Raw genomic sequence first — 103498 nt, 5'->3', positions numbered from 1 at the left:
CAACTAAGTTAACTAATGTTCTTAATCTTTCTATATCTGTATAAAACTTCTTGAAATATAAATATAAGTCATATAATTAAGCCTATAAAATTTTAATAAGTTTATCTTCAATTCATATGATATTTTTTTTCTTTACACCTTAATCAAAATATCCTTCTAGATTAGATTAGATATAATCATATTTTTGTCTAAAAATTATATTAAATATATTTATATGATATTATATAATTATGTAATATCATCTTGAAATATCAATGTAAATCATAAATTTATTCTACAATTTTTAATGAAGTAATAGCTAAGAAATAAAAAATAAAAAAACTTAGAATAAACGGTAAAATTTGACCAATAAATTCTTAAAAATTATATAATTAATTTAGATGGAAAATAAAGTCTAAAGCAATAAAAATACATATAAGGTAATAAAGGACTTTTTATTGTTATATAATATTTTTTAAAATCAATATATTAAATAATATTATTCACTGAATTTAGATAAAACATTCTTGGCCGAAAAAAATTTGAATAAAAAATTTATTGAATGTATTATGTTATATTCATTATATAAAATTTTATTTAAAAATAATATCATAAATATTATATCAATATACATTAGTATTATATATTTTATGTTTCAGCTAAAAAAAGTGTTATATTTTATATATATCGATATAAATATTTATATTAACGTATCCGTTAATATGGGTATAGTTTAATGTATATATTAATATTTATATATTTATATAAGATATATATTAATAAACATATATATTATAAATAACATCGTATGTGTGTGTATTTAATTTTGTAACAAAATGATGGAATTTCATCACGGTTCACATGACTGGAGGCTTCACACTACGACAAGGTGATCATGGATTCAAACTTGGCGTAGGTGCATTTGGGAGAAGGCATCCTTTCAGCAGACCTGAGAGATTTAAAAGAAAATTTTAATTCCATCAATTTGTGGAGGAGATTCAACAAAGAAATTCTACAACTAACTACAAAATAATTTGCATCTAGAAGTTTCTAAAAATTAACATAAAAAATTGAAAACAAACTTGTCAATTTTATTATATAAAACAAACTTATGAATTTATACATTAAGTTAGGGAAATTTGACACTCACGTAAGTAAAATTACAACGGATGAAAATGTATTTGTAAGTAATGTTTTAAAATTTTTCATGAATATTAAAAAAAATTGTATGAATGTATTGCTAAATTAATTTTTAATTTTTAATCACCTTAAATGGTATATAGAACTTTTTTAAATTATTTTATTATATTTAAATTTTTTTTTGGAAAAATGGTTGAAAAATCCTCAACTACAAAAATTTTGCCCAAAAGATTCCTAAGGACTCACCTCCTTGTGTGGTTGAACTCAAGTTTAGTGGATTTGGAGTTCTCCTATTTTCCCTTTTTTTCCTTTTTCTTTTCAAAATCTCATACCCAACCTTAAATAAAAAAATTGATAGCTTAAATTTAATATTTTACGAAATTATTATTATAAATACAAATAAATAAATTTAAACCATTAAAATATTTAACATGCACAATTCAAAATTTCGGTATAGAAAAAAATTAATTTATAAAATGTTATAGTAATAATTTTATAAATATTAAATCTGAATCATTTATTTTTTTTATTTTAAAGGCAGAGATGAGATACTGAAAAAGAAAAAAAAAAAGAGAGGTTAAAACAAAGGAGAGGATAATGGATATGCTTCCTCTGCAACTTTTTCTCAAATATCTACAAATCTACAAAATATCTTTAGATATATGTAAATATCTTTTGATTTGTGCGTAATTAATTAAATATGAGTTTTACTCAACTAAAAAAAAGTGTGCACACTAAAAATAAATAACAGCTTAGTGTTTAAACAAACTTGAAATTTCGTTGGCACAATAAAAATAAATAAATTTGAAATTTCAATTATTTTATCGGTAAATCTTGCTATGGGTATTTTTCAGCAATTTTCATCTCTCCCTCTTCCTCTTCCCTTTCCACTTCCAAAGTCCACTTCACTCTCTCCTCGCACGTGCTCTGGCCAGTCCGTTCGTCTTCCCCATCTCATGGTTCTTATTATATATCTAATATCTTCTTCCATTAAAGCTCCGCTTTTCTCTATCTCTCTCTTTCTCAGAGATCTGAGAAAGCCGGAGTAATACGTAAGAGACCCACACGCCCTTTGAGAGTTATACGTTAATGGACATGTTTCTTTCAGGCTCCTTGCTCATTGATGACCTACTCAACGTCTCCAACGTAGACCTCACCACCATCTTCACCGACTCCCACCGCCGCCACCTGCCAATCCTTCCTCCGCCGCAAAACCCATTTCACCAATCCTCCTCCTCCGGCTCCTCCTTCAACAATCCTCCTTCCCTTTCTTCCGCCAACCTCACCGCCGATCTAAGCATCCCCGTATGTAGCTCAACACAATTCTCAGTTTTAGGTCTATCTCTCTCAGTATCAATTTAATCATCATGGTCACTATCATTTCTCTCCGATTAACTCATATATTTATATATTGGTGAATTAGAGTCGTTTGTCTGTTGAATCTATAATGGGTTGAGTTTCTTTATTTATTTATTTCTTTTTCATTGTCTCTTCCTTTTCTTAGAACGATGACGTAGCCCATCTGGAATGGCTCTCGGAATTCATGGACGGTTGCTTCCATGACGAGTTCCCGACGATAGGTGAGACGATGATGATGACGAGTTCCTCTGTTCCGCAATCCGACGCGTCGTTTGCCAGCAAAGCTGATCATCATGGCAAGCGTTCGAGAGCGGCCAGTGGGAAACCGCGACCCAAAACAGAGCCAAACGGCCGATCGTATGCTGCGGCGGCTTCGGCGGCTGCAGAGAGATCAGGCGTGCGTAGGTGCACCCACTGTGCATCGGAGAAAACACCGCAATGGCGAAGCGGACCACTGGGACCCAAGACGCTGTGCAACGCCTGTGGTGTGAGGTATAAGTCGGGTCGACTTGTACCCGAATATCGACCCGCATCCAGTCCGACGTTCGTCCTGAGTCAGCACTCGAACTCGCACCGGAAGGTGCTTGAGCTCCGGAGGCAGAAGGAGATGGGGTTGGTCAAGCAGGAAGCGCAACCAGAATAATCACTCCACCTGCGCTGCACGTGATAGACTGGATCCAGGCTCGTTCTTAATAAAAGTTATTATTAGTGTTAATTATTTTTTTTTTATATGTGGATCCTCTAGTTCTTTTTTTAGTATAAAGAGGATTCTTTTTTTCTCCTTGATCAGTTAGAGGTGGTCTCGGGGATTGAATTGAACTAGACTTTCTTATTTTCTGACGAAATAATGCAGCTTTTAAGATTTGGTTGGAAAAATGGCAAGGATTTAAATTTAATATGAATATTTTTTGATGAAAATAATTTTTTTTATAACAGTGCTAATTATATTATATGAAAAGGAAAAAATAAGGGTATTTCTCTTCTCCGTTATGTGTGGGATTTTCTAAAAACCCATTTGAAATAGCTTATAAAATGTTTTGTAATTGTGATTTATGATATAAGTATATACACATCCGATCCTTATTCCATGGAGTTCATTAGGTTAGGGATAGAATTAATCGTGAAAATAAGTTTTTGAATTTTATACAATTTTTTATTTTTATTTTGATATAATATACAATATTTTTCATACTGTTAGCCCATGAGAACAGAGTGCATGACTGCATGCTTGGAAAATAGAAAAGAAACCTTTATAATTTTAACTAAATTGGAGGGATGTCAATATATTTGATTTTTTTTAACCAAAATATATTTTATGTTAAAACATTAACACTAAACACTAAATTATACTTTGTTAACTTCAAAATATAAGAATTTATAAATTTGACCTGGCATATATATTAAGAGAAAATTTAAACAATCAATCTCATATTTGAATGTAAACTTTATAATTAAATTGAAAAATGGATTTTCAATTTGAAAATAGGTTAAAAAGCATCAATAGTGACGAAACAATATTCAAATTTTTGTTAAAAATGTCTATATCTAGTGCCCGCTTTCAATACTAACCAAAAAAATAGTAGTTAGCAAATAAGTGCTATATTAGGTTAAAAATTAAAATTAGTCAAACTTATAAAAGTATACTTCAATTTTACATATGATGTCGATTTGATTTTTTAAATTTTATAAACATATTTATTTGTCCAATTTTCAATTAAAGAAATATGTTGCTTATCATCTTCTTGACATTATCGATGAACAGTTGCCCTCTTTTTTAAGTTCTTCCACTCTATTGTTTTTGAATTCTCTCTTTTTGAGAAAAAAAATAAAAATATTCAAATTAGTGGACCTCTTTTATCTTTCTTTCTTTTTTTTCCGGTGAAACCTCATTGATCTTTTAAAAAAAATTAGTGACCCTAATTTTTTCCGGTTCTGCCACCCTTTTTATTTCTCTTTTAAGATCTCAAATCTAAATCATTAGACAAAAATGTTCAAATAATTTTATTCTCCAAAGAAAGGAAGAAACAGTCAATGATCATAATCATATGAATATTATATTGGAAAAATTGTCACGAAGTCATAAGTTCAGTATAAAAAAAAAAAAAAAAACTGCTCACTCTGCTGGGAACCTCATAGTAATCCTCTCTATTATATCTTCAAGTCCAATATCTTCCTATTCAATGTATACTTTTAGGGACATAAGATCAGAATAATTATACGAAATTTTTAAGATATCTTTCATTATTTTTTATTCTAAGGCCACCGAATCAAATGAACATATAAACATACTTTATTTATCAATAAATTTGGGTCTAATGGAAGATGTTACTCTCTTACAATATAGCAAATCAAGATTCAAATCCTTAGTTGGATAGGTGCTTACATTTAATGCTGCTACAATATTTTAAATAAGATTGTCTTCAATAGGGAAGATATACTTGTAAAAAAGATATTTAAAAGATGAAAAATTCTTGAAAATAATTATGGGATAAAATTAGGAGAAAATTCTAATTAAATTCAAAAGACCTCATTCCTTTAGATATTCTTGAATATTACTTTTCACGTTTTTAATATAAAACTTATTTAACTAATTTGATTAAATTAAAAAGATTGGTAGATTAGTTAATTATAACAAATATGACATCTTTTTTTTCAAAATACTATAATCATCTTTCTTGATGTCTTTTTTTCCCTTTCCTACCTGATTGTAGTTGAGAATATGGATAGTTTAGAAAAAAATTTATAAAAATAAAAAATAAATCTTGTATTTAAGATCAAAATTAACTTAATAATTAAATTCTGTAGTGAGGAATGAAGGAGTATTAAAATACCTGCTTCCTTTGGCTCATGTAGTTTCTACAAGATCACTTGCTTGTCAACCCCCCTTAATCCTTCATTATGTGATCTTCCTAATTCTAACAGTCGGCTGGTTTTCAAATTACGTTTCCTTCATGAAAAAAACTAAGTATCAAACCTTAATCACTTATGTAATGTAAGAAACAAAAGCTACATCCACTTATCACCCCCCCCCCCCAAAAAAAAGAAAGATACTCCCACTTAATTTAAACTAAGAGAAATTCTTGCCATTCACATTTTTCAATAGAGTCATTTCTGTGTTTCGCAACAACAGTTGTTATAATATATTTATATGACTTCCTAAATTAATATATTATAGGGATAATGTACTTAAATATTTCAAAGATATCTACGAATGAGTACTTAGCATCTGAATTTTTTTTAGTTTTTATATACCTTGAAAGTTTTATTTCGTAACAAGTATAACATAGCTGTTATTTGCCGTTAAATTCAACTGTTAAATTATGTGATTTGATAAGTGTCTTTAGCAGTCAAACTCAATTTAGGACATATAAAAGAAAAAAAAATTCAGATGTTGGATGTTCTTCGGTGAATACTTTCGAAGTATTTAAGCCTCACATCCCTATGTTATAATAAGTTAAAAGTTTTATATGTCTATGCTGCATTTTTTTTTTCTAATTTAGTCTCTTTTTATACTCACACACGCTACTTATACATGTTTCTATCTATCCTTCAAATATTCTCATATCGGTTTCAAATATTTATACATATAAAAATAAAGTAACAGCAATTATCACGTTATGTTTAACATTTAACAATTACTCCTCCTGTCTTAAATATAAGATTCATTTTGTAGTGCAATTTATACTATAAAATTGGTCTTATATTTAGGACCAGAGGGATTTTTTTTTTTTCCCCAAAGCATGCATCAAATAAGAATTCCGCTAAAACTGCAAAGGTCATTCCTATTTAGTATATTCAATAAAAATTAAGTTATATTTTACTGGTAAATACCTTATAATTAAAACCAGAATTAATATCTCCAAGAAAAGGTTGGATCCACCGTGAAATATTTAGTGGGAGAGAAAAGAAGACGGAAGGAATAGTAAGATGTAAAAACACGCGAGCCCCACGATCAACAAGTCAAGATGGCCGAGTTGGTCTAAGGCGCCAGTTTCAGGTACTGGTCCGAAAGGGCATGGGTTCGAATCCCATTCTTGACAAATTCTTTTCCTCATTTGTTGCCTTGCTTTTTGACTTATCGTTTTTTATTTGGCCTTTTTGGTGTGTGGCCATTCGCTTTAGTTATTATATATTATCATATGCGGAAGGAAAAAAACATGGGACTCAGGGTATTACAAAGGTTAATTAGTTCAATAATCACTTAAACAAAGCCTGAGTGTAATAAAAGTCCTTGCTTGCTTGCTTGGATGCATGTGCTGGTACGTGGAGCATCTGAAAAGAAAGGAATAGTTGGATTTTAGCATGGGATTTAGAGTATTCACTATTAGCATTTAAAAATCTTTTTTCTCTACATAAGAGTGTTAAAAAAGGAGCAACATCATCCTAACCGTTAAAAATATTAATAATCAATATTACTTTTTTAACAATAAATCATAAATGTTGGCTTTTGAACGGTTAAAATGACATTCCTCTTTTTTTTTTTTTCCTTTTTTTCTTTTTTTGAAACATCGTTTTACCACCAAAAGTCTAAGACGATGTTAAAATTAAAATAAACTTTTGAATATAAGCAACTTGTTTGTAAATTCTTTCAAAACAAAAATGACCCTCAACCTTTTTAATAATGATGAAAGTTATCTCTATGGATTATGGCAACAATGGGACTGCTACATTTCTGGTCAGCAAATGGCACTTTGAAGCTACCTGTTCTTTTAGTTAGAACAATCCCATCATTAGACACTCATGTATTGTTTGGTAATGGGAAAAAGTGTTTTTATTTTTTTAAAAGCATTACCCACTTCTTTCTGAAAAAATATACTTTGTCCCGTATCAAACAGGGCTTTATTTGTCTGAATCATACTTAACTTTGATTCCCAAAGGCCAAAAATAACAATAAAAAGAACCAACAAATTGACTGAATGACACAGCCCAAATTTTTTGTTTTTCAACCCATTGCCAAATCATTTACAAAATAATATCTGACAGTGCTTTCCTAGCTTTTTTTTGATTAATCTGAAAGAAAGGAAAATATAACAAAGAAGACAATACCAATAAAAGAAAAAAGAAAAAGTAATAAAAAAAAATGATACTGTAGTAGTTTACTACACAATGTAGTAGTTTACTACACATAGAAATTCGAAGAATACATAAAACTATTTATTTTTCTCAATTTCACGAACAAGATTCAAGAATAAGATTTTTAAACGTAATCACAAAGAAAAAAACAATTTTGCTATGCTAATAATCGGCATCTCCTTGTGGATGATCTAGAAACACTGTTTTTTCTTACGGTCATGCGCCAGTAATATAATACATTATGGATTTTAACAGATTGATCCAAATTTGAGACATGTGAATCCTCTGCAACTGCAAGTGTGTGTTCCAGAGATATTTTTAGTGGTAGAGATCCTCTCTATTGTTGTTCGCCTCAAATTTCTCTTCTGTTTTTCTGCTTTTTGCTTCAGCAAGCATAGTTTCTTCTGGGTTTTGGCCGCAACTTCAAGGTGTTTCGTCTCTAACTTGTTCTGCAAAAGCACACGACAATTTGTTCAGCCAAAACAACAAAAGGGATATCAATTCTGTTTTTATCCCCTTAAACAAGATAATTGGAGATTAGTTGCAAAGTAGAATTATTAGTTTAGAAAGAGAGACTCATACAGACCTCTAATTTTGCTAAAGTTGTATGAACTAGCATTCTATTTTTTAAATGTACAGACACTTTTTCTGACAATAAAAAAATTATACGGAATGATACTACTAAAAGTTGGCTTCTTGTTGTTGAGATACTACTAAAAGTTCTTGTTTAAAGATTTATTAAGTAGCTTTTTTTATTTACATTATTTTAGTACATTTAGAAAAGGAATTGAGTCTAGAGGGATGAAAAAGTGGTTCATCAAAGAGGAAGGCGTTTTCCCACCTGTGAACAAAACGATCTTTAGTCATATGGTTCATTTTATTGGCAAAAAGAGAAAAACAAAAATCATATGAACCATCTTAATATACATCATAAAACGTACCTGAAATTTTTGCTGAAGTTTCTTCATCTTTTCTACAGCTATCCTGGTTTGCTCCAATTCCCAATCATCTATAGCAGCTTCCTTCCTTCTCATCCTACCAAAACGTTTACATGATTATCATTTCATTGCTAGTTCCTCTGTCAATTCACAAACGCACACACCCACAACTTCCACTAAGATTTGATTACCTTTCTGCTTTCATTTTTTCCCATAAAATTTTAGGTTACCTAGAAACTGATGCCTAGTTATAAAATTAGCACATAGACATTTTAGTATAAAAAACCCTTCTTGAACATTGAACTAAAATGAAAACACTAAAATGGTCCTCATGATTTCCCATAGTTTCTTATGTCTGCATTTTCCTTCAAACCCAATGCTAGTCCATGGAGATTGTTAAATTCAAGCAAATAAACAGCCTCTTTTGTCAGATTTAGGTGTACATGTTCTAATTCTATAATTATGTGATGGTTCAAAAGGTTACAATGTGAATAATTCCTGTGATTCTCAAGTGCATAATAACGGCAACCAGGATCTCTTATAGTAAATGCATGTGTTTGGAGTGAAAAGGAAGGAAGAAAAAGAAAAATGGGTAAGCTTCAACTCTTATAGGATCAACAAGTGTAAAGGTGAGACCCATCCTTTCACTTTCTTTTTCTTCACTTCAGTTTATTACAGCCCTAGAAGATCTAAGTTCATATATTCGTTTATTGTACATGCTATCATGCCCATATGAGTATGCAAGAAATCAATATTAAACATAAAACATAAAATTTATAGCAACCAGATCATAAACAGCGCAGTTCATTTTTCATACTCCATATAACCTAATTATCAGTAAACTAATGCAGTTTTCTTTATTTCTTTTAACCCCCTCAATTCATACCTTTCCAACAGTTCAAGATGTCTGGCTCTCTTCCGCGAATCCCTTTCAGCTTCCAGCTTCTGCATTTCTATTTCATTCAAGTAGGTGTTATAAGGTTTGGGCCTGCCCAACAACTTTCTTTGTCCTTGATCTCTTTCAGATTTGCGATGTCCATGTATGCTGTTTATGCAGGCAAGACGACTGTGGCTTTCATACGCAGTACTCTCTTTAACTGAAGGCAGTGTGTTGCTGTAAAGTTCATGATCAAGAAATTTTTTGCACATGGATGAGATACTCAATTTCACTTCTGGGCTTCTTTCATTTTGATCCAAACTATCACCACTATCCTCTGATGAGTGATATCTGGTCATAAAGTTAGTAGGTTTGCAAAATCTGTTTGCGTGCTCTAACCACTCTTCTATTTCACAGTAGCATGAGGAGCAGTGGTTGCTCTCAATGCAGGATTTTCCAAGGTTCTGAGATTTCAATAGTCAAACAGTGTTGATTTCCTCATTATGCAATAAATGTACAAGATAATATGGAACAGGCATCGTGGTAAATCAACAAATTTCATCTTTGGATCTATTAGACATTGAATATATGATATCCACATGCATTATTAGGTCCAACATTCAAGTGAAATCTATTATTACTCAAGCGATCATACACGCAGTATATTCATTTTCAAAATGAACATTTTTCGAGAGCAAATTGAGTTATCAGCTTCCACGTATTCCATAGTAATCCCAGGAAAGAACCATGATCTTGCTGGATATTAAAACGGGGAATTCAGGTTTGGTAACCAAAACTTAACTTAGAATTGCTGATAACTTTAAAAGAGTTGTAAATAAAAAGTTTTCAAAAATAAAATATCATATCAGTTCAAGCAGAGTGCATTAGTTAGTTAACTTATCATGATATACATTTGTTCTTAAATGGAATCGAGAGACATTCGTTTAGGCAAGATTCTTGCTGCTCCATATATGGCTGTTAACTAATTCAAGAGCACTTACTTCTTCAGGGTCAAGAAACACGAACAAAGCTCTAAACATTATACTTCTAACAAAATCCACTTATAAAACCAAGAACAGGTAATAAAATACCAAAAAGGCAACGAATTTAGAGAACCAAAAAAGATCCATCTCCATGGCATCGTAGAAACGCACAAGCAGATCTAACTAATCAGAGTAAATAAACTATGAAAAGACACCGAAAAGGGAAAGTAATCATTAGCTGAAACGACAGAAATTGATTCAACGTCTGGAGCATGTCTTTTCTTGGGTTAGGAGTAATCATTGTACCTGGTTTCTTGGGGAGGGAAATTGGGAGGCAATGTCGGAGTAGAACGTGTCTGAGTCCGAAGATGAAAGTTGAAACGGGTGGATGCAAATCGGCGAGGGAGATTCAGGAAGAAGGGGCACGAGTTGTCCGGCATAGCCATCTTGATGCAGAATTCTTCTGGTGAAGGGCCTTGATGAAGAACGAAAAGGTAAAGGGGATTCGGATAGGTTGAGAACCCTATGGTTGTTGAAGTTGTGAGGAGCGAAATCTTGAAGGTGAGCTTTCTGGTGTTTGGTTTCTTGCATTTCAATCCGTGGCTCTGAGCATTCTCCTCTGCTCGCGAGCACTCTGTAAGTCTGTATCTTAACGGGAGCAGCAAGGCGCCCAGAGAGGCTGGCTATAGTATTCTTTTCAAAGAAAAACTTTTTGGTAAATGTTTTTTAAATCTATTTCTTTTTGAATTCACTCTAAAAAATCTCGAGAGATATGTTTTTTATTTTCTTAAAAACACATATTTACCCATTAAAATTTGTTATTTTTCTTAATTTAATCAACAAGAATATTCATATATTTTTTAAGGAAAAATGACAAAAAAATTAAAATTTAAGAAAAATAATAAAAATATCTTTTTTTTTAAAGAAAAAATTTCCACCCTCTGCCAGAAGCTCGCCACCCTCAGAGGCTACTGGGCTGTGATTTATTCGCTTTATAATGCCAAGAAAAAAAAGTTAATTCCTTTACTTTGGGTTAACATGAAGTAACATGTAAGTTAATTACAAATAACAATTTATCTAAAAATAATAAGTTTTAATTGAAAATTTACAGGTTAAACCGTGATATTAACAAAGTGTTTTTTCTTGTTACATGAGAGGAAATAACATGTGAATTAATTAAAAATTATAAGAATTTATATAGAAATTATAAATTTGATTGGAAAATAATAAGTCTAAACTTAAAATTAACAATGTGTTTTTTTTTCTGATACATAATATATGAAAAATGACAGTGTCATTTTTTGCAATCAAGACTTATCATATCCAAATAAATTGTTGTCATTTTTAATTGATTCACATGTTATTTTACGTTAAATCAGAATAAAAGAATTGACTTATATTTCTTTTTATACTATAAATTTAACAAATTATTGGTAGCCCAATAATCACCTAATCTTTTGTTGGCCCAAATGACTATAATCAAACTTCACCCTACCACTTTCCTCAAATAAATTTTCATGACAAAAACAAATTCGGCCACATTTTCTTTTTCTCCAAAGCCTTCAAATCCTCTTTGCACACATTACATCGATAAAAATTACTGTCTAGATCATTCTTTTCTTCTTCTTTCTTTTTCCCTTGTGTTATAAAGAGAATGGACAATATTATTATTTTTAATTAACTAGCTCTTATATTAAAAAAAAATTAACTAGCTCTTATATTAAAGACTAAATGTAGTATTACAATGTTAAAAAAAGATAACATTTTCAAAAATATTTTTTTTGCTTTTCATGGAACCATGATTTAAGGTCAAACCGCATTGTTAGAGCCAAACCATAGTTTTATAAAAATGTGGGGTGTTTAGTAATTTTTTAGGTGAAACTATGATTTCGGTTCCAAAAATAATTTTGACAGGTTTGTCAAAACATGGGGTCTTGTTTATTTCAGCTAGTTTGGCCTAGACTTGGTTTCTGTTTGGAGTTTTTCTTCTCAAGATTGTCACAGAACTTGTGTGTCTCTATATGCATAATTGTAGATTGCCAATATGATTAATATATATTTAAAAATATTTTGAAACATTAAATATTTTAAGATTAATAATATCTTTAGATTTTAACTTTGACCTTGTTTTAATTTTGATTCTGAAATTTGATTTTGATCTGGCTAAAAATTTCTGGCTTGATAATAGTGGCTTTGGTATTTAAAACTTTCAAAATCATTTGTTTTAAATTTCAAACTAAAATAAAAATGAAGTCAAATTTTAAAAATTGAGGATAATATTAACCAACATTTTTATTTGGAAATTGCTGCTCTTTGGTGGTCTTATGTCACAATTTTTATCTAGCCTTATTTCATGTACATATTAAAGAAGTGCAAAGTTGCAGCGTCATGTTCTTTTCTAATTATATCCAGCATACTAATTTTATTTAAAGTTATTTGACCAGAAAATTTTTATTTAGAGTTAATATAATCTTTGGTCTTTACAGCTTGTCCTTATTTTGGTTTTAGTCCCTTAAATTTCAAATCATAGGTTTAGGTCCCTCAAAAAGCAAAATAGTCTAAGTTTTTATTGGATTATAAGGATTAATTTTTAAATAAAAAGAAACTTGAGAGATCAAAACTTATGATTTGAAATTTGAGGAACCAAAACAAAAATTAAGATAAAATTAAAGGATCAAAATTTGTATCAACCCTTTTTATTTATGATGTATCCATTATCCTAATTCTCTTTTGGTTCTAAATGTAAGACCTTACAAAAATGGATCTTATATTTAAAATCGAATGAGTATTATTTTTTTTAATGTTTCTAGTATCTTAATTTTATTTATAATGCATAATCGCTTTAAATCATAAATAAAAATAGAATGTTGGGTGCAATTGAATTGGATGTATCATGAATAAAATTAAAATGCTAAATACTGGTGAGAAATAATATTAGAGTGCTATGCAGTATGCAATGACTTACCCATTAAAAATGATAATTGGATTAATACTATTATTATTTCTGCATAGAAAGTATGTAAGTGATTTTAAAAATAATTTTATAATATATAAAATAGGTGTGAGAAGAGTTTTGTTTTCACTAACATAAAATAACATGCCCATTAAAAATGATTAAAAAACTGGATTAATACTATTATCCTTTGGAGAAATTACAATAACATCCCATCCTAAAGAATTAAATATAAAAAAAATCTCTTAAAATTATCAAATTATTATCAAGTTCATTGTAATAATTCTTATTTATTTAATTATCTAATTGCTCTTGTTTTTTTAAGTATGTATTAACAACTAGAAGAGTAGTTGTTAATAACTTAAAATATAACGATTAACAACTATCACTGTAGATATTGATAACACATTTTTCTCAGTATATCACAAAAGTGTAATGTATGAGTTGTCAATATCTATCTTCATACTCCCTCCGGTTCAAAATATAAACTAAACTTTATCCATTACGTTTATCAAGAAACTAATTAAAATTAATTTAAAATTTTTACCAAAAGAAATCAATTTAACACAATAAATGTGTAAGGTATATATTTGTTTTTCCTAATATACCCTTATTAATGAAGAGAATAAGTAAAAGATGTAATAAATGAATTAAAGAGTGAGAGAATATATGGGAATGAAATTAAAAAAAATCTTATTAAATGCTTGGACGAAAGTGAATGTTATCTTATAAAAAAAATGACCATTTTAAAAAAGTTTAGCTTATATTTTGAAACAGAAGGAGTAGTTGTTAATTATTACATCTTAAATTATTAACAACTACATTTTTAATTGTCAATTCATATTTAAAAAGTAAAGATAAGGATAATTTAATAATTAAATAAATGAAATTTTTTTAGATTTTAGAATAATTTAATAATTTTAAAAGAGTTTTTATATTTAATTCTACCTTGTTACAATTTTCTTTTATTACCGAACACCGGTTTTAGGGGTTTAAGTAATCCAACGGTCCACAATTAATCTTCCTGTCCTCTACGATACATAAGATAGCAGACAAGATAGAGCGAAAGAAGCCGGGGACAGAGCTGGAGCTGGTAAAGAGGAAGCGAGGTTGGGAGAAGAAAGCGAAATACAGGCAGAACGGAGAACTGAACATTCTACTCCGGAGAAACCCGAACCGGTAATAGCTTCAGATCTTCTCCTTTCCCCTTCAATTCCATGAATCCTGTCTCTCAATTCATTGTTATTGCTAACTCCGATTAAAATTGAGGCCAAAAACTTTGTCGGATTAAACTTCAATTTGTAGAGTGAGCCCTTTGGTAGTGCTTATCAACAATGGCTTCGTAGCTTGTTGGGCGATTTGGTTCTTGTGTGTTCAGTGGGCTGCATTTGGTCATTGCCCCTGTTTTTTCCCTGTTCTTTCTTAGTTTCTGCTGTTGTTTGTTATTCTCTTCTGCTGCTGCTTTCCTCCCTTTACTTCAGTGCAACATTGATATCACAGAAAAACAAGAAAAAACTTCTCTTCGTTGCAACGTTGTTATTCTCTGCTTCTGATTTCTTCCATATATTGCGTCTCAAGTTTATCTTTCTTCGTAATGATTTTGAGGGAAAAAGCGTGTGATGATGCGTTGATGGTGGTTTTTTCTTTTTTTTGGAGGGGGGGGGGTGTTAGTGAAGGAATGGGCTATGGACTTGAAGGGTTATATATATATGGTTAACAGATTTAGGTGAATAGTCAAAGAAAAGCAAATTAATTTTTTTGAAATATTTTTATTAAATCAAAGCTAGGCAATAATAATTGACCTTAAAGGAAATCAAAATAATTAAAGTTAATTTTATTAATAACTGAAAGAAAATTTTGTTGCTGAGTATATGCAGTTTAACTCAGTCGTACTATTGTTAATATTACACGACATTGTAAGGCTCATGTTCCTTTTAGTAATGGTACAGCTAAAAAAGTTTTTGACAAAAATGTATCATCCTAACATGTTTAATCTGTCAAAATCACTCTTAATGTAAAACCATCCAAACAAAAGTTCAAATCTACCCATATTCTATTTTGCAAATGCTAATCTAAACACACTATTAATTGGTTGTGATGTGCTGTTTGAGTTTTAAATTGCGTCATATCATCACTTTCTTCATGTTGTCCCTCGGCCTAATTTCTGCAATGGGATTTGGGGGAGTTAATTTAATAGGAGAGTAAAGCTTGATCATTGTTATATGCATATATAAATACATATACATATGTGCTTCTTTGCGTGTAAGCAGTGATTGAGGCAAACTGCATGCGAGAGGGTTGGAACTATTTGAGTTACTGAGAGTTCGTTAGTAAGTGTCTTTTTATTCGCTTTATAGATACAATGTATGCTTTCTGTTATTCTCCAATTCACTCGCTCCTCGACAATATATGCCTTTGTCATATGGCCATGAACGTAGAAATGTTGATTGATACTTGCTATCTAATTGCAGCAATGCCAATTCCTGAAATAGCTGATAAGGTTTCTTTGAATCGTTGATGAGATTTCATACATAATATGTTCTTTCCTTTTTTTTTCTTTTTCTTTTTAAATTGTCCTTTGTGAATAACATGCTAAACTATGGGAATTTTATATCTTGACTCTCCCACTAACCCATTTTTTCCATGAAGGTCTGTGGAAGAATGACGTGATTTTATAATATCTAACGTCAAAGATGATGATGAGTAGTGTCCAACTGTGGTGGAACCAAGGACCAAAGCTTGGAGTTATGGTAGAATGTGCGCTAACAAAACAAGGTCAGCATTTTCTAAAGAAGGTGGTGACATCTGGAGACCCATCGACCACAAACAATTTGATTAGGAGATTCGTACAAAATTCACCTAAATCAGTGTCTCTCAGCACTCTTTGCCATCTCCTCTCTCCTTCTACAGTACAACCCCTTCTCTCCTCAGTTGCCTTCCCGGTTAGTACTTTACTCTTTATCTCTCTCCTTGAATTGATTGTTAGAGTCTCTAATGTTTTTGCAAATTTTGCAGCTTTATGCAAGAATTGCTGAAGCACCTTGGTACAGTTGGAACTCTAAGATTGTAGCTGAGCTTGCTGCTTTGCTGGATAAGCAGGAACAATATTCAGCCTGGGAAACTCTAATTTCGGAAGCCACTTCCAAATTAGAGTCTGGCTCTCGAGATCTGGCTCTTTTCTATTGTAAATTGTTGGAGTGTCACTCCAAGCAAAGTTCAGAAAGAGGGTTTGAGATTGCTTATTTGTACCTAAGCCAGCTTCTTCATAGTTCATCATCCTCTATTTACATAAAACGTCGTGTTTATGAATATATGGTCAGTGGTTTATGTTCAATGGATAGGCCTTGTGAGGCCGAGAATTTGGTTGAGAATATGAGAATCAAAGCACTTGAACCTTCAGCGTTTGAATTCAAGTCTATCATGTATGGTTATGGAAGATTGGGATTATTCCAAGACTTGGAGAGACTTTTGGTTCAAATGGAAAAAGAAGGGTTTGTCATTGATACAGTTTGTTCAAACATGGTTCTTTCAGCGTACGGAATGCACGGTGAGCTAACGAAGATGGTTTCATGGCTTCAAAGGATGAGGAATGCATCGATTCCGTTCTCAAAAAGGACGTATAATTCTGTTTTGAATTCATGTCCTGTTCTCATGAGAAAATTGGTGGACTTGAATGGCTTCCCATTGTCAATTGAAGAGTTGAATGCTATTCTGGAAGGAGATGAAGCTATGGTGGTTGGAGAGCTAATCAGGTCAACCGAGATTCTAGAAGAGGTCATGGTTTGGGACTCTAAGCAGGCAAAGCTGGATTTACATGGACTGCATTTGGGTTCATCCTATCTAATTATGTTACTTTGGTTGCAAGAAATGCGACAAAGGCTGAACGATCCAGGTTACGCGATTCCTGCGGAAATTGTTGTTGTGTGTGGTTCAGGGAAGCATAGCAGTCTCAGGGGACAATCTCCTGTGAAAACGTTGGTGAAAGAGATGATGGTGAAGATGAAGAGTCCTCTGAGAATTGATGATAGGAAGAACAATGGTTGTTTTGTTGCTAAGGGTAAAGCTATGAGAGATTGGTTGTGTTTGGGACACGAATTAAACAAATAGAATATGCAAGATCATAATGGGGCCATCGTTGCCTAACCGTTAGTTAACCATGCTCGCTCCTACATGCATGCTCTCAAATTGGATTCTTTCTTTGGCTTTTGCACGTGCCAGAGAGGGGGATTATATCAGATTTATTCCGGGAGATTAATAAGTTAAAAGGAAAAAATACCTGTAATATACGTAATTCATTACTTTTTGGTCGTTATCTGTATCTTAAATCAAATTTATTTGTTTTTATTTTGTAGTTTAATATCTTGATACTAATTTTATGAAATAACAAAGGAAAAATTAAGATGAGGTCTAAAAAAATATGATTATCAAAAAGTTTTAATGACAAATTAAATTGTTATTTTGTACTAAACTTGTCATTATATGTTGTTCTGTTGTTATTGAGATTATTTTTTATAACTATATTCTATTCTTAAACTAACTCTGCCTATATAGTATAGCTGTTCTCCAAGCTGGATAAGAAATTTTTTAATAAATTTTTTTAATTTCAATCTCAATTTTTACTCCTCATTTTTAATACTTCACACATAGTTTGTATTTGTGGTTTTCCTTCTCTAGATTGTTGTAGAACTTGTATCTCTATATGTATAATTGTGTATTGCCAATGAATGACTTTTCGATGGTCTGAGATATGATTGATATATATTTAAAAATATTTGAAACATTAAATATTTTAAGATTAACACTATTTTTAGTTTTTAACTTTGACGTTGTTTTGATTTTGATCCTGAAATTTAATTTAATTTTGATTTGTTTAAACATTTTTTACTTGATAATAGTGTCTTTGATCCTTAAAACCTTTAAAATCATTTGTTTCTAATTTCAAACTAAAATCAACATGAAGTCAAATTTTAAAAATTAAAGATAATATTATCCAACATTTTTATTTGGAAATTGCTGCTCTTTGGTGGTCGTATGTCACGTTTTTATCGAGCCTTATTTCATGTATATATTAATATTAAAGAAGTGTAAAGTTCCAGCGTCATATTCTTTTTTAATTATATATAGTGCGCTAATCTTATTTATGATGTATCTGTTATTCTAATCCCCCTAACTCTTATATTTAAAATCAGAAGAGTATTATTTTCTATACTACTTCTAGTACGTTAATTTTATTTATAATACATCATAAATAAATTAGAATGTTGAGTGTAATTGGAGTGGATAAATCATAAATAAGATTAGAATGCTAAATAGTACTGAGAAATAACATTAGGACTTACCAATTAAAAATGATAAAAAAAATTGGATTAATACTATTATTATTTTTTTACTATATAAAAAGTAAGTGTGTATGTGATTTTAAAAGTAGTTTCATAATATATAAAATACGTGTAAAAAATTTTTTGTTTTGATTTGCATAAAATACGACACCTATTAAAAATAATACAAAAATTGGATTATTATAAGTATGTATGTAATTTTAAAAATAATTTTATAGATAAAATATGAAATCAGTGTGAGAAGAGTTATATTTTGATTTATATGAAAATAAATACTATTTCTACTCTTAATATAGGATTTAATTATTGAGTTAATTTAGTGTTAAATATAACACATATTTCTCATATTTATCAATTTTTTTTTTAAATTACCTCTATAGATACACCTTTTACCATAATCAAATAGAAGAGGAAACTAAGATATCAAGGAAGATGACTATGATATTTTAAAAAAAATGTTATAATTCTTATAATTAACTAACTTATCTAATTTTTTTGATCTAATTAAATTAGTTAAATAGGTCTTATATTAAGAATAAGAAGAGTATTTTTTTAAGTAATTTTGGGCATCCCGAACAACCGTCCTGAGGCCACAGGCTTTGCCCATGGGGGGTTATCCATCGGTTCGCAATCAACGTTCCTGTCTTTTACGTTACATAAAAAGAACAGATAAGATAGAGCGAAAGATGCAGGGGACAGAGCTGGAGCCGAGTCGAGAGAAAGCAAGGTTGGGAGAAGAAAGCGAAATAGAGGCAGAACAGAGGGCTCGACATTCGTCTCCGGAGAAACCCGAACAGGTAATAGCTTCAGATCTTCTCCTTTCCCCTTGAATTCAATGAATCCTATCGCTCAATTCATTGTTATATCTAACTCCGATTAAAATTGAGGCCACAAAATTTGTCGGATTAAACTTCAATTTGTAGAGTGAGCCCTTTGGTTGTGCTTATCAACAATGGCTTCGTAGCTTGTTCGGCGATTTGCTTCTTATGTGTTCTGTGGGTTGCATTTGGTCATGGCCCCTGTTTTTTTCCCCTGTTCTTTCTTAGTTTCTGCTTTTGTTTGTTATTCTCTTCTGCTTCTGCTTTCCTCCCTTTAAATCGGCGCACCATTGATATCACAGAAAAACAAGAAAAACTTCTCTTCGTTGCAACATTGTTATTCTCTGCTTCTGATTTCTTCCATATATTGCGTGTTAAGTTTATCTTTATTCGGAATGACTTTGAGGGAAAAAGCGTGTGATGACGCGATGGTGGTGTTTTTTTTCTTCTTTTTTTTGGGGGGGGGGTTAGTGAAGGAATGGGCTATGGACTTGTAGGGTTATACATATGGTTATCAGATATAGGTGAATAGTCCAGAAAAGCAAATTAATTTTTTTGACATACTTTTATTAAATTAAAGCTAGGCATTAATCATTAACCTTAAAAGAAATCAAAATAATTAAAGTTAATTTTATTAATAACTGGAAGAAAATTTGTTGTTGAGTATTGGCAGTTTGACTGTGGTACTATTGTTAATATTACACGACATTGTAACATGTTTAATCTGTCAAAATCACTCTTAATGTGAAACAATCCAACCATAAGTTCAAATCTACCCATATTCTATTTTGCAATGCTAATCTAAACACTGTTAATTGGTTGTGATGTGCTGTTTGAGTTTTAAATTGCGCCACCTAATTTCTGCAATGGGACTTGGGGGAGTTAATTTAATAAGAGAGTAAAGTTTGATCACAGTTATATGCATATATAAATGCATATATACATGTGCTTCTTTGCGTGTAAGCAGTGATTGAGGCAAACTACACGCGAGAGGGTTGGAACTATTTGAGTTACTGAGAGTTCGTTAGTAAGTGTCTTTTTATTCACTTTGCAGATACAATGTATGCTTTCCGTTATTCTCCAATTCACTCGCTCCTTGACAATATATGCCTTTGTCATGTGGCCATGAGCGTAGAAATGTTGATTGATACTTGCTATCTAATTGGAGCAATGCCAATTCAAAACTTTAATGTCATTGTATTTCTTTTATTTTATTTATAAGATTGATTTCAGATATATATATATATATATATATTTGGTTTTAGAAGGAGATTTTGCTCCCAAAAAAAAATAGTGTGTTGTGGCGGCTTCCCACTTGCAGATCTCACTGACGTCCCGATTATTAAAAACGAGTAAAAAAAAAGGGTAAGGGCTAGTGGGTCAGACCAGAGTCAAACCGGGGTCAAACCGGTAAGAAATAAAAAAATAAAAACATAATTTAAATTTTCATTAAAAACTATATACTCCTCCGGTCCTAATTATAAGACCCAATTGACTTATTTGAGGGGATTAAGGAAGTAAGTTAAGTTGGTTATTTATAATAAATAAGTGTTGTTATTCTTAAAATATCCTTGCTAATTAAGTATATTGGCTAAAACTATCATTATTAGAAGGATTATCTTGGGAAAAAATGCATAAATATAAAAGAAAAAATGGATTGGGTCTTATAATTAGGACCAAATAAAAAGTCAAATTGGGTCTTATAATAAGGACCGGAGGAGTATCATATTAATATCTTGAATTACTAGTAAAATAATCACATCCTTACAATTTCTTATAACATCGTACTATTAAAATCACTAAATATTCATCATAACAATATATCAAAATAGATATATGATAACAAAATATTCCTCCCTATAATTATGCAATCACTAAATCCTAATTATTAACAACTTTTTAAAAAAATAATCAAAATGTTGTTTTTTTTTTATAAAAGGGACCTGGGTTAAGCCACCAAACTGGGCGAGTTACTTAGGTCATCACGGTTCACCGCCGGTTTAGTCTGGGTCGCACTGGGTCATAGTGACCCTGGCCTACCTGCCTAACTGGACCAGTTTACCTGCCAGTTCACTGGTTTCCGGTCTGAACCGGCCAGTCCTATCTAGTTTTCCATACCATGTTTAAAATATCTATTTGAAATACCTAGATTCTAATTTGGATTATTCATTTGGTACTCCTTTTGTCTTTAATGTAGGGCCTACTTATTAAGTTGATTTTGATCTTAAATATGAGACCTATTTCTCATATTTATCAATTTTTTCTAAATTACCTTTATAGATACTCCCTCAATCATAATCAAGTAGAAGAGGGATGGAAGATATTAAGGAAGATGATTATGGTGTTTTAAAAAAAAACATGTCACATTTCTTATAATTAACTAACTTACCTAACTTTTTTAGTCTAATCAAATTAGTTAAATAGGTTTTATATTAAGGACCGGAGGAGTATTACCTAGGCTGGAATTTATAAATTAGGTCAAATTATTTCTTTACGCCGGAGTTATTATAAACGCAAAACTGTAAGTGTGCAAGTTTTTGGTAACACTTTTATTTTGAAATATCTATCTATTTAGGTCTTGTAAATATAAAACTTGAACTTGTTAATTTTAAAATGTGCATTGTCCTTGAGTTACAAGATATTATTCATGTGGGTAAGTTAAGTTGTACAAATTTAGTCGTATATTGTAAGTATTTAATGTCGAATACTATCAAGGAACAAATTAAACAAACTTAATCAATACTCTTTCGGTTCTTAATATAGAATCTAATTGTTAAGTTGATTTTGGTTCTAAATATATAACATATTTCTCATATTTATCAATGTTTTTTAAATTATCCTTATGAATACTCTCTCAACCATAATCAAGTAGAAAGAGGGAGAATATTAAAGAAGATGATTATGGTATTTTAATAAAAACATGTTATATTTTTTATAATTAACTAACTTACCTAACTTTATTAATCTAATCAAATTCGTTAAATAGGTTATATATTAAGGATATGAGAAGTATATTTCTTCGATCATAAATTTAAGACTCATATATTTAAGACCGGAAAAGCATATAGTGACCATCTCTTTATATCCTCTTTACAGATCACTACCTCTTTCTATTTATCTTATTAACCTTACTAATTCTATTACCATATATCACCCACTAGTAGAATCTTTTTTAATTTGTTAAAATGGGCTTTTAATAAGACCTTACCTAAAATTGGTTTAAAAGTTTTGACGCTTCCTAGACCGGATGAACAACCAGTTCAGGAAAGTTTTTTCCTTACTGATAGGGTAAGAACCAATCAAGAAAGTAAAGCATAGAAAAGAGATAGAGACAAGAGATTAAAAAAACCTTCTTATATTCATTTACTTACCTTATAACACAAATGACATGTCTTATTTATCTATAGTTATGATATTACATATAGGCTCCATTCATATTTAAGTGACAAATAATAGGCAATAAAGTTTATAAATGTGAGTGAGAGGTAACTTACGAAATTTTAAAAAAAAAATAGTGAAGGAGTAATAAAGTACCGAAATATGAAAAGAAAGGGGAAGATGGATATCCACAAATTATAGTAATCATAACAACAGAGATGCTTTGAATTTTTTTGGCCAAAAGATATTTTGAATCTGACGGTCATAGTCTTCATCAAAGTAACTATCTAACCGAATGATCCACAATCAACTTTCCTGTTCAAATGTTACCAGAAAAACAGATAAGATAAAGCAAAAGACACAGAAGACAGGGATGCCGTGAGGGAGAATTTGAGAAAAGGGAATAAAACTAAATAGTGCAGAATGGAGGACTCAACATTCAACTGCAAAGACACTTGAACCGATAATGGCTTTGCTTAACTCTCATCAGTTCTTCATATTCATTCCGTATCACTCTTGCTCCTTATACAATATAGGCCTCGATTTGAAATTCTATAATGTAGCTGATAATTTTTTCCCTACTTGTCCCTTGTTTCCTAAAATGCCATACATGAGAATACACAAAAATGAGCCAGTCATTTTTTTTTTTGTGTGTGGAAAACGTTGACTTTTTGTTGCTCGTTAAAGTTACCTCAAAGTAGAAAATATGCAGTGATGCTTTATACTTAGCTATATCTTTGAGAAAACTGATGATTGAGATCAGGAAAAGAGCAGGTACTTGGTTTTACCTCATTGCAGGAATAAATGTGGATTTATAATATAAGGTTTCTTATACGTTCCAGGGCTTGAATTTGGAGCTCAAGGTTTGGAATCTCACAATAAGAATTAGAAGCTCGATTTTGGAGCTTAGTTTTATATTCAGATATGGTTTTGAAGTCAATCATTTTCAGGAGATAAAGTAGTTCTAATCTGATATGTCCATATGCCAATTTGAGCCATTAAAAGAAGTTCTAAGTCAATGATCTTCTCGACAACACAACTGACGTAGCTCATCAACTTTCCATTTATTGATGGTTTTGTGTGTCAATTCACTCCAGCCATGGAGTTCAATCACCCCAACTCTCGTCTTGTTTCAGAAATGCAAAACCATGGATGACATGAATCAGATGCATGCAAGAATGATCACAACTGGGCTAATCAACAACTCATCTCTCACTACCAAACTCATCCTCACTTTTGTTTCTTCACCCTATGAGCCTCTTGTTGAGTTCGCTCGCCACATCTTCTTCAAGCATCATGCTAATCGTAATCCTCGAGAACAAGAGGACCCTTTTCTCTGGAATGCCATACTCAGGTCCTACTCTCATGGTTGTTCGCCCAGAGGAGCTCTGGCAATACTTTGTTTGATGCTTGAACTGGGGGTTTGTTTGGATAAGTTCTCATTTTCTCTGGTTTTGAAAGCGTGCTCTCGAGTGGGTTTGATGAAAGAAGGAATGCAGATCCATGGATTATTGTATAAACTGCAAATTGAGTCTGATACATATTTGAAAAATTGCTTGATTAGTTGTTTTCTAAGAATTGGGTGCGTTCAACATGCCTGTCAATTGTTTGACAGAATGTCTTGTCATGATTCTGTCTCATATAACTCAATGATTGATGGGTATGTCAAATATGGGATGGTTGGAAAAGCCCGTGAATTGTTTGACAATATGCCTCTAAAGAAGCAGAATCTAATTACTTGGAACTCAATGATCGGAGGATATGTGAGATACAAAGATGGATTGAATTGTGCCTGGAATTTGTTTCTTAAAATGCCCAAGAGAGACTTAGTTTCATGGAACACAATGATTGATGGATGTGTAAAGTTTGGTAATATAGAAGATGCTCAAACGTTGTTTAACAAGATGCCTAAAAGAGATTTGGTCACTTGGACAACTATGATTGATGGTTATATGAAATCAGGTAATGCCCTTGTTGCAAGGAGATTGTTTGATGGAATGCCCGAGAGAAACACTATTTCTTGTAACACCATGATGGCTGGCTATGTTCAGAATGGTTATTGCATTGAAGCTTTGAAGCTATTTCATGATATGAGAATAAAAGCACATACACAACCAGATGATACCACCTTGTTGATTGTTCTTACAGCCATCACCCAATTAGGACACGTTGAAGTTGGAGCTCTCATACACCGATATTTAGAGAATAACAATAGTAAATATTTGAGTGGTAAACTTGGTGTTGCTCTAATTGACATGTATTCCAAGTGTGGTAGCATAGAGAATGCTATCTTAGTATTTAAGAATATTGATCAGAAATGTGTCGATCATTGGAATGCTATGATTGGTGGCTTAGCTATTCATGGTATGGGTGAAATGGCTATCAATTTTCTCTTCCAGATGGTAAAGGATTCTGTTAAACCGGATGATATCACATTCATTGGTGTGTTGAGTGCTTGTGGCCATGCTGGTTTACTGAAGGAGGGATTGATATGTTTTGAGCTAATGCAAAGAGTATACAAGGTTGAACCTAAGGTGCAACACTACGGTTGCATGGTAGACATCCTTTGTCGAGCTGGGCATGTTGAAGCTGCCAAAAAACTCGTCGAGGTAATGCCTATCAAACCAAACGATGTCATTTGGAGGACTTTGCTTAGTGGTTGTCAAATCCATAAGAACTTCTTAGTGGGAAAGCCAGTTACTGAGGAATTGATCAAGCTAAACTCTTTCAGTCCAAGCTCCTACGTGCTCCTATCTAATGTTTATGCTAGTGTGGGCATGTGGGACAATGTGAAAATGGTTAGGACAGTAATGAAAGAGAGAAACCTAAAGAAAATACCAGGCTGCAGTTGGATTGAATTGGAGGGAGTCATTCATCAGTTCTCTGTACAAGACAAGTCACATTCTCAAGTTAAAGAGATTTATTCCATGTTAAGTGGTTTGTAAATTCCCATTTAGAAAGAGATAGTTGCATGCAACATCTATGTTTCTATGTTAAGTAATTTGTAAATTCCCATTAAGTCTAGTTTCTTGCTGTGAAGTTTGTCAACTAAACGATTAGTTGGTAGATATCTTTACCAACTCTCACAAGGGTCCTTAGCTTTGATACGTACGTAACATGCTTGATGCATATGATTTATGTGCCCTATCTTGAGGGGGATTGTTAGAATATATGCAGATATTGTAATTGATAGATGGTCTATATATAAGCCAATTGGATCCTTCTTCAATGCAATCTGCAAAAATCATCCACTCTATTTCACATTTTGTATTGTCTAGTGTTTGTCAGTGGAAATGTGTTCCTGCAAATGTGATTGCATCATTCCTTTGTTTTAAGTCTTGAATGAGAATAGTGAAAAGTGGGTTTGTTTGCCAAACTAGTCTTGGAATTTTCAATTCCAAAATACTGCTATATGATTCATTTTACTTTCTTCATAACTTCTTTGGTATATATACAAATATTTCTTTACATTTTTTCACTTTGACAGGGGTGTGTATGTGTGCATTACTTTTATGTGTCTGTGTGGTAGGCTAACTAATAATTAGGAAAAGTGAAGGTGAAGAAAATCCCATGGATTGCAACTGTTAGTTAAGTCTATATTGTTTTCATTTTTTTAATTTGGCATTTGAATTGCTTAACAAAATCAAGAAAAAAGGGAATTAGAATTAGAATGAGGAAGTGCTACGTATTTTTCCACTTGTTTTCAAGCATTTATTTATTTTAGGTAAAACTACCCCTAGGTCCTAGACAAAAAACTGAATGTTCAAGCTTTTAAGGAATTAAATTATACTAGCTCCAATCCTTAGTATAAAACCTAGTTGACTAATTTGAGGAGATTAAAAAATTATTTAAGTTAGTTATTTATAATAAATAGGTGTTGACTTTCCTAGAATACCTTTGTTAATTATGTGTATTAGCTAAAATTATCATTTGATGAAATCTTTAACATGTGCAATCACTACAACTCTACAAGGACTACTTTAAATAAATAAATAAATATAAAAGACAAAATATATTGAGGTCTTATATTAAGAGCAAATTAAAAGTCAACATAACTCTTATATTAAGGATCGGAGGTAGTATAAAAATTAGTGTTGTTATTTGAAAGAATTGAATATTCAGGGAGTTTGAGTTGCAGTTTATTAACTGTATGGTTTATAAAATTAATAGTCTAAGTAATTGACTTTCTTTGGGAAGTATCATAGCACAACATTCTTATTAAATTAAAAGGGTGCATAGCTATACATGACTAAGCATATAATATTTGTGACTATTTACCCTTTAATTAAGACTAAGATAATTTTATGTTTTAAAAATTGTCATTTGATAAGTTGATGTCAATGTTAATTATGTAAAATGTTTGTAATGTATTGTTTTTAATTTTTACTTACTCTTTTGAGTGTGGTTAAACATGATGTTGGCTTATGATTGCTTTTGAAATTTTGGATTATTATTTATTAATTTAAAAATTAAATTAAATTAAGGTTAAAAAAAATGGTAGGTTAGCCTGCCAATCCAACAACCTGTCATGGTGGGTTAGGATTAGTATTTTGTTAACCTACCAAGGAACGGGTTACTTTAACTCGTACTGTATAACTTGTAGGTTGTGACAGGACTGATCCGTATTCCCAACCCTCAACTCTACTTTTGTATTTATATATAGGAATAAATTCATGAAATCAAAAAATGGATAGTGTTTCAGTCTACTACAAGACCCAATTTCATTATGTATTAGAATTGAACCCTTTTAAGCTTCATAATCTAATCCAGAAATTGCAAATGATTAGCAAATCGAAGCCCCCAAATTGTGAACTTGTCCTTGCTAAAGTTTGGGTCGTCATAGTTTTAGGCCCAAGTTTATGGCCCATTTTCACAGTCCAAGGCTCCAAGCGTGAGATTTAGATTGTAAATTTCATTTGAAATATTTATTAAATAATGGTTGTTTCAGAAGTTAAATATTAATTTATTTTAAAAAGTTAAGTGTTCCTAATATATTTATCTTCTTCGTTAATATTCTCAACATTACGTGTACTTCACAAATTCAAAACATTTTATAGTACTGAGAAAAATTAAATTTCAATTTAAAGAATAAGAGTAATAGATAATAAATAATTATTGTAATTTTTCAAATAAATTTTAAGTATAGAAAATTTAAAATTAGTATCACCATTTCATACAAGTTTGAAAGTGAGTTTACTAAACTATTATAATCTATATTATCTATATATAACAGTAGAATCACATGCTTTTGTTAGTAAATGACGTGTCCATTTCTTTTATGGCTATTTTCAGTTCTAGTTTCTGTTCTTCTTCTATTATTGCACTTTTTTTTCTTCTTTTTTTCTTTTACCATGAATCATAATTCATGATGCTACCACGAGAATAACATGTACAAAGAAGATGCCAAAACAGCAATGACAGCAAAATAACGACAGAGATTCAGAAAATTCAAAACGATAGAAAACTAGAAATACTAACTGTATGCAAATAAATCAAACGCTATCTGCTTCTATTATAACTTGTAGGAGGTCATGCTCTTCATAGATTAAGTTAGCTTTCCTTAATGCCATTAATTCTGAGATGAATGTTGAGCGTGCTTCTACTCCTTCCCCATATGCCCATAACAAACGACCAGTGTGGTTGCGACTCGTGACATACTAGCCCAATAGCTGCCGAGTCCTCTTGCAACTGAAAGGAACCATCACAATTGATTTTAACCCACCTAACTAGTGGCGCTACCTATATTTGTGCTCTGGGTTGAGTTACAGCTTCCTGACTTTGAGTCGATTGATTAAGAGCTACCCAATACTCTAGAGCATCCACCCGAACTTGCCTTAGCATCAATTATGGGTCTAGGACCTTAAAATTGAAGACAAGCCCATCGCGTACCTTCCATATATGCCATAGTAAGTAGACGATCAAAGAGAGATCAAACTCTTGCATATCTTCTGGGTGTAGCATTAAATTAGAAAACCAGTCCTCGAATGAAGTTATTGCCAATCGATCAATCCTTAGGGAGAGAGAGCTTCCAAACTGAACCCAGTGCATCCACAGGCTGAAGAGGTACTTTAATGTCCAATTTGGTAGGAGACATTGAAAATAAATGATATAAATTAGGATTGGGATTAAGAAAGCCTACTAAAAGAGGGTTTAGCACGAGAGATTGCTTGTTACGTGGAATTAGACAAAGTCTTATGCAACACCTAACTTTTTATATACTAATATGATCATTTTAACGTTTATGAATCACAAACGCCAGGTTTCCAACCTGGGAAAAAACAAGGAAATTTTTTTTTAACCTTTAGAATCTGTTAATCAAACATTTCAAACCTTTAGAATAACTGACGAGTGATCCACAGTTAACTCTACTTTCAACTTAATCTATTATCACGTAAAATGATTTCATACTGTGTAATTTTATAATATTATATTAAAATATAGCAACTATTTTGGTTGACAGCGCATACCTACACCAGATAGTGTTCTCCTCCTTATGAAGTATACAAAATAATATTTACATAAAGTAAGTAAAGTTATTTGCCCATATAACATATACAATAATACAAATATTAACTTATTAAAATATTCTGCTACATATGTACAAAATATAAAAGGCATTCTTACTTTTCAACTAGCTCATCTCTTTCTAAAAAAAACCTCCTTATCCTTCAAGCTACTAGCCGCTATTCATCATAAATGGGATGGTGAGATTCTAAAGAATCCTTGTTGTAGTAATTTCCATCAAACACATATGCAGATTACCTAAAATATGCAAAACAAGCCATACGGAACATAACCTTGCAAGCTATGCATAAAAAGCATTTAAGTGCAATGACACATAGTCAAATTGATTAGCTGAATGCGTAGTCAACGGCACATAAGGTCAGACATACAATGGCTCATAAGGCCGCATAAATAATGGCTCATAAAGCTGCGTTTGTAATGGCACATAAGGCCATGCAAATAATAGCTCATAAGGCCCCATATCTTTCAGCTGCACGGCTATTAACTCATGCAAGAAATTAAGGATTACATGTTCTCATGCTTTTAAATAACAATATGGCACAAACAGACATGTAACAATCATACATAAATGTAAGGTAGGAAAAAAACTACTACCTAGTCTGCTTCGCTCCAAATCAGACCTTACCTTCCTCCTTTCTTTCCGCTTCTTGGTAGGCTTGAGCAGATATAAAAACATATCATATTGGTAAGAGTAGATCAATATTTGATCTAACTATAATTCATCTAATATCAATTTGTATGTTTTGGTCACACATGATTTTAGCTTAAAGATCGTTATATAATATTATTTTGTTATAATTTGACCTTATATAGAAGTTATATTATCTCATAAATTTAATTGTCAACTAACACCTTCTAACTTGTTAGTTCATGCCCATGAGCTTGTCAACTGGGAGGGCATGGACAACGATGTAATTTTTCGTTTGGAATAAATGACTCTCAAGTCTTATGGGACCTTTTTATTTTAAAATTTTAAGAAATTTCAAATTAATAAATTGTGTTGTTTCAGATTTGTGTATAATTTTCCCCAAATTAATGCTTCTCGAGTTCCGCCCCATCCCCGTGCATACATGTCCTACTATTTTACTTGTTTAACTGTTCAAGTTGTCCGCTGGGAGAGTCCGAGCAACAATCCTATTTTTGTTATAACTGGTTTAGAACCTTCGCATGGTAAGGGGCAATAGAGGCACAAACTAAAAGGCATTATTAAAATTACTTTCTATCGATAGTAAAGGGTAAAGATAAATCTTGTTGGCCAAGAAAAAAAGATAAACTAAATGAAATGATGTAATCGTAAATAAGTCTTTAAGTTTAATATATCTTTAATATACTTTGCAAATATTAAAAGTGGGCAAGTCTTGAAATTTTTTTGTGTGTGTTACGTCTCATTTCCGTTATTGAATTTCTTCGATGACATGGATTAGTTAAAAAAATATGTAAATAATTACAAATTGAGCTTTTCAAAAAAAAAAAAAAAAAGGAGAGGATAGTGCATTTCTAATCAATCTAGAAACCAAGCTATGCCCCGGAATGTTACATCTTCATTTTTCCAAAGTGAAAAATTCTCCTACGTTCTTAAGGTATTCAACCGGGTAGCTTTCTCAAAGTATTGCATTAATATTGAACAGACCAAACGAAAGAGATATCAATATGTAAGTGTTATTTTTGAAATAATATTACATCACTTGATATGGAGTTCTTCCATCCTGCCACCCATACAACAAATCAATCGAGCAGTGGCCCCACAACAATAGAAGAAAGCTTCAATAACAAATGAAAATAAAACAGCACACATAACATCCCCAGATGATTAACAACACATATCTTCTCTTTGACGCCAAAACAATTAGCTTGTATTTAGGATCCAGCATTGGCACCCTCACAATAGATCTCCTTACGTAAGATTAGGTAATTCCATGTAGGTAGAATTGGAGAATACCACATTTCTCCTTGGTATTTTTTAATCCCACATATATGGATTTGCCTAATCCCAAGTATTAAGTAATTATTCATACTAAACACTCTTTTAGCATATTTTTTTAATCCCAATTCTAATACTTATCCCTCACTTTCAATGGGATTTAAGTTCCTTTTAAAGCTTCATAAACTCCAAAACCCTCACATTCATGCCAAGAAAAATAGACAAGATCTTATTTACTAAATTTCCAAGTTAAATTAAGCTCTCAAAAGTAAATTATAGTGGTTTAATACTACCTCTAGTGCTAATTATAAGATCTTGTTTGTAAACTATTAATTATAAGGTCTTATAATTCGGACAAGAGGTAGTATGCCGTATTTTTTCTTGCAATCTTCCACAACAGTAACCCTTTCTTACTTTTTTCTGCTATCTTCCACAACATTATCAAGCACAAGCAAGGTTTCGTTCATAAAATATTAAAATTTCTCTTTACTGGGAGATGAGGAACTCTTAGTATACCACACACCCCTTGAATCCACCATGCTTGATGTGCTAAAAATGTTTCGCTCCCTTTAGGTTTTCTAGGCAGTTATTGTTGCAATGACTGCATAAGCATGTAGTTTGAATAGAAGTTATCATTATGTAACATCAATTATTAGGAGATAAGTTAAAGCAAAACAAATTGTATCACCCAAAATAGTATCAGTGTTTGTAATAAGATACTAATGAAAATACCATCGACGTCAGGACCCAGCAATTATATAAATTCATATCATAATACCTCAAATCCAATTTGGCACCCTAGCACTTACAATCCTATAATTGAATCAACACCTTAGAAAAATAAAGAAAATGATTGAAAAGAAAATTTAGCTGAGGCTTACAATGGTTACCACTAAATCTATAAAAAAGGAGGAGAAATGGAGGAGGGAAGGAAGGTCCTTAACTGAAGTAAGTAGCCATGAAAATAGAAATAAGACACTCAAAATGACAAATTTTCCATTAAACAATACTTGCACAAAATTAGTCATGTAGTGATTACTGTAGTATTTTTGAGAAGTCGATGTGATGATTATTTTTCGTCTAAGATTACAAAAGATAGAGAAGTGGTAGTTCATAGGAAACAAATTATTTTGATGTAGATAACAGGAAGTGAAATACATGAGAAAAAATAAAACTAAAACTAACAATACGCAGAAAATGATGAAAAAACACTTTTAGCAAGTTGCAACTGGAACGTGGTTATACTGCATAGCTAATTAACATAGTTCAAAGTCCAATAAATAGTTCCTCAAGAGAGAGGGAGAGAGGTAAAGTCTATAGAAAAAGCAATCAATTACAAGTTTCATTACCCAAAACGTACAACCCATCAGTAGTGTTTGAAAGGAAACACCCAAGAAAATTGCAGGAAAAAAATAACATGTGCAGGATAGTGTTAATTTGCTTATAATCTAACATTGCATATGAACAGAAAATAAATGTAGGAAAAATAAGAAAATTATTGAAAGCCTACAGTGCAATTTATAATATGATGACCTAAGGCAAGTGGAAGTTAACAATGTTAGCACTCTGTTCCATCCATACGGTTCCAGGTTCAATGCCCACATCAATTTCAAAATTTAACTTATTTTAGATATCTCTGGTTTGACTCCCAGATTATCACAAAGTTATTGGTTTAAAGAATTCACTAACCTGACCAAATAGCTATACTTCCAACTATATATGGAAAAAAAAATGTACTTACTATTTTAACTAAACACCCAGACTGGAAATTTCAGCAACAACCCATTCCCAGTAGCACATTCCCAAATTCAGAAACTAATGGGAGTTAGACACAACCAAACCCCATTAATAGTACAATCGAGAAACAACAGTCCCTGGAAGACAAATGATTTTTTTTTTTTGACCTCACAAATTGATACGCTGAGCCATACTTTTCATTCATCTCAATGAGGAACAAACTGATACAAAGCAGCCAAACAGTCTTGAAGAGTGAAGATCAGGGAGTGAATCTGAGAAACTAACCTGAACAGTAACAGAAAATATCATGCACACAATTAAAAATAAGGTAGGAAGAAAAAAGAAAGACTGTCGAACGTTTCAAAGAGGGTTTATCTCTATAACATGTATAGCATCCCGTGCTCCTTCCCCTAAATAACCCCGTCGACCCTGCCTAGTCTTTGGACCATCTTCAATCACAACTAAGAATGAAATACTAGATAAAAATGAGAAGTGTCCAGTTAGTTAACTCAAACAGAAAAGGCTCACCCATTCCCATCCTCTGCCATGCATGTTAAACCATGTCTAGATACCCCCTAAAACAAAGCCATAGATCCATCCAATCTGCAGATAAAAGAAAATAAAATAAAAACATACTAAATGAAGATAACACCAGTCTAATATAGCACAATTATGCAAAATGACATTATTTTAAAGTGGATATATGAACAATATGGAGAATCATATTAGCTGAAACAACGGCTTTGAAATTATTGTTATTTATTTTAGTATATTATTTGAAGCAAACCCCTAAAAAAAAACAAAGAAAGAAGCAAACCCTACAACTGTCACCATTAGTCATCATTAGGGTTGGCTAAAAGCCAACTATTAGCCCTATCTATCGTTTTTTTATAAGAAATGACTTCTTTTATAATGGTGTTCTTAAATATAAAAGAGAAATCATCTTTTTTTTTTTAATTTTAAATTTTGTAATATAAATTTTTACTCATTATCTCCTATATAATCTCTTCACAAACAAATGTATAATTAAAAAATTATGCATGTAATTTATACATTTATTGCTGTTTTGATGGTTCTTTCTTATAATACAAAACTAGCATGTGCTTTCTCGTGCGTTGCACGGGAAGCTTTGCCTTAAATCATAACCTTTCCTTATATCCACATTTAGTAGAAATTCAGAAACTTCAACAAAAGTAAAATATACATCTAGATTGATACGAAGACACGAGGTTGCAATCCTATAAATTTTATCTTTAATTTGTAAACATTTTCAGCAGCTGCATCCCCCATCATAAAACAGAATAATGACCTCTCTTCTCATGCTATTAAAGTCAAACATAGCATGTGTTATAATTTAGAGGTTATTGTACCTTGATTGTAGTTAAGTGAACAATTCTCATTTAATTATAATTAAGATTCTTTAAAATGAGCTTTAAGATACTTTAAAATAAGCCCCAACTTTTAAACACACAATTAGGTAGTATATATGCATAAAATAACCATTTCAACATAACTACTGAGTGTAGAAAATGAAATTGCTGCAGATTGAAAATCAATGCTAAAATACGGCTTTTGTGTTACCATAAAAGACATATAATTGTCATCTATATGCTTAGGTGAGATATTATTGCACAGCTGCCCCTTCCAAGACATCATGCAAACATTGTATCAAAATTGGTATGTTTCTTTAAAAATATATCCCAAGACACAAATTGGTACTTGATTTTTTAATAACAGATCCCACCATCGTGCCAAAGTACTTCCTTTCTTTTCATGCTCCTCATTCTTGATAAAAGCCACATATCCTATCGTGCAAGAGAAGCCAGTAAAACCACATATACAGCATTAGTGGTTATAGTTTTAGGCCCAATCTACCTTTTATTTATTTTCCATCACTATAATTGGGCCTTAACACCTTCACAAGTTAATGAAAATGGTTTTTTTTTTTGGGGTACAAAATTGATGAAAATATTGGACATTACAATTTGAGTAAATCATCATTGCTTAGTTAGTAAAACAGCCCATTCTCCGAAACAAACGTGTGATTTAGAGATATCTTTCATAGTACTTGGGTTATTATTAACTAATATAGTTTATAACTAAGTAAGGATTACTAAGCTTCTAACATTATCCATATATAACTTATGATAATATCTTGAGAGCAAGCATCATATTCGATGTTTCTCAAAATAAATTAAATAAGAAATCATGCAATATTTTCAAATCCACATATAAAAGCATTTTGAGATCCTCACTTGTGGAACATGATTTGTAGATAAATGGAAATTCTCAAGTCATTATGTTATAATGTAATTTAGATATATTTAATATACTTTGAATTAAGAATTTTAATATTAAAAAAATAAAATCTCAACAAAATTCTTCAAAAATCAATAAAATAAATCATACTATTTTAACAATAACAATGTAAAAATGGTTTTAATTAAAAAAAATTTAATGTAAATTAGTTTTCTCAAAATCACTAGCTAAATAATAACCAAGCAGAAAGGGCTTCATAGTGACGGGAGCTCAAAAAATATAACATTTGTAGTGATAGGTTAAAAAGAAGTATCCTTTTACTATGAGATTGACAGCAACATAATAAGCACATGAAAACTTTCTTTTCGTTGGTCGAAATGTAAAAAGTAATTGTTACCCCTTCAGTGATGTACTCCATTCCTTCGATTTAGAGATAAGAAGAAACACAAAAGGCTCGAACATAACCTTACAGAACTCATTTCACACCATATTACAAACAATTTTGAATTTTTTTTTTCATTCTTTTCAATTTAGAAATAAAAATAAGAAACACAAAAAGCTGCAACATAAACTTACAGATTTTCACCACACATACAAGTTGTCAGCTTTCGAAAAGGTATGTACAATGGGTTTCCAGACCCATGAAAGTAGCAGGGGAACCCTGTTCTGCACTTGATGAGCTTATATTAATTGAGCACAAAACACAGGAAACTCGCTCTATTTCATGGCTATCCATAATCACTGGCTGCATGTTTTGTGCAGGTAATTAATCCACACACTTTGACTCTACAATTTCCAAACCCATGAAAAAAAGCAAACATTTAATGAGGCATTTGTCCCCGTGACCGTTCCCTACCACTTCTTGATTATATGAAAAGTTTATTTTAAGCTCTGCAAGTTAGGCTTGCGTCATCTCCAGGACGATTTAGCGAGCATCTTCGCTTTTGTTTAGTTGTAGACTTGCTTATCTTCTTCAAGACTAATGTCTTGTATACTTAAGAAAAAAGCATTTCAAATTAGAGACCATAAGGTTTTGAAAAAAACTAAGCTTTTCATATAATCAAGAAATGGCAGACACGGTCACACGATTTCATTTTAGAATTGTCACAAACATTTCAGGCCTATATGTTTTGTTCCATGAGTTTTCTCAGGTACAACTGCAATTAATTTTTCAAAAAACACCCTAGATTTCAATCATTAAGGAACGCAATCATGGGGTCGACCCTAATGGCCGCAACTGTGATCCTTCTCTGCTCAGGCCTGGCAGCAGCTATAAGCAGCACTTACAGCATCAACCAAGATAATTGGAGGGAGGTTTTGAAATTTAAATTTAAAAAGTATTTTTAAAAAATGCCTTAGCTTAGCTGGCATGAAGCCCTATGCTTCATTAATGCATAATATGGCTTGAACAAAGCCCAAGGAATTTTTTTGTTTTGTTTGGTCATTAAGTCAGATTTTGCTTATGAACAGTAGCTTGGGTGGAAGAGATTTATAAGTTATATTGATTGATGGAGGGAGTGCAATGTTTTTTTTTATTTTTTTAACATCGGAAGACAAGCTAAGACTCTAGAGAGAAACTAGTCCTCCTCATAAACATCAAATTACAATGTTGAGAACATTGATGTTTATGGTCCAAAAAGTTTTGATAGCACCCATCTGGTATGGTCGAAACGAGAAGAAGTTGCCCAGCAACATGATGCCCGTCATAATCCACACAAGAGATGAGTGGAATTTTAGTTGTTCCACACTCCATAATGCTGCAAGAGACTTAATGGAATAGAGCCTCTGTTGATTAGCGCTTTCCTTCAAAGATAAATTTGCATCTCTAAGCTTCTGCATCTTTGTGAATTTTCATTTTTCTTCTTTTGGCATCTTTGAAAAACTTCTGATAGGTAATTTATCTAGTAATTTTTTATCAATCATGTCAGTAGTTAGTAAACACCGTTAGCTTTGAAACTAATAGTCTTTGACTATAAGGATTAACTGCTCTAACGGAATAAACTGTAAGGCAAGGACCTAATCAAAATTTGAGTAAAACGATGAGGCCTGGGGGATTAGCTTTCCCTTTTAAATATTCATGGGGATTCCATTAAATAAAATTAATATTTAAATTTCTATTCAAAATAACGAACTTAACATGTTTAGCAAATAATTATTATAAAATTATGGTAAATATTTTAAATAGAAATATTATGAAGTAAAACTATAATATTTATTTGTAGATATGAAATTTAAATGTTTAAATATTTATATAAAATGATAATCAATATAAAAATTTAAATTTTGAAATACTTAAAAGGATTAAAACTGTTGTTTATACTTTATAAATTATTATCGGCATTTTATATTATCATTCATTTTTTTTAAAATTGTAAATTTAATTTTTTTCATAACATTTAAAATACCAAAGCCGCTATTTAAAAAAATGGGTAATAAGTTAAGGTTTTGTTTTTTCTAGATTAATAGAGGGTATGATAATCAAAATCAACATATTTCATAACATTGGGTAAAATTGACAACATCTTTTTAGTTATACACAGTAGAAAGTTTATTTCACTGGCTCAAGCGAGAAAAGCTTGCTTCCCTCATTTGAAAGAAATATTTACAAACATTTAAAATCATTAGTTCTTTCTCCTCTCTCTTTGCACACATTTCGTCGATAAAAATTACCGTCTGATTTAAAATATAGTTCTTTCTTTTCTTTTCTTTTTCCCCCCTTGTGTTATAGGGTGAATGGACAATACCACCCTTGGGCAGCAGAGATTTTTGAAGTACGATCGTTAATCTCTCACACTGGAACATAGAGATAGTACATGCTCACAAGGAGGCATTGGCACGTGAGGATTTACTTGCCAGGAGGGCTCATGAGATGAACAATGAAAGAGCAGTCTTGCTGGACCCGCCCACATTCTGCTTGGATCAAATGGCAAAGGACCTCACTTAGTCTTCTTCATTTTAGCCACACTGTCATAAACTTCTGTTTGGTATGAAATATAAAAAATAAAAATAAAAATTGTAATTAATAAAAATTATTTAAAAATATTTAGTATGAGTAATTACTTGTTACATGAAATTAGATAAATCCGTTGAGGTGGGATTAGAGAACACCATCTCCCACTATGGTATTCTGCAATTCCACATATATGAGTTTGTTTAATCCCATGTAATAAGAAATCTCTCCTGCTAAATATTTTTTTAATAATTTTTTTTAATTTCAATCTCAATTCCTACTCCTTATTTTTAATACTTCGCACTAAATAAGACCTTAGTCTGTATTTGTAGTTTTCCTTCTCTAGATTGTCATAGAACTTGTGTCTCTGTATGTATAATTGTATATTACCAATGAATTACTTTTCGATAGTCTGAGATATGATTGATATATATATATATATATATTTAAAGATATTTGAAACATTAAATATTTTAAGATTAATTCTATTTTTAACTTTTAACTTTGACCTTGTTTTGGTTTTGATTCTAAAATTTGATTTATTTTGATCTGCTTAAACATTTTTGACTTGATAATAGTATCTTTGGTACTTGAAACTTTTAAAATCATTTGTTTCAAATTTCAAACTAAAATCAACATGAGGTCAAATTTTAAAAATTAAAGATAATATTAACCAACATTTTTATTTGAAAATTGCTGCTCTTTGGTGATCGTTTGTCACAAATTTTTATGGGAAAATGATACAAAATGACACTTGAGCTTGGAAATACCAAAATAGTTACTTGAATTTATAAATTCCCAATTTAGTCACAAGTGACTAATTTGACATTTATAAATTTGCTAAAATGACCATATTACCCTTCATTTTATTTATTGTTTTTTAAAAAACCAAAGCCCCCACTGGCCGACCAGTTACCAGAGGCCGTCACCGGAGCTACGGTGAGCAATAGACAATTAGTGGCCGAAGTTCCGGTGGCCGGAAACAATTTTTTTAAAAATTTTTATAACTTCAGTATAACGGTTAATAACTTTTGCAACACTCTTAACAATTTCAGTATAACAGTTAACAACTAGTTTTTCAGAAAATTTAACAATTGGTAACTAGAGCTCCGGTGGCCGAAAATGAGTTTTTTAAAAAATTTACAATTTCAGTATAATGGTTAACAACTTTTGTAATGCTATTAACAACTTTAGTATAGTAGTTAACAACAGGTTTTTCGAGAAATTCAAAAAGTAGCATTTTTACAACTTCAATAATGCCATTAATAAGTTTCGTAACTCTATTAACAACTTTAGTATAGCATTTAACAAGTTTTCTTAAAAATTCAAAAAAAATATTATTTTTACAACTTTAGCAACTACTATTTTTAAAAAAATTTTAAAACTTCAATGTAACAATTAATAACTTTTGTAACCCTATTAACAACTTCAGTATAACAGTTAATAATTTTTAAAAAATTTGAAAAGTAGCATTTTTATAACATCAGTAATGTCGTTAACAAGTTCTATAACTCTATTAGCAGCTTTGAGATAGCATTTAATAACAAGTTTTCCTAAAAATTAAAAAAAAAATATTTTCACAACTTTAGCAGCTTTCTTTTTTGAAAATTTTTACAACTTCAGTATAACAGTTAACAACTTTTGTAACGCTATTAACAACTTCAGTATAGTAGTTAACAACAGGTTTTTCGAAAAATTCAAAAAATAGCATTTTTACAACTTTAGTAAAAATTGTTTCCGGTTGCTGGAGTTTTGGTGACCAATTGTTGACCGGTCACCAAAGCTCTGGTGACGGCCTCTGCTGCCAACGCTGGACCAGCCAATGGGGACTTTGATTTTTTTTTAAAAACAATAAATAAAATAAAGGGCAATATGGCCATTGCAAGAAATTTATTAATGTCAAATTGGTCCTTTATGACTAAATTGGGATTTTGCAAGTTTAAATGACCATTTTAGTATTTTCAAGTTCAAATGTCACTTTTGTGTCATTTTTCCAATTTTTATCTAGCCTTATTTCATGTGTATATTAATATTAAAGAAGTGTAAAGTTCCAGCGTCATGTTCTTTTTTAGTTATATGTAGTGCGCTAATTTTATTTATGATGTGTCCGTTATTCTAATCCTCCCCCAATTTTTATATTTAAGATCAGAATAGTATTATTTTTCTTCTACTTCTAGTACTTTAATTTTATTTATAATGCATCATAAATAAAATTAGAATGTAGAGTATAATTGGACTGGATACATTATAAATAAGATTAAAATGCTAAATATTACTGGGAAATAATATTAGGATGTTTTACGATAACTTAACCATTAAAAATGATAAAAAAAATTGGATTAATATTATTATTATTTCTTACTGTATAGAAAGCAAGGGTGCATGTGATTTTGAAAGTAATTTTATAATTATATAAAATAAGTGTAAAAAATATTTTGTTTTGATTAAAAATAATACAAAAATTGGATTAATACTATTATTATAAAAATAAATATGTTTTTAAAGTAATTTTGGGCATCCCGAACAACCGTCCTCAGGCTCACAGGTTTATCCGTCGGTTCACAAACAATCTTCCTGTTTTTAACTTACATAAGAAGAACAGATAAGACAGAGCGAAAGATGCAGGGGACAGGGATGGAGCCGAGTGAAGAGAAAGCGAGCTTGGGAGAAGAAAGCGAAATAGAGGCAGAACGGGGTAGTCAACATTCGGCTCCGGAGAAAGCTGAACCGGTAATAGCTTCAGATCTTCTCCTTTCCCCCTGAATCCAATGAATCCTATCTCTCAATTCGTTGTTATAGTTAACTCCGGTTAAAATTGAGGCAAAAAATTTGTCGGATTAAATGTCAATTTGTAGAGTGAGCCCTTTGGTTGTGCTTATCAACAATGGCTTCGTAGCTTGTAGGGCGATTTGGTTCTTGTGTGTTCAGTGGGTTGGATTTGGTCATTGCCCCTGTTTTTTCCCTGTTCTTTCTTGGTTTCTGCTTTTGTTTATTATTCTCTTCTGCTTCTGCTTTCCTTCTTTTACTTCGGCGCAACATCGATATCACAGCACAACAAGAAAAAACTTCTCTTCGTTGCAACATTGTTGTTCTCTGCTCCTGATTTCTTCCATATATTGCGTGTCAAGTTTATCTTTTTTCGGAATGATTTTGAGGGAAAAAGCGTGTGAGATGCGATGGTGGTGCGTTTTTTTTTTTTTTTGGGGGGGGGGTTTAGTGAAGGAATGGGCTTTGGACTTGTAGGTTTATATATATGGTTAACAGATTCAGGTGAATTGTCAAGAAAAGCAAATTAAATTTTTTGAAATATTTTTTATTAAATTAAAGCTAGGCATTAATCATTAACCTTAAAAGAAATCAAAATAATTAAAAGTTAAATTTATTAATAACTGAGAGAAAATTTGTTGTTGAGTATGTGCAGGTTAACTCAGTCGTACTATTGTTAATATTACGCTATATTGTAAGGCTCATGTTCCTTTTAGTAATTGTACGGCTAAAATGTTTTTGACAAACATGTATCATCCTAGCATGCTTAATCAGTCAAAATCACTCGTAATGTAGAACAATCCAAACAAAAGTTCAAATCTACCCATATTCTATTTTGCAAATGCTAATCTAAACACACTAATAATTGGTTGTGATGTGCTGTTTGAGTTTTAAATTGAGTCATATCGTCATTTTCTTCATGTTATCTCTCGGCCTAATTTCTGGAATCGGGCTTGGGGGAGTTAATTTAACAAGACAGTAAAGCTTGATCATAGCTATATGCATATATAAATACACATACATCTGTGCTTGATTGCGTGTAAGCAGCGATTGAGGCAAACTACATGCAAGAGGATTGGAACTATTTGAGTTACTGAGAGTTCGTTAGTGTCTTTTTATGCGCTTTATAGAGACAATGTATGCTTTCCGTTATTCTCCAATTCACTGGCTCCTCGACAATATATGCCGTTGTCATATGGCCATGAACGTAGAAATGTTGATTGATACTTGCTATCTAATTGGAGCAATGCCAATTCCTGAAATAGCTGATAAGGTTTCTTTGAATCGTTGATAAGATTTCATACATAAAATGTTCTTTCCCCCCCTTTTTTTTTCTTTTTTTAATTTAAAATTGTCCTTGGTGGATAACATGCTAAACTATGGGAATTTTATATTTTGACTCTCCGTGAAGGTCTGTGGAAGAAGGACATGATTTTATAATATCTAACGTTGAAGATGATGTTGAGCAGTGTCCAACTATGGTGGAACCAAGGACCAAAGCTTGGAGTTATGGTAGAATATGCGCTAACAAAACAAGGTCAGCATTTTCTGAAGAAGGTGGTGACATCTGGAGACCCGTCGACCACAAACAACTTGATCCAGAGATTCGTACAAAGTTCACCTGAATCAGTGTCTCTCAGCACTCTTTGCGATCTCCTCTCTCCTTCTACAGTTCAACTCCATCTCTCCTCAGTTGCCCTCCCGGTTAGTACTTTACTCTTTATCTCTCTCCTCAAGTTGATTATTAGAGTCTCTGATGTTTTTGCAAAATTTGCAGCTTTATGCAAGAATTGCTGAAGCACCTTGGTACAGTTGGAACCTTAAGATTGTAGCTGAGCTTGCTGCTTTGCTGGATAAACAGGAACAATATTCAGCCTGGGAAACTCTAATTTCGGAAGGCACTTCCAAATCAGAGTCTGGCTCTCGAGATCTGGCTCTTTTCTATTGTAAATTGTTGGAGTGTCACTCCAAACAAAGTTCAGAAAGAGGGTTTGAGATTGCTTATTCGTACCTAAGCCAGCTTCTTCATAGTTCATCATCCTCTATTTACATAAAACGTCGTGTTTATGAATATATGGTCAGTGGTTTATGTTAAATGGATAGGCCTTGTGAGGCAGAGAATTTGGTTGAGAATATGAGAATCAAAGCACTTGAACCTTCAGCATTTGAATTCAAGTCTATCATGTATGGTTATGGAAGATTGGGATTATTCCAAGACTCGGAGAGACTTTTGGTTCAAATGGAAAAAGAAGGGTTTGTTATTGATACAGTTTGTTCAAATATGGTTCTTTCAGCGTACGGAATGCATGGTGAGCCAACAAACATGGTTTCATGGCTTCAAAGGATGAGGAAGACATCAATTCCGTTCTCGAAAAGGACATATAATTATGTTCTGAATTCATGTCCTGTTCTCATGAGAAAGTTGGTGGACTTGAATGGCTTCCCATTGTCAATTGAGGAGTTGAATGCCAGTTTGGAAGGAGATGAAGCTATGGTGGTTGGAGAGCTAATCAGGTCAACCGAGATTCTAGAAGAGGTCATGGTTTGGGACTCTAAGCAGGCAAAGCTGGATTTACATGGACTGCATTTGGGTTCATATTATCTAATTATGTTACTTTGGTTGCAAGAAATGCGACGAAGGCTGAACAATTCAACTTACGTGATTCCTACAGAAATTGTTGTGGTGTGTGGCTCAGGGAAGCATAGCAATCTCAGGGGACAATCTCCTGTGAAAACGTTGGTGAAAGAGATGATGGTGAAGATGAAAAGTCCTCTGAGAATTGATGATAGGAAGAACAATGGTTGTTTTGTTGGGAAAGGTAAAGCTATGAGAGATTGGTTGTGTTTAGGACACGAATTAAACAAATATGATATGCAAAATCATAATGGGGCCATCGTTGCCTAACCGTTAGTTAACCACGCTTGCTCCTACATGCCATGCTCTCAAATCTGGTTCTTTCTTTTGCGATTGCACATGTTTTTCGGGGGTTGGGGGGGGTTAATATCAGATTTATTCGTACAGATTAATAAGTTAAAAGAAAAAAAATCTGTAATATACGTAATTCATTCCTTCCACGTCGTTATCTCCATCTTAAACCAAATTTATTCGTTTTTATTTAGTAATTTAATATTTTCATACTAATTTAATGAAATAATCAAAGGATAAATTAAGTTGAGGTCTCCCAAAAAAAAAAAAGATTATCAAAAAGTTTTAATGACAAATTAAATTGTGATTCCGTACTAGGCTTGTCAATGTGTATTGTTCTGTTACGATTGAGATCATGTTTTGTAACTACATTTTTTTCTTAAATTTTATAACAATTCTCCGAATATGTTGAGTGTGAATGGTCTAAATTTCATTAACAAATTCGTAGATTCGTTTTCTAGCTATTGGAAACTCTCAACAATGTCATCGTTCAACCAGAGGGCCCTCTCTATTGCATCAAAACTTCCATTGGATGATCGGAATAAAATAAGAAAATAGAAACATCTTAGGCGTTGTCTCATTCCTTCTTCCTAGAACAATTTTTAGTTTTTTTTTTTAAAAAAAGAATAATTTAATTTTAGTTGAGTGTTTTGCAAAATGAAAAAGTAATATCTTTTAAAAAAAACAGAAAATTAGCATCCAACACTTTGATATAATTTTCCAACTACATACAAGTTCCAACACCCTCAGTTTATTTATAATGCATTAAACATCACAGACTATAAATAAAATTAGAGTGTTGGATACTACTAAAAAATTATATTAGGATACTGGATGTTACTTTACTCTTGAAAAAAATTACAAAAAAAAAAAGGAACAATTTTAAAGATAATTTAATATAAAAGGCCATTGTTTTGAGATATTGACAACACTTCTTTACTCATTTACCGCTCTGTTGGCCAACTTTGTCATTAAAAAATTCCAGCCACCAACGAGAGTGTCGAGGTGGCATGTTTATTCATTTTTTTTAATAAAAAACTAAAGTACATATTTAATTAGTCACGTTTCCATCTAGTTTCAATCTGGTTCTTTAAAATTAAAATGTGCATTTTTTATTTTTTTTTAATTTTAAAATCCTCTCTCTCATTTAACAAAAAATGTTGACTCAAGAACTTTGAGATAGGAAACTGACATAGTATGCTTGTTATCATTTTTATTATAAATAAATCGGCGGGTCAATTGGTTTATTTTAATTTTGTATTATAAATATGTTTTGTCAGTATTTAATTATATAGTTACTGTTTGAATTTTTTTTTTGACCATGAACTGTTTGAATTTATTGAATCAACACTTTTTGTGAAATGATACTAACAGTGCTGAGATTAAAAAATATACTTTTTAAACTTAGATGTAAATTTGGCGGACTATAGTATAGTTTAGCTTTAAAAAGTGAAGGACAATATTATAAAAACACATTTCCAAATTTCATTTTAGCAGATGTGGATGATTATTTGAGATTATTGAAATTGGAGTTACTAATTTTTTATTTTGATATTTTCAGGATATTTTTCTGGTATTTTCCCTAATTAGCAAATCATGGCTTTTTATTTATATATTTAAATAGAAATAAGGAATGTATTTTATTGTTTTAGAATTTTTTGTCATTGATTAATATTAGCTTTTTCAACAAAAAAGAGAATGTTACGTACTAGAAATTTATATTATATAAATTTCATATATTCAATTAAATTTTGTAATAAATTATTATACAAATTATAGTATTTGCATGAGTATAAACTATTTTTCGTGATTTAATTTGCTAATAATATTTATTAAGAGTGATTTATCATTGCCAAGCATATTTTTTCAAAACTAAAAACATTAATTTTTTTAACGAATTTTAATTTGTGTCCTGATTTTATGTTCGCACCATTTTTTAATATAAGAAGTTAAATTTTATATCATAACTAATAAAATGATTAGCACATACTCCAAACGCACTAAACAATTAAACCCCTACATTGTGCCGCAAGTTATAGCAGCCCAACTAAGTTCGCTCACAGAAATTTAAATTTTGAAGCGGCCCAACAAAACACAACACACATCCACCCGCAAATCTGCACAGGAAGAGATGTCCATATTTAGTACTTAACAGTATCTTAAATAGAATTACCTATAATAAGAAGATATTTGTGCTTGTCAAAAAAAAATCTCAACCAAAGGGAGTCAGTTCTAATAGAAAGAGTTTGTTTTTCACAACATGGTAAATCAAGGTTCAAATCCATTTTGGGAAAAGTGCTTATCTTTAGTGTCTAATAGTGACTTAAATATGATTACTTCTAATAATAGAATACATGTGCCTAGGAAAAAATGTCTACCGGTACCTCAAACAGAATTGCTCCTAACAGAATAATATTTGTGCCTCCTAAAAATAAAGCATGCAAGCAAATAAATAATCTCAGCTTGCAATCTCGCATGAAAATATTAAGGGAAAAAAGACTTTTGATTCTAAAAATAACTTTGCAAGAGATTTTATTTTTAAGATATCAAACTAAAACTTTGCATGGAATTAAAGAATTAAGGCGTCTGTTTTCACATAATAACCTAATAAATATATGACGTAACATAATTTTTAAGATATTAAACTAAAACTTGGTATGGATCTATTGCTTGCAGTTGCAGATCTAAGATTCAAAAAGGAATTGGATAAAATGTTTCACGAAACATTTGAACTATCTTGAACATTGCTGTTGGAGTTTGGATAAAATTATGTTACGTCATTATAAATACTAAATATTACATATGGTGAGATTTAAATGAAAGACTATACATAACAAATATAAGTAAGTGGATATAAATTTTGTCCATTTCTAAATATCAAATTTAAAAGAGAAAATCCCATTTAAATCCAATTGAAATACTCATCCGGTCCTTAATATAAGACCCAATTGTTGAGTTGGTTTTAGTCCTAAATATAAGACCTATTTCTCATATTTATCAATTTTCTCTAAATTACCCTTATAGATACTCCCTTAACCATAATCAAGTAAAAGAGAGAGAGAAGGTATTAAGAAAGATGATTATGGTGTTTTAGAAAAAATGTATCACATTTCTTATAATTAACTAACTTACCTAACTTTCTTAATCTAATCAAATTAGTTAAATGGGTCTTATATTAAAGACCAGAGGAGTACTAAAATTCAAAATCAGGCTTTCACCTTGAACAAATTCTTTAGAGATTTATGAACATTGTAAAAAGACCAAAATACCCATTTATAATTAAAATATGAGTTGTTACTTATATTTTTCTCCCTTAAAAATTTGTTTCCTAAATACATATTTATTGTATATAATTAACACATATAATATTATTTTTTTAAATAATATTTTTTTATGAATGGTACATATAATATGATAACTGTTAATATTACCATTGCTTTTATGATTATATTATTGTGGATTTTTTTTTGGCCAAGACACTATTATCCTTCCCCAATGGAAAATTCAAGAGATTTGAATCGGTGGTTAACTTAACCCAGACAGATTCAAGGGTGATCGAGAACAAAATGTCAGGATTACGTTATGTTGTTGACGTGTCAGGATCCCAGTGGTTGATGAAGTCATAACTTATGGTAGGCCCCACATCAAGCCCTATTTATGAATTTTTATAACTTAGAATTATGGGATAATTAATCCACAGCTCCTTATAATTTCAACTAATTTGAATCAGGTCCTTATAATTTTTTTTTATTAAATTCTTATACTTTTACCTGTTTTTAATTAGGTCCTTATATTTATTTTTCTTTTTATCAAGTCCTTATAAGTTCACCTTATTTTTCTCCCTTTTAAGCTGCACTTATTTTTTTTGAATAAGTTTAAAAAAAGTCATATCTTTTAAATACTTAATAAGTTTACATCCAAATCTGATTTGGATGGTTCATATTTATTTTTTTATTTTTTAAAATAATTATTTTAGTGAGTATAAAATTTAAAACAACAATAATATCTCAACTATAGTTTTTTGAAAAATAATTTTTTATAAAAATAAAAATATAAAAAAATAAATTTGGATTATCCAAATTATATACAAATGGTCTACATATGATGAGCTTGATGAGATGCTCATTACTCTCATGAGTATCGAACTCATTCCTATGTACATATAAAATAAATTTTTTAAAATACCATTAATTTCTTAATGCAAATTTTGTCCAACTTATAAGAGCTAATATTTAAAATTAATAAAGTTTACATTATTTGGCCAAAAAATAGTTTATATTAGTAAAACACACACAATAAACAAAGGAAGTCACGCGCCAAAAGAATTTGCTAAATAATTTCCTCGTTTCAGTGGCACTTTAGCAAAAGATACTTGTTTACTGTTTCAATCGATAGTCAATTTTATAATACTATCAAAATTGTGTTGTTTTAATATATATTATAAAATTATGCATTTTAAGTTTTTCAATTAAACTATTTAAAAACTATTCATTTATGATAGTGGGTCCATTTGGATTAGTAGTAGAAAAAGTAACTTATTTTCAATTTAACTTTTAAAAAAAATGAGGTTGGGTAAAATTTAAATTGGGTAGCGTGATTTATATTTGTATTAATTTTTATAAAAGTTAGTTCCTAAAGTAAAAAAGTTATTTGGATTATAATTCAATAAGTAAATTTAGTTTGTGGAATAATCAAAATAGGTATGACTTTTATTAAATAATAAAAAATAATTAAAAATAAACAAAATATAGTAATTTTAAATTATTATAACAGAAAAAATTATATTTAATGAATAATGTAAAATTTTTTGAACTAAATAATATTACATAATTAATTGGATGATATATTCTGCATAATTTATGTAAATAAAAAATTAAAAATAAAATTAAAAATTAAAAATCTTATGAAAACTGTTAAAAATTATTTTTATTTAAGAAAATATTAAAATAAATAACTAAAAACTGATTTGGAAGCATAAAGAATATATAGAGAAAAGTATAAGAACAATACAGATATAAGGGCAAAATGTCTTTTAATTTTAAAAAACTGCTTTTGTATAAATCATAAGTAAATTTTTGATGCTTTTGAAATCGTTTTTAAAAAAGCAGTTTTTGATTTATATCTATATGTGTGTGTGTGATATTGCCACATTCTTGAACAGCATTGGTCAGAGGAGTAGTAAGAATACTCCTTCAGGCCCCAGGGTCCGGGGGCATCTTTCTCGATCCTACGGGTAATACAAATACGATCAATTATTGTAGCTGCGTATTCAGTTTCTTTAACTTATTTATTAATATGTATTATGTGCTAGCTTGGTTTTTTTTTTTTTTTGCCAGGACCAAAATGCTACCAAAATTTTGTTACTTTAATATTTATTATAAAATTATGTACTGTAAGTTTTTCAAACTATTTTAAAAAAATTCATATACTGTAGTACTAACAAGGGAATCTTTTGTTGAATATATAATTAAATCTGAGCTTCTAGGATGATCAATGATGCTATTATGCAGACTATTCTTACAGTGGGACCAGGAAATGCCATACAAATGTTTGGCATGTCAAACAAATTGTGTACATACATGCACACATCAAAAATAAAAGTAGTTACTTTAACACAATTACATAAAAAAAAAAAAAGTAATAAAATACGTGTGTGTCAGGAACGTGGACAATGATGGGTTCTCATTCAGTGATTATCATAGTCATTATAGGAAGGTAGTATGAGCGGGTGAGGCATTATAGGAATCGAAGGAGAAAAAGGTTGATCCCAACCTTTTGAATCGAAGGAGAATATCAAAAGGTTGATCCCAACCTTTTGAATCGAAGGAGAATATTCAAAAGGTTGGGATCAACCTTTTGATATTCTCCTTCGATTCAAAAGGTTGGGATCAACCTTTTTCTCCTTCGATTCCTATAATGCCTCAGATTTCTTGTCTTCACCCACTCATACTGCCTTCTTACGTATTGGTGGGTCCAATCTGTTGGACATGAATTTACTGGATTCTCCTCGCCGCACCCGTTGCCATTTGTACTAAATGGTAATTTGCCAAAAGGGTAGGGTGCGTTCCCTAATCCTTCTCTATAAATTAATGAGTTGCAGAGCGCAACACAACTTAACCAAATTTCCTATACTCATTAATTCCTTCATCTCAATATAGATGCCTTCTCCTACATTAATCACAGACGTGAAACTCATTTACATCAATCTTCCTCCTCTTCTGGTAACGACTAATATTCATTCCTGGGGTCTCAATACCTACATTTTTATTTTAACCTCCTCGATGTGAGATTTGTTTTTATACATATACACACATTATATTCCGGCCACCTCCATTCCGTGCACCCAGTGCTTCTTTGATTCCTTCTAAGTTTTAACTCTGGGTTCATGCCTTTTCATCAGTTCATAAGTTTTCTTTTTCTTCCCTGACGGCATTTTGGTGGCGGAGGTGTGCGCGGTAAAACTGGGGAGGGTGGGGTATAAGTGGGAGAAACTATGAAAGAGGGTTTTAGAAAAAGAAGAGACAAATCGAAAGAGAAAACTGGTGAAGGACAATGAGAAGGAAGAGGAAAAGAATGAGAAAAGAGAGCAATGAAAAATGGGGAAGAGAAGTGCAGATAATGAGAGGGAAGAGGAAAAGAAAAAGGAGAGGGAAAGGAAGAGGAAAAGAAAAAGGAAAGATAGCGATGAAAAATGGTTTTTTTTTTTGGACAAATTTTTTTTTCCAAGTGAATTTTGACAAAATTTTCAGTTGGAGAAAGAGGCACATACGCTGAGTTGGTGCATTTTTATTGGAGAATGTTTAAATGATGTTGAGAAATTCTTAGGCGGAGCCAGAACACCACATCATCTATGTGCTGCCAATAAAATCACAACCCTATCGTATCAACTTCAAGTGGCAGCATTTTGAATCCCCATTTTTTCTCTCCTACTTTCCAAATTTACGGTCCACAGTCACATTGTCCTCTCTCTTTCCCCAGATAAACTGATCGCGCCGTCCTTTCTTTCCCTTGCAAACATCACTTTCGCATATCCTTTTTCTGTTGGTCTCAACTGATCGCGCCGTCCCCTTCTTCCTTGAGTCCCTTCTCCTCGTTCCCATTCTCACCCACTTCTCACACTCACGTTGACATGCATCTGCATATTTTCGTTTTGTTTTTTCATTTGGATATTTTCAACCTTTAGGGGTAGATTTTTCTAGCAAATGGAATTTCAAATTTATATTATTTTAATTTTATAAAGTTTTATATTTTTATTTACTTTTAATTTTAATTTGAATGAAAAGTAATATTAAATTTAAATAATAATAATTAATAACTTAAAATTTGACATCATTTTGAATTTGATTTTTAGAATTTAATTTAATCTGATAAGTCTAACAATTTCTGATATTCAAAACAGTGTTTTTAGTCCATAAAACTAAATAACTTCAAATACTAAAATTAAAATAAAGTAAAATTTCAAAAACTAAAAATAGTATTAACCTTTTTCTAGCTTAAACTATTATATTAGAAAAGACATGATATCATGAGTTAGTTATAAATTTTAAATGGGATGATGTGCAGCAAGCATTCTAAAATATTTTCTCATGTATATTCCAAATGTTTTTTAGGAACGTCCTGTACTTTGAAATATTTTTCTTGCCTCGGTATTGAATACACCAAAAAATATTTTTAGGTTCTAAATGCACAAAAAATACTTTGGTGTACTAGACATACTTAAAAAATTATTTCAGAGTGCTACATCTATCACAAAATACTTTAGAATGTAGGATACACTTAAAAAAATATTTTGGAGTATTCGATACACTTTAATTCATTGTAAATAAATTGGATGAGAGAGGTGAGAAAGGATCACAAAAGCACTAGATATTTTTAATAGGAAGCATCATAAGATGCGCAAGTCTACAAGGGACTTGTGACTTATAAGTTGTAAGGACGGGGAGAGAGATAAGAAGAGAGAGAAGGACTATGGGACTGACGATCAGTAAAAAAGTAGGAAAGAGCAAGTAATTTTGTCAAGTCGAAAAGAGAAAATTGGGATTCAGAAAGCTGCCAACTAAGTTGACATGTAGGATAGAGACATCTGATATGTTGTGATTTTGTTGGGTAGTGCATAGATGATGTGGTACTTTGCGTGCACCTAAGAATTTCTCGTCATGATGAATCACTTCAGAATTTCTCACTCACAAATCAACACATGTGCTGAATTGGTGCATTTTTATTGGAGAATGTTTAAATGATACGGTGCCCTTGAACTGCTTCAGAATTTCTCACTCACAAATCAATATTCAAGGCTCTGATTAATACCAAGTCGATCACCAAACTTAGTCTAACGTGTGAGCTGTCACTTCTGAAGTGCACCCACCTTTTATCTTCAATATTTTATCTATTTTACCTTTAAGGTAATCCTAATATGATTGTACATATTAAGTGCTTCCATCAATTAAAAGATTATTCTAATGCTAATGATTAACAATGATGTTATAGGAAAGACAACACCTATTTATTATAGAGAATAGCTTGACTAATTTCAAATATTTTCAAATTAGCATGATTTTTCTAAAGTTTCTCCATTTATTATATTACCCAGACAAAAGCGCTATCCATTTGTTTCTTATGATGTAACAGTGACTCATCACTAAGAACATACAATTTATTATGCTGATTAATCATGGCAGGTTCATTCCTAGATATGAAGGTTTTGGTGACTTGATGGAGGAGTTAACTTCTATGGTGCAGAGGCAGTACCCAAATGCATCGCCATTGGAGGAAAACTCTGCCAGAAGGTGGATTTTTATCGCAAGCAGAAGCATTTACAGATGTACCGGAGATATCATCTCAGGTTCTCTAGCTTGTTTGGTGTTAATATCATTCCTCATCTCTCGTGATGAAACCCCAATTTATGTCTTCATCATCTGGGCATTCCTCATCTTGCCAATACTGGTCGTTGCATATTTGATCAACAATAATGGGGCAGTCTCTTCTGGTGAACTCAACCTTTGTTGATGTCTCATGATCTTTGTTTTACCCATATATTTGTTTGGCTTATTATATATTTATATATGTGTACGTGTGAAGGTGGATTTATTCTGTATGGCTTTATGACACGATTATATTTCTTATATTAATTACGACAGTCGGATCTTTATAATAGTGCCTTTTTCTCTCGCACATCTTCTTTCTTGGGAGGTGAAGTTTTCTTTTATATGTTCACACTGCCTTTTGCTTGACCATTAGTTTTGACTCGGTCAAAAACCGGTCTTGTGGTGGTTTCCCTTCGTTAGTTCTGTTATCTGCTTCTTCAAGTAAAAATAATCAATTTTTATAATAATTATTATTTCAACAATATAAAATAAATTATCATTATTATTTACACAGCGTCCACACGTGGGGGCCGGGACATTTTCTTCTTCAACTCTGAATTTTTGTTCCTCGGTCGTATGTTTTCTTTGTTAAGGATAATTTCAATACATTAATATCAGAGTATTTCTTTTATCATACGATTGATTATTAAAAAGGAGTCAAAAAAATGGGCGTACAAGGAGAAGCCAAAGGCGCTAATTAATGCGGACAGAAGTGATGGGTGACTATTCCATGTGGTCATGTAAGTGTTGGGATAATCCTTTGAAAATTGGCATTTGAAATACCCAGATTCTAATTTGGATTATTAATTTGGTACTCCTCCGGTCCTTAATATAAGACCCATTTAACTAATTTGATTAGATTAAGGAAGTTAGGTAAGTTAGTTAATTATAAAAAAAGTGACACATTTTTCCTAAAATACCATAGTCATCTTTCTTAATACCCCTCCTCTCTCTTATACTTAATTATGGTTGAAAGAGTATCCATAGGGGTAATTTAGAGAAAATTGATAAATATGATGAATGGGTCTTATATTTAGGACCAAAATTAACTCAAGAATTGGGTCCTATATTAAGGACCGGAGGAGTATTACCTAAGCTGGAATTTATAAATTAGGTCAAATTATTTCTTTATGCCGGAGTTGTTATAAAAGCAAAACTGAAGCTTGCAAATTTTTTGCAACACTTTTGTTTTGAAATATCTATCTATTTAGGTCTTGTAAATACAAAATTTGAACTTGTTAATTTTAAAATGTATATTGTCATTGAGTTACAAGATCTTATTCATGTGTGTAGGTTTTATTAAGTTGTATAAATTCAGTATTATATTATAAGTATTTAACGTAGAATATCATCAAGAAACAAACAAGCTTGATCAATATATTTCTCTGGTTCTAAATGTAAAACCTATTTACATTATAAATAGGATCAAAATAGCACAGAGTAAACAGTAAAGACATGTATACAAGTGCACGCAATACAACTTCTAACATCCTATTTATAGACCACTACCTCTTTCTATTTATCTTATTACCCTTACCAGTACTATTACCGTATATCACCCACTAGTAGATTTTTTTTTTTTTTGGGGATTGGTTAAAATGAACTTTTAAGACCTTACCTAAAATTGGTTTAATTTAGAAAGTTTGACACTTCCTAGACCGGATGAACAACTGGTTTTGGAAAGCTTTTTCTTGACTGATTTTAGACTATCGTACCTCCATATGATGGGTAAGAACTAATCAGGAAAGTAAAGCATAGAGAAGAGATGGAGATAAGAGATTGAGAGAACCATCTTGTATTCGTTTCCTTGAATTACAATATAAATAACGTCTTATTTATCTATAGTTATAATATTACACACAGACTAAACTCATTTATCTATAGTTTTAAACTCATTTAAAAAAATAGCAAAGGAGTAATACAGCACCAAAATATGAGAAGAAAGAGGGAGACAGATATCCACAAATTATAATATTCATAACAATAGAGATGTTTTGAATTTTTTTGGCCAAAAGATATCTTGAATCTGATGGTCATAATCTCCACCAAAGTAACTATCTAATCCAACGATCCACAATCCACTTTCCTGTTCGAACATTACCAGAAAAATAGATAAGATGAAGCCAAAGACATAGAAGACACAGATCGTGGGAAGGAGAAGCCGAGAAAAGGGAAGAAAACTAAACAGTGTAGAATAGAGGACTCGACAATCGATTGCGGAGACACTCAAACTAGTAATGGCTTTGTTTAACTCTCATCAGTTCTTCATATTCATTCTGTATCACACACTAAAGGCCTCGATTTGAAATTCTATAGCGTAGATGATAATCTTTTTCCCTACTTGTCCTTCGTCTCCTGAAATACCATACATGAGAATATACGAAAATGAGCCATTCAATTATCTTTTTAATGGAAAACATTGACTTTTTGTTGCTCCTATAAAGTTACTTTAATGCAGAAAATATGCGGTGATGCTTTATACTTAGTTGCATCTTTGAGAAAAATTGATCGAGAAAAGAGCATCTACTTGGTTTTTCTTCGTTGTAGGAATAAATGTGGATTTATAATATAGGGTTTCTTATATGTTCCAAGGCTTGAATTTGGAGATCAAGGTTTGGAATCTCACAATAAGAATTGAAAGCTTAATTTTGGAGCTTAATTTTATATTCAGATATGGTTTTGAAGTCAGTCATTTCCAGGAGATAAAGTAGTTCTAATCTGATATGTCCATATACTGCTTTGAGCCATTAAAAGAAGTTCTAAGTCAATGATCTTCTAAACAACACAGCTGACGTAGCAATCGAATTTTGATTTATTGATGGTTGTGTGTGTTAATGCACATCAGTTGTGGAGTTCAGTCACCCTAATTCTCATCTTGTTTCAGAAATGCAAAACCATATATGATGTGAATTAGATGCATGCAAGAATGATCACAACTGGGCTAATCAACAACTCGTCTCTCACTACTAAACTCATCCTCACTTTTGTTTCTTCACCCTATGAGTCTCTTGTTGAGTTTGCTCGCGATATCTTCTTTGAGCATCATGCACATTGTAATCCTTGAGAACAGGAGGACCCTTTTCTTTGGAATGCCATACTCAAGTCCTACTCTTATGGTTGTTCCCCTCGAGCAGCTCTGGCAATACTTTGTTTGATGCTTGAACTGGGGGTTTATTTGGATAAGTTCTTATTTTCTCTGGTTTTGAAAGCCTGATCTCGAGTGGTTTGATAAAAGAAGGAATGCAGATTCATGGGTTGATGGGTAAATTGCAAATTAAGTTTGATACATATTTGAAAAATTGCTTGATTAGTTGTTTTCTGAGATTCAGGTGCGTTCACTATGCCCGTCAACTGTTTGACACAATGTCTTGTTATGATTCTATCTCATATAACTCAACTAAATAACACTGAAAAAATATTTTAAGATGATAATTTTTTTTTTTGAAAAAATAAAAAAGCAATAACCCTGCCTTATTTTCACCCAAAACAGCACAGTATTGGGAGCAAAAGAGGGCAGCAGACCATAAGGGTAGTGGAGAGAAGCCACATCCTTCTGACCTGATGCTCGACCCATTTTCTTACAGAGGCTCAGGTCACACCCCCATGTCATCTCTCTAGATGATTAGGGAGAATTACAATTAAGTCTCAAAAAAGAAAAATAATTTTTAAAAGGTCCCAATAACAATCTAAGTAGTCTGTAATGACAAGTTCTAGAATAAAGAATGACAACTTCAGGGACTTGTTTTGTAATTTTTTTTGGGTTAATACAATGATTAGTCCTTACATTTTCTATTCATTTTGGTTTTGGTCCCTGAAGTTTGGAACCCCCAGTTTTGGTCCTTTAAGTTTGCTCTGTTTAAAATGTTAGTCTTTATATTTTTAAAAGGACTTAGTGTCATTTTTAACACTGTTAAATATACTGACATGTTACTAACTTTGTTAAATATGTTGATATGGAAGCAAGTGGACTAGCTGAGGCGGCTTATAAAAGATTAAAAAAAATTTGACTTAAACCCAATAAAATAATTCCCGATTAGAGGAAAGAGGACCATTAACGATTAAAAAAATTGTAGAGAAAGGAATAGGCGATAAAAAGAAACACCCAAGAGTTGAAAGCCAAAACCATTCGTTCAAATAGAAAAAAGAAAAGGAGAGGGTTAGGTCAAAAGAGGTCCCACTTGGTAGTAGCCGGAGTTGAGCTGGCCGTCACTGGAGGTGGGGAACTGACCGGTCAACGTTCGACGACAGTGAAGGAGGAATCACATTTTTGTGAGCATTTGACAGCAAACAAAAAAGTAAGCAATGTTTTATGCATTTTTGCAATTCTCATGGCATTGTTTTGATTTCTTGGAGAAGTAGACTAAAGCAGAGGGTATTTTTTCAGTCGTCTTCTTTGAGTGTTATGTTTTAGTTCGTTGCTGTAATTTTTTCACATTTCTATTGAGTATTTTCATTGCTTGGTTTGGTTCATTCAGTTTGTTGAGTTGATTGGGATTTTTGTTGGTTCTCATTATGCTCTGTTTTCTTAAAAATGTGCAATCTTGTTGATTCTTTGGCATTTTGTTTTCACCTTTTTTTTTTTAAACATCCACACTATTTCTTTTGTCTTTTTTAAACGTCCAGGTCATTTCCGCCCAGTGGGTTTAAGTCAAAATTTTTTTTAATCTTTTATAAATCACCTCAGCTAGTCCACTTGCTTCCACATCAACATATTTAACAGAGTTAGTGACATGTCAGCATATTTAACAATGTTAAAGGTGACACCAAGTCCTTTTAAAAATACAAGGACTAACATTTTAAACGAAGTAAACTTAAAGGACTAAAACTGGAGGTTCCAAACTTTAGAGACCAAAACCAAAATAAATGGAAAGTGTAAGGACTAATCATTGTGTTAACCCATTTTTTTTCCTTTGAAATTTCATTGTAATTCCCCCTTATGACTATAGAAGGAATGATGACAAAATTAAAAAAAAATGTATAGAAAGAAGAAAGAGGGTTTTCTTTTTGGTCCAAAAGAAGAAAGAGGGTTGAGAGAACAGAAAACTGAGAAAGATGATGGAGGAAAGATTGAAAATCTGAAATTGAGAATTCAATAAGCAATATATAATACGGAGAAACAGACTATCAACAAAAGCAAGTTATAAGATTTTTCTTTTAAAAAATTAGCATAGCATTAGTCAATGGAAAAAAAGTTCTACCCAAACTGTTTTTTTTTCATTTTACATATATAACATAAAGATATATTTTATTGCGAGAAATCAGAGTATGGTGGAATTTTTTATCTCTGCTTTATTAATAAATAAAAGACACTTCCCCCTTCCTCTATTATGCACCGCTTCTAAATAATTCATGTGTGTATATATATCAATAAAAATAGTTAAAAAGTATTAAATTTATTCTAAAATTCAAGTGATTTTTTAATATCATTTTTATTAAATACCATAAGCTTCAACATTATTAATTTTTACTTTCTCTCACTACCTTTATTAAATATTTAAATACGGGCCTATTTAAAAAATATTTAATATTTATTCAAACTATTAAAATGTCTTGTAAAAAATAAGTTTTTTTATTCATACAAAAGTTATAAAATTTTCAAACCATTTTTAATTATATTAAAATATTTCATATGTTAAAAATATGTTATTTTCTAATTTATAAAATAAATTTTTAATTTAATTAGTAATAAATTTATATTTATGCAATAATTGGAAATGCAACTATATTATTCAAATCAGGGAGAACCAAGCGGCCTTCCCCGGGGGAAGTTCTCTATCCGTTGCAATCACACCCGATGAAAATATAAAGAGAAGACTTATAAGAAGAGTCAGTTTCTGATTGAAATATCAAAGTTGCAATAAAATATGCATCCATCAAATATGTATTCCATAAATACATCAGTTGCAGATCATCCATGAAAAATAAGGTCTAATTTATGAATACATGAGAGTGATAAATACTCCCTCCGTTCCTTATTATAAGAGACAAATAACTGAAGTACGTTGATAAAAAAAATAGTTAAAATTAGTTAAGAATAATTAATGTGTAAAAAGTATAATTTTTTTTTCAAAAATGCCCTCATTAATAAGGAGAGAGAGCATGAGAGAGAACAATTAAATTATTAAAAGAAAGAGAAGTGGGAGAGAGAGAGAGAGTGTGTGAGTTGGAGATAATAAATGAGTAAAATAGTAAATCAACACAAAAAAGTAGAGACAACTTGTAAGTGTCTCTTATATATAGAAACATGCTATAATCATCAAATGTCTCTTATAGTAAGGAACGGAGGGAGTAATGTTTGGATAGAGAGAGAGATATGTATATATATATCGATGTAGGCATCATAGTACCCTCTTTCGGAGTCTTACTAGAATCGAAAACCAATAACAAAGCACAATGATATAATACACACCTAAATGCCAAAGGGCTTTCCTTTGGCACTTGCTATGTTTCTGAATATGGTCATGTTCTGAATTAGTTTCCTGCAATGTTCAGAGAGACCCAACAACTGAGAATCAATTTCTCCAAGCTCGACCTCCATGTATTTATTTTTCGGGATATGAAAACGCTCGATAGAATCAGAAAGAACTTTTAGCATCATTTATCCGCATTAAAAGGGGTTAAACCGAAGAGGGACGGAGAAAAATACATACCATACGAACAAATGGGTTGTCACCGAGGCATGATTCGTAGATAATAGGAAAGTGAGATCGCTCCCAACCCTCTGCTTCATGATCCCTCAGCAGCCTATGCACCATGCTAAAATCTGAACTTGGTTTAAAGATCCCTAATTCTTAGGTTCTTTACCTAGTTTGCTTCAACGAGCCCCTTAGCAAACCTCAGAGGCTGAAAGGATGGCTTCGGCTACAGGAACAAACAACGGTGAGCGATTATTGCCTCAAAACCCCTTTTGCTATCCCACGAGAGTGGAAGAGGACCAGGGAAGACGGGGTTCGGATCTGGATTCTCCTTTATACTCGAGTCTGCTTGTTATTTCTGACCTGATGACTCAGCTTGTTTTCTTCTAGAAGGGTCAGGTCACATCCGCATGTTATCTGCCAGGATTATAATTATGGAAAGAATGACGACAAAATTACAAAAAAAAAAAAAAACTGAGAATTTGATAAGTGATATATAAAACGAAGAAACCGACCATCAACAAAAGAAATTTTAAGATTTTCCTTCTAAAATATTAGCACAGTATTAGCCAATTAAAAAAAAAGTTTTATCCAAACTGTTTTTTTTTTTACATATATAATATAAAGATATATTTTATTGTGAGAAATCAGAGTGTGATGAAATTCTTGATCTCTGCTTTATTAATCAAAGGTACTTCTTCCGTTCTCGATTATATAACACTTCTAAATAATTCATACATGTATCAATAAAAATAGGTAAAAGTATTAAATTTGTCTCAAACTTAGGTAATTTTTTAATATTAGTTTTATTGACTACCCTAAACTTCAACATTATTAATTTTTACTTCCTTTCACTACCCTTATTAAATATTTAAATATGGGCATATTTCAAAAAAATATTTAATATTTATTGAAACTATTTAAATGTCTTGTAAAAAATAATATTTTATTCATGAAAATATTTTAAAATTTTAAAATAATTTTTAATTATATTAAAATATTTCATATGTTAAAAATATATTATTTTCTAATTTATAAAATAACTTTTAATTTAGTAATAAATTTGATTTATCTAATAATTGAATATACCACTATATTGTTCAAATCAAAGAGAACCAAGTGGCCTTTTTTTCCCCTCCGGAAGTTCTCTATCCATTGCAATCAAGTCCAATGAAAATATAAGGAGAAAACTTATAAAAAGAATCAGTTTCGGATTCAAATATCAAAGTCGCAACAAAATATGCATCCATCAAATATATATATTTTTTATATCATTGCACTTGAAAGTTACGTTCCACAAATATATCAGTTGCAGATCATCCATGAAAAATAAGGTCAAATTTATGAATACATGAGAGTGATTAATAATGATTGGATACATACATACATATATATAGAGAGAGATCGTAGGCATGTAAACAAGGTGTTGGCTAAGATTAGTCAACTTAGCCTTTTGGCATATACTCGAAGAGGGTGTTTGGCAACAAGAAAATAAAAGTGTTTTTAAACAGCATTTTTTTAACAAAACGAGATAAATTTCTTTACATATTTACTTCGTATACAGTAAAAATATTTTTAAAATCATGGTTTGGTTTCTATCTAAACACCTCTTAAGTTTCTATAAGTGGAGCTGATGAATAGTCCTAGGTTCAGGGACATTTTATTGTAGTGATGGATACTACTAACTTCCATTTTTAACATAGAGGTTAGATAATTATCCTATTTATAATAAATGTATGTATGTTGATTTTCTTAAATATTCTATTTAGTAATATATTTTGAAGCTCTCTCTCAGTGAAAATCCCTCACAATGAATAGAGATATTTTGGAGAAAGCATTACAAATTTGGGAGACAAAATTGATTGATGTCTTATATTTAAAACTAAATCTAATCTTCTATTAACTCTTATATTTATGATTGGAGGTAGTATTAGCTTTCTTCAAACTGGCTTATTTTTTTCTCATATCATCGATTTCGGGCCCATTTAGAATAGCTCATGTCCTTTACACGCTTCACATGATTTCATAAAATTACTCGTTACTTTTAACCTGTATGTTTCTTTTTATGACATTTTTGCAGCACCTCTTACAGAAATTAGTATTGAGGAGGGAACTTGCAGCAGGTCTCTCCCCCTCCAAGACCCAATCTACCGATTCTCCTCTAAATATTTTCTTCTGATATACTCGTTCAATTCTTAATATAAGATCTAATTAGAAAGTTAATATTAATCCTATATATAAAACCTATTTCATATGTTTGTCATTTTTTCCCCAAAGTGACCATATTAATATTTCTCAATAATAATCAAGTAGGAGAGAGAATAAGAAAATTAAGAAAGATGTTTAGAGTGTTTTAGAAAAAACACATAATATTAACTAATTTAACTAATATCTTTAATCTATTTAAATTAGTTAACTAGGTCTTATATTAAAGACCAAAGGAGTACATTAATAATTTTTACTTTGATCTACTCTTACATTGCATTATTATTAACTATACACCAACTTTCTAATAACAAATGATTAATTATACACTACTCATTTGTCAATATGGAAATTGGTTGGAATGAAAAACTTATATAAACTTGATGTTGGTTTTGTTCACTTCTACTCATTTGTCAATATGCAGATTGGCTGGAATGAAAAACTTTTATAAACTTGATGTTGGTTTTGTTCACTTTATCAATCCTCTGTTATAAAAAAATTAAATGAATCATTTAATTCTAATAAATGTCACATAATTGATTTGGACAAACTGAGCTTATTATCACGTTCTCCCTCTCTCTCTTTATTCCTTTTGTATGCTCCATCATTCTGCCATAATTATTTAACCTTTCGATCCTTAATGTAGGCGTAATAAAACTAAATAAATTACTTAATTCTAACAAATATGATATGATTTTCTTAAAATATCATTTTACAAATTAGGTAAATTAGCTAGTTTGAAAAAAAAAATCATAAATATAAGAAATAAAATAGATTAAGATTTTACATTTATGATCAAAACCAACTCCCTAATTAGCTCTTACATTTAGAAGGACAGGAATCTGAACAAAAAATGAAAGCAATTCATAAACTTAGATTGAGCTGTGATATATTTAGATTAAGAAAAAAGATTAAAACCGATATAATTTTATTGAACTCATGGTTTTGGTACCAGAATGAGAGCACATTGCAATATAGAGGTGGGGTATAAGCTTTAGTTTGGAGGATGGCAGACACTAACATTCGCCTCGCCTGTTACATACTGGCACAGAACAAGGTCCTTGACATTGTAAATCCTTGCACAATCATACTCACTTGAGCACTTTTTCATTAAATTTTGTGTGTTTATTATAATCAGCACATTTGCATTTTCCTGCAACGCACCAAGGTTCTCTTCTGCATTCAACCTTCCCAGCACAATCAACATTTCTAGTGCATTGAGCATCTTGTTGAAATGCCTGCATGGTCATTTTACACAAAATTAGAGAGAAGAAATAAATTATGGATATGTTTAGAATGACTTATAAACAATTATTTATTTATAATTTATGAAATACGAGGTAAATATATGAGAAGAATTTTATCTCAGTTTAGATGAAAGTACTTATAAACACTTACACATCGTAAATCCAAAAAAGTGAATGGAGGGAATATATTTTAATGATCTATTTGTTATAAGGCAAAGGGAGGTGAGAGGAATGAAAATTTTAATGAGTTTAATTTTTTTAAAAAATGGAGAAGTGGGTTGAAAGTTTTCAATTAATTTTTCTTACTCTTTTATTGTACATATTCTCTTTATTAAAATTTTATAACCCCATTCTCTTTTTTTTTTTAATTAAAATCGAATTAATTAACATTTTTGTTATGCTCCCCTTCCCCCCCCCGGGGGTTTCTCTTGTACCAAAGAGACTAAGGGTAATTTCAAAATATTACGATAACTTTTTGAAAAGGAAAAGCATCAAGCATTAACTAATTGTATAAGTTTTTTTAATATATGTGACTCAGTAAAAATGGCAATAGATAGAATATTGCTTCCGATCAGATGTAACATTTTCATTTAGAACTAAGCATAGGGTTAACAATTATTAATATTGTTTAAAAATTAACGAAGTTTCTGACTTTACTTTTATTAAACTTGTCCTTTAAATACCCAATTTAGAAAGCATAAATCAATATTGAATAAAGACAAGATGAGGAAATTGTAACAAGTATCTCATATGGCGGCCTATAGAAGGATAAAACAAGCCTTCTTTTTCAAGTGCCTCATATATAAAAAAATTTTCTCATATATATCTAGTATCTTAAAGTATTTTAGTGCATCCATTGTGCTGAAATATTTTTTGAAATGGTACATCTAGCATCATAAAATAATATTTCAAATTGCTGGATATACTACAAAATACTAGATGCATCCGAACAAATAATTCGGAGTGCTGATGGATCTTAATTCAAAATTAAAATATTTGCAATTTCTACCCTGAGATTGCAAATATTTTTACCAAAATACCGTCAGCTGTTGTGCGTCTTCCTCCGTCCCCAGTCTTTCTCGACTCCATCCCTCTCTCTAACTTCTCCTCCATCTCCAGTCACTGCCACCTACCCACCCTCCTCCGCGGTCCTCCCATCACCGCTGTCGACCTGCGCACCCACTACCACAGTTCTCTGTAAACACAAAGATAAATGAAAAGTAAGTAAGACATAAAAAAGGGAAAGTAATTAATGAACTTACATGCTTTTACAGACTGCAAATTGCTTGACGATGCCTTTAACAAGAGATCAACTAGTCTCCTTGGCTTTCTGATCAAATCAGATCTCTTTGAGAGGAAAAATTATTGGAGATCATAACAAAGATAGAGTTTAACAAAATGAGAGAAAACTTTAAAAGGATGAACCAAAAACGTAACGTACGTACCAGGAAAATAGAGCACTGATATAGCATAGCACCTATCACACCGAGCACTGGGAAATTATGAGATCTCGGTGATGGAAGAGTAAATCAAAGGATAAAGATATGAGATTTCAAGTCGTCTTATATCCGGTCCCCTCCAAGTCAACTTTACAACTCTTACTGATATTATTATTCTTATCATCGATTTGTGATTGTGAGTAGAAGTAATTATGTTGGCCCAATAAAAATGTTTTCGTTGTGCCTTTTAGATATTTTAGTATTAAAACATCTTTTTCTCCTCCCAAATTGTGAAAAAGAAGGGCATTCTCCGTTAACATCATGTTTGCTATCTCAATCAATATTATTGATTATGATTTTTTTTTTCACTAACTTTACACAGAAGAACATCTTCTATCTGTATCCTCCCGGTCGGAACCGGAACCTCGTATACATATCATCTATAAAAATGTTGAATGGTAAATTATTGAAATTTAAATACAAATTTTGATGCATAATAAGTACTCCCTCCATCCCTAATTATAAGATCCCCTTTTTTGAATGGATTTGTCTCTTTTTATAAGGTTCTTTTTGAGTTTGTCTGAACATTTAATGTATTGTTACCTATTTTACTCCTAATAAATTTCATATATCGCATTGAAGACAACATTCTCTCTCTATTTATTTCATTATTACTCTCTTACGTTTATGAGGGGTATATTTGGAAAAAAATTACATTTGTTACATATTAATTGCTTTTAACTAATTTTAACTGTTTTCTTAAAAAACACAATTTGGCTAAAAAGTTCTTATAATTAGGACGAAGTAGTATTTATAGTCATTTCTCTTTAAATGATATCAAATGTATTTGGTAATGGATTGTCTTTCCCACAAGAAAGCCCGTTTAATTTCTGGTTTCGTTCTTTAAAATTATAGAAGATTGATGAAAAGCAATCAAAAGGGAGAGAAAAGTGAGATACAGACTCCCAATTGAAAAAGCTCTTTCAACGTTTAATACAGGAAATTTACGTAACAAGCCAAAAAATATGGTTAAATAATAATTCAACTATATATTTAAATTTTAACCTTGAGCCCTCAACATTTATTGGTCAAGTATCATAAATAAGATTATGAAAAACGTGTTATGGAAAAGAAACCAAATATCATAAAATTTGAATCAAATTCAATTTAACTGATGAAAAATATGGTCATTATAAACTATGATGAATGGTACTTATTGTTTAAAACATTTTAAAAAATATTGCTTGTGATGTATATTACATTCATTTCACATTGGTATTGTTAGTGACAATCATCACTACTAAAATAGGAAGCGGCTTTCCTCCTCTACCCTTACCAGCCACTTCTCTTCCTCTATCCAAAACCATGTCATTTTGGATGTTAAAATAAAGGCTGACTACTTTTTTTCCCAAATCAACTTTCTTCGGTTTTCTATCAAATTGAAGAATTTTTTTTTTACTCAAAAGTAGTTGAATAATTAGATATTTTCATTTGATATATATGAATCTGGGAGGATTGGAAAAAAATCCCCAACAAAAAAAAAATTATTAGTGAAAAGGACCTAGATCAGAATATAAATATGAAATTTGGGAGGGATTTTACCGTGGATTCATGCTTTTGTGATCGACTTAATACACACCGGAATTTCAATCCCGCAACCACAAGTCTCAAATAGGGTATGAATAATATACTCTCTCTTGTCTCTACTTCATATTTTTATCAAGTAAGGAGTAATAATAACTAATTAACTGAACATAAAACGATTTTTTAAAATAAATTAATAAAATTAATTTAAATTATATTTTTATTTATGTATTATAAATAGGCGAAGGATAATAAAAATAAATAAATTTGCGCAGAGGCAAGCGATTTGCTTAGCTAGAGACTCATCCCCAATTTAAACTAAAACTAAATTTATCAAAATATCCTAATTAAAGCTTTCTCTCCCAATATTCAAAATCAAACTATGAAAGATCAGTACGGTATTGATGGGCGCTTCATTTTCTTTTCTGTTTACATTTTGATCCTATACGCATTTCACAAATGAAGAAAAGTTATGCTCATCTCTAAAGACCAAGAATGTCAATTACATATATATAGGCACTATTAATTAATTTAACCACTTTATTAATTAATTGTGGCCTACATCTGTTCTTGTAAAACCACTACCTATGTTGGCAAAACAAAAGGTGGACTTGAAATAATAAAATTGATATGCATGCTATTTATTTATTTATTTATTTTTGTTGAGATTTAAGGTCAAGGGGGAGTATAGTTCAGCGATAATAAAATCTCATATCTCCCCAGAATGTTAAGAGCAAAGGCTACATTGTATGTATTTTTATCTTATTTCACTTGCACACCTTGTCTTTTTATGTTTTGTTTTAACGATCCGATGACAGTTGTAGTAAGATCAGATCAGCAAGCAGCATTAGATGAACAAGATGAAGAGGCACAGCTATGTTCTCTCACACAAGACTCTGCAGAAGCAACAACAGTATATATGATGATTGCACAAGAATGATTCTGTGCTATAAATATGGTAGCTTTTCTTAATTGAAAATCATTACCAATCACAGATATGGATCATCCATCAAATATAAGGCCAAATTTATGCATAAATCTGAGAGTTTAAAATCTGTCCTGCTGTTATTTGTTTGAACATTGGCAAGTCATGGTCTGTATCATATGCATTATGGCCTGCTCTGAATTCTATAGTTTTCTCAGAAACAGAAAGAAATAACAAAAGCTCAAATCAAACATGCACTTAAATGCCAAAGGGTCTATCCTTGGGACTAATTATTTCTCTAAACTCTGCTATCGCAGTAATCAGTTTCTTGCGATCTTCCAAGAGACGCAACAAATGAGAATCAATTGCTTCAAACTTAGTTTGTGCCACCTCCAACTGTTTTCGTGCCACTGCAACTTGTTCCAAGGCAATGTCACACGTCTTAAGCTCGGTCTCCTCCACCTGAATTTCCTCTTCAGCCGCCAAGACATCAGACATGTTAGCACCGAAAACTCTAGACCAAACTGAATCAACCCACTCTTTGTTGAACCCCAAGTAAGGTTGCATCAAATAAGTTATCCTCCAAAGTTGACTTCTCTGAGCTTGTGATGCTATAAGGAGTCTTGGTAGCTATAGCACCACAAAAATATCTACCAGCATTCTGTAGGACCAAGCTATCATACGTTGGGAAAGATGTTCCTGAAGAAGCAATAGTTGAAGATATCTTTCCAGTGCCTGAGCAAGTAAAGCCGCTTCACCATCTTTCAGCTCCACAAGTTTTGAAAATTTCACAAATCCCCGATCTAGGGGATGAAGTTAGAAAGTATAATGGTTCAAAAAGAAAAGAAGACATATACTCATGATGTAAAGAAAGAAACTTGCGATGATAGAGAAAAAGGATAACTTAGGGAAGGATCGCTATTATAGGCTTCCCTGGTTCAGCTTCCTCTTGAACACTTGAGTGATCCCCTGTTTCTTTATAATTCTGAATTACAGCAAGAGATAGAGCTAAGTATTTCACCAAAAGGAACTTCATTTAGTTCATGCATGTTTTTGTTCAATATTCAATCTATAAGTTTAAAATGAACTTGCTATCATGTTGGAAATAGCCAAACCATCAATAAATTTACATGTAGAGATGTCATTCTCAATTGTGGTTTGGCTATTGAGCCTTTCAGTGCTTGTCTCTTTATTGCTGAATTAGCGCCCTTGGCTTAAATTTCCTTTACTGTTTCCTCCTTACTCTACAACATCAAAAGATAAAATTTATTTATGAAATATTGTCTCTTTTATTGAAGTGCATATAACAAATTTGACTCTTTTAATAAACACTGTTATTTCTAATGTTCCTCCCAAAATCTTCCCTAACTTTAAATTTTCGAATGGGTTGGTAAAGTGATCATTGTCGCTTTATCAATTGTAGCAGCTTTGTCAATCAAATATTTTAATGACTCACAAGAAAAAGATGTAGTCATATGGCATATTTCTATATTCTATTTGGTGTATTCTGTTTGAAAATCATTGTTGTTTTTGCCACTACTACAGTCCATCAGTTTACATATAACTCCTTAAAATGAGATGGTGTTGGTACCATAGATGATGCAACTTCTTCAACACTTGTCTTCGTTGCTTCCTTCGGGCTCTAACCAACATCATAGTCAATAAGTTAGTGTAGAAATCAAATTTATGAATAGTTTAAATTTATGAGCGAAAGAAAATACCAAAAGATATTATAATTTTTTCTTCTTTTCATGATTAGTGTACTCTACATATCTCTGCAAAGAATTGCAAACCACTTGTTGCTGCTTCATTTTCTGAACCTCCATTTTCGAGCTTTTCTTGGATTTGAATAGTTTCTGCAATAGAATTTTCAATCTTATATTACTATTCATAAAAATCGCTAGTAATTATTAAAGTGACTTTCCTAGATTTATACCTTGATAGTTGGGACAATCATCCACTTCACGATCTTCCAGAGACTTGAAATCAATTGCCTTATGAATATTGATAAAAGCCTCAGAAGTTTTCTAAATTTTACCACTAAATAGCTTTGGAGATACTTCTTCCAGTTTTGCCATCTTCTTGCATATCATTTTGTTTGTGTACAAATGTTTGCTCTAGCTTATCGACGATGTCAACTTAAGTTGTCACATTCTGGTATCCATGAATGGGACAATTGTGGGAGGCTTTTTATTATTGAGACACAGTAGATTACTCGTAGCTTTTTACATGCTTTGATGTTTAGCTTGCAAAGATTGTGGAGGCTCAAAATATGTTTGGGACCCTTCCATGTATGCCTTAACTCAGATTTTTCAACCGATAGTACTCCTCCAGTCTTTAATATAGGATCTAATTATTGAGTTGGTTTTAGTCCTAAATATAAGACCTATTTCTCATATTTATTAATTTTCTCTAAATTACTCTTATGGATACTCCATCAAGCATAATCAAGTTAAAAAGGAAAAGAGTGTATTAAGAAAGATGATTACGGTATTTGAGGAAAAACATATCACACTTCTTATAATTAATTAACTTACCTAACTTCCTTAATCTAATCAAATTAGTTAAATGGATCTTATATTAAGGACCAGAGGAGTATATATAAATCCTCAAATATTTAACTGTGGAAGATGCTGAATAGAGGGTAAAGAGGAGAAGAACCAGACTATAAGAAGAAGTTGGAGGATGCACTTGAAAAGTGATGCTCTGCTAACATAATTTCCTCCAACTCTTCGCATTCTCTCCCCTTCAAACATGGTTGGCTTCTGGTCATTAGTCGCAGCGGACATACACTTCAATTTTCTACAATTAATCACATATAACTCCCTAAGATTTTCAAAGATGATGAAAGTGGGACCCGCCCATATACAGATGTGAATTAACTGAATCGTTCGAAAAACAAGTACTCCCTCTGTTCCTTATTATAAGAGACATTTGATGCTTATGGTATGTTCCTATATATAAGAGACACTTACAAGTTGTCTCTACTTTTTTGTGTTGATTTACTATTTTACCCATATTTATTATCTCCAACTCACACTCTTTCTCCCTCTTACTTCTCTTTCTTTTAATAATTTAATTGTTCTCTCTCATGTTCTCTCTCCTTATTAATGAGGACATTTTTAGAAAAAATTATACTTTTTACACATTAATTGTTCTTAACTAATTTTAACTGTTTTTTTGATCAACGTACTTCGGTTATTTGTCTCTTATAATAAGGAACGGAGGGAGTATTTTACTAGTATTTAGCATATCAATCAAGCTTTCTATAACAAAAATTATTTAATAATTCAGTTGTAATTATTTAAATAATTTTAAGTATATGTAGTTGTGTTAATGGAATGATTTAATAGCATGATATGCAGTGCAAAAAAAAAAGGTCGTTAAAATAAATCCAAATTAATTAATTAATTAAGATAAGATGCGATACTAGTACTCAAATATCCAAGCATTGTTAGCCAAAACAAGTGCAGTATCCTCATGAGTTACTTTCAAACTGATGATTAGCCGTTTCATACTCCAATAAAATTGTGTACTATAAATCTGAAAATATTCTTCTTAAATATTCACTACCGTACGCTAAATATAAACAATCAAGAAATTAAATAGCAATTGCTAACAAGTAAAGAAGAATAACCTTTAAAACAAATCATAAGTCATACAAAAGGTTTTGGGTTCAGCTATTGATGACAAGACTGTTAAAATTGGAGGAACAAAATTTTATTTCGAAACATTAAATTTAATTACTTCTGATAGATGTAGATGCTTTCCTAAAAATTGATAAGGTTACTTACATTCAGGTGCTAATCTCATTTATACTCATCACTAAAATAAGAAAGATTCTGATCAGTAGATTAATTTGCAAACAACAAATGGCCCAGAAAGTAGTCACGCATAGATTCTTGGGAAAATATTATTTAAGTACCATAATATTGGGAAATGTCATTTAAGTCCCATATATGGATTTAATTCGTAATAAGTCTCAAAATATTCTGAAATTTGTTTTTAGTTCTCCTACCCCTAAATGAAAATAAGTTTAAAAGTAAAATGTCTATTTTGCCTATCAAAATTTTAGCAAGAAGAAGGGTTGATTGAGGTTTTTGACAACAATATATAAGAGAACTTACAACAAAAAGTAGGAAAATAACAATTTATTTTCCTCTTCCAGTTGTTATTTTCCTACTTTTTGTTGTAAATTTCCATATATGCAGTTGCTAATTTCTATTGCGTTGTAAATTCACATATGTAGGGTTGTTAATCTTCTATTATTTGTTATAAATTTTTGTATTTCCAGTTGTTATTTTTTAATTATTTGTTAAAAATTCTCATCTGTAGAGTTGTTAATCTTTTATTATTTTTTGCAAATTTCCTTTCATTTTCTTTATTTTAACTTTGAAGGTATTTACAGATATTATCAAGGAAGAGATGTTTTGAATCAATTAATGAAATTTATTTTTTTAAAATATTATCATAAAAAATCTTATATTAAGAATTGAAAGTAGTATAAACCAACATTGAGCTCAATGAAAAATAAAAATAAAATTAAACAAACTCCTGATAACTAGAAAACACAAATTTTGGCTCTATTGGGTTTGGCGTTCAAAGCAGATTATTTTTAACAAGCACGTTTGGACAATTTTTTTACCTGTTTGGAGCAGCTTTTGGCCCATTTGACTTATGGGCCAAAACAACTTAAATCGTGCTATTCGTAAAAGCATCTCATGTCCTACTTTTGCCTCTTCAACAGTGTTGAATAACTTGGAGGAGAGAAAAAATGTGGGACCAGGAGTGCTTTGACTGTTTTTGTCCGTATTTATAGGGTAGCTTGTTCATGTTATCAAAGTGACAATGTGGTACGAAGTTAGCACTTTCCATTTCAGTTATTTTCTATTATTATTTTTTTATTTTTTCAAAGGTAGGACTAGGGTTGTTCATGGGACGGGACAGGGACGACTCCGTCCCAATAGCGTCCTGTCCCAATTGGGACGCAACAAGGACGTCCTATCTCTTTTTTTGTAATTTTTTAAATCTTTTTAATTTAAAAACTAACTATACAAGAAATGTAAAAAAAATTATAATAAAAACTATGTGAGGAAAATAGATAAAAATGACAAAATACTAACAAAGAAAAATATTTTTTGTAATCATGAGAGATAAAAAATAAACAAACTTAAAATATTTACTACAAAAAATATCATGTAATTCATACAAAAACAACTTATAAACAAATAAAAAATAACAATTCATAAATATCATTACCAAAAAACTATTACAGTAGTAAATAAAATAAATATATAACAACTAAAAATAAAAATATTATATTGGGACCGCATCACGTCCCATCCCGCGCCGAAACAATGTTGTCTCCTCCCGCTTTCATCTCGTCCCAAAAGCTTTCGGGATAGGACTGTCTCGTCCCAAAATGACTGGGACTGGGACGGGACACTAGGACGGGACACAGTTGAACACCCCTAGGTAGGACATTATATACGTATGATACATATATATTTAATAAAATTTATCTTCAGTTATTTTACAACTATATTTTATTATTTCAATTGTAATTTGAACAACTCTATTTTTACAAACTTGCTTATTGAAAAAATAGCTAGGTCTCACCTTTAAGAAATTTAGTATTCTCTCTGGCTTTTATTATAAGTGATAAATAACTAATTTTTGGATAATAGAAGATTAGTTAAAATTAATTAAAAGTAATAAATAAGTTATAAATATATTTTTAATTTTAAATATGCTCTTATAATAAATAAGAAAAGGTATAAAAGAACATGCATGGGAAAATGTAATTAGAGAGTATGGCAAAAAAGAGATAATACATTATTTACACATATTATTTAATATTAGGCTCTTTTTGGTCAATTTATAGCAAAACTCACTTTTTCAATAATGATCCAAACAATTTTACTTACAAACTGATTTATTTATAAAAGTTAATCCAAACATAAATTACATTATCAAATCTAATTTTTACTTAAGCTAACTTTTTTAAAAGTTAAATTAAAAATAAACTTCCAATTCAAACGGGCACATATTTCATAATATATCATATTTTGTTTAAATCATTCATTTTTCCACCTAATATTTCTAACTAACTATAAAATTTCCTAACTAATTAACTAATTAAACTCCCTTAATGAATAACTTTTATTGGGGATAATTTTGATGTTTTATAAGAAATCATTAATTTTAGTTAACTTCGTTAATTTATTTAAATTTATTATTAGGTGCTTGTAATAACGATGGGATGGAGTAACAAAAAATCCAAACATGAAATGAAAATAAACTGAAGGCATTGAAACTTACTTCGGATGGTTAACAAATTAGATTGTGACAAGGTGATGACCATAAATATGGACAAATCCATATTAAAATTGAACGATTTAGATGTAATATTATTTTACATTTATGTTTTTGATAGCTTGCAATTTTGATAAATACAGAATTTAAAATAAAAATAATTTCTGAACTATAACCGTTTAAAAAATGCCTTTATGAATTAAAATTTAAAATTTGAACATTTCAAAGTATATTTTAGAAAAAACAGATGAAAAGTCATTTTCTATTTTAACGATGAGAATGACTTAAATCAAATTACCGATATTTTGTAGGTATGAAATTTGGTGAGCACTCTACATTTATTTTTCATTATTTTTGAATTAAATTTAATTAACTAAAATATCCATTTATTATATTTTTAGTTTTCAAATTAAGATAACATTTTTTGTAAAAAAAAAATATATAATAAAATTATTCGTATTTTATATTTTCACCTATCAAAATAATAAAAATTAAAATAAAATAAATTTAGACCATGATTTTAACGTTCAGATGAAAGATAGGCACCAAATTTCTCGGGGAAAAAAATTAATAGTAGCTGCTTATAATTTCATATAATTTTTAATCAATTCTCGTAATCTTTATTTTATTAGGTGTTTACAAGGGCGCGTTTGGTACGCTAAAAATCTACCAATGAAAATGTTAAAATTTAAATTTTTCTTGGACGAGGGCTGTTTGGTGGTGCCATTTTAATTTTCCACCAAGTCAAGATTTTGCCTTACACGATTAAAAATTGGATCCCATCAAAATTGGCGGGAACCAATTTGCATCAAAGCATGTGAATGGGAAGATGTTAAAGACAATGATGCCCTTGAAAATGTTAATAATTAGGGTGTATCGGGCGACATTGATCAAATCTTTCCATGCTTATGTTTGTTTTGTAAAACAGAAGAGAATGTATGATGTATTCTTGTCTGGTTTATGAAAATAGACAAAAGGTCAGACTATTCTTCTGTGTTTTGAAAACCAGACAAGAATGAGAATGGTCTCTTATTCTCCTCTGGTTGTTTAAAACAGAGGAAAAGTTTTTTTTTTTTTTTAAATTCCTCCCCATTAAGGTATTTTGATCGTTCACTCCTTCTTCCTCCCTCATTGCTGGGTGATCTAGCTCAGTTTTCCCTCACTGCCGTGACACAACCCAGCTTCTTTCACATTCAACTCCAGCCGCCGTTGACTCCTCCTTCACTCGTAACTGTAGTAACCCAGCTTTGTGGAGATCTGCATCATTTTGTTTACTTGATCTGCTGTCGTCGTCGAGTGTCCATCTGCCCGCAGTCCAGCGTCACCATCGTTCAAGCCAGTTTTTTGGTTGAGTGTTGGGAGCGACGACAAGTGGAGTGCGGCAACCGAACATCATCGTTGGGTGCCCCCACGATCAACAATGTCAGGGGCGGAACTGAGGTTTGGGAGTGTCGAATCATAGGCAATGCGGGGTTAATCATGGATCAGAGGGTCGATATGCAAGCGTTACAAATTTGATTATGATGGTCCGGCACCTTATGAGCTTTGCAATGCAAAATTGATGATGTCGGATGGGAGCCAGATCCAAAGGTGGGGATCACTGGGTCATCGATGAACTTGGAAATTGCAGTGAATGAAATAAAGGTATTAGGATTTGGCTTCATGGGAGGTATGGTAGTGGTCGTAAATTTTGTATCCTCATCTTGCTTGTTGCTATTAATTAATAAAGGACTGAAAGGATGGCAATCTTAGAAATAGAGGACTGGGGTTGTGATTTTGACAGACCTATGTTTCAATTTGATCAGAGCTTCGATTTCTTTATCTCGTGATTTTTGCTATTGGATAGATTATCGATGAAAAATTGAACTATCTAGTATCTTTTGAACTAAGGCTTTTTTAATTCAAAGAGTGCTTTATTTGTTTTATTAGTTGGTTTGATTGAAGAAGAATCGGTGCCATGGTATTATCCTCTAGAATCTGTCATTATTTATGCTATAATTCAATTTTTGTTAACCATATATATTGTTAACCTAGGGTGCTAATAAATAATGATTTCTGTTTGGTATTTGCTTGTCAAATAAAATGTTTCTTTTTTGAAATAAACAATCATACTCAGGATTAACCAATTAATTGCATTATTTCACAAGCATTCTGAACTTGATTGCTAGACAGTGTTTTGCTGCATTATTTGCTTTTTGATGATGGATGATAGTTTTGTTAATGATGGTTTCGTCAGGGAGAGGTTCAAGCAACTCCAACAAGAGCAGGAGAAGAAAGGGTGTATAGAGTTTGGCAATTCCTAATTTGAAGTTGGTTGCATTTGTTGGTTTTAGTTAATTATATTGGTTCGTGTAGGATATGCCCTTTTTGTCAGTTCATATCATAAATTCCTAATACTTTTGATGTGAAAAGGCTGGGAGGCTGCAAGTTTATTTATGATGTAATGGTTTTAGTTTGTTCATACTTGATACGAATTTTACAAGAACCACTATCTTAATAACCATTTGAAGAGTTCGTTCACTTACAAATTTTGAGCCTTTCAAAGTCAAGACTTTATTAAGAAGTTTACATTGATAAACATGAAGTCTTACTGATTGATAGAGTCATAGAGACCTTGCAAGCATGGCAAACCCATTCTTGATTTACTTGTGGCTTCTTGACGTAGGACTTTGTTCTATTTAAGATAAAATGCAATGGAAGGTAATGTTTCAGTTACCATGACAAACCTACTACGCTTGTGGCTACTTGATGTGGGACCTATTTTGGTTTCCTTGTGTAAATTTTTTAGTATGCTTCAGTCGCCATGCTTCCTTGTTCTCACTGTTTTGAAGCCACATTTTGAATCTCACTTGCTTTAGCCATATACGTTATATACCTCTCAACATTTTAGCATGAATAAGAAATTCTTCTGATATATACCTCATACTTTATAAATTTTATGAGAAAGGTAATTTGTAAGGGCATAAATTTGATTGGGTGATTGAATGGATTTGTGTTTTGCAGTCTTGCATTGTATATTTGGGATCACATTCTCATGGCCTAGCCCCTTGTGTTGATATGGGATCTGCCACGAATTCCCATTATTATTTTCCAGGGCCTGTCTTGGGAAGGTATTGAATCAAAACCATAATCTTCTATTGTTTAGCATCCTTGTGTGCCCAATTTCCATATGACTTTTGATGTTAGAATGCATAAATCATTTCGCCTAGACAAGAAATAATCAAGTAATATGAATTGACTTGATGAATCTGTCAATGAATGCCATGTGAATTTGCTTGTTATTACCTTGTGTAGCTACTGGTGTAGAACTTGAAGGTGCGGTGAAAAGTGCAGTCTCATTTGCTTTAAATAGACAACTAAGTCCAGATGATCTCACCAAGCAAGTTGAGGAAGAGAATATAAAGGTAGCGATGGAAGACTTTTTGAGTGCAGTCCAGGATTCCTGTACTTGCATTTAGAGTAGAAGAGAATGGAGATCACGTTTACTATTGATGTTTTATTAATGTTACCATGGATTGTTTAGTATTAAACAAGAGTATCATATTATTTTATTAGTTGTTTTTGTTTATATTGTAATGACATTGGATGATTTTGTTTATTGATTATCGGATGTGCTTTTCTTTTATGAATGAAATGTAATTGTTTCTAATTAAAAAAAACAAGTAGAGGGCTTTTTCTTTTTGGATTGTAATAACATCCTTTTAAAAAAAAAAACTATTTTTTATGTTTGTTTTTGGCGAAACAAAAGTAAAAAGTATGATTTTTTATGTCTGTTTTTGGCAAAATAGAAGAAAAAAGGATTTTTCATGTCTGTTTTTAGCAAAACAGAAGTAAAAAAAAGATTTTTTATGTCTGTTTTTGGAACAGATGTGAAAAGTCCCAGTTACTTCTGTTCAAAACAAAGATGAAATAGGAGATACTTTTTAAATTCTCTTAAAAACAGAGGTAAAAAATCTTCTAAAATAGAAGTAAAAAGTCTCTGTTGTAATAGTGTATATTGTGAAAATTCAAAATAGATATATTGTGTCATATTGTTTAGTTTATGATTTATTTTTAAGAGACTATAGCCAACCCCTGGATCCACAAACTGAATCCTTTGAGGCACTCAACCCAACATTGGAAAACAACCCTAAGGCAACCATGGAAACTTGTCATTCATGAAAATTGGAAATCAATTAGTAAATGATATGTATAATGTATATATGGTACGTAAAGAGTGAATGTGACATACAATTGTGCTGCATTGATTGTTGCTTTGTGTTCGTGTATGGTACTTGTTTTAGTTCGAAGTTTTTGAATTGAAATGAAATGAGTTATGCGTTCTATGGACGTATAAATATTGTTTAGTATAGTAATTTTTACAAGTTTGACATAATGTTTTATATAATGAATAAAGAATTTCTTCATTGTGAGTTATAGAATGGAGGGATCAAGTAAGATAAAGTTTCACATCGAGACTCCTGATGATGACAAACTACTGGTTGATTGTTTTGTCTAGCTTTGAACTGAGCAGATTCACGGCTAAGAATGACTTTAAACCTAGATATGCAAATACTCTTGAAACAATGATAGAGAAGAGATCTCATGGTTGTGGGATAAGAGCGCACCCCCACGTTCTATCAAGAATTAAGACCATAAATAAGATTAAAGTGCTGAATGCTACTAAGAAATGACATTAGGGTGTTGAATACTACTTTACCCTTATCTTAATTATAGATATTGATCTTTCTCAATCTATTACTCCTCTGGTCCTTAATATAAGACATAATTATTAAATTGATTTTGATCCTAAATATAAGACATTTTTCACATTTATTAATTTTTTCTAAATTGCCTCTATGGATACTCCTTCAATTATAATCAAGTAAAAAAAGAGAGAGGATATTAAGAAAAATGATTATGGTGCTTTAGGAAAAACATGTCATATTTCTTATAATTAACTAACTTACCTAACTTCCTTAATCTAATCAAATGAGTTAACTAAGTTTTATATTAAGGATCGGAGGAGTATTTTGTAAGGGAATTAACTATGAATTAATTTTGCCATAAGCCATGTGAATATAAATAAATCAAAATCAATGTATTACAGATTACATGTGTATATATATATATTTATATATAAAAAGATGCAAGGAAAGAAATTATGAGGACAGTAACTTTTTTTAAAATTATTTTAGCTTTTTTTAAATCTTTTTTTTGGGTATTTTGCAGTAACTTAAATGCTTAATTATCATAACATCAGCCATAATTAACAGTTAATTGAAAATTGGGTAAAACAACGAAAAAAATTAGGAATTATTTTCCCTTTCTTAATCTATATTACTTTGAATCCACTTAGGAACACGTGATGTGAAGAAATTATTGTGGATAAAACAACGAAAAAAATTAGGAATTATTTCCCTTTCTTAATCTATATTACTTTGAATCCGCTTAGGAACACGTGATGTGAAGAAATTATTGTGTGAGGAAAAGTACGAGATGAACCAGATTTGGCCAAAAGAGTTTTAGATTTGCGCTCTCCTGTTCTGAAAAAGATTTGGCCAAAAGAAACTCACAGTTTTCGCTCTCCTGTTCTGAAAAAGATTTGGCCAAAAGAGACTCACAGTTTCGCTCTCCTGTTCTGAAAACGACTTGACTTGTATTCTCCTGTTCATTCACCCCGCGGTTTATTCGGCCCTCTCTCCTATATAATCTCTCGTCCCAGAAACCGAGTGAACCCAAAGCTGCGCATATGCCCCTCGACTCTCGTCCCACCATCTTCATCCCTTTTTGGTACCCTTCTCTGTATTCTCCTATGGCCGACCACGAACAAATTGCTCCACAAAGGTTTTACCACACCTCATTAACTTCATATCTAGTTTTCCCATTATTATCCCTTGTGCCATTTCGACTAGATCATTTCTGGAAATCATTTCTGGTTTCTCCTGCTTGCTTAGTTTCTTCCACTACCCATTATTATCTTCTTCCTTGTGCCATTTCGACTAGACTAATTTCATTTCTGGAAATCATTTCTGGTTTCTCCTACTTGCTTAGTTTCTTCCACTACTTTACAATGCTAATTTATTGCCTTTTGCGGCTGCAGTTCAAACCGGGGACAAGAGGAAGCTTTTGCTCTGTTACATGCTGTCATTATTTCTCTGATTACCACGGTAGGTGGGTACGTGCAGTTTCAATTTCAATCAAAGAAATTGTCCCTCTTTGATGAGCATGGAAGCATCATGAGAGCTGTTTTTGGGATGCTATTATTGTATGGTATGGGTTTGCTGGCGGAATTAAAACTTCAAAATCAATCCAAGTACCTTGCTATCATGAAACAATTTACTCCTCTGTTTGGACTTCTTGTCGTGGTTCTACTTCTTTTTGTCTTGTCGCCCTTCCTGGGTTTGGCTGCGTCCATCCTATGGGCTTTCTTGGCAATTGGGCCAACAATCAAATTGTTTCAAGAATGCCTTGGTCGCATGTTTCAAGAAATCCCTGCAAATCCTGCAAATTCAAACATGGAAGAAAGAGAGTCTATTGGGATCCAAGACAATGACTTGCCCGTTGAGGCTTCTTTGGGGAACCAAAACCTGTCGGTCTGTTAGAAGCTAGCGAGTCAATCAGTAATAGGAAATAGGAATTGAGTCTTTTTTTTTCTTTTACTTTGTAATTGGATGGCATCTAGTGTTGTTGTCTAGTGTTTGTATCGTCCTCGCATGCATTTTCCTTTGTCAAGTTAATCTGCTACCAATTTGTGTCTTCCTTTGTCAGGTTTCAGAAATGCGAAGGTCTTCCTTTGTCAAGTTTCAGAAATGCGAAGGATCAAATCTGCTACCAATTTGTGTCTAAACCTGGAATTATATGAAAAATTCGATACGGGAGAAGAACCTGACTCGATATTCTTAAAAAAATAGAGAAATCAGAATCAAGTCAAGAGGATCAACCCCTCTTCTTGCGCCAAACAGAGTAAAATCCAAAGATTAGTTTGGTTTGTTTATATAATTTTAAAATAAGTTTTGTGTTTCAAAATAAAAAAAATACAAAATAAAGAAATGAAAACAAGAAAAATTGTTGTAGTGTTTTAGTTTTTAAAATCTTTTGTTTTTAAAATAAAAAACCAAACGCAGCCTTGCAATCTCAATTATGACTTAATCCCTTAGTAATGACTCAATATGATCCCTGAACTTTTAACTCCTTCGAAATTCAATCCCTTGTATATATTTCCCTGAACTTTTAACTCCTTCGAAATTCAATCCCTTATATATAATGACTCAATATGATCCCTAAACTTTTAACTCCTTCGAAATTCAATCCCTTGTATATATTTCTTATTTCACAAAGGGAAAATTAATTTAAGGGTCCTTATAGCTCCCCTTGGATCTATATTTTTTTCCATTCCTATCCTAGTTATCAATCTTGCTCCTTCTGTTATAAATGTCATTAGTTTAGGTTGACTAAGGGCTTACATGGTGAAAAACCGTATGATAGGGCTCTTCAAAGAAAAATTAAATCAAGCTAAAATATAATATATTAGCCTAACTTAGGTCGATTCACAAAGGAGCTTTTTTATGTTATAATTCCTTAGCTAATCCACTTTTATCAAATTAACAAATTAATACCAAAACTAGATTCTGTGATTTCCCTATGCCAATCTGGATGAAATGTTTATTCCCTTATGTTTCTAAGATTTACAAAATGAATGGTTTTGGATGAAATAGAATGTATCAGTTATGAATGAATGTTCCCCTGAAAGTTCACCTTGCCTTCCCAACCTGATTAAGAATATAGAGTTCAATCAACCAAAGTCATCATTTGAGTTGATTCACTGATCAGTCCACCAACTAATAGGAACTTATAACTATTCAACTCAAACAGCATATAAAACCGTATTAGCAAGTTACTCGTTTGGCAAGAGAATTAGTGTTAGCGAAACTGAATCCTCCTCAGTGACAGCCACCACATATCACCTCAGACATAATTCAAATCAATTTCAAAACCTGACTCAAATCAATTCCAAGAATTAAAATCAATTCTACTCTAATATAGAGGATACAATCCTTCAACAGAGTTCATGCATACAGAATCACTAAACATAAGACTCTAATTCAGATTCAAAAGTTCCACGACAAGCATAGCAATATCAGATTTGAAACCATAAAATGAATGTATAACTCACACACTACACAATATAGGAATCAAATCAGAACAGAAGAATCATATAGAACTCCTTCTGCGGTGTAAGGGCTCAGGCTTGGAACCAACTTCCAGGAGAACTAAGGACGACTAGCTTCTCATTACTGGGGCAGCTTCACTGAGGTCCACGGAATGATCGGCCATGGTGAGGCTGAAGGAGAGAGTGAGACGGTGGTGATGGAGAGATGGAGATTGTGAGAGTGACGAAGAGAGCAAGACGAAGATCAAGCGAATGAGAGGGATGGATATGAGATGAATGGATTTGGTGGTGTGGGTTTGGAATGTTGATCGAAGAAATCCCCCAATTCGAATGTTGAGTGACACTGTGAAATGGAGGTCCCCTCTCCTGAAGCTCCGAACGGTGCGTTTTTGCTCTTTGGTCATATACTGCCCAAATCACCCTCCAATGCTTCCTTTATTCTTCTTTAGTCCTTAACCTAAAAATGGAATTTTAAATGGAAAGCATTAACAATTTTAATAATGAAATTCTGGAAAATATAAGCATATTAAAATAATTTATCCACAAATTCTAAAAATTATTTTCCTTTCTAATTCCACTCAAAATATTCAATTAATGCATAATAATAATGATAAAACCCCCAAAGACAATATCAAAATCTATAGTAAAATAGGAGTTTATCTAATTCCCCCATACTAGCTTTTTGCACTCCAGGCAAAACAATGAAATAAGATTGAATCTCAAACACATTGCTAATGAAGAATGCTAAATCATGTTAAAAAATGAAGTACTTGTGTTTATCAATCATTCCTTCAAATGCCATCAATCCAAAACAGTACCACGCTAAAAGATCAATCGTAATCATGCAATTCAACCAAGGAAAGCAAATAGAAGATGAGATTCCTCACAAGGTTAAGTGTTTCTCTCACTCTCATTGATGAAGGTTATTTCTCTCAAGACCATCTAGTTTAGGCTTCACCATAGGCTTGTAACCATTCTACATCTCCACCACTTATATGCTACAAGGTCTTGTGAATCAAAGGGTCTTTGTAAGGGTTGTAATGTTGGAAAAGCCAAATGATGGAATGGAAGTGAATGCTAATGATCAATAGAACACCTCACATGCATCATAGTTTTGTCAAAGGCTCAGAAGCTTATCCACAAATCAGATTTTGTTATTCAATACAGCTAAATGAATATAAGAATTAACATGAATGGACTCCTTCACTCTTGCCACTCGATCAACATTTTTTCAATTCTGCTTTTTCTTCCTTCATTTTTTTCTATCTTATTTCTTCCCTGCTTTTTTTCATTTCAGGATCCTTTCTTCCTTTCTTTTTCTAGTTCTGTTCTCTTTTTTTCCAAACACATTTTCCTCCCCTATATGGTAGCAATCTACTAGCAAGAGTGAAAGGGATTATAATCAGTCCCAGTCATGCACAGATCGTTATCAACAAATATACAACCATTAAAAGGAAAACAACAAACTTAGATTCAATTTAGCTCATCCTGTTCATAAATCCTTCACTCACTTATGTGCAGGGTTCATCAATCATGGATGAAATTGAAAGAATAGTGAAGGGGTCAAAGGGTTTAAGCAATGGATTTAATGTGTATAGGTTGCTATTTGGGTCAAAAAGGGTTTTGAATGAAATGCCCTTGTCATCTTCACAATTCCAAGAGCTCATGTGGTCTTGAATTAAGGATTGAGACAAGTTCTAGGAAGTTACCAAACTACATGGCATCACACACAATTTAGGAATGAATTAAGGCCCAAAATTTCCTTCCAACTGGTTTACTCATCTTCATCCACTTACCAAAGATAAATTGCATGTAGATTGAACTTAATGCACAAGAAAATTACTTCATGATGCACATTTTCCAGAATTAATTGATTAAACAAGCAATTCAAACCTGAACAAGCTTTAACAGTATTCAAAAGAATGCGTTCAAGGTTCAATTAAATTCCATGACAGCAATGAAAACAATCAGAATATTTCACACTCTCCCCACATGTGAGACAAACATTGTCCTCAATGTAAAAGAAATGACAGACTAGGGAAAACCAAATTTGCACAGCAAATAGGAGCAAGAGAAATGAGCCAAGCCTAAGCCATATCACCAAACTTGTACTACTAGACCGGTCCCCTCCCCCACACTTATGTTAAACAGTCAATCCCATATATAATATATTTCAAGTAAATCAAGAAATTAAGGGACGAAAAGGGACAACCGTAGAATCGAAACCTCTTTAGGCTCTTGAAGCAGAAATTCTCATCCTGGATGAGAATCATGAATTTCAGCAATGTGGCTTGGTCTTTCTCACCATCCTTTGGTGGTGGTTCAGGATCAATTAGAGGCCGTCCTAAGATATATGGTTGCTGTTGGCTCCCTTGGAATCCAATGCCATTAAGTTTCTGCCAGAAAAGACCAAAAACAGCATTAATACAATCAAGAGAAATCATATAAACCAAATGAAGTGGCTTATGTTTAAGCATATCTCTTGGTAAGTTACATGAGAGGGTCTCATGCATAGAATCTTTAATGTGCCTAGGACTCCAACTTAGATTAGAGACAGAGTCATTTAGACCAAAAGCAAATTTAAAGAGATCATATTCAATACCACACAATCTCTTAATGTCTAGTGTGAAGTCACATGAAAGTATAGAATAGAAAGACCCTTGATCATGGTTATTATCATGTGGCAAGAATGTGAAACACTCAAGACTAGCACTAGTATGCCTAAAGCATATCAATGTCTTTTTTATGCAAGGAATTTTCAATTCTGAGTGCAGATTCAGTAGGTAACTCATCAATGAATGAAATATCATATTCATGTAAACATTTATTACTATCATGATATGTAAAAGAAGGATTAATGCTAATAGAGTCAATAAAATGGCCCTTAGGTTCATGAGTTTCAGATCTGGGCTTTTCTTCTTTGATAGAGCAGAAAGCTTGGAAATCCTCATATTGCACAATTGAAGACGCCATAAGCATTGCTGCACATGTTCCACTCTCCAATTCATGGTGTTCAGGGTTAAGCTTGTTGCCTCCACGAGTTTTCTCAATTCCAGCTTGCATTCTGGTGTTAATCTCCTCATATAGTTTTGCAAAATCATCAAACAAGCCTTTCCCAAGACCATCATGATTAGAAAAAGAAGAAATAAGATCACTACAAGAATTAGAAAAGTAAAAATAAAATGCATGTGAGGTAGAAAGGAGGCCACCAATTGACAAGCAGTCAATGCAACACAATCACTCTCACGTGAACAAGGGTAGAAGAAAAAAGAAGAAAAGGAAATTGGATCAGATTTAAGCAAATTAGATTTTATCATATCATGCTTAAGAGAATTAGTTTCGGTCGCATCATGTCCTAAAGCATCTCTATTAATGTCATTAGCACAAGAAAAGGGCTCATGATTCGACTTATCACCACTCATGTCATTTGCAGCTATGGAAGATTCATGCTCAAGAGGAATGTCATTAATCATTAATCATGGATTCACAAGTATGGAAACCAGTAGGTTCAAGAGAATTACCAACAGGCCCCATTGATAGTGTTTGCTCTTCCTCCTCACTTTCTTGGATTGTTGGCATGATGTGTAATGGCCTTTGCTTTAACCTTTTTAATCGATGCCTTCTTCTCCTTGTTTTGAAACCAAATAGCTTGATCCCTTTAAGCTCCTTAGAAATTTCTTCTTTAGGTTCCTCACTCTTCCTTGTAGAGCTAACCATAGTTCCATTCTTCATGACAGCTCTAGAATCTGTCAAAACTCTACAAGAACCTTTCTCAAGCTCATTAAAATTAGTAGCATCTTCATTATTTGCAGAAGTAGAAGAAATATTTCCCACCAGCACATCAATATTAGAATTATCACACAAATCAGTGGAAACTTGTGCAGAAGCAATAGGTGTAAGTGCGGAAAAAGGAAATGAAGAGCCTTTCTCATTTGTCAAACTATCCAACCTATGGTTCAGTTCTTGAAGTTTTCTCAATATAACATCCATGGTTACTTCTTTTTCTATGCTCCTATTTTGTCCCTCTAAGGTCTCCATCTCACTTGTCAAGGATTTAATTCTATTACCAGATTTTTATTCCAATTAGTGAAAGCAAAAACAGTATTGTCAGTCTGACCAGCAAGGTTATGTAATTGCTTGTTCACCCCTTGCATTGCTCTTTTGAACTCATCATTAGAATGTCCTTGACTTAGTGCATACAGTTGGGATGGAGATTCATAAGGATTAATTTCAAATTGGGCATTGGTGTGGGAATTCGTTTCTGTTTAGGCTTTTTGTGGAGAAACACTTTGAATGTTTCTAGCCACTTCTGCATAATAGATCCTAAGTGGACAATCATTGCAGACATGCATTCTAAAATAGCAATGCACACAAAGTATGGAATTAATTGAGTTCACACCATATTCAGGACAGGTGTGAGTTCTGCTATAAGAATAAGAATCAGACCCACTGTTGTTCCAGCACCAATCCATGAGATATATTTCAATATGAAGCTCAAAATCAGAGAGTAGGACTATGCAAAGACACTCAACAATGTGGTAAGTGAGTGTTTTCAGCAATGCAATATCAAAAAGCAAGTTGCTACAGCAAGAGATTGGTTAAGTCCACAGCAATTCGAACTTAACCAACCCCTGACAACTTAATTGCTGTTAGAAATGTGGAAATTTAGCAAACAGGTCAGAAATGTGGGGAACTTCAGCTAATGCACCAAAGATTTAAAAACAAATTGCTTAGCTAAAGATCAGAGATTGATTGATATCTAGGAAAATGCCACTGAATCAGATTTGGAGCAGGTTAGAAATCACTTATGTAGCAAGTTATGACTTAATCAAAACAAGTTTCAAGTTGCATGTACCATCCAAAAATGATTTTCAGTGAGTGACAGTTCATTATCAACAAAGGGACCAACCCAAGTGCAGGTTAAATCTGATGAACAACTAAGTGAATTCAATGAGTTTTAGGACTTGTCATCAAACCGAATCATGCAGATTCCAGAGAATAAAATGTGTTTCTGTGTAAAATCAATGTGTACAGGTCCGATGATTGTTATCAGTGTAAGTGGTGTGAAAATTTCAGTTGAACACCAACAAGCAAGCTACTACAGAAAATGTTGGCTAAAAGCTGAGCAAAATATTCAGAATTTCCCTTTAACCAAATTTGACAGCTTGATGAGTGATTCCATGCGATTTGAATGAAACTGTGCAATTCAAAATGTAACTTGATTGCAAGAGTGACAGAGCAATGAAAATATTCAGTATCAAACCAGAAAAGCACTGCAATTTTAGTCAAGTATTGGATTCAGCAAGGAATTGGACCAATTAAAATGATTATGTGAGTTAATCACTTGAGGTTCAGAGGAAAAATTCACAATATTAGTGGCAACAGTAACCAATGAACCAACTGCTCGCTATCGATAGACATAGGGCGCCAAGGGTCTTAAGTCAACCAAAGCAATTGCCACAAACACAGTTTCCACTTAAATTCCAAAGGCAAGGAAGGAAGAAGTAACAAGAAAATTCTGCATCATACCCCCTTTTTATACATTTTCTAAAACTAAGAAGAAATAAGAAAAGTATTTATTTTCATTTCCCAAAATTTTCACAAAAATAATGAAAATGGATACTGTCAAAGAGACAAAATGGATGCCCAGTATATTTAGCTCCAACTTCTAGCCAATGGGGTCAAAAGTTTGCTCAAACCAGCCAATTCACAATGTGTGCAGAAGTAAGGTCACAGAATATTCAAAGATTAACGCGTTTAGCAAGTTGACAAGTTTTTTAAAGCAAGAATTGGACAAATTCTCAGCAGACCGAACTGACCAAACCCTTGACAACTTAATAGTAAAATTAAGAATTCAAAAAATGCAGAATTATTCAACACAAACTACAACTTGCTCCATGAAGACAAAATTCAATTCAGCAATTTCTAGCAGCATAAATTCTCAACCAGTTCCAAATAATGCTCAATTCAAAGCAACAACAAAGACTTCCTAGTACACACCAATAATTGGAACAAATAACAAAATAGTACTTCAGTAGTCAAGATCAGTATTTCATCCCCAGAACGTTAATTTCTAGTAGCAAGTGAATATTCACTAAATGCAATTCCAGAATCGTCCAACAGTAGGGAAGGACAACAATTAAACCAGATAACCTCAGGGCATTCAGCAACAAATTCCAGAATGAGGATATGCAAAGTATCACAATGGTAAATGATAATCAAAAGTCCAGAAACCAATATTCGAATCAGAACTTCACTTAGCAACACCAACAACCCAGATGCAAAGCAACAAAATGAAAGCCAGAAATTCCCGAGAGCTAGACTTTTCTTTGGATTTAAGCTCTTTCTTTTTCTTTTCTTTTTTTTTTTCCCAATTTAAACTATTGGCAAGCTAGTGAATTGCTTGGGAACCTCAGCTAGTAAAGCTCCAAAGCAACGACGCCACTTGAAAAACCGTGTCGTAGGGGCTCTTGAAAGAAAAACTAAATCAAGCTAAAATATAATATAATAGCCTAACCTTGGTCGATTCACAAAGGAGCTTTTTTATGTTATAATTCCTTAGCTAATCCACTTTTATCAAATTAACAAATTAATACCAAAACTAGATTCTGTGATTTCCCTATGCCAATCTGGATGAAATGTTTATTCCTTTATGTTTCTAAGATTTACAAAATGAATGGTTTTGGATGAAATAGAATGTATCAGTTATGAATGAATGTTCCCCTGAAAGTTCACCTTGCCTTCCTAACCTGATTAAGAATATAGAGTTCAATCAACCAAAGTCATCATTGGAGTTGATTCACTGATCAGTCCACCAACTAACAGGAACTTATAACTATTCAACTCGAACAGCGTATAAAACCGTATTAGCAAGTTACTCGTTTGGCAAGAGAATTAGTGTTAGCAAAACTGAATCCTCCTCAGTGACAGTCACCACAAATCACCTCAGACATAATTCAAATCAATTTCAAAACCTGACTCAACTCGATTCCAAGAATTAAAATCAATTCTACTCTAATAAAGAGGATACAATCCTTCAACAGAGATCATGCATACAGAATCGCTAAACACAAGACTCTAATTCAGATTCATAAGTTCCACGACAAGCATAGCAATATCAGATTTGAAACCATAAAATGAATGAATAACTCACACACTACACAATACAGAATCAAATCGGAACAGAAGAATCATATAGAACTCCTTTTAAGGGCTCGGGCTTGGATCCAACTTCCAGGAGAATAAGGATGACTAGCTTCTCATTACTGGGGCAGCTTCACTGAGGTCCACGGAAGGATCGGCCATGGTGAGGCTGAAGGAGAGAGTGAGACAATGGTGATGGAGAGACGGAGATCGGGAGAGTGACGGAGAGAGCAAGACGAAGATGGAGCGAATGAGAGGGATGGATATGAGATGAGTAGATTTGGTGGAGTGGGTTTGGAATGGTGATCGAAGAAATCCCACAATTCAGATGGTGAGTGGCTGTGTGAAATGGAGGTCCCCTCTTCCAAGCTCCAAACGGTGCGTTTTTGCTCTTTGGTTATGTGCTGTCCAAATTACCCACCAATGATTCTTTTATTCTTCTTCAGTCCTTAACCTGAAAATAGAATTTTAACTGTTTTTTAAATCGTACAATTTAGTTAAAAGAATCTTATAATAAGAAAAGGAGTAGTATATATGTGCATATAAGAAAGAACACGATTCTTTTCTTTTCTTTTTTTCCTGTTGAGCAATTATGATTAGCTAAACTTTTAGAGAAAGAAGACTGGGAGTAACATATCAACCTAAGTTCAGACAGGGAAGTTATTTCACTTCAGACAAGTTCATAATATGTTTATTTAATATTTATCAGATTTCATGTTGGTCTTTTAAATCTAAAAGTGAGATAAAAAATTTTCTAGCACTTAATTAATTAACACTGTTAAGTAAGGGGTTAACAAATAAGAAAAACCATAAAATAAATTAATTTAAAATTTTTTAATAAAATGTTTAGAATTACAACCTTTAAATAAATAACTTTTACTCATTTAAACAATGCTGAAAATTCAACCTAGAATGTAAAGTGCAAGAATTAAATATTTAAGTTTTATTATAATTAAAATACTTTAAAAATCTTAAAATAATTTGGACTTCATATTTGGGCTCATGTTTCAGACGAGGTACATGGGTCTTCTTCTAATCAATGTCTCTTGAAGCTTATTCTTTGAACCAATACAGTTGATTGGAGCAAGAGTCGGCTACCAAATTTACTGCTCAACGCTCCAACTCCTCCCTCGCTAATATATTTGAGGTGTCGAACCGTGGGAATGATGTGAGGAAAAGGAAGCGTTCAAGGGACACTACTCTTACAAATGCCAAGAGCAGAAAGACCTTTACCATTTCCTCTTGTGTTTCGTCAGATGTTTCTATAATCAAGGCCCTCCTTTTGCCTTCTTTGCTGATAGCCCTGCGGATAGACATGTTAATCGTAGTAAGACTAGTACTCAATTTGAAGTTGACATCTGCAAGTGGTTTTTGCAAGTTTTGACTCCTACTCTCTGGATTTGCGACCTTTCTGCCAAAAAGGCTCGCATGGTAGAAGGATGAGCCACAGATACCATGGGTGCCACAGAATGAGTAGTGCTGTGGTAATCAAGAATGCTCCTAGGCTGCTCATCTTTCCATTTACTTTCTCCGTTTTTCATTTGTATGGCTTTAGTTTGCGTTTGGTTTAGAGCAACAGGCATGCTTACAATCAGCTTCGCTCATCAACACTATTATGGCTTCATGGTGATCTCAAACTGGGCTCTATTATGTTGTTGCTGGGATTTGGCATCAGCATTACACTATTTTTCAACACCTTTTATGGTGCAGGCATCGTGAGATTATGGGTAGTTCTCAGGTGTCGTAGTGGCGTTAGCTTTGGAAATAGCTCGACTAGAGTGCTTACCGAGACTCTTTTCAAAATGTTGGAGTCCTATGCGTGGACAGATATGAAGTTGTGTTGGTTGATGCAAGACGAGGGACTTGCTTTGGGCTGTCCTTCTCGCTTTTTGTATGTGAATGTTTTTTGTTGAACATTTCATTTTTTGTACTTTGTTTTATTTTCTGCTGCTAGGCTTCACTATCACTTACCGTGGTATCCTAGTTGTTGATGCCTTTTTTATGTATTGTTTTATCTGATCTTAATAAAATTGTCTATTATAAAAAAAAAAAAAATGAAGTGTATTCTTTTGTACAAAAGCTAACCATTTAAAAGCGGAAAAAATGACACATAAATAACCTTTCATTTTCATATATGAAATTCTAATTTGAAAAACTAAAATTTCAAATGGACAAAAAAAACTTAAATTATTATTTTGAAAATGGGGTATAATGACAAAAATGCCATTTACTAAAAGGGATAAAAAAGCTAACCCTCACCGGAGGCCTGTCTCCAGCCTGCGGCCAGATGAGGGCCCCCCCCCCCAAAAAAAAAAAAAAGGATGGGTGGGATTAGGGTGAATGGACAATACCACTCTTGGGGTGTTTCTTTTCTTTTTCTTTTTGTTTTTTTGAAGCACGATTGTTAATCTCTCACACCGTAACATAGAGACAGTAGATGCTCATAGGGAGGCACTGGCCCCTTCGGATTTACTTGCCAAGAGGGCTCATGAGATGAACAATAAAAGAGCACTCTTGCTGGACCCACCCACATTCTGCTTGGATCAAATGGCAAAGGACTTAATTTAGGCCCTATTTCCTTTCATGATTGAAATAAGCACATTTTATCTAAGTCAAAACAAAATTTCTCTCACATATTTACCTCATATTCCATAAATCACGATTGAAAAGCTATTTATAAGCTGTTCCAAATATGTCCTTAGTCTTGTTTATTTCAGCTAGTATGTTGTCAACTTAAATCCTGTTTGATACGTAACATTAAAAATGAGAAATAAGAATTAAGATTATAATTGATAAAAATTATTAAAAAAATTTAGTATAAGTAATTACTTGTTATATGAAATTAGATAAATCCATTGATGTGGGATTGGAGAATACCATCACCCACCACAGTATTCTCCAATCCCATATATATGGGTTTGTTTAATCACATATATATGGATTTGTTTAATCCCATATAATAGGAATTCTTCCCTGCTAAATATTTTTTAAATAAATTTTTTAAATTCCAACCTCAATTCCTACTCTTTATTTTTAACACTTTGCACTAAACAAGACCTTAGTCTCTATTTGTAGTTTTCCTTCTCAAGATTGCCGCAGAACTTGTGCGTCTCTATAATTGTATGTTGCCAATGAATCACTTTTCGATGGTCTGAAATATGATTGATATACATTTAAACATATTTGAAACATTAAATATTTTAAGATTAATATTATTTTTAGTTTTTAACTTTGACTTTGTTTTGGTTTTGATCATGAAATTTTATTTTATTTTGACCTGTGTAAACATTTTTGACTTAAATCAACATGAAGTCAAATTTTAAAAATTAAAGATAATATTAACCAACGTTTTTATTTGGAAATTGCTGCTCTTTGGTGATTGTATGTCGCAAATTTTTATCTAGCCTTATTTCATGTATATATTAATATTAAAGAAGGGTAAAGTTCCAGCGTCATGTTCTTTTTTAATTATATCTAGTGCGCTAATTTTATCCATTATCCTAATCCTCCCCCAGCTCTTATATTTGAAATTAGAAGAGTATTATTTTTCTACTACTTCTAGTACCTTAATTTTATTTATGATACATCATAAATAAAATTAGAATGTTGGGTGTAATTGGATTGGATACATGATAAATAAGATTAAAATGCCAAATACTACTGAGAAATAACATTAGGATGTTTTACGATAACTTACCCATTAAAAATGATAAAAAAATTGGATTAATACCATTATTATTTCTTACTGTATAGAAAGTAAATGTGTATGTGATTTTAAAAGTAATTTTATAATATATAAAGTAAGTGTAAAAAGAGTTTTATTTTGATTTACATAAAATAAGATACCAATTAAAAATAATACAAAAATTGGATTAATACTATTATTATTTCTTACAGTATGGAAAATAAATATTTATGTGATTCCAAAAGTAATTTTATATATAATATATGAAATCAGTATGAGAAGAGTTATGTTGTGATTTATATAAAAATACAGTTTTTTGAAAGTAATTTTGTGGGCATCCCGAACAGCCGTCCTCGGGCTCAAAGGTTTTCCCCATGGGGAGTAATCCATCGGTCCACAGTCAATCTTCCTGTCTTCTACGTTACGGGTTCAGATCCTCTCAGCGGCCATTTTCTCCTTATCCCTCAGAAGCTCTAAATCATATCCGTCCAATCAATCTAAGGGGTCACAAAAAGACACATCATCTAGCTTTTAAAATTTTATCCCCACCGTCCAATATATTATGATCGTAGCTGTCCATTCAAATCCTGTTTAACTGTTCTTGCCAAAGCCCGACGATCTGTTCTCTCGCACTCGCGACATTCCGTTCCCCTTCACAGCCCTCTCCAGCATTATGTTCTCCGTCTCCCGCTTCGTCACTCGAAGCACGGCATCTCTTACTCTTCTGTTCACCTCCTCAGGTCAAATTCTAGTTTAGCATGTGAAGCAGTTGCAGGCCCTTTGCGATCCCTAACTTCAGTCAATCTGTCCAGGAATTCGGTCAGAGCGGAGCAACAGCAGAGATAAATAGACTGCTGAGGCAGTCTTCCTCGGCTCTTGAGGTATAGGAATAGGTATATTGCCACTTGCCTTTATCCATATTTCTTGTTGAAGATTATTGAGGAATATGTGGACGTCATTTCCTCTGGTAAAGAAGCAGGGTATGAGTGCATTGTCGAATTTATCCGTGGATGAGAAGCTCCGCATTAAAATTGCAAAGAGTCATTTGCTGCCATTAATTACTAAGTACCTTGAAGACGAGGAGGTAAGACTGAAGAAGCTGCAAGAGGCATGTTGGCAAATTTAGCTCTGTGCCATGTTAACCACAGCATTTCGGTTGAAGCAGGATCATATAGAATTGGTGAGACTTCCCTAAGTTTACATAGTATTAAAAAGATGGTTATTTCTATAATAAAATATTGGCATGACATGCTGGTTTTATACGGAGGCATGTAAATCCCGGCAACATAAATTCACTAAAACGCCATAAGAATATTGGAGGGACGGGTGAATGAAAGAATGGTAAGAAGAATGTCATGTTTTCAGTGGGACTTAATTCTTAATGCTTACAAAATTTCAGATCAAATTTTCCTGCAGGCAAAGTTCTTAACTTCTGATTCTGAAGGACCCAAAGTCAATAAAAAGGCGACAATCCATTTTCTTGACCCACCAGCATAGACATAACATGAATGCTCTGTAACCTATCTTCCTTGTTGTTTTATGAATTGAAATGAAGCTTATGTCCATGAACCCCATCTCCCTTTTGTTCCCGTGGTGAATTCATCATTAAAAAATTTCATGATAGTGTGTTGCGTGTAAATAGTCATGGGTTTTATGGTGCAAGCCTATTATTCTTCATATGTATAGGACCATGTTGATGATTTGGAATTGGTTCTCTCCTCTCGTCATATCCATATACAATTATACATGCTATCTTGAGCGACGAGCATGTACCGGCTTGACTTATAATTGTAATAGAATGGAAGAACTGAGTTCGAACACCACAAACATTACATGTTTGAGCCCCATCCATCTATCTCATTTCAGATTTCTCGTAGCACAAAAGCGGTCAACTGCAAGCAGGGAAAATGTAGCTTTTACATCGAGAAGTACTTAACCCATGAAAGTATTACCTCCGGTCCTAATTATAAGACCCAGTTGACTTATTTGAGGAGATTAAGGAAGTAAGTTAAGTTAGTTATTTATAATAAATAAGTGTTGTCATTCCTAAAATATCCTTGCTAATTAAGTATATTGGCTAGAACTACCATTATTAGAAGGATTATCTTGGAAAAAAATGTATAAATATGAGAGATAAAATGGATTGGGATCTTATAATTAGGACCAAACAAAAAGTCAAACGGGGTCTTATAATTAGGACCGGAGGTAGTAATTTACTTCTAGTAAAATTTTCCTTTGGTTATTTTGTTTCTGATAAAATTTGCAGAAGATCGACGTCATGTTCGCAATTGAGGGTTCAGTGCGTTTAAAAAAAGCAACAAAATTAGACGGCTACGATTTAATAAATTAACCGCTCAGATGAGCTTCTGAGGGATACTGAGAAAAAACGCCGCTGAGGGAATCTGCTTCCCTACGTTACTTAAAAGGAACAGATATGATTTTGGCCCAAGAAAAAAAAGGACGGACAAGATAGAGCGAAAGATGCAGGGGACAGAGATGGAGCCGAGCAAAAAGAAAGCGAGGCTGGGAGAAGAAAGCGAAATAGAGGCAGCACGGAGGACTCAACATTCGACTCAGGAGAAACCCGAACTGGTAATAGCTTCAGATCTTCTCCTTTCCCCTTGAATTCAATGAATCCTATCTCTCAATTCATTGTTATACCTAACTCCGATTAAAATTGAGGCCAAAAAATTTGTCGGATCAAACTTCAATTTGCAGAGTGAGCCCTTTGGTTGTGCTTATCAACAATGGCTTCGTAGCTTGTTAGGCGATTTGGTTCCTGTGTGTTCAGTGGGTTGCATTTGGCCATTGTCCCTGTTTTTTTCCCTGTTCTTTCTTAGTTTCTGCTTTCGTTTGTTATTCTCTTCTGCTTCTGCTTTCCTCCTTTTACTTCGGCGCAACATTGATATGACAGAAAAACAAGAAAAATTTTTCTCTTCGTTGCAACATTGTTATTCTCTGCTTCTGATTTCTTCCATTTATTGCGTGTCAAGTTTATCTTTTTTCGGAATGATTTTGAGGGAAAAAGCGTGTGATGATGCGAAGCTGTTGGTTTTTTTGTTTTTTTTTTTGGGAGGGAGGGTTAGTGAAGGAATGGGCTATGGACTTGTACGCAGTGTTTGGTTGGAGGGTTTTTGAGAGGAGGGGAGGGGATCAGTGTGTTTGGTTGAAAAAAATAGAAGGGAGGAGAGGAAAAAAATTTGTCTTTTAGTGCTCCCCTCTCTTCTTTCTGCTCCCCTCTAAATTTGGGGTTTTTTGGAAGGGAGAGAAATATTATGTTTCGTATGGACAAAAATATCCATGTTAATTTTTTAATATTCCAAGTTTACCCCTCAAACATTTTCTCCTTTCTTTCACGCTGCGTCTCTTCCTTTCTTCCCACGCGAAACCCTTTCTCCTTTCTTTCTCAAGCATCTTCACAGGCAAAACCTTCCTTTGTCTATCTCTGCTTCCTCCAAAGATTCTATCCCTCATTTCTTCGCTCCTCATCTCCGCTTCAGGTACACCTTGGTCACTATATTTGTGTATTTTTATAGCATTGTCTTTTATGATGATTTTATTTTTTTACGTCATATACCAATATCCCTCCAACTTTGATGATTTTATTTTTTTAATGTTAAATAATATTATAGTATTGATCGATTGTGTTGGAAGCATTTGGATCTTGTTATTGAATCAATGTCATATTATATAAATTTCATACGCCGATCAAGTGTGTTGATAGGCTTAGGAGCATGGTGAAGTGGAAAGGGGGCAGAAAATGAGATGTGATAACACCATGGCAAGGGGGTGGTGGGGCCGAAGTGATTTGGTAAGCCATGTGCGGCGGCTCTGCTTCTGGGCACCGCTCCGTCAAATCCTGCTTCCAAGGGATTCTACGAGTTCCATATTTAACATATTAACCCTTTCTTCTTCTGTCTTATTTCTAGTTAACAAGTAGTAATATTTATACCAGTTCCACGTGTAATTCCCTTTCTACTAAATGGGGTTTAAATGGTGCGTTGGTGATTGGGATTGTCATACATTCTTGTGCATGTCCTGATCAGCTAACGCTTGATTCCCCCCATGTGCCTTTCTTTTATGGCGTACCATGCTATACATACAAGGGATTCTTTCTATGAGGGTGAGAATTAATTTTTTTTTTTGGGTCAAACTGATTTAGTTAGCTTCAGGTTAGGTTACAGCTGTCAACAATAAGTTGATGTCATTTGCTTATATTAAGTGGATCAGATTTGCTTCCTGATGTAAAAGAATATGTATCTTAATTTAAAATGCTCTTGATACGTCGTGTTTGGGTGGACACATGGATCAATTATTTGAATTCCTTTTGATGTCTATGCTTCTTTAAAGGGAGACTTGATGCAGGAGGGAAAAAGTAGTGTGCATCTCTGCTTCAATGCAAATCTGAATTCAATCTGTTTCTTGAGTTTTTTCTGTCGTGTTGTAAGAAATGCTTTTTTCTCAGACCAATTGTTGTGTCCATGATTGATGATGTTTCTCTTTTTCTAAAGATGCTTCTCGAGCAGTGGAAGCCAGTGATATAGTTTCTGCTTTGTTTGAGTTGAGCTATTGCCTAGATATAGTTTCTGCTTTTCGAATAGTGCTGATTAAAATATGCTTCTCACGCATTTGCCTTTTGGTTTTTGATTTATAGATATAATTTATTTGTCAAATAGTGCTGATTAAATATGTCAAATCTATTTGTCATGTCTCAAGTGATCTAATATTAATTGGATACATGTCTATATGGTTTATTAGATGGAATGGAGATCTCAAAACAATTTAGCCTTGCGTCGATGGTTAGATTTGCGTCAAAAAGCTATAGCACTACTCACATGTGTTTTTGTCTATCTTGTTATTCGAAGGAGGTGCCGTAAGAGAAAAATAAGTTATAGTATGAGTTCAGAAAGGAAAATGGTGCGTGAAGAAATAATGAGCCAATTAAGCACCAATGAAAAGAGTCGCAATATCATTCGCATGACTCCTAATGCTTTCCTAACATTATGTGTCTTGCTAGAAAGAAAGGGGGGGTTAAAGCCCACAAGATGGGCTACTGTGGAAGAACAAGTGGCAAAAACTCTTTACATATTAGGCCATAGAGCAAAAAATCGAGTTGTAAATTTTTTCTTTCGAAGATCTGGTGAGACAATTAGTCGCCATCTCTATAATGTGTTAGGAGCTATTATTGAAGTAGGCGATAAATTTATTGTGCAACCTAATGGAGCAATAGTCCCTCCTGAAATCCATGCAAATGAGAGGTTTTATCCTTTTTTTAAGGATTGTATTGGCGCCATAGATGGAACACACATACGTGTGAAGGTATCTGTTAAAGATGCCCCTCGATATCGTGGTAGGAAAGAATTCCCAACACAGAATGTGTTAGCAGCTTGCTCATTTGATTTAAAATTCACCTATGTGCTCACTGGATGGGAAGGCACAGCATCTGACTCTAGAATTATGAAAAATGCATTAACACGAGAGGATAAGCTGAAAATTCCTGAAGGTAAATACTACCTTGTGGATGCTGGTTTCATGCTAACTAGTGAACTCATTACACCCTACAGAGGAGTCCGTTATCATTTGAAAGAGTTTTCAGAAAGAAATCCACCCCAAAATTATAAAGAATTGTTCAATTTGCGACATTCATCATTACGCAATGCAATTGAAAGGGCTTTTGGTGTTTTGAAAAAAAGATTTGACATTTTAGCCAATTCAGCTGAGCCTACTTATGAAGTGAAAGCTCAAACTCTTATTATTGGAGCATGTTGTATTCTTCATAACTATTTAATGAGTATAGATCCTAATGAGGATCTCATAGAAGAAGTAGATCATGAACTTGCAACTCAATCTGAGTCTAATGATAATATTCGTGATCGACGTGGTGACAATGAGGAGGCTGCTCGGGGACAGTTGATTAGAGATACTATAGCAAATGAGATGTGGATAAATTATCAAAATAGGCTAATGGGACGTGGTGGCAATGTACCCTAATCAGTTTAAAACTTGTGCTTTGATGTACTTGTTGTTTCATGTCAATTTGATTGTATTGTATTTGAAGTTTGAGACTTGTTACTTTTAAATTTGGTTGTATTGTAATAATTTTGTAGTTAGACTTTTATGGATTGTATTTGAAGTTTGAGACTTATTGCTTTTAAATTTTTTATGTAATGTAATAATTTTTGTTTGTCGTATTGTTTTATTATTTTGATAATAGAATGCCGCCCAAACCGAACAATAATAAGCAATATTTGAATTGGACAAGAGCGATGGATGATTATCTTGTTGATGCGTTCATGGAACAATATAATTGTGGCAATAAAGTAAATGGCACGTTCACAACCACTGCGTATGAGAACATTGTGAAAGAGATGAGTGCTTTACTTGATATTGAAATGGACAAGGAGAAGATTAAGAATAGGTGGAAAACTTTAAAAAAGAACTTCTCTGAAATTTATGATATTTTTAAAAATGGTTTAAGTGGGTTTGCTTGGAACCCATCAACCCAATTATGGGAGGCAGAAGATGAAGTGTGGGATCAACTTATTGAGGTCAGTTTATGTTATTTATTGTAGAGAATTTTTAACATCTAAACCCTCTATTTATTCATTAATATTGACTATTATTTAAATTTTTTCTTTTGTATTCAAAGCCTAAAGCTGCAAATTGGAGAGATACTCCATTTCCCAATTATAACAAGATGATCATCTTGTATGGAAATAATAGAGCATCAGGGGAGGGAACTCATACTATAAGTGAGATGCGAAAGAGACATCATTCAATCAATGAAGAGGACTTTCTTGATACAGGCAACAACACTGAAGATGTTGCTTCCCAACATAATATTAATATGGAGCATTTTGAAATACTTGATAACAGTGTCAATCAAGATAACTCACTTGGAGTTGCAAGTGCTTCATCTAAAAAGAAGCAAAAGGTGAATTCAAATAAGGAAAAAGACTCCGAATTAAGTGAGATTAAGGATGTCATGTCTGAAATTGCACAAGCTATTAGAGAAAGTGCTAGAAAGATTCCACAAGTTTCGGGTGAAGAAGTATGGAATATGATTAAAGATTGTGGCGTTTCAACAACCTATATTGCCAAGATCTATAAAGCTCTTATGGGTGATGATGGGCTACTAAAGACATTTGTTGAATGTCCCCTTGTTGGGCGCAAGGATTTGCTTATGGAAATTATGAATGATTTAGGAAATTAGTTTGCTAATCATTTGGAGACTTTTGATGTTAAGTGATGTTGATGTTACCAATTATAAATGGCTTAGAAAATTTATAGTTTGCTGACTATTTGGTGACTTTTCATATTATGTGACTTTAATGTTGCCTGTTATGAATCACTTAGGAAATATTTAGTTTACTGACCATTTGGTGATTTTTGATGTTGGGTGACATTAATGTTGCCAATTATGTAATGAACTAATGATATTTGATAATGATAATATAATATTTCTATCATGACAGCAATTTTTTTTGTAATATGATATGACGAGTATATATTAATAGAGGGTGGTATGTTATAATTATATAATATATACATATTATAGCTTGTGTCTATTATAATTATATATCATAGTGTGTATTATAATTATATAATATATATACATATTATAGCTTGTGTCTTTTATAATTATATAATATTTTCTAATTTTTTTTAGTTTTATCATAATTTTTTATCACATATAAGTGAGGTAATTGGTTTTTTTGAAATTGATAAATTAGAAAATAATAATTTTGATATAAATATTGTAATAAAAGAATAAATCAATCTAAATATAGAGATAAGGGCATATTTGTCAATTTATAATCCCCTCCCCTCCCCTTCCTTTCTGAACCAAACAAGAAATCTCCCCTCCCCCCCTCCCCTCCCCTCCAACCAAACAAAACCCATGACCTTCCTCCTCTCCCCTCCCCTCCATTGAACCAAACAAAGCCGTAGGGTTATATATATGGTTATCAGATTTAGGCGAATAGTCAAGAAAAGCAAATTAATTTTTTTGAAATATTTTTATTAAATTAAAGCTAGGCATTAATCATTAACCTTAAAAGAAATCAAAATAAATGAAGTTAAATTTATTAATAACTGGAAGAAAATTTGTTGTTGGGTATTTGCAGCTTGACTCAGTCGTACTATTGTTAATAATTAGAGTTAAATTTATTAATAACTGTACAGCTAAAAATGTTTTTGACAAACATGTATCATCCTAACATGTTTAATCTGTCAAAATCACTGTTAATGTAAAACAATCCAAACATAAGTTGAAATCTACCCATATTCTATTTTGCCAATGCTAATCTAAACACCCTATTAATTGGCAATGATGTGCTGTTTGAGTTTTAAATTGCATCATATCATCATTTTCTTCATGTTATCTCTCGGCCTAATTTCTGCAATGGGACTTGGGGGAGTTAATTTAATAAGAGAGTAAAGCTTGATCATACTTATATGCATACATAAATACATATACATATGTGCTTGATTGCGTGTAAGCAGTGATTGAGGCAAACTACATGCGAGAAGGTTAGAACTATTTGAGTTACTGAGAGTTCGTTAGTGTCTTTTTATTCACTTTATAGAGACAATGTATGCTTTCCGTTATTCTCCAATTCACTGGCTCCTCGAGAATATATGCCTGTCATATGGCCATGAACTTAGAAATGTTGGTTGACTCTTGCTATCTAATTGGAGCAATGCCAATTCCCGAAATAGTTGATAAGGTTTCTTTGAATCGTTGATGAGGTTTCATACATAAAATGTGCTTTCCTTTTTCTTTTTCTTTTATTTTTAATTGTCCTTTGTGAATAACATGCTAAACTATGGGAATTTTATATCTTGACCCTCCCACTAACCCATTTTTTCTGTGAAGGTCTGTGTAAGGAGGACATGATTTTATACTATCTTACGTTGAAGATGATGATGAGTACTGTCCAACTATGGTGGAACCAAGGACCAAAGCTTGGAGTTATGGTGGAATGTGCGCTAACAAAACTAGGTCAGCATTTTCTAAAGAAGGTGGTGACATCTGGAGACCCCTCGACCACAAAAAACTTGATCTGGAGATTCGTGCAAAGTTCAGCTAAATCAGTGTCTCTCAGCACTCTTTGCCATCTCCTCTCTCCTTCTACAGTTCAACCCCATCTCTCCTCAGTTGCCTTCCCGGTTAGTACTTTACTCTTTATCTCTCTCCTCGAATTGATTATTAGAGTCTCTGATGTTTCTGCGAATTTTGCAGCTTTATGCAAGAATTGCGGAAGCACCTTGGTACAGTTGGAACCCTAAGATTGTAGATGAGTAGAGCCGGTAATACGGGGGCCCAGCCCGCCAGCCCGTCAAAAAAGACGGGCTTGGGTTGCTGTTTTCCCAGCCCGCCATGATGCGGGCTACTCTAGCCCGCGCACCGCTTTTGGCCCGCTCCACCGCGGGCTAGCCCGCCAGCCCACTTTTTTTTTTTTTTTTTTACTTTTTCTGATTTTTAATACATTATATAATATAATTAGATGATTTTGACCATTAAATTTCATATGGACATTACCACATCCATATCATTATATATATAATTAATTAAGCACTTCATATATATGTATGGTTATATGAAGAGCACTATCCATCTTTTATTTTTATATCTATTTGTCGTTAGTATGCACGGCTTCATAAGATTAGATAAATATGTGATTTTCATATAGTCATACATATACACACATAAAAGATTTACTTAATTAATTTGGATAAGAAAAACTAGTTAAATTAATTATTTATAAAAAATATATATGTTAGTTTTTCTTAAATTTCTTCTAATATTATAAATTAATTCTCTTTTTTTTTATTAGGATCCATTACTCAAGTTTAAAATTCGGAGCCTAATTTCAACATTTCAAATTAGGCTTAACTCATATTAATATAATAAATTTAAAAAAAAATTAGGCGGGCTTTTGCCAGCCCGCCAAGGTGCGGGCTACTTCAGCCCGCACCGCATTTGGCCCGCACCGCGGCGGGCTGGCCCGTATCCGCACCGCCAGCCCGCTTTCCCAGGTCTATAGATGAGCTTGCTACTTTGCTGGATAAACAGGAACAATATTCAGCCTGGGAAACTCTAATTTCGGGAGCCACTTCCAAATTAGAGTCTGGCTCTCGAAATCTGGCTCTTTTCTATTGTAAATTGTTGGAGTGTAACTCCAAGCAAAATTCAGAAAGAGGGTTTGAGATTGCTTACTCGTACCTAAGCCAGCTTCTTCATAGTTCATCATCCTTTACTTACATAAAACGTCGTGTTTATGAGTATATGGTCAGTGGTTTATGTTCAATGGATAGGCCTTGTGAGGCAGAGAATTTGGTTGGGAATATGAGAATCAAAGCACTTGAACCTTCAGCGTTTGAATTCGAGTCTATCATGTGTGGTTATGGGAGATTGGGATTATTCCAAGACTTGGAGAGACTTTTGGTTCAAATGAAAAAAGAAGGGTTTGTTATTGATACAGTTTGTTCAAATATGGTTCTTTCAGCGTACGGAATGCACGGTGAGCTAACAAAGATGGTTTCATGGCTTCAAAGGATGAGGAATACATCGATTCCGTTCTCGAAAAGGACATATAATTCTGTTTTGAATTCATGTCCTGTTCTCATGAGAAAACTGGTAGACTTATATGGCTTCCCATTGTCAATTGAAGAGTTGAATGCTAGTTTGGAAGGAGCTGAAGCTATAGTGATTCAACAGCTAATGCGAGTTAACCATGCTCGCTCCTGCATGCCATACTCTCAAATTTGATTCTTTCTTTGGCTTTTGCACGTGTGACAGAGGGGGATTATATCAGATTTATTCGGAGAGACTAAACAGTTAAAAAAAAAAAAATATCTGTAATATACGTAATTCATTCCTCCCATGTCGTTATCTCCATCTTAAATCAAATTTATTCGTTTTTATTTTGTAATTTAATATTTTGATGCTAATTTTATGAAGTAATCAAAGGAAAAATTAAGTTGAGGTCTCAAAAAAAAAAAAAAAGGTTTATGAGAAGGTTTTAATGACGAATTAAATTGTCATTCCGTACTAAGACTGTCAATGTACATTGCTCTGTCACTATTGAGATCATTTTTTGTACCTATATTTTTTTTCCTTAAATTTTATAACAATTCTCCCGATATTTTGAGTGTGAATGGTCTAAATTTCATTAACAAATTCGTAGGTTCGTTTTCCGGGGTACTGGAAGCTCTTGACAGTGTGAAAAGGCTTACATTATCGAGTTTCACTTGTTCAACCAAAGGCCCCTCTCTCGTGCATCAAAACTTCCATTGGATGATCGGAATAAAATAAGAAAATAGAAACGTCTTAGTCCTTGTTTGATTCCTTCTTTCTAGAACAATTTTTCGTTTTTTT

General features: G+C 32.3%; 7 protein-coding genes, 1 long non-coding RNA gene and 1 other non-coding gene across 10 annotated transcripts; 7 read left to right on the top strand and 2 right to left on the bottom strand.

Moving 5' to 3' along the window:
• Positions 1-2208: 2208 nt before the first annotated feature.
• Positions 2209-3175, top strand: LOC114752819 (GATA transcription factor 2-like). Its single transcript, XM_028941523.1, has 2 exons — positions 2209-2424; positions 2624-3175. Exons 1-2 carry the CDS (start codon positions 2209-2211, stop codon positions 3119-3121), a joined length of 714 nt encoding a protein of 237 aa, XP_028797356.1. The 3' UTR covers positions 3122-3175.
• Positions 3176-6437: 3262 nt separating this feature from the next.
• Positions 6438-6518, top strand: TRNAL-CAG (transfer RNA leucine (anticodon CAG)). Its single transcript has one exon. It is a non-coding gene; the product is annotated as a tRNA-Leu (tRNA).
• A 1281-nt stretch (positions 6519-7799) lies between these two features.
• LOC114752818 (uncharacterized) lies at positions 7800-10949 on the bottom strand. The gene is made up of 4 exons (XM_028941522.1): positions 10656-10949; positions 9376-9830; positions 8493-8586; positions 7800-8000 (listed from the first exon to the last, which is right to left on the bottom strand). The coding sequence occupies exons 1-4, from the start codon at positions 10938-10940 to the stop codon at positions 7800-7802; spliced, it is 1035 nt and encodes a 344-aa protein (XP_028797355.1). The 5' UTR covers positions 10941-10949.
• A 2344-nt stretch (positions 10950-13293) lies between these two features.
• LOC114752817 (pentatricopeptide repeat-containing protein At2g17033-like) lies at positions 13294-17471 on the top strand. Its single transcript, XM_028941520.1, has 3 exons — positions 13294-13298; positions 14355-14481; positions 16318-17471. Exons 1-3 carry the CDS (start codon positions 13294-13296, stop codon positions 17407-17409), a joined length of 1224 nt encoding a protein of 407 aa, XP_028797353.1. The 3' UTR covers positions 17410-17471.
• A 1888-nt stretch (positions 17472-19359) lies between these two features.
• On the top strand, positions 19360-26093 carry LOC114752812 (pentatricopeptide repeat-containing protein At2g45350, chloroplastic-like). Of its 2 annotated transcripts, none has more exons than XR_003740906.1 (2): positions 19360-19438; positions 23171-23299. XR_003740906.1 is itself a non-coding variant. In XM_028941517.1 (2 exons), the coding sequence occupies exon 2, from the start codon at positions 23908-23910 to the stop codon at positions 25780-25782; it is 1875 nt and encodes a 624-aa protein (XP_028797350.1). In that variant the 5' UTR covers positions 19360-19438; positions 23680-23907; the 3' UTR covers positions 25783-26093. The 2 variants fall into 2 exon arrangements, 1 of the variants encoding a protein (XP_028797350.1); XM_028941517.1 differs by lacking the exon at positions 23171-23299 and adding an exon at positions 23680-26093.
• Positions 26094-42827: 16734 nt separating this feature from the next.
• Positions 42828-43896, top strand: LOC114752821 (pentatricopeptide repeat-containing protein At2g17033-like). The gene is made up of 2 exons (XM_028941526.1): positions 42828-43555; positions 43668-43896. Exons 1-2 carry the CDS (start codon positions 43091-43093, stop codon positions 43725-43727), a joined length of 525 nt encoding a protein of 174 aa, XP_028797359.1. The 5' UTR covers positions 42828-43090; the 3' UTR covers positions 43728-43896.
• Positions 43897-83631: 39735 nt separating this feature from the next.
• On the bottom strand, positions 83632-85834 carry LOC114752816 (uncharacterized). Its single transcript, XM_028941519.1, has 3 exons — positions 84809-85834; positions 83946-84417; positions 83632-83683 (listed from the first exon to the last, which is right to left on the bottom strand). Exons 1-3 carry the CDS (start codon positions 85323-85325, stop codon positions 83632-83634), a joined length of 1041 nt encoding a protein of 346 aa, XP_028797352.1. The 5' UTR covers positions 85326-85834.
• Positions 85835-92808: 6974 nt separating this feature from the next.
• On the top strand, positions 92809-93794 carry LOC114752815 (uncharacterized). Its single transcript, XR_003740907.1, has 2 exons — positions 92809-93295; positions 93532-93794. It is a non-coding gene; the product is annotated as an uncharacterized LOC114752815 (long non-coding RNA).
• A 903-nt stretch (positions 93795-94697) lies between these two features.
• LOC114752814 (pentatricopeptide repeat-containing protein At2g17033-like) lies at positions 94698-102889 on the top strand. The gene is made up of 4 exons (XM_028941518.1): positions 94698-94707; positions 100994-101286; positions 101360-101414; positions 102165-102889. Exons 2-4 carry the CDS (start codon positions 101011-101013, stop codon positions 102887-102889), a joined length of 1056 nt encoding a protein of 351 aa, XP_028797351.1. The 5' UTR covers positions 94698-94707; positions 100994-101010.
• Positions 102890-103498: the final 609 nt, after the last annotated feature.

The sequence above is a fragment of the Neltuma alba genome, unplaced genomic scaffold, assembly GCF_004799145.2.
Source record: "Neltuma alba isolate B1F8T4 unplaced genomic scaffold, ASM479914v2 tig00007566_pilon, whole genome shotgun sequence".
Taxonomy (NCBI): Eukaryota; Viridiplantae; Streptophyta; class Magnoliopsida; order Fabales; family Fabaceae; genus Neltuma; species Neltuma alba.
The sequence above is the reverse complement of the archived record's forward strand: the minus strand, read 5'-3'. Positions and strand labels throughout refer to the sequence as shown.

Coding starts and splice junctions, on each gene's coding strand:
- LOC114752814 (XM_028941518.1), top strand. CDS start 101,011: ATGATTTTATACTATCTTACGTTGAAGATGATGATGAGTACTGTCCAA. Junction 101,287..101,359: donor TCTCCTCAGTTGCCTTCCCG/GTTAGTACTTTA, acceptor CGAATTTTGCAG/CTTTATGCAAGAATTGCGGA. Junction 101,415..102,164: donor TTGGAACCCTAAGATTGTAG/ATGAGTAGAGCC, acceptor CCAGGTCTATAG/ATGAGCTTGCTACTTTGCTG.
- LOC114752812 (XM_028941517.1), top strand. CDS start 23,908: ATGGTTTTGTGTGTCAATTCACTCCAGCCATGGAGTTCAATCACCCCA.
- LOC114752821 (XM_028941526.1), top strand. CDS start 43,091: ATGGATAGGCCTTGTGAGGCAGAGAATTTGGTTGAGAATATGAGAATC. Junction 43,556..43,667: donor TGGTTTGGGACTCTAAGCAG/GCAAAGCTGGAT, acceptor TGATTCCTACAG/AAATTGTTGTGGTGTGTGGC.
- LOC114752819 (XM_028941523.1), top strand. CDS start 2,209: ATGGACATGTTTCTTTCAGGCTCCTTGCTCATTGATGACCTACTCAAC. Junction 2,425..2,623: donor CCGCCGATCTAAGCATCCCC/GTATGTAGCTCA, acceptor TCCTTTTCTTAG/AACGATGACGTAGCCCATCT.
- LOC114752816 (XM_028941519.1), bottom strand. CDS start 85,325: ATGGAGACCTTAGAGGGACAAAATAGGAGCATAGAAAAAGAAGTAACC. Junction 84,418..84,808: donor ACTATCAATGGGGCCTGTTG/GTAATTCTCTTG, acceptor TTCTTTTTCTAA/TCATGATGGTCTTGGGAAAG. Junction 83,684..83,945: donor GATAATAACCATGATCAAGG/GTCTTTCTATTC, acceptor CTTTTCTGGCAG/AAACTTAATGGCATTGGATT.
- LOC114752818 (XM_028941522.1), bottom strand. CDS start 10,940: ATGCAAGAAACCAAACACCAGAAAGCTCACCTTCAAGATTTCGCTCCT. Junction 9,831..10,655: donor TTCCCTCCCCAAGAAACCAG/GTACAATGATTA, acceptor TTGAAATCTCAG/AACCTTGGAAAATCCTGCAT. Junction 8,001..8,492: donor AACTTCAGCAAAAATTTCAG/GTACGTTTTATG, acceptor GTGCTTTTGCAG/AACAAGTTAGAGACGAAACA.
- LOC114752817 (XM_028941520.1), top strand. Junction 14,482..16,317: donor CTCCGGAGAAACCCGAACCG/GTAATAGCTTCA, acceptor CAAATTTTGCAG/CTTTATGCAAGAATTGCTGA.